Here is a 126,006-nt window from a genome sequence, read left to right as displayed (position 1 = left end):
GCCTGCGTGGGACTGGTCCAGAGCGTGGCTTCAGCCCACTTCAGCAACCCGATGGCTGGGCCGTTGGTCACCATGTCCCCCCATGGTTTTTCATGGGACGGTTCCAGACAGTTGGAAGTTGTTTCTATCCTCAGTGCCAATCCAAAGAGAGACTGCCTCTCTAGATGCCCCACTGTGCTGTTTTCCTGAGTCAGGACGGTCTCCGGACAGTATGCCTGTGGCGTCTCATCTGCTGTCTCGTCCCCAGTGTTGGCATGAGAGGTGTGCCCCGGAGGTAATAACTGGTGTGTGTCCCAGAGGAGCGAGCAGCCTGTGTGCGGCGTCACTGTGTTGACAGAAACCTGGTGTTGGTCGCTGGGTCACTGGACAGCCCTTCATCGTCCCTTTGCTTCCTCTGTGTGTGGTTGGTGCTTGTCTTTGGACTCTGGCCATTTTTCTGGACGATTTACTGGGATTTGCCTTTCTTCTGTCAGATGCTAGGTTCCCAAAAGGGATACTTGCCTAGAGTATGATGTGAGCCCGGCAGGGTCACAGTGCTGGGCTCCCCCGGTGCTCTTGCCATCCTCTAGTCCTCTCTGTCGTCCTGTGACGGAGGTACCGTCAGTGCCGTGTTTGGCACGTGAGGAGCTGAGGCTCGGGCGAGCTGAGAGTGCGGCTGTTGTGGGCGGCATAGGGCCCGACGCCCCTTGTCTCGCCAGACACTGGCTGCCGGACCCCCTTCCCCTGGGCCTTGGCAGCTGGTCACTGAGTTCCTGGTTGCCGCTTCTCTAGAGACTCTGTCAGTCAGAGTCTGGCCACTGGGCACCTGGTGTTGATTGGCAGGGGTGACCCACTTCTCACCACAGACCCTCCCCAGTCCTGGGGCTGCCTCCTCCCTCTGCTCTGGGGCCTGGGACAGTCACTGAGGCCCATTTGTTCTCCCTCCACTGAGCTGCTCCAGCCCTCCCTGGCTCCCTCCTGGCCGCGACCAGCAGAGCAGAGCCCAGACAGCTCCCAGGGTCAGCTGCTGATCCGGGCAGCAAACCCCGAGTTTCCAGAGAATTTTCGCGAAGGCCTCAGAGTGCCACATATACACCTGTCCGTGGGGGGCTGGATTCCTAGTGCCCCATTGGCCAGGGTGTTCACCTGCTGCCTGTGTGGCGCAAAGATCGGCCTCCCCCAATCTGACCAGGAGGCAGGCGGGGAGATGCAGACTTCTGTGCCTGCTTCAGATGAAGCTCCTTAGGCTGGTTGGCTGTTGAGGAGGCATGGCCCTGCCCAAGTTGTCCTAGAGTAGGCAGTTATAGCGTCTGAAGCTTGAGCAGTCTCCATAAGCTCGGGTGGGCAGAGAACAGGGGCCTCAGTGGCTGGCACAGGGCCACGCCAAGTAGCCTCTCTGCCACGGCTTTGCTGTGTCACGGTCCCATTCACAAGAGTGTGGCTCGCTGGATGAAGTAAACAGAAGTGTGTTTCAGGAAGGAGACCCCAACAAGGACCCAAGGAAGTAGGTGGGCAGGGTGCGTCAGGTACTTCACCTCCTGCTGTATCTGACCTATCCTTGGTCTGGGGCCCATGGCCAGTGAGGAGGAGGAGGAGAAGGCAGAGGATGGAGTTGGAGCCAGGCCTAGGCAGTGGGCGGCACCTGGTGTGGGTGTCGTGGGGTCTGAGGCCACATGGCTCAGGGTATTGCCATCTCCCCTTTGGAGAAAGTCGGGTAAGGTGTCTGTGTCCAGCACCCAGGCTTGGAGCAAGGTGGCCCACGGGGCTGGGTTTGGTGCCCTGCGCACATAGGGGAAGGAGACTGGGAGTGGGAGACTGGGAAGACTGGGTGTATGGGGTCACCTTTGGATGCGGGGACATGGGCCTCTTAAGTCCTTTGGGAATGAGAGTAAATACAAGCGAGCATGAGGTATAACGAGGTTTGCTTCTCATGGTTGTGCTCCTGTAGGCCCAGTAATGACCGGCTGTCTCATATCATGCCAAGACTGCAGTGTCGAGTGCCTTGTTGACTCCGGGCATGCGTCCTCTGGAGGGTGGGGGAGGGACGGGGGCAGAGGTGGCCAGGTAAACCTGGCAGCAGCGGGTGTGGCAGGGACCCAAGGACACCAGATGAGCTTTGGCCCTTCAAGGTGCTGGGTGTTTGTGGAGCAGAGGGGTCTGGCCCTTTGGCTAGAATTTATAGGGCACTGGGATCTGTGCGGGTTGGGTGGGCACTGCTCAGACAGGCAGGGCTGCAGGATGGCGAAGAGGGAGGGAAGGTCGAGAGGGGTCTCACTAAGAAGGGGTGCGGAGGGTGTCGGAGGCTGGCATCTCGGAGCGAGAACAGAGAGCCCTGGGAGCAGGTAGGGACTGGACGGATTTTGAGAAGTGTCACAGTGCAGACATCCAGCTGCCAGATTTCTGGACAGGTGAGTCCACATGGACCCTGGAAGAGATCCCGGCTGGTGGTATACACGTCTGTGAGCCCAGGACGCCGTGTGGGTGGGGCCGAACAGAGTGCTGTGGTTCCCGGATGGGCAACGGTGCTGTGATCAAGACGGGCCTGCACTCCATCTAGTAGTTTTTGGGGTTGCGACCTGGGTCTTTGCCTGTCTGCCCCTTCCCGGGCAGCTGAGGTCAGGTGAGTGCCTAGTAAGCAGGTCTGTGAGGATGGCTAGTGGGCTAAGTGACGTTGTTCAGACTTGAAACACTGTGCACGGCCTTGAGTGGCTGCAGGGACATGGGGACCTCTCATGGGGTGGTCTGGTCATTTCTGGGTCTGATGTTGGCAGGAAGATGTCAGGAGCTGGGTCTGGTTTTCTTATGGATACGGCTTGGACAGGGAGGAGTATGTCTCTGAGCACAGGTGCCAGGTCCCGGGTCAGCTGCAGAAGCTGCGTGGTCTGAGCTGGGTATCCCGTGGGAGCCAGAGGTCCTGGGGACCGTCAGACTCGCAGCTGTCTTGGTCAGTGGGGCTGGCCATGATTTGATTTAGGTCCAGCAGTGACCAGATTCCTGGGTAAGTGAGGACACCTTGGTGGTTGTAGCCTTTTTAGGAGGATTTTCCTCATTTGAAGACAGTTGAGCACACAGAGTCCTCCAAGAGGGGGTTCTCATGAAAAGCAGACGGAAAGATGTTGAACTTGGGGTGCGTGACAGAGTAAATCTGGTGGCGCACGGCACGGAGAGTGTGCCCGGAGTGGGCAGTGCTGCAGCAGGTTTGCCGGCTGTGCTCTCCTGAGCCTTCGAGAGTCGGTAGTTGTCTTTCCTGCAGAAGGACAGGGGACACCGCTAAAAACAAGCAAGGTGCTTTTTCTTTTTTTTCCTTTTCTTTTCTTTTATAAGGATAGAAATGAAAAGTCTGAAACCCTCAAGGGTCCAGAGGAAATATGGTATATTCATATATAGAGCCTTTAAAGGTGGTGGTTTGGGAATAGTGAGTATCCAAGGGCATGAGGAGAGCTCTGATGCCTTGTTAAGCCACCAGAGTCTAACGACATCATGTATGGGTGTGTGTAAAATGAAAGAACTGGGAGCCACACGAAAACAGTAATGGTGACTATCTCTGACTTTCGGGGTTATGGGTAACTTTTGAGTGTTTGTTTTTTAATGTTAAGTGTTCTGAATTTTGCCAAGTTTTGTTCACAGAGCATGCTTGCTCTTCATGAAGGCTTCTGCCCTGCCCTGGTCTGGTCTGGTTTATTAGGAAACCCGTCCACAAACTGTCCTAGAGCTTCTCCTGAAACCCAGCGTGGAGTGTATGTAGAAAGGCATTTTGAAATTCATTAGGTAACTTCTGCTTCCTTTTCCGTCCTTCATCAGGCAGTCCCCCCTCCTCATTTCCCCAGCGACAGACGTATGTGGGCCGTGGGGGCAGCCCCAGGCCTGGAGGAAGACGGGAGCTCGTGGCGTGTCCCAGTTCCCACCATGTCTGTGTTCTCAGCGTGCTAGGGGACAGGTGTTTGCGAACACCTCCCGTCTGTGCAGAATCCCGTGGTCAGAAGACCTATTAACCTAAACTCTGCGCAGGTCGATGTCCTGCGGGCTTCCTTTTTAAAAATAAGTTTTATTGAGATATAATTTACATGCAGTGAAGTGGCCCCATCTTGAGTACAGAGTTCAGGGAGCTCTAACAGGCACGTACCTGTATGTCCATTGCCTTAATCAGGGTACGGACTGTTTCCAGTTCCCCCTGAAAGTTCTCTCGTGGCTCCTGGAAGTCCAGCCCCCAGCCCCAGCCCCCGGCCTGCTTCGGGTCCCTGTAAGGTTGCTTTTGCCTCTCCAGAACCTCCTGTAAATTGAGTCTTGAGTGCTGTTGGTTTGTGTCACTCTAGGATGGTGTGAGACTCACTCACGTGGGGCACACGCATAGCCGTCTGTCCTGTTCCTGAGAAGCATTCCCTTGCACTCCTGTACCCCTGTCAGCATGGTTCTGGTCACTTGTCATTCCCTGATTTGGGCTACTGTGAAGAATGCTGGTATGAACGTTCTTGTAGAAATCTGTACAGTTTGTTTTGTTTTGTTTTTGCTTTTACGATTTTATTTATTTGACAGAGAGAGACACAGCGAGCAAGGGAACACACGCAGGGGGAGTGGGAGAGGGAGAAGCAGGCTTCCCGCCGAGCAGGGAGCCTGATGCGGGGCTTGATCCCAGGACCCCAGGATCATGACCTGAGCCGAAGGCAGATGCTTAATGACTGAGCCACCCAGGCACCTGAAATCTGTACAGTTTTTTAAAATTTTTATTTTTGTGGAGGCCCCTGGCCGGGTCATTCTGAGGTATGTGTGACTCTTGATCTCTGGATCATGAGTTTGTGCCCCAAACTCATTGGGTGCGGACATGACTTCAATAAATAAAACTTTAAAAAGTTTAATTTGGTGGTAAATATGTTTACTGTGCTGACCGTTGATAAGCGTGTGATTTAGTGGCATGAAACCCATTGCTAATTCACAAGTGTGTGCGCACGGAGTTCGCGGGAAATTGGCCAGCTGTGCCCTGCAGTCCTCTGTCATTCTGGACGCCCACCAGCAACATATGTGCGGTCCACTTGCTTTAGGTCTCTGCCAGAGTGTGATGTTGTCAGCCTTTTTTGTTTTTTAAAAAAGATTCATTATTTGAAAGAGAGAAGGCACTAGCAGGGGGAGGGGCAGAGGGAAAGGGAGAAGCAGGCTTCCTGCTCAGTGCAGAGACTGACGTGGGGCTCTATCCCAGGACCCTGAGATCATGACCTCAGCTGAAGGCAGGTGCTTCATGGCCGACCCCTGCAGGCGCCCCTGCCTTGGGTTATTTTTAGTCAGCCCTCGCGGTGTAATTTGTGTCCAGAGCCCTGGTCCAGTTCACACTTGCAGTTCTGAGAGTTTGGACGGGCATGCACACCTGAGAAAGCATCACCACCCTCTGACCCCGTGCTCCCTGCAGACCAGCCTGTGTGCTCCCAGACCGGCAGCTGCCCATGATTCTGTTCCAGACTAGTTGGTGTTTCTCCAGTGTTCCTGGAAGTGGAGTCACACAGGCTCCGTTTTCCGTGAGACACAGTGGTGTGGTTGCGAGCTTGTCACTGCATCCTTGGTGCTGTGCGCCTTCCGTCTGTGCGGACTGCAGTGTCCTTATCTGTTCTTCTGCACAGAGACTTTTGGGATGTTTTCATGTTTGGGTTTTTTCTGAATAACGTTCCTATGAAAATTCACATACTTGTTTCTGTTGCCTGTATGTGTGCGTTTCTCAGGGACACCCTGAGGAGTGGGGCTGCCGAGTTGTAGGGTCTGTCCAGCCTTAGTAGTCACCACCGGATGGTTTATGGACTGTCCCAAGGCCAGGGCGGGAGAGTTTTGTTCCCTTTGCTCTTATGCTGTTTCTTTAGGACAGCGTTCGGTCCCAGGGCTCACTGCCTGTTGCTCTGCCACCCCCAGTGAGCGGGCTTTACTTTGTCCCCCGTCTGCTAACAGCAGATGCCCTCCCACGGCTCTCCTGCAGCCGCTCCGTGCCTGTTTCTGCTGTAAGACATCACCGTACAGCCCACGCTCTGGCGGTGGGCGCTCCTTTCTGCAGGCTCTCAGGGAGGTCTGTTTCCTTGCTCGTGGCTTTGGCGGTCCATCCCCATGCCTGTGTCTCTGCTGGCTGTGAACTAGGGCTGCCCCACATGCCCACCCACATGGTGGGTGAAGGTGGGTGAGTGAAGCCTCACTTCACCCTCCCTTTTCTCTGTCTTCAAAGCCAGGTCAGGGCCTTCTGGGCTTTGAGTCTCTCCTCTTCCGCCTCCTCTCTGACTCAGCTAGCAAAGAGTCCCCATCTTTAAGGACTGCTGATGACCTCGGGCCCGCCTGGATAACCCAGGACCCTTTCCATCTCAAGGCACATCCCCCAATCACACCTGCAAGGTCCCTTCCCCTTGCAGGATACGTTGCCACAGGTTCCAGGGATTAGAGGGAGGACATCTGCAGGGGCGGCTTGGGGCCTTATTCTGCCCAGCACACTGTCCTGGGAAGTTGTCTGTGTTGTTCTGGTTTGGGTAGATTTGGGGTGGCTGGTCAGAGGAGTGCGTGTTTGCGCTTCTGGTAGACCCCGCCGGTCTTTGTTCTTGCTTTGAATGGAGTGTTGCTGTCTGCCAGTGTTCCGGTCTTCTTACCTAACTTCCCCAGGTGATGGTCAGGGGTGGGCCTTTGGGAAGGGACCAAGTCACGAGGGTGGGGCCTCCGGAATGGGATCAGTGCCCTCGTCAGAGAGACCCAGAGAGCTCTGGCCCTTCCTGCTGTTGGTGACCCAGGACGGGGGCCTTCCCTGGACGCAGGCTCTCCTGGCGCCTTGTCTCCAGCTTCCAGGCCCTGGACCATGAGAAGTCCGTCTCTATTTTGTGTTAACCGCCCAGATGATGGCACTCTGGCACAGTGGCCCCAAGCGGACTAAGAAATTACTGCAAGATGATGGGCCTAAAGCAGCACCGCTTCCCAGCAGTTTCTGTGCGTCAGAAGCCCATCACAGCTCAGCCGGGCCCTCAGGGGTCTCGCTTGGGATGCGGTCAGGGATCAGCTAGAACAGAAAGAATCTTTTTTTTTTTTAGATTTTATTATTTATTTATATTATTTATTATTATTTATATTTATTATCTATATTATTTATTTATATTATTTATTTGAGGGATGCCTGGGTGACTCAGTCATTGGGCATCTGCCTTTGGCTCAGGTCATGGTCCCAGCATCCTGGGATCGAGCCCCGTGTCTGGCTTCCTGCTTGGCAGGGAGCCTGCTACTTCCTCTCCTGCTCCCCCGCTTCTGTTCCCTCTCTTGCTGTCTCTCTCTGTCATAAATAAATGAGATCTTTAAGGAAAGAAACCCAAAAGATTTTATTTATTTGAAAAAGAGGGAGAGTGTGCATGTGCACAGGGGTAAGGGGAGGGGCAGAGGGAGAAGCAGACTCACTGCTCAGGAAGGACCTGAGCCACAGGCAGACACTTAACCCACTGAGCTACCAGGTGACCCAACCTTTTTTTTTTGGGAAGATTTCTGTATTTGAGAGAGAGTGTGAGTGCCCATATTTTGGGGGGCAGGGGGGCAGAGTCAGAGGGAGAGAGTATCTCAGGCCAACTCCCCCTGAGCGTGGAGCTCGATCCCACGGCCCTGAGATCATGGCATGAGCCGTAATCGAGAATCTGACACTTGACCAGTTGATCCCGCAGGTGCCCCCAAGAATCCTTTTCAGGGGGCGCCTGGGTGGCTCCGTGGTTTAAGCCTCTGCCTTCAGCTCAGGTCATGGTCTCAAGGTCCTGGGATTGAGCCCCGCATCGGGAGCCTGCTTCCCCGCCCCCCTCTCCCTGGCTCTCTGCCTGCCTGTGATTTTTCTCTCTCTGTGTCAAATAAATAAAATCTTAAAAAAAAAAAAAAAAAAAAAAGAATCCTTTTCAGGCTTGTGGGGTTGTTGGCAGTACTACCGGCTCACTTCCCGGCACACAGACTCTGCGTGGGGCAGCTTGCCTCGGAGAGCCAGCAAGGGAGAGAATCTGCCTGGGGGACAGTCCAACATGACGGACCCCAGAGGGACATCTGTCCAAGGGAGCAGGTCTTCGTTCCCACCGACCTCCAGGGGAGGGCTGTACGGTGAACCCAGGGACACAAGCGCTGGGACGTGGGACCTCATGCCTACCTCGTCGCCCACGGCTGCCTCCGTCAGCGGGGACATGCGGAGTTCCCTTTCATGTCCCCAAGTATGCTGTGTGGCGTGAGGTGCGTTTCCGGGGCATAGGTGTGTGCTGCAGCCTCCCCCTTGGAGGAGGAAGCCTGAAGGCCGCATGTGTGTGTGCAGGAGGGCTGTCGGGTTGTGGGCTCATTGGGACAACTGCTGTGTCTGTCCCCCATGTTACGGGGGGCTTTTTCTGCTTCCTGGAAGACCCTGGCATTCCTCCCAGACTTGTCTATCTTTGGGACTAGTGAGAGCTTGTTCTCCCCCCCCCCCCCCCGCCCCGGTCCCCCAGGGAGGAACATTTGAGAAGCAGTGGCTGCCTCCCCTGGGCTTGGACGTCCTGTTGGATGCACACAGCAGCCTGGCTCAGACAGCCGGCTCCCACTGTCCTTCCTGGGAGGCCGATCTGGGGGTCGCCCACCCATGTGTTGCTGTTGGAGCCTGCTGTGAGCTCAGTGGGTGACCTGCCTCATGGGAGGTGTGGGAGCTGGGGTTCTGCGCTCCCTGGGGCACTCTCAGCCCCACTGGGGATCTACTCCCCTGTTGGGAGCCTCTGTGGAGGGAAGAGCCTGTGGGGAAATGGCTTTCTCTCCCTCAAACACCAGCCGGCATTCCAGTTCCAGAGGAGGACACCAGGTAGCACTTGCCGTTTCTCTCTTTCTTTTTATTTTCTCACCTCTTTCTTTCTTTTTAGAAGATTTTATTTATTTGACAGAGCATGAGGCAGGGGAGAGGGAGAGGGAGGCTCCATTCCTGAACCCCAAGATCGTGACTGGAGCAGGGCTGCGGGCCCTGCTGGCTCCGTGGGTGGAGGTGCAGCTCTCCTCCTTGTGAACTCAAGCCCCATGCTGGGTGTAAAACTTACTTTAGGAAAAAAAAAAGGCACCTGGGTGGCTCAGTGGGTCCTGGGATCGAGCCCTGAGTCTGGCTCTCAGCTCAGCGGGGAGCCTTCTTCCCCCTCTCACTCTGCCTGCTTCTCTGCCTATTTGTGATCTCTATCACGTAAATAAAATCTTAAAAAAAAAAATGAAAAGAAAAAAAAATAGAAATAGAAAAAAACCAGTCCTGCTGTGGCCTTTAATCGTGCTGTGAAGTAGCTACGTAATTACACTGCGAGTGTCTGTTTTTTCCGTAAGACGAGCCTGGCACAGAAAGGGGGTGGTGGCGGATGTCCTGTGTGGGCAGGTGACGTCCTTCCTTGCTCTCTCCCTTCAGGCAGGTCTGACAGGCGTGTGGAAAGTGCCCGCACCCAGAGGCCAGCCAGGTTGTGGTAGTGGTCTGCACTCTGAGCAGTGGAACCTTGAGCTCACAGCCTTGATTTACACACCCGGTGAGGCCGATGGGCAGACAGCTGGAGCTGCCACACTCCTCTTTGTGCGTCCTCCCTGCGAGCAGCATGTCCTTCCAGTAACTGTGGGCTTTCTTGGAGGCCGGTGGTCCTGAGTCCATGCTGACAGGGGGGTGAGCCCTGGTGAAGCCGTGAAGGAGGGAGTGGTGTGGGGAGTGTGACTCGTAGCCTGTCCATCTGCGGACTCCCGACGGGACAGCACGGCTCAGCTCCGGGTCGTCCTTGACCGGCCGGCTATGTGGCCGTGGATGCCTCCCTTCCACAGAGGGGCCGGGGGAGACGGAGGGGAGTGCCCACCCTTCCTCCTGCATGTGCCCACAGCTCTGCTCACGGGTCCTGAGGAGGTGGGTCTCTGCGAGCAGGAGGGGCATCTTGTTGGACTCCCCAAACCACCGGGAACAGGGTGACTGTCAAAAACAGGCATTTCGACAAGTTGAAACTTAAGTGACCTTTTCTGGACCAGTCCTACATCCTCCGCCTCCCGTCTGGCCCGTCTCTTCGGAGAGCATCAGTCAGCAGCTGTGACCACAGCGCCTGTTCCTGCGGCCTCCGTGGTGCCCCTGGGGCGCTGCTGGGTGTGGGGACGTGGCGTCAGGGCGCCGGCGGCGGGTGCTGTCCTCAGCCGCGTCAGGCCCTCTGGGGCCAGTGCTTTCCTGAGAGGCCGTGAGATGGAGGGCACGCTGTCCCTCCCCTCTGCACGCAGAGCTGACACGCATGTGTGCGTATGTCTGTGATGTGACACATTACATGCGTACATTACAGGGCACAGTACGTGTGTGACGTGTGTCCTGAGTCCTCTGTGCTTGGAGCCAGGGATGCTGATGAGGCGACAGACGTGTACCGAGTGCAGGTGTTCCTTGGGGAAGATTTTTTTTTCCCCCAAAATGAAGAACTCGTGGTAAAATTCGGAAGCAGCGAGACACCCGTGACGCTCAAGGTGGTGGCGCCCGCACCGTGTGTGGTGGCAGGTGGGTGACAGGCTCTCACCTGGCACAGGTAGGGTCCGGGCGCAGTGAGGGCCGCCCGTGCCTCGCGTGTACCCATACCCACCGGGTGCCGGAGCTGCCTGTGGGGCTCCAGACTGTTCCATCGGGCACAGCGGCCATGTGCACGGCCGTTCAGCTGCGGTCCCAGGCCTGTGCCTCCCTGGGCACAGGGATCCCTGGTCCGGGTGTTGCCGCAGGCCTGCCCAAAACAGCGCCTGGTGTCTGGGAGGGAGGGAGGCAGGGGTTCCTGTCCAGGGAATTGCCACTTCCCTGGGAAACCCGGTCACACCATGGAAAAGACCTTCTTAGGAACTCGTGACTCCCCCCGGAGAGAGAATATGGCTGTGCGGGATGCGGCGCTGCTGCCAAGCCGAGGCGGAGGCCTGAAGCCTGGCTGGGAGGCGCCGGCAGGAACCCTGTGCCTCCGGCCCTGCTGGGACCGCAGCCACCCAAGCGGGGACGCCGGAGGTCTGCTCCCTGGGAGGAGCGGGTGTGGTGGAGGCCCCCGCCGGCCCTGCCGCAGGTGCTCAGGTCGTGTCCGGAGCTGCCCAGAGGCAGCAGCTGGTTCTTGCAGGGACAGCCCCCAGTCCAAGGCGACGAGCCTCCGCAGACCCTGAGGTGCCCAGCCGCTCTGTCGTGAGCCCCTCTTGAGCAGAGTCACCAGAACCGCGGCCGCTCCTGGGGGCCTCTGAGGGGTGGTGGGCATCCTAGCGCCACCACGGTCTGAGAACCTTAACGGTGGGTCATTAGTGTTGCCCGGGAGGCAGAGGCACACATGGTCCAAGAACTAGGGACGGGGCATCGTTGGGAAGAAGCGTTCAAAGGGCCGAAGAGCCTCTGGGAGCCAGCTTGGAAGGAGCCCTGGAGGGGAGCCGGGCAGGCGAGGCTGGCTCCCGGGGCCCGGAGGGAGGCGCCGAGCAGGAAGAACCAGCTGCCGGCTAGGTGTGTGCCGCATCAGCTGAGCTGGTGGAGGGGAGAGCTGGAGTCGCTGAAAGCGACGGGGAGAAGACCCCCAGACCCTGGGCCCGTGCCGGGCTCCAGTAGGTGTCGGAGAAATAGCGGGCGCGGAGGAAGACTCAGGAATCAGCAGAGCCACTGCTGGCCCGGGGCTGGGGTCGGCTGCCGCGGCGGCCCACCGGCCTCCAGGTGCCCTGTTCCTGTCCAGAGAGTGTGGGGACCTGAGACTGGGTCACCTGGGTGGCCCGCACCCTGCGTGTCCGCTGCTGCCATCAGCTTGGGCATCGGGTCCGCGGGAGGCCTGGTCAGCCCCATGAGCCTACCCCCCCCCCCCCCGGGTGATCCGTGTTCCGCACAGGTTTTCAGAGAGGCGCTCAGTGCTACGGACGGGTGGGGTGATGCGGGGGGATGTGACAGCAGTTCTGCAGCAGCAGACTCGAGACTGGGACTCGTTGGCACCGGTGAAGCAGGGACGTTGGGTCGGCCCCCGTCCTTCCTGAGGGCATGGCCTCTCTTTGGACCTGTTGGTCTGTGTGTTCAAAGACTTTATAAAGTGCCCTGTACCTTTTCGTGCGGACCTGGGGAGGGGCAGGGTGGGCATGAAGGTATCTGACATTTTGGTGCCCTCGTGAACCTGTCCGCCTGGGGCTCTCCGCCCTGTCAGGGCTCTCGGCCTGTGGCTGGGCCCTGTTGTCCGCTCTCCTCAGTCCCCTCGCACGGGCTGCTCAGCCTTCTGTGGGGGCCGCTCCTGGCAGGGCTGGGGGGCACGGCGCCCTGCCACCTCCGAGGGTAGGGGGGTCCAATCTGCAGACACCGAGGCGAGCTCCTCGCCATCTGAAATTAGGGAAAATGTGAGGTGGAAGCTCAGGGTTTTGCCTCTGGTTTTTGTGTCTAGGATGGCCACAGAATGTAGGGGAGGCCTTGTGGGGCCATGGAAGATTTTCCCTCTTTGGGGGTTTTGCACAGCTCCAAATAGTGCTCAGTGAGTTCCTGCTGCTGTGGGACCACGACCACTGACCATCCACAGGGCTTTTCCATCTTCCCAAACCGAAGCTCGTGCCTAGGATTCGCTGACGTCCCACCCACTCCCGCCCCGGGGACCTCCGCTGACCATGGCAGAGGGGATCTGACTGTGGGAGGGGCCTGGAGAAGGGGAAGCCCAGCGAGTTTGTCTCCCTGCGACAGGCTTGTCTGACCACTGTCCTTGAGGGTGCCCCCACCCCCTGTGGAGCCTGCGCTGGCGGGTCCGCCCGTTCAGGCTGATAGTCCAGTGCACGGACAGACCCCACTGACCCTTGGTCTGCTGATGCACACGCAAGCTGTTCCCACCTTTCAGTGGTTGTGAGCAGTGCCGCGGGCAGTGCGGGTGTGGAACTGCAGCTCTGTGCCCGAGCAACCTGGGGCCACCAGGCCATTTTCCATTTGGCCGCCCCCTTCCCCACCCCCTTGCCAGCACCTGTGATTTTCTGTTTGTTTTTCTTACAATAACTAAACGGTGCTCGGTGGCATCTCACTGTGGCAGTCCCAGTAGGAGTGGGGTTGAGCACCTTTCCATGTGCGAATTGGCCGCGTGTGTATCCTCTTTGGAGAAATATCTGTTCAGGTCTTTTACCCATTTTTTAATTGGGTGGTTTTTGTTGTTGAGTTGTGGCATTTCTTTCTGGGTTACGGATAGCAGTCCTTTATCGGATACGTTTTCTCCCGCTCTGTTGGTTCCGTTCTCACGCCATCCGTGTCCTCTCGTGCATGGGAGTCTGGTTTTCACGCGCAGCTGGCTGTTGGCAGAAGGACAGCGAGGGGGTGCTGGGGGCACACGGTGCGTGTGTGAACGACACCTGCATGAAAATGCCCATTTCGGGGGCGCCTGGCTGGTTCGGTCAGGGGAGTGCATGACTGTGGATCTCAGGGCTGACTGTGGGACGGAGCCCTGCAGCAGGCTCTTTGCTCGGCAGGCGTCTGCGTCTCCCTTTCCCTGCGCTGCTGCCCCTGAGTGTGCTCCGGCTCTCAAATACATGCAGACATACGTAACAGTTTTTAAGAAACACACAAAAAACCATGGGTACCTGGATGGCCCCATCAGGTGAGTGTCTGACTCTTGGTTCCTGCTCAGGTTCTGATCTCAGGGTCATGAGATAGAGCCCCGCGTTGGGCTCCGTGTCAAGGCAGAGCCTGCTGGGGATTCTGTCTCCCTCTGCCTGTTCCGCCCTCTGCTGACACTCTCACTCTCTCAAATACATAAAATCTTAAAATAAAAAAGAAACCTAAAACAAAAGCCCATTCTCAAGCCCTCCTGGGCAAGTGTTACAAAAAGCCGGAAAGCTGATAATCTTCTCCAAGGCTTAGCAGTAGGGGAGGGAAGACACAGCTTGTGGGAAGTCTCTGGGTGGCCCACAGACCGCTTGAAGATGTTGCATGTCAGCAAAGCGTCCCTACTCCTACCATCTTGTGGACTGACTTCGTCCCACAAAGGAGTAAAAAAATAAAACCTGGAGCTAGGGCAGGAGTGGCTTCTGCAGAGAGCGCTCCTGAGATGGCATTTAGAGATTACTTGGCCCTTCCTCGTGCTCCCGGCATGCTCCAGTCGTCTGGGCCCAGGGGCTGTGGTGAACCCAAGAACCCAAACACGCTGAACCTCTGGGAGGTTGGTGTCAGGACCTGCACGAAGTAGGTCAGTACGGAGATGAGCCTCCCTCCCTCTGCACCACGTCTGTCAGCACCCAGCATAGGCTCTTGGGGCCACACCGGGGTGGCCCGCTTGGGTTGCTGGGCTGAAGCCACAGGAAGGGTCGGGGTGGAAGGTGGACATGGCCCTCAGCCCTCGGCCCTGGACAGGCTCATGAGCCTGTCCCCACGCATTGCCTGCAGCTGCCTTCTGCTTCCTTCCAGGAATAGACTATAAGACGACCACCATCCTGCTGGACGGACGGCGGGTGAAGCTGGAGCTCTGGTGAGTCAGGCCCTGTGGGGTGAGGTGTCAGGGCAGGGACCACAGTGTCCCAGGGTCCCTGCATGATGCCCAGGGCGAGTCAGGAGTCCTGTTGACGGGAGCAGCCGTTTGCACAGACCCTGGTTCCCCGTGGAACGGACTCTGAAGAAAACCAGGAGAAACCAGGAGTCTGGGCTGCATGGTCTGACTCTGGCCCATAAACGTCATCTCCTCCATGACCACGGCCCTCGACCCTTGCCCTTCACTGGGCTCCAGAGCAAGCGCTTTCCGGAACCTCAGCGGAAGGTGGGAATTCTCACAGGGTAGGGTTGCCCAGCCCCACAGGGCAAGGTTCCAAGGCCCACAGACCCATGGAGGTCCACCAGGGTGCGCTGTGGACAGGCTGGGGGGGGCGGGTGTCTCGCAGGGGGGACACCAGGCATGCTGGGGTCCCACGGGCCGCATCCCCCAACCCCTCTGTGTTTCAGGGACACTTCTGGCCAAGGCAGGTTCTGTACCATCTTCAGGTCCTACTCGAGGGGCGCACAGGTAAGCCTAGTGATTGTGTGGTGCCATGACCTGGGGTGACCCCTGCAGCTGTGCTGTCAGACCCCACTGGAAGTCTAAGCTTGGGTACCCTGTGTGGCCATCAGCTCCTGTGGCTCCTGCTGCAGGAGGCACCAGAGAATGGGTGCCAAGACTCTCGGACATACCGGACATTCCTGGTTCCCTGGGAAGAAGAGGTGACTTCTCTGCGTCCCGGGACTGGGATATGCCGATGGAGGGGCTGCCAGGTGGCTCCAGGGCAGGCCGGCCTGGATGGCGGACGAGGATGGCAGGGCTTGAGTCTTGGAGCTGCCATGGAAGGGGCTGCCGCAGGTCCTCAGCGGGGCAGGGCTGGGCAGTGTGCACAGGCATGGACACCCCCCTTTCTGTGTCCTCTGGGCTCCCCACAACATGCTCGCATGCCGGCTGGATGTGTGTGGTTCGAGGCTGGGAGGAGAAAGGAAGGTGGCGCTCACTGCCGCGTCCTTTTTGAGTGGTGTGGACGCAGGAGCAGTCTAGTTTGTGCCGCAGGGCAGGCTGTGACCCACCCCCGCCCAGAGTTTGGAATTGCCAAGGAGACCCCTGACGTCAGACCTGCTGTTCACAGCAGACTGGGGCCCCTGGCTGTGTGGGGTGTGGGCTGCAGGGGGCTGCCTGGTACCCCGCACACACTCTAGCTGGGGCTGGAGGGGAGCCCCATGGGGATCTGTTTTGCTTTGTGAGCAGTGATTAATGTCCAGCACGCCCCCCTCCCCCCCGCCCATGCCACTCTTTCTGCTCTGTGGGACCTGGGAAGCCAGAGGGACACTTGGTCCGTGATAGAGTCAGCCTGAGACTGAGTAGGTGTTGACAGGAGCAGACGACCCATCCCTTTCTCCTGGGGGAGTCTCTCCAGCATGCAGAGCAGGTGGAAGAGCCCCAGGCTGGGCTTGCGGGCTCCTGTCCTGGGAGCTGGCACAGAAGTGTGAGCCGTACCGCTGGCTTGGTGATGTCCAAAGTCTCCTCCGCCAGTGTCGGGGGCGCCCTGCAGGGCAGGTGTGTCACTGGCGGTTCCTCTGGGGGCAGCCGCTTCTCTGTGACGGAACACAGTAGGACCTCGGGGTGAGGGGTGCAGCTTGGGGCGCCTGTCAGTGCCCAGTGGCACTGGGGCTAAGGTAAAGTAGCAGGCACAGCCCTTCAGGCGAGTGTGGGGAGAGCTGAGGCACACAGAAGCACAGTGCCTGGGCCCCTCTTCCTTAAGGAGGGGACAGCACTTGTGATTTTATACATGTGAGACAAGACGTGAACGGTGGCGGTCCTTGTCATGCACCTGCCGCTTCTGGGAGCTCAGCTGTGTGCTCCTCTCGCTTTTGAATATTTGTTGGTTTTACTGCAATAAACACATTACTTTTGTCATCGGAAGGAAAGTGAAGAGCTGGGGCTGGCCCCTCAGGTGTGGTACTGCGCCCCTGGCCTCAGCCGAGGGTCAGCCTGGGGCTGACCACAGACACGCACTTCTGAGTGCTGCGGGAGGAAGCAGGAGCCAGCCGGCACGGTTGCCAGATCATGCGTTACCACATCTGTTCTCTCTAGAGCGTCAGCCTGAGTCCTGCTTTGGCTCTGCTGGTTCTAGGGGTTCTCATGGTTCTGGGGCCGGTTCTCATGGCAGATCTCTGGCCCCGGGGTGGGTGGTGGCCGTGAGCACCTGTTGTACTCCCGTCCCACCAAGTTCTGGCAGTGAACAGGTGCAGGGGCCTGCAGGGGGCCCCTACCTGGGTGTGCAATGGACGGTACCAAGAGAGCTGGGGCCTCTCCTTTGCTTCCTGCCACTCTCCTACCCTCACTGAAGACCAGAGAGAGGCCTTGCAGGTCCCCGAGGGCCCTGGTCCCAGAAGCCCCTGGCCAGCTCCTGGCTGCTGTCACCTGCCCTGCAACAGGGCTATCTTGGGGCCCTTGCCATGGGTGCTTTCTTCCGTGGCCCATGTTTGCTGTTGCTGGGGTCTGAGGTGGCCACTCACGGCCCTGGGAGGCTGGCACTGCCCACTGGGGTCCCCTGGGCTCAGTGCTAGGAGGGAGCTGGGGCTGGGGGAGGTTCTGTTTCAGGGAAGCTTTGGGCTGAGCACGGCTAGGCACTGGTCTGGTTGGAGAAGGTTTAGTTCATTTCCATGAAAAGGGCTTTTCTGTGGAAAATGGTCCAGGGCTCACAGGTACTGTGAACGGAGTGCTGCTGGGGGCACAGGCTTGCCACCTGTCCCTGCCCAGGTAGGTTGGCACGTGCTGTTTGATAGCTGCTCCCATGGTCAGTGCTTCTTGTGGGGTGTAGGTAGAGGCTGTCCCTCACGGCCGCTCCCTGGGAGCTGGACCAGACAAAGTGTTACACGTGCATGCAGTTACATTCCCGGAGATGCCTTCTGCACCTGGGCTGGGGTGCCACTGGCACAGGCATGTTCATTTGTCCAGACTCACCAGACTGTTCATACTCAAATCCATTCCTCCTCTGAGGGACGGCTGTGGCTCAGAAGGAATGACCTGGGGGTGCCTGGAGGGCTCAGTCAGTTTTGTGTCGGACTCTTGGTTTCAGCTCAGGTCAAGAGCTCAGGGTCATGAGATCAAGCCCCACATTGGGCTCCACACTCAGTGGGGAGTCTGCTGGAGGTTCTCTCCCTCTGCCCCCTGACACACACGCGTGTGCTCTCCTAAGTCAGTAGAAATAACCTGCATAGAATAAGGACACCAACCCTTGGGCCCACAGTCCCACTTGTAGGGATTTTACCGACCAGGGCCTGGGGGCTCTTTTCATGGGAGAAATGACCTGAGCACCAGCAGTGGTCCTGCTGCATGAGCCTGGCATGGGGTGCTGGCTGCTGCGGGGCAGGGGCACCGGGTGGGGGTGGGGCAGGGTGCACTGGGACCCTGTCTGTGTCAGGAATGAGACGGGAACTGGTCATTCCTGGACAGGTGGGGAGGAATTCTGTTGATGTCCTGGGGTACCCGCTCACTTAGAAAGTCTGGGCACGTGTGAGTTTCACTGATGACAAGGACAGAACCTAGTGGCAGTTTACTTTCCCCTCCTCCCTCCGGCCACATGGCCAGCACTGGAACCCCGCGGGGTATCCTGGTCACCGGGAACCTTGCCTGTGCCTGGCCCCATCTGTCCTTCCCTGCCGCATCCATGATCCTTTTTGGTCCCTGCTGCCTACAGTGTGACCCGCTGTGTGTCCTTCCTCCCAGTGACGGGTGTGCATGGGTATCTCTTCTGTCAGACCCCAAGCTGTCAGACTCGGGCCGCCCCAGAAGAGGGTGGTTGTTGAAGGTTGGTGCCAGCTGGGAGGGGCAGCCAGGGGTTCTCCCGCGGCCGAGGGGTATGGCAGACGCCTGGGCCCGAGGGAGGAGCTTCTGTCCGCTTGTGGGAACCTTTCAGCCTCACACAGGGGAGCAGGAGCCAGAAGAGACACTGCCCGGCCTTCCAGCGTGTGGTTGTGCACAGAAGCTTTCCTCCGTGCGTCGTCGTGTGTTGGTGTCTCTTGGTCTGCGGGGGGTCATCGCTGTGCCGTGTCCGTAGCTTGACTTCCTTTGCAGTCCTGGACGTGGAGGCACAGTCCTTTTTTTTTTTTTTTTTTAATTTAAATATTTATTTATTTGACAGATGGCAAGAGAGGGAACACAAGCAGGGGGAGTGGAAGAGGGAGAGACAGGCTCCTGTTGACCAGGGAGCCCGACTCGGGCTCGATCCCGGGATTCTGGGATCATGACCCGAGCCAAAGGCAGAGGCTTTAACCCACTGAGTCACCCAGGTGGCCCAGGGAGGCACAGTTCTGATGGGAACCTCCTTGGTTATTTCTAGAAGGGCTGTTCCAGATTGGAGGGCCAGTGGCGTGCCCTCACTGCACTCAAGCTGGAGACTTTGTTCCCTGCGCCCCAGACGGCAGGGTTCACACCCAGCTGCTCTCGGGACCTGTCCAGTCTGACTCCAGTGCCCCCCAAATTTGTGTCTTAGCCCTTGACTTCATGTGGGTTGTGGCCGTCTGCCCTGAAGGCTCTCCCTCCCCAGCGAATGTCCCTCCCCATTCGTCCCTCCCTGGTGGGCAGGTGGCTGTGTGCTGCCCTGCTTGAGGCTTTCCAGCCGGAGAGTGGGATTTTGACCTCTGTGCTTACAAGACCTCAGAGCTATACTTGTCTTCCAGAACTGGGAGGACAGATTTGAGAGGAAAGGCTCATTTGAGGTGGAGGGTGCTCTGTTTCTTTGATCTCAGCGGCACTGTCGTGTGTGTGATGGGGGCCCAGGCTGAACAGAGCCTTGCTGGGGCGTGACGGGGTGGGTCCGGGGCCTGCTTGGTCATGGCGCCCCAGGGGCAGAGATAGGCAGGGGCCCGCAGCTGCCCTCGCTCAGTGCTGTTGCCGTTCCAAGGCTTGTGATAGGTCTCTGAGACATCTAGGGCAGGGATGCCGGGCGAGCCGTGCAGGTGCACATAGCCCAGACCTGAGCTCCAGCTGATGGGCCTCTGAGGGATGTGATAGGACAACCCCCGTAGCAGATCACCAGCTCAGCGCCCAGGTCCCCAGCCAGAGCCGGCACACAGTGGGAAGGCGTGTTGGGGACCCAGCTGCCGTCTGTCTGCTGCACCTGTAGACCTGCGTGGACTGCCTGTCCCACTCAAGGTTGATGATAATCACAGGTTGATGCTTACAGTGTGTTTGGAACAGAAAAGTTGAAAAAAATGCATTTTGTCCTAGCCAAGTGCCCAAGATGGCGGGGGGGGGGCAGCACTGAGCCCCAGGGCTCTGCTTTGCCATGGCCCTACATGCAGGCTGTCTGTGCCCACAGCCTGGCCTCAGTGAGGAGAAGGGTGCAGAGCTGGTACCAGCTGTGCCTCGGAAATGTCGGGGGATCTCATGGCAAGATTTACCACAAGTGACCCACATGGTCGGCTTGAAAGCTGGTGGCTGGAACCAAGTATCTCCTGTGCTGGGAGGGAGCAGCGCTTGGCTGCACCGGACCACGCTGTGCCCGGAGCAGGACCTCTTCCATCCAGGCACCGCCTGGCCTCTTGACGCCTGCATCTCCCTTGCAGGGTATCCTCCTGGTGTATGACATCACCAACCGCTGGTCCTTTGATGGCATAGACCGGTGGATCAAGGAGATCGATGAGGTAGGTGTGAGCCCGCACAGAGCCCTTCAGGGTCGCCCTTCCCAGGTATACACGCTACCCTCCCCAGCAGGAAGCCTGGAGGGCCCAGCTTTGGCACTGGATGGCCAAAGAACGGACAGTGAGGGTCCTGCCCACTTTGGGGCCTGGGAGACAGTGCCAAGAGGGGGTGTCCTGTGTCGTGCCTCTGCTGAGTCTCGTGTCCCCCCCAAGCATGCACCTGGGGTTCCCCGGATCCTGGTTGGGAACCGGCTGCACCTGGCCTTCAAGCGGCAAGTCCCAACAGAGCAGGCACGTGCCTACGCAGAGAAGAATGGCATGACTTTCTTTGAGGTCAGCCCACTGTGCAATTTCAATGTCATCGAATCCTTCACCGAGCTGTCCCGCATCGTGCTGATGAGGCACGGCATGGAGAAGATCTGGAGGCCCAACCGAGGTAAGGGGCTGTCCGGGCTGTGGGCCAGAACGTGGAAACAGACGGGACCTCCAGCTGCCCGCTCAGGGTCCCGCCTCCTGGGTCGCAGGGGAGGCCGGGTCTCCTCCGCGGCTCTCCCAGTGCCTGGGCGGCTGAGCCAGCTCTGTGTGGGGTCCTGGTGTTCCAGGAGGGGACCGTGCAGGATGCCCTGTCTGCACCTGGGGCTTGGGAGGCCGGGCCGTGGGCCTTGTCCCAGAGTGAAAGAGTGTCTCTGGAGCCTGCCCCCTAGAGCCGACCCCAAAATTCGTGGCGGTGTGCTTCCCTGTCCCTCAGCCTGAGCCCCGTCCCACCTGAGCTGCCGGAAGGGCCAGGGTGGTCAGCAGCCTCCGTCTCCTGCCAGGGCACTGGTGACTGGGGTGGCGTGCTGGGCGTCCAGGGTGCAGGGCAAGGGAACCCCGAGGGCTTGGCATACCTCCGCGGTCCCTGCCATCTGACCTCCCTTCTCCCCACTGCGGTCTGACCCCCGCGTGCAGTGTTCAGCCTGCAGGACCTCTGCTGTCGGGCCATTGTGTCCTGCACCCCCGTGCACCTCATCGACAAGCTCCCGCTGCCGGTCACCATCAAGAGCCACCTCAAGTCCTTCTCCATGGCCAATGGCATGAATGCCGTCATGATGCACGGCCGCTCCTACTCGCTGGCCAGCGGGGCGGGGGGCAGCAGCAAGGGCAACAGCCTCAAGAGGTCCAAGTCCATCCGCCCCCCCCAGAGCCCGCCCCAGAACTGCTCCAGGAGCAACTGCAAGATCTCGTAGCGGGCAGGCTGGGCGCCCGCCGTCCGGTGCGCTCTGCGAGGGCTTGCGCTTGGGGAATGCGTCTGGCCGGGCGCCAGGCCGGGCGCCATGTCAGGGAGGGCTGTGGCCACGCCGCCTCCCAGGGAGCGTGGGGGTGCACAGCGCAGCCGGTGGTGACAGCCAGACAGGTTCCATGGGGCCCCATGGTGCGGTATGGCTGGGAGGCATCCCGGGGGCGGCCCGGCCCGGCCCCAGCCTCCAGGGGGCTGCCTGAGGACCCGGGAGCCCGGCGCCCTTCCTTATTTATACGGAAGATGTTCGCCTTTTGTACATTTGTAACGCGCAGGCAGGGCGGCCCCCATGCGACTGCATGGGGAGCCCTCTTGGCGGCGGGGTCGGGGCAGGCTTCGGGACATGGAGAGGGAGGGGGTTTGAGGCAGAGGTCAAGAGGAGGCCTGGTCAGGGCTCCAACCTTGGAATTAACAGACACTTCACGCGGGGGGTGTGTGGGGTGGGGGCACGGAGGGGGGGCACGTGGAAGCCTCCGCCAGCCTTTGAGAGCATGGGGGCCGGGGCGCGGCCCGGCATGGCTGGTGGCGGCTCAGGCCTCAGCGGTTGGCTGGGTGTGGCAGCAGCTTCCTGGGCTCCCACCGGCCCCCCCTAGACACCGTCCTGTGCGTTGTGGATGGACTCAGGGCGGGGTGAGGGCTTGGTTTCTCAGTGGGACTGTTGGTATTTCTCAGAGGAGGTGGGTGGGGCTCTGCACCCCCCCTTCCTGTGACACTCCTGTCCCTTGGAGGAGAAGACGCAGAAGACAGTGGGGCTTCAGGGTGCTGTGCTCGTGTTTGCCAGCCCTCCTGCTCGTCCCCCGGGCACCCGGACTCTGCTCCCGCCAGCTGCCCTCGGCCAGCCTTGGGTGTGAGCCCACAACTGCTTCTCGTCTGGTGTCGCCCATCACTAAAACCTGTCTGACACATCTCTTCGTGACGCTGCCGGGACTGATCCTGCAGTGGACCCCGAGCTGCTCCTGGAGTCCCCACCAGCCAGCCCTGAGCAGGAGGCCTGGCTCCCTCCTGCTGCCCCCTTGGTGACATAGCCCCCGGTCACACTGGTGCTCAGCTCTACCTCGTCCTCACGGCCCAGCCCTGGGCTCTGGGTCTCTTCTGTGCTGCGTGTCCAGGAGGCAGGATGCAGGCCGCAGCCTGTGCGCTGGGGGTCCCCAATGAGGCCTGGCTTTAGCAGGGTCAGGCAGGGGAGGCCACACCTATTCTGTCTCACCTGTGTGGGGGGCACCCCTTTCTTTGGACTTTGAACCCAGTCACACAGACTTTGTTTTGAGGACGTGGACAGTCCTTTGTTCACTTTATCAACACTACCCTTCGCTGCTGTCTGACACACCATTCTTGGGCTCGTTTTGGACGGTTTTCCTTTCTTTGTACAGTAAACGTAATTCAGCTCGGCCTGCAGGTTGCGTTTCCTGTCCGTGAGAGCCCCTGGATTTAACTGGCCAAGTGGCAGGTGGAGGTGACGTGGGGACCCCTGCCTCCAGGGCCCGGCCTCACTGGCTGCTCCCGGTCTGGGCTGTGTGGGCGAGCCCGGGCGGCATAGTTCTTGGGGAGCCAGACAGGCAGCCCTCTGCGCACTGGAGAGGGCACCTGGGACGCCCCGAGCCCCCCAACCCCAGATTGTGGAGGCAGGGCCTGACTGCCAAGTTGGCTCTGCTGCCAGAGGGTGGTGGGCACCGAGGACTTGGGGGGTTGCCGCCTGCCGAGACTCAGCACAGCCTCCTGGACCCAGACCCGGGCCTGAGGTGGGAAAGCCGCCCGCTGACAGGGTGTGTGAGGCTCAGTCCTTGGGGTGTGGTGGGTGCTGAAGACTGGGGAACCCTTCTGAATGAGCCTCTCCACCCCCATTCCCCGCCCACACTCCGGGGCCCAGGCCTCTGGACAGCTCCGAGGGACTGTCCTGGATCTGGAACCCACCGCGCCCACAGCCCCTTGGTATGCGTCCTCTGTATCCGGGACATCTCTTGGTCCCACTCTGACCACACTCAGCTTTTACTACCTGCTTCCCAGGTCAGAAGGTCAGATGCTGGACCCTGGGATGGGCTGGTCTCAGAGCAGATGCTCCTCCGGCCCCAGGCCCCTGGGAAGTGTGTGGAAGGGCAGATCCTGGGGCTCTGTCCTGCCGCTGCCTTAGATCTCCTGCCTGCCCTGCCAAGGGGGGCTTCCATTCCCAACCCCGGTCAAGGAGGGCTCCTCCCAGGGCTTGCCCAGGGTACTGTTTAGATGACCTTGGCCTCTCAACGCTGTGTGTGGGGCTTCAGCTACGGAAATTCAGTCGGGCCGAGTAAACACACAGGTCCTTGGTCCCACCAGCCCCATCTCCGGTGTTTGGGGCCTGTGTGACGGGTGGCTGTCCGGGCCAGTGCGGTTTCCTCCCTGCGGAGCACCCTGGGACTTCACATCTTTGGGACATGCCTGGACCAGGAGCCATGCTGGGTGCTGCTCTGGAAATGCAGTCCTGCCTTGTGTCGGCCTACCCTAACCCTCAGTTCACCCATCAGCTGCAGGTCACTGGAGGCCTTCCCACTAGCAGAAAGGGTTTCATTGTGACCCCAAGACCTGTTGGTAGGTCGTAACCCTGAGAAGGATCCCAGAGAAGGTTGAGAGATTTTTTTCTCGAGGGGAACAATGCCTGCTCCTTGCAGGGCCGACACAGACCCCCTGGGCCTCTGTCTTGCTGGACATAATGAATCTCCGGCTGGTCTGGACCTGCTTTGGGGGAGATCCAGGCCCTGGGACAGCTGGTGCAGATTGGGGAGCCAGCAGGGGTTAGCCGGCCCCAGCCCCCTCCTCTGATCTGGACTGGGAAGGTCTGAAAGGAGCTTTGATCCCCCTGCCCTTCCATCCCCAGCCCAGGGCCTAGAGGGAGGAGGGGCTCCAATTACAGAGTCCTCTCCCCTCCCTTCCCCTCCCCTCCCCCGCTGAGCCGGCCCTTCTCTGGCCCATCTCCGCCCCTCCGTGACCCTCATGGCCAGTGTCTTCCGTGCTCCCGGGCCTCGGCTCCTCCCCAGCCCTCCTCCCCTCCCCACACCCTGCCCTGTGCTGACCACAGAGGGGCCAGGCAGGGGAGGGGCCGACGCCACACACACAGACTCTGAGCTGGGAGAGGCCCTGAACCTACCCAGCCCCTACCCAGCCCCTCACACTGGGAGAGGAAGCCTCTGCTGTGGGCTTGGACCCTGGAGGCCAAGGGGGGAACCCTGGGGACCAGGCGGGGGCCCCAGGGCAGGGCAGTGACCACAGGCCCAGAGAGGTAGATGCCTTCATCAGGGAGGCTAGGCAGCAACTGAGGAGGGACTGGTGGTCACATCCCCCACCCCCTGGCCCGCGGTCCCCATGCTGGCGCCGAGGCCACTCCTACTGCTGCTCCTCGTGGTCGGGCTGACCCTGGGGGCCAGCCTGCCGCCGGCACCCCGAAGCCATCCAGGCGTGTGCCCCAACCAGCTCAACCCCAGCCTGTGGGTGGACGCCCAGAGCACCTGCGAGCGTGAGTGCGTCGGGGACCAGGTAAGCACCAGCACCGTGTTCAACAGCCCTGCCGGCGCGTCGGACACCATGGGGGACTCGGGGTGCCTCGGAGGCTTCGTGAGTCTAGGGGAACCCCAGACCTTGCCTGCAGGGGGACCCCAGCAGCTGCCCTGTGCCCCCATTCCTGGGAGTCGACTGCCTCCTCAGGCCCCCCATAGTCCCGCAGCTGGGGTTTTAGGCTGTTCCACATATGCGGGTCCCAGGGAACACCCCCAGTCTTTGCCTTCATGTGTCGCTCCCCAAACCTGCCTACCCCCACCCTGGGACCAGCTGTTCTCAGGGCCAGCAAGGTTGAAAGGCGGGAACCCCATGTGGACATCTGCCCTGCAGCGCCCCCTTGCAGCACGTGCAGTGGCCTTGAACACATTGTCCATGTGCCCCAGCCCCCCACCCACACCCGGGGCCTTGGTCTCCTTGGGTGCCATGACACCCACTCCGGAGGTTGAGGACCCTAGGATCCGGTGGGCTTCGGTGACGCGACACAGCAGACAGTCTGAGGGTGCAAAACACGGGAAGGACGCGTCGGCCGCAGGCCGAGCTTTCCGCGGGGTGGGCGGCTGGCAGGGGAGTGGCCGTGGCAGCTCAGCTCCCTTGCACGGCGGACGGGCGGAACGGGGGCGCCTGCTGAGCTGCTCCCCACCCCCCAGGACTGTGCGGCCCACGAGAAGTGCTGCGCCAATGTGTGCGGGCTGCAGAGCTGCGTGGCTGCGCGCTTCCCCGCCGCCAGCCAGGCTGCACCCCCGCCACCCGCCTCGTGCGAGGGCTTCCCCTGCCCTCAGCAGGGCTCCGCCTGCCACCTATGGGATGGGCAGCCGGCATGCCGCTGCCGCGACCGCTGCGAGAGGGAGCCCAGCTTCACCTGCGCCTCGGACGGCCTCACCTACTACAACCGCTGCTACATGGACGCTGAGGCCTGCCGGCGCGGGCTGCAGCTGCATGTGGTGCCCTGCAAGCGCATACGCGGCTGGCCACCCGCCAGCCCAGGGCCGCCGGACCCCACGGCCCGCCCCACGCCGGGCCACGTGCCCATGCCGCCTGTGCTCTACAGCAGCCCTCTGCCGCAGGCCGTGTTCGTGGGCGGCACCGCCAGCCTGCACTGCGAAGTCAGCGGCCGCCCGACGCCCGCTGTGACCTGGGAGAAGCAGAGCGACCAGCAGGAGACCCTGATCATGCGGCCGGACCAGATGTACGGCAACGTGGTGGTCACCAGCATCGGGCAGCTGGTGCTTTACAACGCGCGGCCGGAGGACGCGGGCCTCTACACGTGCACCGCCCGCAACGCCGCTGGCCTGCTGCGCGCCGACTTCCCGCTGTCCGTGCTCCAGCGGGGCTCAGTTGGGGATGGGGACGGGGCGCGTGCCCCCGCCGGCCCCGCCAAGTGCCTGCCTGACCTGCAGGCCTGCGGCAGCGCGCCCTCTGGCCTCGTGTTCTGGCACTTCGACCCCCAGCGTGGGGGCTGCATGACCTTCCCCGCCTGCAGCTGCGAGGGCAGCAGCCGGGGCTTCGAGAGCTATGAGGCGTGCCAGCGGGCCTGCGCCAAGGGCCCTGGCGATGCGTGCATGCTGCCAGCCGTGCAGGGGCGCTGCCAGGGCTGGGAGCCGCGCTGGGCCTACAGCCCGCTGCTGCAGCAGTGCCAACCCTTCCTGTACGGTGGCTGTGAGGGCAACGGCAACAACTTCGAGAGCCGCGCCAGCTGCGAGGACGCCTGCCCCATGCCACGAACGCCGCCCTGCCGGGCCTGCCGCCTGCGGAGCAAGCTGGCGCTGAGCCTATGCCGCAGCGACTTTGCCATCGTGGGGCGGCTCACCGAGCTGCTGCAGGAACCCGAGGCGGGGGGCGGCAGCATCGCCCGCGTCGCCCTGGACGAGGTACTCAAGGATGACAAGATGGGCCTCCGGTTCCTGGGCACCAGGTACCTGGAGGTGACGCTGAGCGGCATGGACTGGGCCTGCCCCTGCCCCAACGTGACGGCTGGCGACGGCCCACTGGTCATCATGGGGGAGGTGCGAGACGGTGTGGCCGTGCTGGACGCCGGCAGCTATGTCCGGGCCGCAAGTGAGAAGCGCGTCAAGAAGATCTTGGAGCTGCTGGAGAAGAATGCCTGCGAGCTGCTGAACCGCTTCCAGGACTGACCCCACCCACGCTGCCCCCCCCCCAAGTCTGCCCACCCTGCCTTCCTGCCCCATGGAATAAAAGCCAGTGTTTCCCCAGAGCTTGTGGACTACACGGGCTGGACCTCCTCAGGGGACCCTTAGCTGGTATCCCTCCTTGCAGCCTCCCATTTCCCTGCAGGAGCACGAGCCATGACCAGCCTGAGACGGGCACCCTCTCCTGTTGTGGGGAAACTCAGCAGCCAGCTCAACCCACGGGGCCCGAGTTCTCCCTCCCTTCCCTGTGCCCTCAGCAGAGCAGCACAGTCCAGGAGGCCCCCAAGCCTTGACTCCACAGGCCAGACCCTTCTGTCACTAGTGCAGACCCCTTGAAGACACCGCCCGCCCACTGAGCACCACCAGGAGTGGTCCCAGGAGGCATGGGTGAGACCAGCAGTGAGCAGCAGAAAACACTTTATTCCCAGGTTCTAAGCAGCCCTGTGGCCATCAGCCAAGAGCTCCCAAAGTGGGCAAGGCCACTCCTCATGGCCCAGCCCTGGGAGGCAGGGGCTGGCATCTGGGTTTGGTCTAGAAGGGGTCTTGGTGGAGACACAAACATGCGAGAGCAGGAGAGAGTTACTCTTTCCGGAATATCAGGCACTTGTTGTTGGCCGGCATGTCCACCTAGGGGAGAGGGGTTGGCTGGAGCGCTGACCTGGTCCCCAGGGAAGTCCCCTGTGTCCTTAGCCCTTCCCACGTACCATCCTCTCTAGCAGCAGGCCACTGGCTTGGCCCAGGTCCTCCAAGAGGGCTGTGTCCCGCAGCCCCCACTCAGGGTTCCTGCAGTGAGGAGGAAGTGGACAAGAAGGTAGATTCGTGGCTGGGGTGGTCGCCCAGCCCCTCTGTCCCCCCAGCCAGCCACCCTCCCCCAATCCAGCTCTGACCTGCATCTAAGAGTTAGATCAAAATCCACGTTACTCTGCGGAGTGATCTTCCCATTGATGGCATAAGGCTGCAGAGAGGGGGACACGGCTCTGCCCGCCACCCACAGACGGGGTCAGCCATGCCTCCAACGACGCACAGGCAGTCTTGCATGCTGGCACCCAGAGAATGAAAAGGACGCACCCCTCCCTGCCCCCAAGATGGGGGACAGCTGAGGACCAGCTGGTGAGCTGGGCGGTGGGGGGGGGGGGTGTTGCAGGGAAACTGGCAGGTGACTGGGAGCGTGTTCAAGAAAGAAGACTCTGGGTGCTGTTTAATGATGGTGGGTAGTCAGGGGACAAGGCAACTAAAAATACTGACACCAAGAGAACGGAGTGCGGAAAGTAGGACACAGCCGGCGCTGGTTGGGAACAGGGCCTCCCTGCCAGGGGAGGCCCGTGGCCCCCGACAGAAGCACTCACCCCATAGGTGATGAGCAGCGCCTTGGGTTTGAGCAGGTGTCCGGCTGCTCTGAAGAGCCCCTGGGGAGTGAGGATGCAGGGATCAGTGAGGGGCTTTCCCAGCCGGGGCCCGCAGGAGCCCGCGGCTAGAGGCCCCAGTGCCTTCGCTGGGCTGTGGGGCAGACCTGCCGCCCCGCGCCGCCCCGCACCGAGAGGGGGGCCCCGCGGCGCGGGTGGACGGCTCGCCGCGCACCCACAGACCTCGGTGCAGCTCAAGGGGCTGATGTGGATCATGTTGATGCACAGCAGCAGGTCCAGCGACTGCGGCAGGATCCCGCCCCAATGCTCCCAGTCCCAGGTGACGTCCAGGTACAGCGGGGCCTTCACGTTCGACAGCCCCTGCGCCTGCGTGGTGGCTGAGATGCTGTAGGAGGGCAGCGCACCGTCGCGGGGAGCCGGGCAGCGGGACGGGCCCCGCTCCGCCGGGCCCCGCTCCGCCCCCTCAGCGGCCGGGGTCCCACCTTCCCCGCGCCCCGCCGCACCTGTCCAGGCAGCGCTGGTCCACGTCGGACGGCTGCCACTCGGCGTGGGGGAAGGCCCGCGCGAAGTGAGCCGTGTGCTGGCCCGAGCCCGAGGCCACCTCGAGCACGCGGACGCCGCGCTGTGCCGGGTCCATGTACTGCCGCAGCACGCGCAGGATGGGCTCCTTGTTCCGCTCGGCCGCCGCCGCCACCAGCATCGCAGCAGCTCAGCTGGCCCGCGGATAGCTGCAGTCCGCAGCCGCCAGACCCACCGGGAGCCGTAGCCCGACGCCGCGCGGCCCGCCGGGAGTTGTAGTCCGGCGCCGCGCTGCCCGCCGGGAGTGGTAGTCCGGCTTCGCGAAACCGGCTGGGAGTTTAAAGGGCCCGCAGCTGCAGGAGGCGCACCGGGAGCGGCAAACGGGGCGGGGGCACCGGTCGCTTGAGTTGGGATCGCCGGCTTACAGGTGACCGGCAGCTCAGTAGCCAGGGGCCCGCGGCCGCTCCGGCATTTTCCTAGCGCTTGTCAGTCTCGCGTTCCCTGAAATTGCCTTGTCCGGGTTGCTCGCGAGCGGGTGTTCCCTGGTTTCCGGTTTTCTTTCCTGTCGGAAGCACCGTCGTTAGCGAGTGGGGGAAGGAATATGAAAAAATACAGCTGCGCCGCCCGGGAATCGAACCCGGGTCGCAAGAATGGGAATCTTGCATGATACCACTACACCAGCGGCGCTGTTGGCACAAGGGCAGTCCACGAGCCCTAAGAGATTGTGACGCAGCGTTTGCGCGTAGAACAAAACGGTCTACGCGCTGGGGAGCGACCGGCCCCAGCGCCTCCCAGACGGCAAGCGCTCTGAGGCGCTAACAACCCGACCGCCGGGTCCGCGTTAAGCGGGGCGCGGGAGGCTCCGGTGTCGCTTCGTTCTCCCCCTAGCGCGAGAGCGAACGGAGCGGGACTAAGGGACGCGGGCGGGGGCCGCGATTGACGCTGGCGCCGCTCAGGGCTTTCCCGTGTCGCGGACGCCGTGAGGGGGTGGGTGACCCCCGAATCCAGCCGGATCCTCCCCTGTGCGGTCCCGGCGCGCTTCTCCGGCCGCTTCCCCGGGCCGCGTCCGCAGTGGGCTCGCTTCTCTCTGTGGCCACGCGGGTTTGCACGAGAGCGACCCCCACCCCGACGTCCCGCCAGGGCTCGTCTTGGAGGGGCCGGGCTGTGGGTCGATCCGGCGTGAAGCGCGGGTTCGCCGCCCAGGGTGTCGCGCCGTCTGGGCTGGACAGGCCCCCGGGGCGAGGGGGTCACTCGGAACGGCAGCCCGAGGGCATCCTGCTCGCGACCACCCGTCCTTCCCTGGGCAATCCAGCTCCCAGCCTGGGGCCTCCGCCGCCCGGTTTGTCGGCTGCGCCAGGCGTTCTGTCCCCTTCCATGGCGGGGCCGAAAGGAGCAGCTGCGGGGGCCCCTGACCAGCCCTGGTGCGCCTCACCCGGCTTCACATCACCCAGGGGATTCGAGCAGCTTGGGGGCTGGTGGCCGAGGGCCCCGACGTGGGATTAGAAGGCTGGAGACCAAGCCCATCAGCCCCGAGCCCCCCAAGAACCCGAAATGAAGGGGTGCGGGAGCCTCCGGGCACATGGGGGTGCCGGCAGGGGGCGGGTGGCCCCGGGGCAGGGGGCAGGGCCTGGAAGCTCCGAGCGCCTTCCATATCCTCCCGCCTTCTGGCTGTCTTCCTTCAGCTGTTCCCGGGTCCTGTCCTTGACGATGAACCGGTAACCGGAGTAAGGTTACCCTGAGTTCTGTGAGCCGTTCTAGCAAACTGTGGCTGGACAAGGGGGTCTGGAACCCTGACTTACAGCTGGTGACAGCCTGGACGTGGGGCGGTCTCCTGGGATCCAGCGGCAGCCTGGGGAGGGGGTCTGCACTCATACCCAGCTGCTAGGTCAGAATTGAGTTAAACTGTAGGACACGGGCATTTTCCTTTACACCAGGTGTTCTGTAAGAGGCAAGAAACCAGACTGACCAGTCTCCCTCCTTCTTCCTGATCCTATGGCCCAGCTTCAGAAGCAGCCTGAATGCCCAGCCGTGTCTTCCATTTAACAGCACTTGACCTTAGGTTGCTATCTGACGTAGGAAACAGGTTAGGGTTCGAAGCCAACAGCCAAGAAAGAATCCTGAGACATCTCTGGTGCAAAAATGTTTTATTAAAGCACAGGAACAGGGAACCCGTGGGCAGAAAGATCCACACTGGGGTCATGATGAGTGGCCCATTGTATACTTTTTTTTTTTTAAAGCTTTATTTGGTAGACAGGGGAGGGGGGAGCACAAGTGGGGGAATAGCAGGCAGAAGGAGGGAGAAGCAGACTCCCGGCCAGGCAGGCCTGATGCAGGGCTCAATCCCAGGACCCCAGGGTCATGACCTGAGCTGAAGGCAAAGGCTTAACCCACTGAGCCCCCTATTGCATACTTTCATGTTGGAAGGGGGTTATGGAGAGCATATAGAAGCAAGCTTTCCAGAACCTTGAGGGGGCTAGCTCTTGTCAGGAAAGGGTCATTTATTACTGTCTAATAAAACCTGAGTCATGAGACTCTTCAGGTGTGTGTCTCAGTGGGCCGGATGCTTGGGGGATGATTGCCAACATGTATCTCAGGGGTAGAGATAAAGGGAGTTTCTATCCAAGCACTAACCAGGCCTGACCCTGCTTAGCTTCGGAGATGAGACAAGAAGAGGGGGTTTCAAGGTGGTATGGCTACAGACTAAAGGGAGTTTCCATAGGAATTTTTATATGTTAAAGTAGACTTAAGGAATCCTGGCGGTGGAGAGGGCGGTTCAGCTAGGAGTGCCTTTTGTCCTTAGCAAAGTGTCAACATCGAGGGCCGTTGAGGCCCTAGAGGAAGGTCACTGCCTGCTTCAAGGACTTGTCAATGGGCTGCAGATAGTTAAGGAAATGTAATCATTTCTATGCTGCCTTTGCACCTCCCACATTTGTCCCCCTGGGATGGACACTGTGCGAGACACCCCCTTGTACTCCGTGGCCTATGCTGCAGGGTGTGTGTGTGAGAGTATGTGCACACACGTGTGAATGCCTGTGTATACAGGTTTGAACACACATTTTCTGGAAAGTCGTGGTTGTGTGTCAGACTCCGGGAGAGTCCCGGACCCGCAGTGAATGCTGAACAGCGGACCCCTGGACATGTCTGTCCCCGTCCGTGGCCTATGCCTGGTGGGGCCTCCTAAGATTTTGTCTCCTGAGGCAGAGTCCAGCTCCTGGGCAGCCCTCTTGAGCTTGCCACCCACCAGCATGGGCCACCTTTCGCGGTGAGCGCTTACGTGCACGATGCAATCTCTATTGCGTAGGAAGCCACAAGCAGACAGGAGGCCCTGATAGGGGTGCAGGCTTCCTCCCCAGCCCTTCGCCAGGCCCCAGGCACATCCCTTCCTATCCCCTCAGACACCCCCACTTGCCCTGATACATGGGCTTCCTAGAGCGGCTGTAACAAATGACCCACAACTCCGAGGCTTCAAACAACAGATGTTTATCCTCCCATCCTTCTGGAGGCCAGAAGTCTGAGATAAAGACGGTCTGCCCCCCCAGAGGCCCTCCGGGAAGATGGTTTCTCACCGTTTCCAGCTGCCTAGGGGCTGTGGCCACTCTCCCTCCACCTTCACCTAATCTCTCCCTGGTGCCCACATGCTCTTCTCCTTCCTCCCACAGAGACACGTGACTGGATTTAGGGACCACCCCAATCCAGGATGGCCTTATCTCGAAACCTTGCCAAACTTCTATCTGCAAAGACCTTTATTCCAAATAAGGTCACATTCTGAGGTTCCCAGGAGACGCAGCTTTTGGAGGACACCACTCAACCCCCTGCACTTAGGTCTGGGAATGGCCAAGCAATACCCGACACTGGGCAGTGCACACAGGAGCACCCACAGTGCCTTTCCGGGGGGGGGGGGGCTGCTGGTCTACCTTGCAGAAGCCCATCGTCCACTCTGCATTGGAGAGGGCAGAGGTTTCCGATGGAGAAAGTTTCTGAGAATGACTGAAAACTTTTTTCTCTTTCAGATAAAGTTTTAGTATTGTATTTAGAATCTTTGAAAGAAACTACTATTTGCTTTTCTTACCACGAGTGGGGTCTGTGGGGTGAAGACCTTATCTTACCCTGATAGCCACTTTTATCTGCGAGGGGATGAGGCTCCTTCGTTCCGCACCACTGGCTTGGGGACAGTTTCCCAACCTCCCCAACCACAGGGAAGGTGACCGCCCCTCCCTGCAGAGGCCTCCCAGCCGACCTACCTTCCAAGCAAGGTCAGTGAGGCTGGGGCCAGAACTCTGAGCTCCCCAGGTCCCCAGGTCCCATCCCCAACCCCTCCTGAGTGCCCTGGAGCAGTGAGGCTGGCAAGGCCCCTCTGGGGGAGACCAGCCCCCCAACAAGTGCAGAGAATTTCACTGCCTGCCCCCCACCACCTGGCCTTCCTCCATCATCTACCCGGGAGGAACACTGGGCTCTCCATCCCACCCCACCCCCCGCCCCTCCCTGCTGCCCCTGCACCTTCTTCCCTCTCACCTGTCAGGATCATTTCTGCTCAGCCCTTCTCCCCAGAGCTTTGAGGCTTCTGGACCCAACCTTTGACCTCAAACAAGGCCTGTGGGCAGGGCTTGACGGTCAGGGCCTCCAAGCCTTGGTTTTCAGATGGCTTAAGCAAATGCTAGGCCTGTCCGCCCATCAGGAGGAGGGGGCCTTGTCAGTGCAGGGCTGAGGAGTGTGCCCGAGGGAGGGACTTTCAGGGTCTGGGTCCACTTGGGGGCCCATGCTCCCCACACCAGGGCCTCGCTTCCTGTGTCAGGAACACAGCCCCCTCTCCCCAATGCGCTGTCTCCCCAGCATATGAGTAAGCAGTGTGCTCAAGGCAGGGCAAGCCAGCACTGATGGTGTGTGGGACCATGCTGGCCTTGTCTCTGCTGTGGGGAGGGGGGACAAGGGACAGAGACTGCAAGGGAGGCTGGGCAGGGGCCCACTTGCCTTGGAAGGGAGGGGCATGCTCCTGCCTGCAGGGACCCTGCCTCCCCTCTGAGGATCAAAGGCCTGACCCAGGCCGGCTTGATTGCCTTCGGAGGAGAAAGCTGGGGAGGGGGGCCCCAGGGACCTAAGCTTCCCTAGGAGCACCTGAGCAGGCCTGGCTCCCTCCAGCAGTCACAACAGCATGGAGGCGGGCACAGCTGGGAAGGGACACCACAGAGCAGGTGGGGAGGGAGTTCCTCCTGCTGTCACTCCCCCACACACCCCAACAGATGCTGCCCCCCACCCCTCTCAACGTTGTGCCCTCTGCCTGGGTGGAGAGGCTTCCTTCAGGTCTGCTCCCAAAGTGAGGTGTGGGGGACGCTTGAGGAAACCTCGTGGCGCTGCTAAGTCCTATTGCCTCTTGGAGTGGCAGCTCCCCGACAAGGCCCCGGTGCCTGCTGGATCCTGACATCCTCAAATATTTGTGGAGCACCGTGTGAGCCCTGCCATGTCCATACACGCCTCGGGGCAGATTCCAAGACAACTCTGCAGAGTCTTTTCTCTGGTGGGGGGATGCTAAGGGTTGAGCTCAGCCACAGGGAGGACAGGGGAGCCTTATGTGGAGCCCTCCAGGTGGGGAGGCCCACAGAACCCAGAGCGGGCAGCTTCCTCTCCCCTAGCCCTGAGCAGCCCAGCAGCTGGGAGAAAGGAGCACTTCTGTGGAATTCTCAGGAAGGACCCTGGGGGTCGTTCCAGGCAGGCCGCCTGGGTCATGCGGGTCAGGGAGGTAACTGCTCCCCTCCAATGAGGATGAAACAGGCAAACCGGGCATCCTCACACGCCCACCTTCTCTCTCCGCAAGATCCCACCCCCACGCTGCTCCTCGACTGAATGGGGTCTCTGGTTCCTGGAGCTGGGGGTGCACCTTGGCAAGGGAGGATCATCAGGGACCAGAGTGCACCCACTATTCCTGTCCCGTGGGGTGGAAAGGAGATTCCCCGGGAGCCAAGTTTCTGCCCAAACCCATTTCTGGTCTCTGGTCCTCAGTCCCAACACCCAGGCCAAGAATGACCCTCACGCTGGCCCGGGACCACCCAGGCACCTTGGCTGGAGCTCTCCACCGAGTGGGCACAGCTTTCCTTCCAGGGTCCACACAGAGCGCCCCCAGCGCCTGTCCACAGCCCCCGGCCCGCACCCCCGCCCCCGCGGCTCACCTCGCCGTCCGGCGGTGGAAGGTCGTCCTAGGCCCCAGGACGCTTCCTCTGCCTTGGCCTCGGGCCGTGTGGGGTGGGGCGCCCGTGGCCGCGCGCCGCGGATAGCCTCCTCACCCGCCCGGAGCGCCGCCTCCACCGCGTGCCCCGAGGCCGGCCGGGACGCGCGGGCCCTTTAAGGGCCGGGGGCGTGTAGCGGCCCGCCCCCTCCCCGCCGCGCCCGGCTGCCCGTTAAAGGGGCCGCGCCCTGGGCCCCCGCCGAGTGCGAGCCCGGGCGGAGGGCAGGGTAGGGCGTGCGTCCCGGGGAGCGCGCGGGCGGCCGGGCCCTCCGCACCATGTACACCATCACCAAGGGGCCCAGCAAGCTGGTCGCGCAGCGCCGCACAGGTGCGCGGGGCGCGGGATGCGGGGCTCGGGGCGGGCAGGGCCGGGGGGAGGGTCCGCGCAGTGACGGCCCGGGCGCGGCGGCGGCTGACGCGCCCCGTACCCGCAGGTCCCTCTCAGCAGCAGGTGGAGAGCCGGCTTGGCGAGCTCCTGAAATGCCGGCAGCCCGCGCCGCCGACCCCAGCGCCCCCGCGGGCGCAGCCGCCGGGACCCTGGCCCCTGTCGAGGTGAGACGCGCGGGCCGGGCGGCGGCCGCTGGACGGCGAGGTTGACCTTGGGGAAGGTTCACGGAGACCCGGCCGCGTGCTCGGGGCGGGGGCGGGGCGGGGCGTGTGACCCCGCCCGCGTGGGCGGCTCCGGCCTTCGCGCCTCCGCCCTCGGCGCCTGGGCCTCTTCGCCTCACCTGGCACCTGGCGGGGTCGAAGGGGGCCGGGCCGGATGCACACGAACCCCTCGCCCTCTCTGGCCCCGTGGGACCGTGGCGGAGCCCGAGTGGGGAGGAAGCAGACCAGCTCCGGGATCGCAGGAGCTCCACGCGGCTGACTCAGATGCCCCGGGCGACCTTGGGCGGCGAGGCCAAGGTTTGAGGCGAGCTGCCCAGGAAGGCGGGAGCAAAATATCCTAGGGTGCGGGCCCTCGAGGCCTCCTGGCTCCGGCCCGGCCCGGCGGGAGACTGCCAGCCCCGTCCCTGCAGAGCGGGCTGGGGGAGAAAGTACACGTGGTTCCCTCTGGCCCTACCAGGCCCCTGCTCTCTGTTGCCCTTCACCCCAGACACCCTGGCTGGGGACTGGAGGCCTCCCACAGATGCTCAGGCCTTGCCCGAACCTGCAGTTCCTGCCTTTCCTGACCAGCTCTTCCGCCAGTGCCCACCGCCTGCCCCACAGGAATTTGTGTCCTGGCCCATTTGGCCTCCACATGACCTTGACCAGGAGGTCGGATTCCCCCCATGCCCCAGAGCCCTTTCACTTTTTTGTGTCAGCTCTGGACCTTGGGTTTCGTTTATTCTGTGCGTTTTCTGGATCCAGGGCTTTCTTCCAAGCCCACAAAGGCCTGAAGCTTTCTGGGCTAGGCTGTGGGTAGGCACCGCAGAGAAACAGGGTGGCTGGCTCAGAGCCCCCCCCCCACCCGAGGCAGCTCTGAGGGTGCAGGTGATGGGGGCCTGGCAGGAGGGGGCAACCTGTGGGGGTGGTTCTGGGCTGAGGCCCTTCCCTGCGGGGGGAAGGGGGCTTCTGCTGGGGGCACGTTGACATTTTGAGGCTGCTTCCTAGTGATGGAAACATTCTGGGCTAACCACCGATGTGTCCTGGGGAGGCCGGTAAGCAGGCAGGGCCTTGGGGGCCAGTTCCCGGACCCAGGCTGTGTTAAAATATTGCCCTGTGACCTCAGCTTTGGTCCTCACAGCCGCCTTACTGCCCTGAGGAGTAAACAAGGTGTACGTGTGTAGCTGCGACTGGTCACCCAGGCAGAGGACCTGGGGGCCGAGTGGTGCCGGGCACCCAGACCCTCTCACCTGGAGAAGCGTGTCACAGTCCCATTGCAGATGAAATCAGGGTACACCCATGGCAAGGTCGGGGAGTGGTGTGGAGGGAGTTGGGAAAGACGGCAGAGAGTCCTTACCATACCCCCAGGCCTCACCTTCGCACTTAGCTGGCCCTCAGCCAGTTGGGCACATCCCAGCCTGCCGGGTCAGGAGGGTGCGGACCAGCCTGGCCAGAGGGAGTGCAACACTCGGCCTGCCTCAGAGCTGCACGGCACAGGGTTGGGGGGTTCTGCTGCATGCCCTGGGGTGGCAGGCTGGCCCCCCTACCCCCTGAGGTCACTCCCTCTGTCAAAGCTGCCCCTTCCTAGTCCCCGTGGCCTTGAAATGACCCTGCTGGGAGGCCAGTGCTGCCCATGAGCCATCCCTGAACCTTCTGAGGGGGCCGCCTCTGAAAGAGCTCCACTTGCTTTTCTGTCCGTCCTTCCCTGTTTTTTTCTCTGTAGTGCCTTTTTATTATCCGGCATCCCTCACCCTGCCTTGCCTATGAAACGGGGGGGATGTCTGGGCCACGGCCACATCCTCCACGCCTGGGGTGCCTTGCATGCGGCCAGTGCTCCGAACGGCTGACCTGCTGATTCTCCAGGCTGGGGTCCCGGCCCTCCATGGGGCAGTGCCTCTGAGCAGCTCTCACTCCCATTGTGAGACAGACAGCAGAGGACAGGGATGGTGACATCCGTGGGTGGGAAGAAGATAACGGGGCACCCGGTGATACCCCAGAAGGTCACGCGAGGAGGTCAGGGAGGTGGCCTGGGTTACTGAATCGTGGGCTTTGAGGTCAGGCAGCTGTGCAGTTATGTTCTGGAACTAGCAAGTGCCCATTTGCAGGGTATGAGTTTGGGTGGATCACTTCCCTCTGGAGCCCAGTGCCCAGGGCTGGAAGTAGGGTTGGCGAGGACTGTGAGGACGCCTATGTGGGTTGAGCGGGGACACCAGGGCCGACCTGTGGGGCGGTGTCCTCAGGAGCAGGCACAACGCGTGCACAGCAAGTGCACCCGCGCCAGCGCCCTTTTCCCCAGAGGGCCTTTGCAGCACCTTATGTAACAAACTCTAGCAGGGTTGGGGGGGGTCAGGTGGGTGCCTGCCTCCTAGCACTGTGCTCAGCCTTGGGCAGGCCACCACTTTGGTCCCCGGGGGCCACAGCCCATGGCTGCAATTCCCTTTCCGGTTTTCCTACTTCGCTGACCAGCCTCCACTTTCCTGGAGTCTGCAGGCTGGTGGGGGCGGGGGTGGCAGGCGAGGGGCTGTCCAGGTTGAGGGAAAACCTTCATAGGTTCTGGTTGGTGCAGCTGAGGCCTGGGAGGAGCCCTGCCCCCGCTACAGTTTCTTCGCTGGCCTGGAGCTGGCGGGACCGGTGCCCCTCAAGACACTCCTCTTTATTTTAGTGCCCCTCTCAGCCAAGGAGGACCCCCGAGCGGCGGTGGGGCACCTGAGCCCAGGAAGGCGAGCAGGCCGGCGGGACCGCGAGTGCCTGGCGGAGTGGCACGTGCAGCCCAGGACTCCCGGCTCCCACCTCCTGCTGTAGGTGCGGGCCCCGCTCCCTCCACAGCCCCATTCAGGGCTTTGTGTGTGCAGGGCTAGGCCAGCTGCCGCCAGCAAGGGCAGCCCATCCGTGCCCTGGGCCCCGCTGATCACTGAGCGGGACAGGCCCAGTGGCTCCCTGGATATCCCATGCCCATCAGGCTGAGCTCCAGCGCCTGGGGGCCATCTCCTCCCCCAGCATCCCCACCCCCATGGGCAAGAGTGTTGCCTGTCTGGGACCTGCACAGCTGGGCTGGAGTTGAAGTCACAACTTGTTCACTCAGTGCTCTTTGGCCAGAACATCACTTAGGGCTCATCCCCATGGAGCCTGGGACAGCCAGGAAGAGGGAAGGGCCAAGATGGGCTGTTTCTTGTTTGGGTCCTTTCTCCCACACGGGACAGTGGTGAGATGGAGAAGCTTCTGTGGGGGGAGAAGACGGCCGAGAATTACGCCTGGCCAGTTGTGGCTGGGTCGGAGTGATGTGGTGGTAGCTTAGGTCCGAACATGGGTTGCTGGAGACCCGACTGGTCCTGGGGAGGTGGGATGCAGGTGGCAGTAGGGGTGCCCCGAGAGACCCCTGGAGGAGTTCCTGTCTGCCTTGAGCACGGAGCCCTATTGGGGGTCTGGGACACAGGACTGGGGACTGCAGGTGTGACTTGAGCTGCTGGGAGCTTGGGCCTGCAGGAGAGAGGCCTACTCTGCCCCCACTGCAGCACAGAGCTATCCTGAAGGTCAAGGAAGTGCCCAGGCTGAGCCTGGCCTGGGGGTGGTGGGTGTGGCCTGCTGCTGCTCCTGGAGCTTTGCCGGGTGTCACCTTAGGGCTTGGGACAGTTGCTGACCGGCTCCTCCCCCCTCTACAGTCCGGGGCCAAGGCTTGTGTTCAATCGGGTGAATGGCCGGCGGCCCCCTGCCACATCTCCATCCCTTGAGGGAACCCAAGAGACCTATACGCTGGCCCATGAGGAAAACGTCCGGTTTGTTTCTGAAGGTAGTGTCAAGGCTGGAGGGTGAGGCCTGGGCCCATGTTCCTCCTGCCCACTGTGACCTGATTTAAAGTACCTAGAGGGCTGGGCTCTTCCTAGACTGTCTCTCTGTTCGTCCTGTGACTGTGTGGTGGGCTCCCCATTCCCATTCTTGGCTGGGGTCCAGGGTGGCCACCAAGCCCTGGGTGGGAGACAGGATGCCAGGGGCCTGGTTCAGCCTGACTGCCCTCTCCCCACAGCTTGGCAGCAAGTGGAGCAGCAGCTGGGCAGTGGCCCAGCTGGCGCTAGTGGGCCTAGGCCTGTGCAGTACATGGAGAAGAACCCCAACCCCCGGCTGCAGAGTGAGCCCTCCCCTGCTCTCAGGGAGTCCCCTCCACTCCCTCCAACCCTGACCTGGGCCCTGCTGGGTTCTAGCCCTAGGGGATTGGGGAGGGCACTTGAATTTGACCTGCTTTCTTCCTAGTGCTTGCTGCATTTGGGTGTGGGGGAGGGGCTTGTGGTCAGTTCTGAGGGAGAGACACTGACTGATCTGGGAGGCAGCTTCACTGCTCAGTCTTCTTTTCTGCCCACAGACTTCGTGCCCATTGACCTGGACGAGTGGTGGGCGCAGCAGTTCCTGGCCAGAATCACAAACTGTTCCTAGCTGCCTTGGAAGGAGTGTCCGGCCCTGCCCCATGGTGGACCTCGTGCCCCCCCGCCAGGAGAGGACGTCGGAGCCCTGTTTAGCCACTGCGGCAGGCCGTCCCTCACCCTGAGTCTGGCCAGGAGCCGTCCACACCTGAAGTGCCAGCATTTGGACTTTTTCACCTGGTGACCCCTTGGACCAGCTGTCCTGTGCTGCCAAGGGCCAGGAGCTGAATCTGTCTGACCTCAGTCCTGCTCACTGTGCCCAGGGTCCAGCCCCTGGGGCTGGCAGGGAGGAGCTCCAGGCTAATAAATTTGAGAAATTGCCCTTTTTGAGTGGTCTTTATTTGGTGTGGGGATGGGGTCAGGGTCCTCACATACTAAGTCCAGCCTAACCTTTCCTTGGCCCCACAGCTATAGCTCTACCCAATTCTGGCCCTCCTTGTGTCCTGACAGGTGCTGGGGCCCTGGGCCAGCACATCTTTCTTGGGTGCCGCTGGACCTTACCCAGCACCACCCAGCTTTCTCCCTCTTAGCGGGGCCTTGAGCCCCATCTCACGATCCACAGTCGTTAGCCCTTGGCCAGGAGATAGCGTCCCAGAGGCCCAGGAGTAGGGCCGAATTTCCCAATGCTTAGTCTTGCCTTTTTTTTTTTTTTTTTTTTTTAAGATTTTATTTATTTGACAGACAGGGGTCACAAGTAGGAAGAGAGGCAGGCCCCCCGCCAAGCAGAGAGCCCGATGTGGGGCTCGATCCCAGGACTCTGGGATCATGACCTGAGCTGAAGGCAGAGGATTTAATCCACTGAGCCACGCAGGTGTCCCTTAGTCCTGTGTCTTAACCGCCCGGGGCCGAGTGGCTCTGGGGGACACCGCTTTGCCTCTCGGGAGGGTGGCAGTGCCTGCCGACCAGAATGGAGCACGCCAGGTGTGGGCGCTAGAGGGCTGCAGGCCGTAGGGTGGAGCCCAGCGGGCGGTCGGGGGTGTGGGCAGCCGCTGTCAAACGCACTCCCATAAACACGGGTGCGTGTCCTTCCCCATACAGACGGGGCCCCAGAGCGCCGCGCACGTGCCTAGTCCCCACCGCGGCCGTGCTAGGGCATCGCCACAGGGTGCTAGGGTACGAGCGGCCGCAGAGGCCCCGGGCCGCGACACCGCCCACCCCGAGACGGTCCAGCGTCCTCCCAGGCCGCGGTCACGCGACCCGGCTCTGCGCGAACCGCGGTCACGTGGCCAACGCCGCGCCGTCGCGCTTCCGGCCCCGTCGCGGTCACGTGGCGTCGCGCGCAGGACGGCGGGCGTGGCGCCGTTGCCAGGCGGCCGTTGCTAAGCGCGCGCTGCGTGCCCAGCGTGGAGCGCGCGGTGGCCGAGGCGGCAAGTGCGAGCGGCTACGCCATGGCGAAAGGTACCCGCGCGCTGTGGGCCGGAGCCGGGGGGCCGGGGATAGGGTGTCGGTGCGGAAGGGGGCGGGAAAGGGGCCCCGGGGGGCGAGGGCCGGGGTCGGGGGCGGGGCGGCGGCGCGGCGGAGGCCGGGGGTCCGCGTCGGGGGGACGGGGCTCGGGGCGGGAGGTAGTCCGCGCTGCGGAGGCCGTGGTCGGTGGGAGGACGCGGGATGGCGCGCAGTATCGCTGTAGCCGCGCGGAGAGGGGGCGGGTGGAGCCCAGGCCCAGGCTTTGGCCCCTCCCTAGAAGATGTGGAGGCTGGCCACGCGACGCCCCTTCTCGCCGGCGGGGGCCTGGCATCTGGGGACGCGCCTTCCCGCTCGCCGGGGTCCTCACACCTTCCTGGCTCCCTAGTGTGGCAGCACCCGTTCCTCAACGTCTTCAGACACTTCCAGGTGGGCGAGTGGAAGCGCTCCACTAAGGAAGGCGATGTGGCTCCAGTGACCGTAAGTGGGCGGGGGGGGGGGGGGGGGACCCGGCAGCCGCCCTCGGGACCCCGTCTAAGCCCTACCGAGAAACCTGTTAGAACCACCCAAGGGTCCCGCCGGTGGTGCCCTTCCTGGCGTCCCTGGGTGGACCGAGCTGCCTCCCCTTTCTCTGTTTTCAGGATAAGACTCTGAAGTGCACCGTATACCGCATCCGGGGTCCTGTCTCTGCGGGCAGTTACATCCAGCTGCCCAGAACCAGCACCCAGTCTCTGGGGCTGACAGGCCGGTTCCTGTACGTGCTCTTCAAGCCCCTGCCAGCCAAGCACTTCATCATCCACCTGGATGTGGCCACGGAGGTGCCGAGCTTGGGGAAGTGGGGTTGGCGGGGGTGGGGGTGCAGGCTTGCAGCACCTCTCGCAGCCCCTCTCGTCTCCTCACGGTCGTGCTGTGCCCTGCAGGACAGCCAGGTCATCCGTGTGTCCTTCTCCAACCTCTTCAAGGAGTTCAAGTCTACGGCCACGTGGCTGCAGTTTCCCTTCATCTGTGAGGCTGGGTTTTCTTTAAAAGGTGATGCCGAAATGGGGCGTGAGTGGAAGCGGTAGCCCTGGAGCGGTGGCCTGAGAGCAGAGAGGGAGGCGGGGGGCATGCCATGGTTGGGGCTGGCCAAGTACAGAGTGCCGTGGGCTGGCTGGTGAGACTGTGGGCGCTGATCTCGGCTCACGCTCTTCAGAGCCAGGCGGTGTCGCTCCCTCTGGTCCCCGGTGGACATGCCTACAGCTGGACTTGCGGGACGTCCTGCTCCTGTACCTGAACCGACGCTACAGCCACCTCAAGAGTGTCAGGCTGTGTGCTAGTCTGCTGGTGAAGAGCCTCTACACCAGTGACTTGTGCTTTGAGCCTGGTGAGTGCCGCGCTGATGCCCCCGCCCGTCCCACTCTTGTTCTCAGCAGGAGGGGCTGACAGCCGGGCTCACAACAGAAACACATATGCTGTGTCATCTTGGAGCACCTCCAGCAACCGAGGCACCTGTTGGGGGCAGGGGGTGGTTGTGGCTGGGCTGGTGGCATCTGGTGTCGAGACTCGCCTGGGCTGGAAGAGGGAGCGGGGTGGGCCTCCTTCCATGGACCGGCTCTGTCCTCTGTAGCTGTCAGTATTGCTGAGGCGCGGCGGGCGAAGCTGTCTGTCGTACCTGTACCGCGAGAAATGGCATTCCCAGTGCCAAAGGGGGAGAGCTGGTATGACCACTATGTCCACATCCGGTGAGCGGCTCTGCCCATCCTGCGGGAGGCTGGCAAAGGGACGGCGGGCTGATCGCTGGACGCTGACTTTCCTTCTACCCTGTCGAGGTTTCCCAGAGACAGCTTCAGTGCGTCCTCCAAGCTGGTTCAGGAGAGCTCTTCGCCTCCTGTGGCAGGTGGGCCTGTGAGATCAGCAGGGACTGGGCTCCGGCCTGCAGGCGCGTGGAGTTTCACGGAAGGGGGTGTTGATACTGGGGGTGGGGAACCTGGCAGGGGGGTACCCACAGGGCCCAGGGCTCGCCTCGAGGTTGTCCTGAGATGCCGGCTCCGTGTGGGAGGTGTAGGTGCTTGGTGTTCTCAGCCTTTCCAGGTAGGAGGGTGTTGGGGGGCCCGGGGTAGAAAAGTGGCCTGCGGCTGTGGCTTGGCAGGAGTGGGTGAAGCCCTGGGACCATGCTGTCCCCAGGCCTTTGTGCCCTCTGCTGAGCGGCTCCTGTGGCCTCTGGCTGTATTCCAGACTTCCTGGGGCGCGCGCCGAAGGTTCTCTCTCACCCAGTGGCTTTCAGCAATCCCCTCCAGGACCGCGTGCTCTCTGTGGTGCAGGTGTTTGGCCCCGTAGCCGTGAGTGCTCCTGTGTTCTTGGGGGCGGGGCTGGAGGGTGGCAGCCTCGGGGTGCTGACAGGCCCTTGTGTCCCTGCTGTCTTGTCAGGCTCCCTCAGAGCCCAGGCCCCTTCCAGAGGTCAGCGTGTTCTGTGAGCGCTCAGAGCTCCCCAGTGTGAATGGCCCCAGTGACCGTATCCAAGAGCCCTCAGCCGGGCCGGAGGTCACTGGCAAGCATGCAGCTGGCAGGGGTGTTCACGTGCCCACTCCTGAGCGAACTGTGGTGCCCGTGGCCCCGGAGGGTGTGGCCGTGCACGAGGTCAGTGCCTACTCTGGGGAAGGTGAGGGGTAAGCTGTATCGCCATCGTGGGTGAGGCCTAGATGAGGTATGGGGAAGGTCTGCTGGGTCTCTGAAACCTGTCGTTATCCAGCCTTTCCACGGAAAGCAGCATAGGCAGGAGGTGGCTTTAGACGAGAGTCTCTTCCCACAAAGGGTCCGGAGGCACTAGGTGATCCGTGGATGCCTTGGGCTGCAGGCAGGGGCTGGAGCTGGGCTCCCCAAAGGGTCTGGCACTGAGGCCAGGTCCTGTCTTCCTGCCCCGGTGCAGCTGGCAGAAGCCCCTGGGACTACGTTGCTTCTCGGGAGGGAGGAGCCAGCATGGGCTGGTGCGGCCCCAGTGGGCAGGAGCCTCACCTCCTGGGGTCTCAGTGTGAGTTTGCCTGTTTCAGAGCCTTCTCCCGGATCCCGTCCTGCGGCTCAAGGGAGTCATCGGCTTTGGGGGCCACACCACCAAATGGGTGAGGGGTCCCGTGCTCTTGCTGGGTTGCATGAGTATCAGTCACACAGAGGGGGCAGTGGGAAAAGCCTGTGTCTCATCAGCGTGGTTACATGGACGTCTAAGCGTCCTCAGGGTAGTCTCTCCCCCCACTCCGCGGATTCCTGGCCTTGCCAGTGTCTGTGCACGGCACTGCGTTCCCTTGGCGGAAGCATGGGCACCCCATCCCGGTGTCCGTTCCTTCTGTCCGGAGCGCAGGCCGCGTGACCACGGGCCTAGGTGCAAGAGCGTCCCTAGCCCTGAGAGTTCGCACGTGTCCTGTGAGGCTCTGATGCTTGTCTGGTGTGCAGGGCTGGTGTGGACACCGGTTTTGGGTCTGTGGCCCTGTGCTTGCCAGGTCCTTTTAGACGCAGTCTGAGTGTCTGTGGGTCCTGGTGTTTCTCTACCTCGACTCGAGTTTCTAATACTGGAGATAGGGTTTGGGGACATCCTGCTTGAGTGTATGCTCCTGACACGTGGGGGTTGTGCTGGGATTGGGGTGGGCGGAGGCTGAGCAGCCTCGGACGTTCGGGTCTGGCCCTTGTGCACAGGCTCTGTGGACCAAGGACGGCGCTGCTGTGGTGTATCCCTGCCACGCGGCCATCGTCGTCCTGCACCTTGACACCCGGAAGCAGCGCTGCTTCCTTGGCCACACGGACAAGGTGGGCGCCCCCCGCCTAACCCAGGGGAGGTTCATGCCTGCGGGCCCAGTGCCGTCCCCTCAACGTGCTGCCTCCTCCAGGTTTCTGCCCTGGCTCTGGATGGGAGCGGCTTGTTGCTGGCCTCGGCCCAGGCCCGGCCCCCCAGCATGCTGCGCCTCTGGGACTTCCAGACCGGGGAGTGCCTGTCTCTGTTCCAGAGCCCAGCCCATGCCCTCTGTTCCCTCAGGTGGGCGTGGGGCCTTGGTGAGGGGTGGGGGGCCAGCCCCAGCCACGCTCACTGCTTCCTTTCCATCCGCAGCTTCTCTGACGGTGGGGCGCTGCTCTGCGGCGTTGGCAGGGACCGCCACGGGAGGACGGTAACAGGCCCGGGTTGGGGGCTGGGGTGGCCGTGTCAGGCTGCAGGCAGAGTCCAGGCACTTAGGAAGCAGAGCTCCCCTGCCAAGCCCCTGCCCCTTGTGCCCCATGTGCTGTCCTGTGCTCTCAGGCCCACGCTCAGAGTCAGTGCTGTGCCCGCTCTCTCCACGGGCCGCATTTGGCATGTCCGCCTTCCTGAGGTCAGGTGTGTCGGAGTGTCCCGTGTTTCAGCACAGGTCTGTCTCTGCTTGGAGCTCAGGATTTTCTCTGTTCCCATAGATGTGCCCAGCCCGAGTGGAGAAGTCCAGGGGGACACTTACGATTCTGGCCACCGAGCACTCTTGTGTGGGAAAGGAGAGCTGAGGCTTGGGGGAGGCCGAGCAGGGTGGGGGTGGGCTGCAGGCGCTCAGTCTGGGCCTCTTGCAGGTGGTGCTGGCCTGGGGCACAGCCCAGGTGGGACGAGGCGGTGAGGCAGTCCTTCTGGCAAAGGCGTACACCGGGGTTGACATCCAGGCATTTGAGGTGGCCTCTTTTGACGAAAGCAGGTGATGGTGCTGTCCCTGTGCTGCAGGAAGGAGACCTTGGTGGCCCGTGGGCCCAGATGGGGGCGGAGCCTGCTGCTCCCTGGGTTGGGGACCCCTTGTAGCATCACGTCTGTGCCTCATAGGATGGCATCGTGCGGGCAGGGCAGCGTGCGGCTGTGGCGGCTGCGAGGTGGGGAGCTACGTTCCTGCCCTGTGGACTTGGGGGAGCACCGCGTGCTGGAGTTGACTGGTCTGGCCTTTGGACAGGCCCAGGATGGTCATATGCTGTGAGTCCTGCCCTCACTCCCGTGGCTGGCTGGGTTCCCTTCGCACTTGTCTGTTCAGCCCTTACCTGTCACCTCCCGGAGCAGCTATGTGTGCAGTCGTAGCGGCCACATCTTGGAGATCGATCCCCGGCGCATGGCTGTGCGGCACGCACGCCGGCTCCTGCCCGCACGGCCCCCTGATGGCCCCGCCTCACAGAAGCAGGCGTTCAGCTCGGGTAGGTGGATTTTCTGCAACATGGGCGGGGGGAACTGCGCTGATGCTGTGGTCTGACCCTGCCCATTCCCTAGGCCCTGGCATTTCCATCAGCAGCCTCAGCGTTTCCCAGGCCAGATGCGCCGTGGGCTCTGAGGACGGTTACCTGCGCCTCTGGCCGCTGGACTTCTCCTCTGTGCTTCTGGAGGCAGGTGGGATCGTGAAGCCGTCTCGGCGTCAGAGCTACCGTGGGAGGGCCGTGTCCCTGGGTCATCCCCTGGCTAGACTTCAGCCCAGGGTTCCAGGGGGTCAAGTCTTGAGGCCAGGAGTGGTGGTCATCGGGGAGCCTGCCTGTTCCTGGCCCACAGACAGGTGGGTTTGCCTCTGTGGTAGCAGGGGCCCGGGAGCTCACTGAGCCACACTGTGTGCAGAGCACGAGGGCCCAGTCACTTCAGTGTGCATCAGCCCCGATGGTCAGCGTGTGCTGTCCGCCACGTCCTCCGGCCTCCTGGGCTTCCTGGATGTCCCATCCCAGGAGTACAGCGTGCTGGTTCGCTCCCACACCGCTCCGGTGCTGGCCCTGGCCACCGAGGGCAGCCGCGGCCAGCTGGCCACAGTGTCCCAGGACCACACTGTCCGCGTCTGGGACCTGGTGACCTTGCAGCAGGTGGGGTGCGGTCAGAAGGGTGCCATCACAGAGGGAGGGCCCGAGGGCCAGTGGGCGGGGTGAGGCAGGCGTGGGGCCTTGGGGGCCTGTGGGGCCACCTGGAGAGATGGGCTCTCAGGCTCTTGAAGCCCATGTAGCCCCGTCCCTACCCGGCCTCATGGACCCCGCCCTTCAGCTTTATGACTTGCGGTCCCCTGAGGAGGCCCCGTGTACCGTCACCTTTCACCCCACGCGGCCAGCCTTGTTCTGCGGCTTCAGCAGTGGGGCCGTCCGCTCCTTCAGCCTGGAGGCTGCTGAGGTGCTGGTGGAGCACAGGTGGGTGCCCGTTGGCTCCGGCCCCACAGATCCCCGAGGTGGAAGCTGAGGTGGCACGTGGGCAGCGGGGCCGGGCAAGGAAGGGCCATGCACAGAAGCTCCAGCCCTCTGCCGCCCCTGGGGCGCCGAGTCAGGAGCAGCTGGGAGAGGTGTGGGTGGTGCGGCTCAGGGCCAGGGCAGCGGCTGTCCCTGTGTGGCGTAGGTGTCACCGAGGACCCGTCACTGGCCTGGCCACCAGCCCCGACGGCAGCCTCCTGTTCAGCTCTTGCTCCTCGGGCACCTTGGCCCAGTACCAGTGCGTCAGCGCCCCATGCCGTGTCTTGCGTGTGGCAGGTGAGGCCCCCACGCTGCCCCTTCCAGCCTCCTGACCATGTCCTTGTCCTGTCCGCGTGGGGCGGGGCTGGCCCACTGCCCGCAGCTCCCAGGTTAACGTGGTTTTAGAACTTAGTGCTCCCCAGCATGAAAGGTCATTGAGGGTCTGTGCCAACCCTGCCGCGGGAGGAGGCGAATGGCCTGACTACTGGGTGGAGGTCGGGTCAGCCGAGCATGTGTGTTCCCTTTTGTGGCCACTTGGTAGTGGCTACTTGGGCCAGTGGTGGTCCCTTTGGCAGGTGGCCGTGGTCCAGGAGGAACCCCAGCTGGTCCAGTGGTAGCTTGTGCCCACTGGTGTCCATTCCACAGTTGGGAGTAGGTCTGGGTTCCCCCCAGTTGACTCTGTGCCCCCACACTGCTGGCAGCTAACGTGGTGTGCCGGGATGCCCACCCGACCCCCAATGCCCTGGCGGTTAGTGGGGATGGCCGCCTGCTGGCCTTCGTGGGCCCTTCCAAGTACGTGGTGACCGTCATGAACGCAGCCTGCCTAGAGGAGGTGAGCAAGCTGGAGTCTTCTGTGTGTCCATGCTGGCCTGGCCAGCACACTCTGCATGTGTCCCCAGTCGGGGACACGTGGCTCTTCTGGTTCCTTCAGGCTGGAGGGTGGTAGGGAGGGACAGGGCTTCTCCTTGGGCCTGGGTAGAGTGTGAGGGAGTCGAGGGGGCAGGTGGGAGGTCACGCTGACCCCGAGAGGGTCTGATCCTTGCTGCCTGGACTCAGAATGTGTAAGCCGCAGGTGGGCAGGAGTGCTGAGCAGGTGCCTGAGGCAACTCCTTTTCTGTGCTTGGGCTCTGGGGGTGCGTGCTCCACCTGGAGGCTGGGCCAGCGGCAACTAGCTGCCCTCCCCCAGCTGCTGCGAATCGATGTCAGCGCCCTGGACCCGGCCAGCAGCTGCCTAGACTCAGCTGTGGCCATCTGCTTTGACCCTGGACCTCTTGGCCACCTGCTGCTGTCCACATCCTCTCACACAGTCACGGTGCTGGATACTGCGTCAGGCCGTGTGGTCCGGGAGGTGAGCCCGGGGCTGTGGTCAGTGTGTAATCTCTTCTCTCCACCCCCCAGCTCTAGTGCCTGCAAGGGCTATAAGGAGGGTGGCCCTGGGCCACCTGCTGTTCCTTGGAAGTGGCAGTTCTCGCGGAGGGAGACTTCCTTTTGGGGGGTCTGTGATTTCTGGTCTCTCCTCACCGACCAGAGTGCTTCTTGCAGCTGCCAGGCGTCCACGCTGTGGCCTGCCCCTCCCTGGCGCTCAGCAGGGATGCCCGCTTCTTGCTGATGGCTGCCGACCGGGCCATCAAGGTGTGGGACTACGTGACGAAGTCCTGCCCCAGCTGCCAGGTGGGGTCCACAGGCAGGTGCCCGGTAGGTGGGTAGGAGGGAGGGCAGACAAGACACCCCCTGCTCCCCAGTGCCTGCTGGGGCCTGCAGCCCCCGAGAGTTGCCTCCTCCTGTCCCTATCTGGTGGCTCAGGACTGCAGCCGGGCCTGCAGGATACATCGCCTTCCTGCAGTGGGACGCGGTACTTCCACCCGGTGCCAGGGGACCGTGGCGCCGTAGCTGTGCCTCCAGGTCTCTTTGTGTGACTACCATTGCCCCCAGGTATATATTGGCCACTCAGAGCCCGTACATGCCGTGGGCTTCAGCCCTGACCAGCAGCAGCTTCTCAGCGTGGGGGATGCCATCTTCCTCTGGGACATTCTGGGTCCCCCAGAGAGGTCACCCCCAGGAAGGCAAGTGTCTGCCCTCGAGCTGCGTGTGCTGGCCTTCTGCTACCCTCTTCCTACCCGGTCTCTCGTTGCCTCTGCAGTGCTGGAGACTCGCCTGCGGCCGCCCCGACCTACAAAACTAGTGAGTGGCCCCACCACAGGGGCAGGCTTTGTGGTCATCTCTGGGGCCAGCTCTGCCATCTCTGTGGGTGGCGTAGGGCCCCTTCCTTTCCTGGGGTTCCTAGTGCAGAACTGGGGGTGTGTGGCCCAGGCTGGCTTCTTTTGTGTCCAGGCCTGGATGCAAGGCAGCTGGAGGACACGGTGTGTGGGGCCAACGGGCTCCCCCGGCAGCAGGTGCCTGAGCCATCCCCAGCATCCCCGCTCCAGCCAGGCGTCTGTGTGGGGTCCCTCAAGGGTGACAACGGTAGGGCAGAGAGCCCCGGAGAGAGTGTCGAGCGCATCTCTGCTCCAGGTCGGGGAGGGGTGGGGCGACAGCAGAGTCCTGCCCCTTCCTCTCACGGCTCCCTTCCGCCTTCTCCCCAGGCGCCTTCTCCTTGTCGGATGAAGAAGGAGTCTCTGAAGAGAGCCACAGCCCCGCGCGACTCTGTCAGGCCTCATGCCTGCCCATGCTGGTGAAAGAAGCCAGCAGGGCTGGAGATGGGGTCTGGGGGTCTCCAGGGGGCCCCTGGGGCCTCAGCATGGGTCCCCACCCCCATAGCTGGTCCAGTAAGCAGAAGAGGGGCGGCAGGACGGGGTGGGGATACTCGTGATGGACCGCGGTCTTGCGTGGGCTCCCGGTGGCCTGAGGGAGGCCCAGCTGCCGGACGGGCCGAGGTTTACTCTGTGAGACAAGCTGTGTTCCCTGCAGGGCAAGTAGGCTCGTCTGAGGCCCCAGCTGGGCCGGGCTAGCAGTGGGGTGTGGCCTGCCTGACCCCCCACGTCTGCTGTGGGTTAGACATGTGTCCTGCCCAGCGGTGCCTGGTGACTGTGTGCAGGGAGGGGGTCTCTGAGGGGTTGTGGGTGCTTTGATGTTTCGAGGCCTCTTCCTTCCCCGGTCAGGTGCTCACAGTGTCAGCAAAGCTCAGGTCCACCCCTCTGCTCGCCCAGACTGCTACAGGCACTTCCTGGCACGCTATAAGACCCCCCTGCTGGCCAAGGTCAGTTCGGGTGGGGGGTGTCATTGCAGGCCCTTTCACAAGCAGACGCCTTACGGGCCCAGAGGTGGGGGTGGCATGGCCTGGTAGTTTCCTGGAGTGTCCTTTTTCCCCGGGAAACTCGGTTTCTTCGGGTCTCCCTGGGGTGGCCTCCAAAGCTCATAGCTTTGGTGACAGAGCTTTGATGTAGATCTTAGTGACAGGTTCCCTGCAGGTGACTTCTCTACCCTGTGCCCGCACTCTGGCTTGGCTGGCCAGGGCTCTGGCTGTCCTGAAGACGCCCATAGTGGCCCCGGGTGGTGTCCTGATGAGCCCTCCCTTTCGGCCCTGGCTCCTTCCCATTTCCTCATCCTGTGCCTGTGCCCTCCCCAAGGTCTGCCTTGGGCCTTGCTGCCCTGCCCAGCCTCCCTAGATGCCAGGTGCCTCCCACTTGCGCTCTGCCGGCTTCTCGTGTGGGTTCTGGGACCTGTGTTCCTGCCATTTGTCTCCATCTTGGAGCCTGCACCTCCCAAGGCTCCATCCCAAGCTCCAGCTTGATCGGGGAGAGGTCAAACTGGGGATGGGGGGGCGGGTAGCTGGGCACCGTGCTGGCACCCTAGCGTCCTGTCCGTGTCTTTGCAGAGTGCCTCTGTGTCCAACACTGGCGTGGAGCGTCTGCTGCTGAAGGTCGTCGTGGGCTACAACGGGAACGGCCGCGCCAACGTGGTCTGGAAGCCAGATACAGGTGGGGCCGCTGCACACCCTGGCTCCCAGCCCAGCCGCGGCAGGGAGGGCCCAGCTCTGTCGGCCCTGGGACGGGCCCCGGGACAGGCCCCGGGGAGAGCCCGTGAGCACTTGCTATAACAGGCTGTTCGGGTGCCCGAGCTGGAATGCCTTTTCCTGGTAGCCTCTTGTGTTCCGGCCCCTGAGTGGCTTTCCTGGCGTGAGCCCCCGTGGCTGTGGAAGCAAGCAGGGATGGTGCAGCCCGGGCCCCAGCGGACTGGCTCAGGGGTGCCCTCCCTGCCCACAGGCTTCTTTGCCTATACATGCGGCTGCCTGGTGGTGGTGGAGGACCTGCATTCTGGCGCCCAGCGACACTGGCTCGGCCACCCCGAGGAGATCTCCACCCTGGCCCTCAGCCACGGTGCTCAGGTACCAGCCCTGTATCCTGTCTTCTCCACCCAGGGCTGGGCCTTGAGAACCACAGCCGGCTCTCTCCTCCAGAGCGGGACGAGGGATGCTGTTCCAGCCTTCCCTCCAGCCAGAACCGCAGTGGGACTGTGGGCCACTCCGTTCTAGTTGACTGCCTGCTCTCCTGCCCGCCAGGTCCTGGCCTCAGCCTCGGGCAGCTGCGGCACTGCCTCCCGCTGCCACATCTGCATCTGGGACGTGCCTGGGGGCTCCTGCCGGCACTTCCTCTCTTACCACAGGACCGCTGTGCAGGCTCTGGCGTTTTCGCCAGACGATGAGCTCCTTGTCACACTGGGTCAGTTGGGGTATTGGGAGGACAGTGGCCTCTGGACTTTGCTGCCTGTCCTGGGACTCCTGGGCAGCTGATGCCGCTACCATGTGTCTTCCCCAGGGGACTATGGCGACCGCACTCTGGCCCTGTGGAGCACGGCCACTTATGAGCTCCTGTCTTCCACCCGCCTCCTGGAGCCAGTGCACGGTGTGGCCTTTAATCCCTGGGATGCCAGTGAGCTGGTCTGTGTGGGCCAAGGTGCCGTTAGTCTGTGGCTCCTACAGCGGCGTGGGACTGATGTCAGCCTCCAGGTGCCAGGGTTCAGAGGCTGTTCCAGACGATGGGGTCGGGCTGGGTCCCAGGACACTACTGACCCCTGCTGCTCTCATGTCCCTTCAGGGACACCGAGTGCCCATCCCCAAGGAGGTGAGGGCGGGTGAGCTGACTTCGCTCTGCTATGGGCCCGTACCTCTGCTGTACTGCGGCTCCAACGCTGGCCAGGTCTGTGTCTGGGACACAAGTGCCGGCCGCTGCTTCCTGGCCTGGGAAGCCGACGACGGTGAGATCGGTGGGTGCCCAACAGCGTCCCCACGGCCCCTCCCTAGGAGACATCAACTGGAGCTCTGGGCGCCTGGGGCAGGGCTCATGCCGCCTCCTGCCTCCCAGGAGTGCTGCTGTGTTCGGGTGCACGGCTGGTCAGTGGCAGCAACACCAGGCGGCTGCGCCTCTGGGCGGTGGGGGCCGTGGCGGAGCTGCAGTGCGAGGGCTCGCGAGCCAGGTGAGCTGCCGGCAGGCTGCGGGGCTGGGGAGGGGGAGGCCAGTGTCTTGCAGCCCGAAGATCAGGGCACATCCCCAGAGCCCCAGGTACCTGGGCTATGGCTCCCGCCGCCCCTTCAACCCCCTGCCCCCACCCTCCACCCCAGGTCTAGCTCTGTGTTCATGGAGCGTGAGCTGACCTTGGACGGGGCTGTCGTGAGTGCGGTCTTCCACGACAGCATGGACATGGGCGTGGTGGGCACCACGGCAGGCACGCTCTGGTACGTTAGCTGGGCCGAGGGCACCAGCACCCGCCTCATCAGCGGCCACAGGAGCAAGGTGAGGGCATTTCCACCCTGGACAGAGGCAAGGCAGTAAGCCACACGGGCTCTGCTCTGCTCCTCCCTTCCCTGGTTTGCTCCAAGGCCAAGACCAGCAGTCCGGTGGGTTTGTGTAAGTGGCCCAGGCAGTCTCCAGGTGAGGAGAGCCTGGAACTTTGTGCTAACCCTGTCCGCACGGGCCTTGCATGCGTCCCCACCCGGGCCTTTTGGCCTTCTCTGTCCTTCTTAGTTTGTCCTTTTTTCCTCATAATCTATTTGTTGAAAAAATGAGCTGCTTTGTCCTGGAACCTCCCACCAGTTCAGCTGGACCTGCCTTATGTTCCTGGGGTCCGAGAGCGCTGGAGGCCAGGCCAGGGTCTTGTCCAGGGCTGCTTGCTGTTGGCACTGTGCTCGTAAAATGGCCCCTGCTCAGCAGGGCCTGCTGGGTGACCAGGAGAGACGGCCTCGCAAGCTTGGTTTTTTCCAGGTGGCACCGAGGCGGGAGTGCAGGGTGGGTGAGTTTCTCCCTCCTGGGCCGGGTCTCCTGAGTGCAGGCTTGGTTCCTCGGCCGCCGGTGGGGGTCTGCGAGTTCGTGAGGCTCTGTGCACACTGCTAGGTGGGAATGTGGGTCCAGCTTCCTCGCGGTCACTGCTTCTCGTGATGCCCTTCAAGCCCCGTCTTTGGTCAGGGGCAGGTTCTTCGAGTTGGTTCCCAAATCCTTTTCCTTTTTCTAAATCTCGTTTTAATCTTCGTTTGTTCTGACATAATGGTTGTCATCAGAGGAACTTGGATGGGGGAGTGTTGTGTGCTGCTTGTGGATTTTTGGTGGCAGCTCTGTGTTCGGGTACGAAGTACACACCGTAGCCCTTATCCACTGGGGATCTGTGGTTTTGTTATCTTCAGAGAATTGCACGACCCTCACCACAATCCCATTTTGGGGCATTTCCCCTCCCTAAAAGGAAGCCCCTTACCCTTTAAACCACCCGCCCGCCCCAATTCCCCTGCCCAGCCCTTGGTACTCCCTGGCCGACTCTGTTGCTGTGGATTTAGCTGTTTTAGGCGTTCCTGTCCGTCTGCCCTCTCTCAGCGAGCACGGGGCCCTCCAGGTTGTCTGTAGCACAGCTTGTGTCAGTGCCAGACATGGCTCCGTATCTGTTCACCTGCTGGCACACGGGCCCTTGGGTCCTACAGCCTTGACCGGAGCTGGTGGTCACTGGTGACGTCCCTCTCGTGTGGAAGGACAAGGTGTCCCAGGGTCCCCTCTGCGGCTCCTTGCAGAACCGGACTCGGCTGTTCCTTCTCAGAGTCTGGGGGCCCCTCCTGAGGGAAATGGACGTAGGGGTCGTGGTCCAAGTGCCAGAGGGGCCTGCCGCTGCTCAGCTGGACAGCTTGGTTCCTTTTTTTTTTTTCTTTTTTTTTAAGATTTTATTTATTTGACAGACAGAGATCACAAGTAGGCAGAAAGGCGGGGTGGGGGGGTGGAAGCAGGCTCCCTGCTGAGCAGAGAGCCCAATGTGGGGCTCGATCCCAGGACCCTGGGATAATGATCTGAGCTGAAGACAGAGGTTTTAACCCACTGAGCCATCCAGGCACCCCCAATTACTTTTTTCCACATGACGTATTAGGAGCTCGCATTTATCCTTGAAATTCACGTCCGAGTCTAGAGCATGCTCTTGTCCTTTGTGGGCACGTGGCTTTTGTGTCTACTGTTTCCTGTGCTCCTGCCTGGGCTGTCTTCCTCCACCTTCTGTGTGCAGCTCCCGGGGACATGTCCTCACCCATCGTCATATCACCACTTTTTAGGGCCAACCAGAACGGTTCCTTCTGTGCTGTCTTAGCAAGTGAGCCATCAGGTTCCGTCCCACCCAGGTCTCATGTGGGGATACTTGGGACAGAGGCCAGGACGGGTTCTTGATGCCACGTGGAGGTGGTTGGGGCCAGGCAGGCTTGTGCGGGAGATGGTGCTCTCTTCAGAAAGACCACCTGGGGCATCCGGCAGGCTGGGTCCGATGAGTGTGCGAGTCTTGATCTTGTGGCTATGAGTTTGAGCCCCATGTCGGGAATAGAGTTAGGTTAAAAAATAGAATCTTTTAAAAAACCAAAAACACCTGGGGCTGCCGTGTCTCTCTTGTGCCTGAGGGCCCCGCAGCCTCAGTGCGGCCGGCTGGCTGGCTCCTTGCAGGTGAATGAGGTGGTCTTCAGTCCCAGCGCGTCCCACTGGGCCACGTGCAGTGATGACGGGAGTGTGAGGGTGTGGTCCCTGGCCAGCATGGAGCTCCTGATCCAGTTCCAGGTGCTGAACCAGGTACCGGGGGCCCTGAGGGCCGAACCAGACCCCCCTCCTAGCCCTGCCTGGTCTCTATATCCTCCCTCGGTGTCTATCCCAGCCTTGGGGCTGGGCCCGTGTTCCCCACGCCCAAGGGAGTGCCCGTGTCTTCCTCCTGTGGGCCCCCAGAGTTGCCTCTGTCTGGCTTGGAGCCCCCCCTCCTGCAGACGCCCAGAGCAGCAGCAGGTGGCGGCTGGCTACAGTGACGGCACCCTGCGTGTCTTCAGCGTCACCCGCATTGCCATGGAGCTCAAGATGCACCCCCACCGGGCTGCGCTGACGGCCCTGGCCTACTCCGCCGATGGTGAGCAGTGGGGCCCATGGGGCTTCCGTGTGCTCACCCATCTGGGCCGGGGGCCAGGGGCTTGCAGAGTAACGTTGTGGCCCTGTCTGGCCCAGGTCAGACCATCCTCTCTGGAGACAAGGATGGGCTTGTGGCTGTGAGCCGCCCCTGCACAGGGATGACGTTCCACGTCCTGAGTGACCACCAGGGCGCTCTCATCTCCACCATCCAGAGCACGAGCAAAGAGGTGAAGTAGCCTCATGAGCGGGCAGGGCCTGGCCTGGGGGATGTTGGCAGGGGAGGGAGATTGGGTAGGGCAGGGTGGGAGGCACCCACCAGCCCTTCCCCAACCCCAGTATGGAGACTTCGGGTCAGAGGGGGCCGACCTGTGGCTGGCTGCCAGCTCAGACCAGCGCATCAGCATCTGGGCCGCCGACTGGCCGCGGGGCTGCTGCGAGCTCGTGGACTGGCTCAGCTCCCCATCGCCCACGCTCACAGAGGTAAGGGTCCTGGGGGCACAGGGGTGGGGGGTGGTGCCCGCCCATCTGACCAGTGTGTGTGCTCCTCCCCAGGCTCCCAGCCATCCCCCGCCCTGTCTCGTGGCCTTCTGCCCCTGGGACAGGGCGCTGCTGGTGTGCGCGGGCCTCAGCATGCATCCAGAGCTAGTCTTCTACAACCTTCACCAGAAGCAGGCACGTGTACCCCCCACCCCTGTGTGGTGCTGGGAGCCCGAGGGCCCCAGGGCTGGGGAGGGGAGAATCACATTCACTGTCCACAGGTGGTAGAGAGGATCCCGCTGCCATTCTTTGCCGTGTCCCTGAGCCTGTCCCCCGGGGCCCATCTCGTGGCAGTTGGCTTTGCCGGTGAGTCCTGGTGCAGTGGGACTGAGGGGAGCCGAGAGGCTTGCCCGTGCCCCACCTGAGACTGTTCTCACCTCAGTGCCCCAAGTTCCTCATCCCTGCAGTGGGGCGAGGACACACGCCCAGGTGCACTGTAGGGTCAGGAGATAAGGGGTGTGAGGTGCTGACTGTGGGACCCAGACCCAGGGCCTCAGCAGAGGGACTCACTGGCCTAGCTTGGGGCTTTGGAAGCCGATGGGCTCTTCATTAGGTTTGGTGTCCCTGGTCCCAGCTTCAGCAGTCCCTGGGGTGTGGAGGACACAGGGCTTTGAGCACATTTTCTTCCAGAGGCCCCGGCACTGGGACAGGGCGGGGACCCTGGGCCCCAGGAACTACACAGTCACGGGGTGTGGTGGGTGCAGCCCTCTGCCTGCCCAGCCCCAGCCCCATGCCGTTTGCCCCCAGAGCGAGTGCTGAGGCTGGTGGACTGTCAGTCGGGGGCCGCACGGGACTTGGCCGGCCATGACGACGTGGTGCAGCTGTGCAGGTTTGCCCCGTCCGCCCAGCTGCTCTTCTCAGTGGCCCACGGTGACATCTTGGTGTGGGAAGTCATGGGCCACCGGGCCTCCGAGCGGGTCTTGAGCTCAGGGCCTCCACCTGACTGAGAAGCAGGGATGTCTGAGGGCCTCCTGCTGAGCCAAGAAGGCCTGGGTCTGTCCACGCCAGAGGGCCTGGGATTGTCGGTCATCGAGACCTTGAACTTATGGAAGGTGCTTGCTGGGCTCTTCACCTGCGGGCTCTCTTAGGTCTCTACCTTGTAAACTTTAAATAAACGTGGGTGTTGCATTCTGGCGTATGGTCAGCTGGTCACTCCAGGCTTGAACGTGGCCTCCACCAAAGGCTCCAACCTCCTGCTCCCAGTGCAGGAGGGGGCGGGGCGGACCTGCAATACCCAGTGTGTCCGCGCGGTGGCGCTGTCGCACGACTGGGACGCTCTGGCCCGCTCTGTTCGTTCGTGCGGTTCGGCGGGCGGGGGGCCGGAAGTGCGGGCGGGGGCCGGAAGTGCGGGCGGGCGGGGGATCGCTGGTTGGGGTCGGGACTGGGGTCGGGACTGGGGCTGGGGTCGGGGCCGGGGCCGGGCTCGTGCAGCCGCCATGAAGCGGGACGTGCGCATCTTGCTTCTGGGCGAGGGTAGGCGCCGGGCTGGGGAGCCGGGCGGGGGTCTCGGGGCCGGGGCGGGGGCGCGGCGACCGTGGCCGGTGCGCTGACCGCGCCGCCCCGCGCAGCCCAGGTGGGAAAGACGTCGCTGATCCTGTCGCTCGTGGGCGAGGAGTTCCCCGCGGAGGTGAGAGGCACGCGCGGCCGCAGCCCCCGGTGCGGGTCCCGGGCCTCGGGCCGCCCTCACGCCGCATCCCCTGCAGGTCCCTCCCCGCGCCGAGGAGATCACCATCCCCGCAGACGTCACCCCGGAGAGGGTGCCCACGCACATCGTGGACTACTCAGGTGGAGCCGGACGGCCGCGCTGTGCCCTGGGGGCGGGTGGGGGCGGTCTTCCGGCCGGCTCCCGGCGGGCTCTGCAGCCCCGGTGTCTCCTTCCCTCCCCGCAGAAGCCGAGCAGACGCCGGAGGAGCTCCGGGACGAGATTCACAAGGTGCGCTGTGTCCCTGAGGGCTGCGCCCCCGCTGCTGCCTGCGGGGATTAGGCGGAGGAGCTCAGGGGCCCGAGGCCTCGCTAATCCTACCACTTGTCGGGTTCCCTGGGCTCTCCCTGCTGGTCGCTGGAGAGGAGAGGGACCGTGCTACTACTGCATGGCTGGCCAGCCCGCTGGCTCTGGGGAGAGGTGACCCCTTACCCAGGCCTGTGCACTGACTGCCTGTGCCACCATCCTGTAGCCCAGGGCACTGCTCTGAGCTGCTGAACTACAGTGGGTGCCCTGAGCCAGGCTCCAGGTCACCCCTACCCACCTGTTACCAGGAGCACCTGCGTCCCGGGGCATCACTGGGCTAGGGTGAAGGCCTCGGCTACCCAGGAGCAGCCGCCTTGTTAGTCCTCCCTTGAGTCTTTGTCACTTTGTGCCTGCAATGACCCAGGAATGCAGGGCTGCTGCCCGGTGCCCAGTTTCAAGGCTGGAGGCCTGAGCCTTGCGAAAGACCCGGCAGATCTGGCGGCTCCCGAGGAGGGGGCGGGAGGACTTGTCAGGAGGAGCAGCTGACAGTGTCTGGGGGTCCCTGGCTATGGCCGGGTGCTGAGGGGGGTGGTTCCAAGGCCTCTGGCCCCAGCAGGCGGCGTGGAGCCGGAAGTCTGTGCTCACGCCGTGCATCACCCCTTTCCCACAGGCAGATGTGGTGTGTATGGTGTACGACGTGTCTGAGGAGGCCACCATTGAGAAGGTGAGGGTGGGAGCTCCTGCGCGGCATGTCCTTGCCGCTGGCACCCAGCCCCGTGTTCTCTGAATAAACTACAGATGGACACAGCTGACCCAGGCCTTGGGCTCTGGGAGCATGTGGGCGGGAGCTCCTGCGGCCCTGCCTTTTCACAGAGCATGTGGGTGGTTAGCAGGACTGTGGCGGGGGCTGCCTCGGGCTGCTGATTCCAGGTTCCTTGGGGGTGTTTGGGGACTGTTAGGATCAAGTGAGGTCCACCTGCCGACTGTTCTCTCCAAGTGGTCACGTTCCCGGTGTCCAGAACTTTGTTCCTCAGCGGGTCTTGATCTCCCCCAGTCCAGGCAGGAGTTCCAGACCAGGGCCTGCCTGTGCTCACGGCTAGGTCTTTCTTCTCAGATACGAACCAAGTGGATCCCACTGGTGAATGGGGAGACCAATAAAGGTTCCAGGTAACGGGCAGGGCCCAGGTGGGTGCGAGCCACTGGTTCCCCCATCCGCGGTGACCGCTGGCCTCTCCCTGCAGAGTCCCCATCATCCTGGCAGGCAACAAGTCAGACCTGCGGCCGGGGGGCTCGATGGGGGCTGTGCTGCCCGTCATGAACCAGTTCCCTGAGATTGAGACATGTGTGCAGGTGAGCGGGCGGCTAGGGCGCGTGCCCGGGTGCTGCCGGCCTCTGGACACCCCAGGCCTCCTGGGAGACAGCCTGTGCCTGCCTCTTGTCGGGGGGCCCTTCGCGTTTGGTGGTATTGGTCACGTCTCTGCATCTGTCCCCGTGGCCCCCAGTGCTCTGCCAAGAACCTGAGGAACGTCTCGGAGCTGTTCTACTACGCGCAGAAAGCCGTGCTGCACCCCACAGCCCCGCTCTACGACCCGGAGGCCAAGCAGGTGGGCAGCAGGCTCTGGGGAGGTGGCCAGGCCGGCAGGAACGGTGGTGCAGGACACGTGCTGAGCCAGCTGTCTCTGCAGCTGAGGCCCGCATGTGTCCGAGCCCTCACGCGTATCTTCAGACTCTCGGACCAGGATTTGGACCAGGCGCTCAGTGATGAGGAGCTCAACGCCTTCCAGGTGCGACCCCCCTCTCTGCTGGTGCTGCCCATCCCTGGAGGGCACAGGCAAGCACTCACTGGGAAAACTGGCTAGCTGATGGCGACTTCCCTCGGGGGCAGAAATCCTGCTTTGGGCACCCGCTGGCCCCTCAGGCCTTGGAGGATGTGAAGACAGTGGTGTGCAAGAACGTGGCCGGAGGCGTGCGGGATGACCGGCTGACCCTGGACGGTGAGTCTGGACGCCCTGCCATGCCCTGGGAGCAGCAGGGGCCTGCCGGTGCTCAGCGCTACCTGCCGTCTGTCTCTTTCGGAACAGGCTTTCTGTTCTTGAACACGCTCTTCATCCAGCGGGGCCGTCACGAGACCACGTGGACCATCCTACGGCGCTTTGGCTATGGGGACACGCTGGTGCTGACCCCGGACTACCTTGTCCCGCCGTGAGTGGGGGCGGGGCTCCCTGACTGTGGGGAGTTAGGATGGGACAAAGCGGAGGGCCCCTGCCCCGACAGCATCCGGCTGCCTTCCTGCTGCGGTGTTTGGCTGAAGGCTGGTGCGTGGGGAGCATGGTGGGCAAGGGGCTCCCCCGGGACCCGGGTACCGGACTGCCCCGCCTCCCCGCAGGCTCCACGTGCCTCCCGGCTGCAGCACCGAGCTCAACCACTTTGGGTACCAGTTCGTGCAGAGGGTGTTTGAGAAGCATGATCGGGTAAGGGTGTCGTGAGTTCTGCCCTGCACCGCCGTGATCCCGCCCGCCTTCTGGCCCGTGTCACCGCAGCCCCTTTGCCTGCAGGACCGCGATGGCTGCCTCTCGCCTGCAGAGCTGGACAGCTTCTTTAGCGTGTTCCCCGCTACCCCGTGGGGCCCCCAGCTGCCTCTCGAGGTCTGCACCGAGGCTGGCCGGCTGTCTTTGCATGGGTACCTCTGCCAGTGGACGTGAGTTCAGCCCTCGCCCATGGGAACACTGCCCATGCTGGCTGCTCGGCTTTGACCCTGCGCTGCCCGCCCCTCCTGCCCTCAGCCTGGTGACCTATGTGGACGTCCGGCGTTGCCTCGAGCACCTTGGCTACTTGGGCTACCCCACGCTCTGCGAGCAGGACTCACAGGCCCACGCCATCTCAGGTGGGTGCCCGCCCTCCCCCCCACCCCCCGAGCCCAGCGCCCCCTCCTGGCACCCCCCCTCTGTCACACTGCCCCTGATTGTCCATCCGCAGTCACTCGTGAGAAGAGGCTGGACCAGGAGAAGGGGCAGACGCAAAGGAACGTTCTCTTGTGCAAGGTGGTGGGGGCCCGCGGAGTGGGCAAGTCCGCATTCCTGCAGGCCTTTCTCGGCCGCAGCCTGGGGGTGAGCATCTGCAGGTGGCAGGCGGGGGCTCTGGGCAGCGTCTGGGCCAGCGAGCTTCAGTCGTCTCCCTTCTTCACGGCAGGACACCAGGGAGCCCGTGGAGGGACGAGCTGTCTATGCCATCAACACGGTGCAGGTCAACGGGCAGGAGAAGTACCTGATAGTGAGTACTGGAGTCCCTGGGACAGACCCTGGGTCCACGCTGGGCTGTGCTGTGTCACCATGGCCCACGGGGCTGGCCCTGCACCCCTCCCTGAACCCAGGCTCTGTCTAGCTGTGTGAGGTGAGTGCGGACAGCCTGCTGGCCACTGCGCCCGATGCCACCTGTGACGTGGCCTGCTTAGTGTTCGACGGCAGCGACCCTGGGTCCTTTGCACCATGCGCCAGTGTCTACAAGGCAAGTTCCCCCTGGCAGGTCCCTCTGGGGCAGTCCCCATGCCTCGGCCGCCCGGGGACGGTCCCCTCACGCAGCCTCTCTTTCTGCAGCGCCACTACATGGACGGGCAGACCCCTTGCCTCTTTGTCTCCTCTAAGGCCGACCTGCCCGAAGGCATCTCTCCGCCCGGCCTGTCACCCACAGAGTTCTGCCGCAGACACCGGCTGCCCACCCCGGCCCCGTTCTCGTGTGTGGGTCCAGCTAAGCCCAGCACTGCTGTGTTCACCCGGCTCGCCGCCATGGCCGCTTTCCCGTGTGTACCTGCACGCGGCCCCGGGGTGGGAGGCTGGGCGCCGTCCCGGGGAACCAGTGGTCCCTGTGGCCCGGAAGGCAGGGCCGCTATAGCGTCGAGGCCAGAGTCACTTGGGTGCAGGGTGGGCCCTGTGCCCACGCGGACAGAGAGCAGCCCCAGGAGGCGGGGCGGGGGCTCTGACAGCGGGCATCTGGGCAGCACCCCTGGGGCGCCGCCAGCCAGCCTCTTTCTTACAGACACCTGGTCCACGGGGAGCTGCACACCACCTCCTTCTGGCTGCGGGTGACACTGGGGGCCATTGGGGCTGCTGTCACTGCTGTCCTCAGCTTCTCACTCTACAGGGCCCTGGTGAAGAGCCGGTGAGGCCACCAGGATACTGGTGTGGGGGCCACCTGCTCGCGGGGTCTTCCTTCTGTGTCAGCTGGGCTTCTGGGACACTGTCCACTGGCCTTCCTGAACCCCAAGGACAGGGCCTCCCAAGTCCTGGCAGCCTGTGTTCCTACCCAGCTGCAGATACCAGGCACCACCCGGTTGGGGTATCACATGTTGGAGGGACTGGGCATCCTGGGTGAGGAAGCAGGAACCCCAGACCCACGTGTTCTCCGGGTGGCGTGAAGGGGGTCAGAACACTCAACTCTGGGCCAAAGGTAGGGGCGGGGGAACCACGTGGTTGAGCATCTCAGGGCCTCCCTCACTCCTCCCGGAAGACATGAAGCGGGGTCTCCTGATTAAACTTCACTTATATCTTTTGCACCTGGGATCCTGATTTCTGAAGGCGACTTTTCTTGAATCTACAACACGTCATTTGTCTCAGCGTGAGCTGAAAACCTCACTCCTGAGCCACACACCCTTCTCCAGGCCTGGGTCTCCATTCTGAGGTCTCCCTCAGGGCCCAGCTGTGGTCTGGGAGCCTCTGCATCCATCCAGGCCTGAGCTGGCCTCGGGGTTCTGAGAAGTGAGACCTTCCTGATGGCTGCTCCCACCCCCCGCGAGCTCAGCAGTCTGGCTGGGGTGTGCCCATATACCCTGCTTCTGGTGTGCAGGGTTGGACTGGCCTGGGAAATTACCATTTTTCTTCACACCCTGGCCAGATGCCTTAGCCCCCCTCCTTGGGTGGGGGACAGCCAGAGAGCCCCACCCTGCAGGGCGGGTAAGTGAGAACCTTTGTTGGGCTGAGGAGAGGGCCCAGTGTGGGGCTGGGTCATCTACTTGGTTTGTGGAGCAGAGAGCCTGTGGTGTGGCTGGTCAAGCCCTCCTTCCTGGCATAGGGCCCTCTGCAAGGGAGCCTCCCCCAGGCCCCAAGGTGCTGCTGTGGGAGGTGATGCTCCCCAGAGATGCTGCAGCCTAACACAGGTCTGGCTTGACCCTAAAGTCGTTCTTCCACTGGACTCCCAGCCCTGCTGGCTTTCGTCCCATGGGCGTGGTTCTCACCTGCCTTTGGGTGGGGCTGGCTGCCAGGAGTGTAGACTGTGGCATCAGGATTGTGAGTGGCCCGTGAGGGGTAGCTCTGACGGCACGTCCCTGTGGTCTTTGTTGCTTCCTTCTATGGAGAACTCTCCTTGCCCTCCCCAGGAAGTAGGGACACTTTCCTAGCCCAGCTGCAGCCCCGCACTGACGTCGGTGGGTCTGCCTGGGCTACCTGTGAATTTGTGGAGCCAGAGGTCCCCCTGTCCACCACTGAGCCACAGGAGTGGTCAGGGGTCTCTGGTCCCAGGTGGGTGCGGTGGGTTGGTGTCCGTGGACCAAGTGGAGACAGCTGCGCCAAGCCTCCCCCACCTGCCCCCACTAGTCGCCCTTTTGCAGGCGGTGGGGCTCGCGGTGGGGCTGCAGTGCGTGCCTGGCAGGGTTCCCTGGCCTGAGAAAGGCGTCCCGGGCAGCCAGGAAGGGGCTTCAGCGCTGAAGTCCCTAGCAGAGGGGCGCGCGAGGGAGGCATCTGGGTGCTGTCCCGTGACTCAGTTTCCCGGCCGCTCTGCCCGTTTCGTGAGCAGCCCCGGCACGGAACGGGAAGGCAGTGAGCGGGGGGGCAAGACCCGAGCTCTGCTCGGGGCCACTCCTTCTCGAGGCGCGTCCGCAAGCGGGGCGCGCGCGTGTCCTGGCCGCGCGTGGCGGGGCGGGCGACGGCAGCGCGCGCGCGGGGGCGGGCGGCTCTGGCTCCGTGACGCGGTGCGGGGCGGAGCGGGCGGGCCGGGGCGGAGCGGAGTCGTCCGCAGAGCAGCCCCTTCCGGCCGCGGCCGCCGACCCCGGCCCCCGGCCCCGCCTGGCTCTATGGACAGGAGCTCGCTGCTGCAGCTTATCCAGGAGCAGGTGCGTGGGGTGGGTGGGGGGCGCCGGCACCGCCCCCGCCGCAGCCCTCCCGCCGCTGGGCTGGGCCGAGGCGACAGAGCTCCCAAAGAGCCGCGGTCCACTCCCCGCTCCGCGCCTACTCTCTGGCCCCCTCTCCTGCGACCTTGGCCCCCTGCCTGACACCCCAGAAGAGGGTGAGCCAGATCAGGGGTTCTGGGGAGGTATAGGAGGGAGGGAGATCGTTCTCAGACCTTGGCCCTACCTTTCTAGGAGGATGGGCAGGGCAGAAATGAGGTGGGGAGGTCCCTGATTGCTGGAGGAGCTGGAGGCCTGGGACCCAGGCACTGGTCCCTTGGTGGCTCTTGGGACTGTGGCGGTGCAGAGGTCTGGCCCGGGGGTGCTTGGAGCCTGCCTCTCACAGCTGGCCTGGCCCAGCCCTGTAGCCTGGGAGGCCTGACCTACCCTCAAGCCTTGGCCAATGGCCCCCCCACCCCAGCAGCTGGACCCTGAGCACACAGGTTTCATCGGTGCGGACACCTTCACCGGCCTGGTGCACAGCCATGAGCTGCCCCTGGACCCGGCCAAGCTGGACATGCTGGTGGCCTTGGCCCAGAGCAACGAACGGGGCCAAGTCTGCTACCAGGAGCTGGTGGACCTGGTCAGTGCCATAACGGGTGGATAGCAGGGGCACGGGCCTAGGCCTTGGCAGGCACGGTGCCTGGTCCAAGTGGGGTGGGCAGGCAGCCCCCACTCCCTGTCCTTCCCACCAGGGAGGGGTGTGGACTTGGGGCAGGGACTCCGACTGGACCAGGAGCTGGGCTGGCCAAGGGGCAGGGTGGCTCTGGGGTGGCAGGGAGTATGGTGGCCCACGCTTAGGGCCACCCCCCTCCAGATTAGCAGTAAGCGCTCAAGCAGCTTTAAGCGGGCGATCGCCAACGGACAGAGGGCACTGCCGCGGGACGGGCTGCTGGAGGAGCCAGGCCTGGGTGTCTACAAGCGGTTTGTGCGCTACGTGGCCTACGAGATCCTGCCCCGAGAGGTGGACCGCCACTGGTACTTCTATCGGCACCGCAGCTGCCCACCCCCTGTGTTCATGGCCTCAGTCACCCTTGCCCAGGTGTGCCCACCTGCCTGCCGCCCAGCGGCCGCCCACAGGCCTGGCCCCGCCTGGCCCTAACCCTCCCTCCCCAGATCATCGTGTTCCTGTGCTATGGGGCCCGCCTCAACAAGTGGGTGCTGCAGACCTACCACCCCGAGTACATGAAGAGCCCCCTCGTGTACCACCCTGGCCACCGCGCTCGAGCCTGGCGCTTCCTCACCTACATGTTCATGCACGTCGGGTGAGTGGGGGCCCACCTCTGGCATCCGTCCCATCAGGCTGGCAGCCTGACCGCTGACCTCCCGTCTGTTTGCACCCACATGGCCAGCCTGGAGCAACTAGGGTTCAACGCGCTCCTGCAGCTCATGATCGGGGTGCCCCTGGAGATGGTGCACGGTTTGCTCCGCATCAGCCTGCTCTATCTGGCCGGCGTGCTGGCAGGTGAGGCAGGCACGGGCCCCCCCGCCGTCTTCCTGGTGAGCCTCACCCTCATGGCTCTCCCTTTGCTCACACAGGCTCCCTGACTGTCTCCATTACGGACATGCGGGCCCCTGTGGTGGGGGGCTCTGGTGGGGTCTACGCCCTGTGCTCGGCACACCTGGCCAACGTCGTCATGGTAACGGGGCAGACTGCGGGGCGGGTGTGGGGAGGGGCCCGCAAGGCCTGCCTCACAGCCTCTGTCTCACGCCCCATCAGAACTGGGCTGGGATGAGGTGTCCCTACAAGCTGCTGAGGATGGTGCTGGCCTTGGTGTGCAGTAAGTAGGGGTCAGGGGGCTGGGGGGCCTCAGCCTACGGCCAGGGCACCCCCCACCTGCCGCCTTTCTCTGCAGTGAGTTCCGAGGTGGGCCGGGCCGTGTGGCTCCGCTTTTCCCCACCACTGCCTGCCTCAGGCCCCCAGCCCAGCTTCATGGCACACCTGGCAGGTGCGGTGGTAGGGGTCAGCATGGGTCTGACCATCCTGCGCAGCTATGAGGAACGCCTGCGGGACCAGTGCGGCTGGTGGGTGGTACTGCTGGCCTATGGCACGTTCCTGCTCTTTGCCATCTTCTGGAACGTCTTCGCCTATGACCTGCTGGGCGCCCACATCCCTCCACCACCCTGATGGGCTCCCCAGGGCTGCACAGGCCAGGGCACAGGCGTATGTGGGCTGGCCATCAGGCGAGCCTGCATGTCTCCCTCTGTGAATGTACATCTTGAGACTGCTTCTCCTCTGTGGGGGCAGGTGTCCCCAGTAGCCCACTAAGTTCAGGCCAAGCCTTACACCAGCCCTGGCCACCCCCTCCCAGGCCTGGGGAGGTAGGACTGCCTGGCCAGGCAGTGGAGGTCCCCAGGTGTGGCCCCAATGGAGACCCTGCCCCAGCCTCTCCCCCACGATTTGCGGTCTGAGCCTTTTTGGAGAATGAATAAATATTTTACACAGCAGCAGGCGGCTGTACCAGGGCTCTGGGGGCTGGCCTGGCCTCCCTCCCACTCACTGAGCAGTGTAAGGGCCCTTCCCTCCATGTGGACAACCCGATCTTTCCCCTTGCTTGTGTGCACTGGTGTGAGGGAAGGGTGTGTGTGTGTGAGAGAGAGACAGATGGGTGTGGGAAGGAGCTGTGGTCCTCATGGTCAGGTGTGAGCTCTAGCATTTGTTAAGGTCCTGCAGCAGCTAGCCTCCTGCTTGGACAGCCTGCCCTCCAGGAAAACCTGTGGCCTGAGGTTGCGGGCAGGTCAGCAGACCCTGGGTCACAGCCATGTTCAGGCAGCCTGCGCTCTGCACATCTCGGCTGGCGTGGTGTCCTCAGGCATGGCTAGCCTGGGGCTCAGGTCCAGCAGCAGGTTGGGGCACAGCTTCTCCCCCACAGTCCATGTCAGTACTGCTGCCTTGACATGGTGAGGGAGTCCACGGCCCTGAGGGACTGACTGCCTAGGGAGGGCCTAGAGGCCCAGAGACACTGTCCACTCGATCCTCCCGTACAGCTCTGCACACTGCACCCCTGCCTGCCCATGGCCCCTCACCTCTGCTGAGGGCTGCAGCGGGGAGCACTGGAGGGTGAATTGGGCCACTGTGCGGCGGGACACGAAGGCGCCGCTTCCACAGCCCCTGCAGCCGGACTCATGCCCCACCAGGGCTGGACCAGCTTGACGCAGGGCAGCCCTTCCCAGGGACCCGCAGTGTCATGGACATGGCCATGGGCCCATTTTTCAGGCAAGGACAAGAACCGGCCGGCTGGGCCGCGACCCTGCGGGACACCCTGCTCTCCCGGCCGATCCGGGCCCCGGGTGGGTTGGGGGGGTCACGGGCGGTGGACTTCGCCAAGCGTTCTCGCCCCACCAGGAAGCTCCGCCCGCGCCGCCAGGCCCCGCCCGCTCGTGGGAAGCCCTCACCGCCGGTTTCCACGCCCGCGGCCGCTCCGGCTCGTTTCGTGTCACGTGCTTCCCCGCTCGGCCCTCGGTGGCCAGGGGTACTCCTCTCGGTGCCTGGGGAAGGGCGATGACGGCGACTCGGGCAACGGGGCTCGTCCGCCCTACCGACCGCCCCTCCCTCCTTCGCCCTACCATCGGTAGGGGATTTCCAGCCGCCCCTGGCGGTCCGCGCGCGCCCACGGCACCTCCCCGTAAGGCGCCAGGACCGCGTCCTTCCGGCTCGAGGCCGGACAGCCGCCATGTTCGCGGGCGGGCGGGGCCTGTGCGGGGCGGGGCCTGTGCGGGGCGGGGCCGAGAGTCACTGGCCACCTTCTTAGCGCTGCTCCGGACTTGGACGCCGCGGGTCGCTTTGCTTCGAGCGCATGCTCCCAGCCGGCTCCACCCGCTTTCCCCTCTGCCCGTGGAACGCACGCGCGTCCCCGCCCGCCGCGCTGGCCCCGCCCCACGCAGCCGGAACTTCCGGTGGCGGATCGCTGGACCGGGCCCGAGCGGATCGGGGGCTCGGGCTGCGGGCTCGGGCTGCGGGCGCAGGGCGGGCCAGACGCGGAGCCTGGGAGCGAAGCCCAGGCTGTGCCGCGCGGCGCCATGAAGGGCAAGGAGGAGAAGGAGGGTGGCGCGCGGTTGGGCGCCGGCGGCGGAAGCCCCGAAAAGAGCCCGAGCGCGCAGGAGCTCAAGGAGCAGGGCAACCGGCTCTTCGTGGGTCGCAAGTACCCGGAGGCGGCGGCCTGCTACGGCCGCGCCATCGTGAGTGCGCCCGCACCGGGGGAGGGAACCGGCGTCCGGGCCAGGGGAGGGGGCGGGGCCCGGGGTTCGGCCCCGCGTCCTCCCCGGAGCCCCTGCCCGGCCATTCCCGCCGGACCTTCGGAGGCTCTTGGTTCGTACGCGGGGGCGTTGGGGCCCCGAGAGCTCAGTGATGGTCTTGTTTCCGTCGGGTCAGGGCCGCGGCTCTCGAGCCACTGCTGGTTGCCGAAGAAGTACGGTGGGTGGGAGCTTCAGGGTGCTTGAGGCCCCCAGACCGAGGACCAGGGATCCTTGTCCCTTGAGAACCCCAGGCCCAAAGCTGGGGCTCTCCCCAGGTCTGGGAAACAGGCTTCCAAGATCTACTGGGAGTCAAGAGGGTGGGCTCATGCGGGCCTCAGGACCGGGAGTTCTCCTTCCAGCAGCCCGCAGTACACAGGGGCTTCGAAGCTGAGAAGTTTCTGGTGTTGCAGTTCTAGCCGCGGGCTCTAAACTGGGCCTGGGACAGGGCCTAGGACGGAGAAGGGGCACAGAGCTCACTCCCTCATGCTGGCTGGCCTGGCCTTGGTCCCCAGACCCGGAATCCTCTGGTGGCAGTGTACTACACCAACCGGGCCTTGTGCTACCTGAAGATGCAGCAGCACGAGCAGGCCCTGGCTGACTGCCGGCGGGCCTTGGAACTGGACGGGCAGTCTGTGAAGGCACACTTCTTCCTGGGACAATGCCAGCTAGAGATGGAGAGCTATGATGAGGCCATCGCCAATCTGCAGCGAGGTGGGCCTACAGCTTTCAGGGTTAAGGGGCGCCTGGCACCAGGCGGATGGACTGGCCAGGTGACTTGGAGCCCCTGTTCTTCTAGCCTACAACCTGGCCAAGGAGCAGCGGCTCAACTTCGGCGATGACATCCCTAGTGCTCTGCGCATCGCCAAGAAGAAGCGCTGGAACAGCATCGAGGAGCGGCGCATCCACCAGGAGAACGAGCTGCACTCCTACCTCACCCGGCTCATTGTGGCCGAGCGGGAGAGGTGGGCGGCGCTAGTGGCAGGCTCCAGGGCCCCACCCACCCCCAAGTCAGCACTCCAGGGTTAACGCTGAGTCAAGAACACAGGTGTTTATTGAAGGCCAACACTGGCAAGCAGGAGATGGAGGGAAGTGAGACCTGAATGAGCCCGAGGTTGGGGTGGAGTGAGAGCTCTTCTGGGCAGACCCATTTCTGACTAGCCCCTGGTTGACCCCCAGGGAGCTAGAAGAATGCCAGCGGAACCATGAGGGTGATGAGGATGATGGCCACATCCGGGCCCAGCAGGCCTGCATCGAGGCCAAGCACGTGAGGGTGCCCCAGCCCACGTGTGGATGTGTGCGTGTTTGCGTGCCTGTGACGGGAGGGTGCCCGTGCCTGTGCCCGGGGAAGGGGAATGGGGCATGTGGCCCACGCGTAGCTGCTTGTTTTTTCGCAGGACAAGTACTTAGCAGACATGGATGAGCTTTTCTCCCAGGTGGATGAGAAGAGAAAGGTAAGCTGTCTGTCCTCTGGGTAGCAGGAATTGGAGCACTGTTCTCATTCCGGTGCCTAATGTCACCCCACGTGTTGCAGAAGCGAGATATCCCGGACTACCTGTGTGGCAAGATCAGCTTTGAGCTCATGCGCGAGCCGTGCATCACACCCAGCGGCATCACCTACGACCGCAAGGACATTGAGGAGCACCTGCAGGTGAGGGCCCGTGAGTGCTGGGAGCAGGACCCATAACCACTGAGCACTTTCTGACCCTGTTGTCACTGCACACTGCAGCGCGTGGGCCACTTTGACCCTGTCACCCGGAGCCCCCTGACCCAGGAACAGCTCATCCCCAACCTGGCCATGAAAGAGGTCATTGATGCGTTCATCTCCGAGAACGGCTGGGTGGAGGACTACTGAGGCCAGGCAAGGGCCAGGGCTGCCCACCTTGCCTAGTACCCTGGCTCAGGAGGGCCTTGGGGCAGTAGCTCCCAGTCCTTGTACATAGTTTGTGTCCCTAGATCTCTGCCCTGGTGTCCCCAACCCCATCCTCATCAGTTCTGCTGCTGGACCACGAGCCCCACTTCCACCCACATCTGGGCCAGAAACAGCAGGCGAGGGTGGGCTACTGCCACCGCTGTCCTGTAATAAAATCTGTGAGCACTATAGGGGTGTGTGCTGGTGTGTGCTGGGCTCACCAGCCGCCCAAGCTGGCTAGTTGAGGAAGGTAGAGATGAACACACTGGTGTCCAAGTTGAGTGTAGCATGCCACCATCGGTCAGGGAAATACAGCACCTGGTGGAGGGTAGGGAGGGGTACAGGGATTAGTTGGTGTGGTGCCAGGTCCAGCCTGGCCCCTTTGTGCCGCCTACTGACCTCACCAGCCTGGACGGTGCACTCCAGGGGCTTTGCAGATGGTACCAGAGTTGGGTATATATCCTGAAGCCAGGCCAGCGTGGTTTTGTTGGGATGGAACTCTGGTGTCTTCTCCGGGGGGTATAGGAACCAGCGCTGAGAGCGGGAGCAGCAAGGTCACTCTGTTGCAGTCAGTAAGCTCCAAAACCCAGCCCCCACCCCCATCGTGTGCTAACCTTGCGACCATAGATGACCTCTGAGAACCCTGGCCCGTGCCAGTGGAAGGGCACCCCAGAACCAGCTCCTGTGGGGTCATATGTGAGCAACTGCTGACGCCACCCAATTTAGAGTTTCCTCTTCCCTCCCAAATCCCCTTTGTAGGGTACCCACCTGCGATTCCAAAGCTGTAAGCGGTAGTGGTACCCAACAGACTAAATGGTGGTGGGGAGTAGTGCTGAAAGAGCGATGCCCATTCACTAAAATTGTTATCCCCAAAGAAATACAGGGTGTCTGCCAACAAAGAAGAGAGAAGGTACAGGGATCTTGGCAGCTGGGCACTCCCAGATGCCCCTGTCCCACCCCAGGGCCAACCAGATCAGACTCACCGTTGCCCAGGGTGGTAGGATCCTGGGGATGCAGCAGGTGCTCCACGTACTCCTGGAAGGGCAGGTCCACTGCGGGAAAGGGGTTGATGAGGACTGGCCAAGGCCGCGTGCAAGATGCTGGCATGCGGGCTGGGCCGGAGGGTGGGGCAGCTCACCTTTCCGGTAGGAGTAGGTATTGGCAGTGCTCAGGCGAACCCTGCTGTCCCCAAACGAGGCCAGGAGCCTTTCTCGGGAGCACAGAGCCCGGAACCTCTGGGGGGTGGGGAAAAGACTCAAGGGCCAGGCCCAGCACGGGTGCCAAGTGGCCAGGAGGGGCGCCCGCACTCACCGAGTTGTCTGTGAGGCCCTGCAGGATGACGGGTCTGGAGAAGGCGTAGCTGTAAGGGCAGAGGCACGGCCAGGTCTCACTCTCGCCCACCCGCCCCAACCCCACCCGCGTTAGCCCAAAAGGGGGCTGCTCTCGGGAGCCGGGGTGGGGGGTCCGCAAGCAGCCGGAGGGCGCGCGCATTGCGGTCTAGGAGGAGTGACCAGTGCGAGGGGGCGCACGTACTGCTGCACGAACTCGGAGTAGCTGAGGTCGGCCCGACGTTCCACCGCGCAGCGCTGCTCCTCCGTCAGGGCCGCCGGCGCTCCGGGCCCGCGCAGCTGCCTGCGGACACAGCGGGTCAGCGGTCCGCCCCACCGCGCGCCGCGCCCCCCCCCCCCGCCCCGCCCGCCGGCGCTGCTCACCACCCTCCGTCGCCCGCTTCCGCGAGGCCGCGCCGGGCCAGAGCCGCCAGCGTCCAGACAAGCAGCAGCAAGAGCGGCCGCGCCCCCGGCGCCATGAGCCCGCCGCCGCGAGGCATGTCGGGAGCTCCGTCGTCGTGGCAACGGGGACCACCCCGGAAGTAGTTCCTCGGGCCCTGCCCCGGAAGGGAGGGCACTTTCGGAAGGATGCGCGAAGGCCGCGGGAGAGGGGACGGCGGCTATGGCCGGCACCCATGGCGACGTGCCCCCCACCCCCAGAGTCGCCCGGCGTGGGGCCTGGGCGCGGCGGCGCGACGGCGGCGCACAGGCAGCCTCAGACTGCGGCTGCTGCCTCCTTTATTTGCGGCTCCCGCCCCGGCCCGCCCCGGCCGAGCCCGCGCAAGCAGGTCAGGAGTACTCGCACAGGTGGCCGCAGCCCGCGGGGCAGTGCGAGCTGCCCTCCAGCCACTTCATGATGTGCTGCAGGTGGCCACCGTGGCTGCAGCCCTGGCACCACACGAACAGCCCCTTGACCACGTGGTGGCAGACGGCGCACATGCTGGCGCAGCGGTGGCAGCGGTCACACACCCAGCCGCGGCTGCTCATGGGCCGCTTGCAGTGGCTGCAGTTGACGTGCAGCGTGGTGGACGCCTGGTTGAGGCAGCTGATGGCGCGGCTGGTGCTCAGCTTGACCACCTGGTTGGACACGTTCCAGAGGCAGAAGCGCTGCAGCAGGTCGATGTAGGACGTGTACCAGTGCTCCTGGGGGGGCGGGTGGGAGGCCAAGGCCTGGAGGCGGGCACACTGGGGGCTCCCCCGAACCGGGGCGGGGGGTGGGGAAGGCAGGCCTGCGAGGGCAGTCCTTGGGGTGGTGGGGAACCCCCGCCCGCCCAGTCACCCACCTGCGTCTGCTCATCAATGTCCTTGCGCACACGCTCGCCCAGCACGATGAGCACGGACACAGCCATCTGCACGTCCCCCTGCTCTGCGTAGAAGCGCAGCATGTCACACACCAGGGCACTGAAGAAGTCAGGGGGCAGGCGGGTGTCGTAGAGAGCATGTGACACGGAGATGAGTGAGAAGGAGGAGTCCACGGGCGCCAGGGAAGCTGCATCCGCCTCACTGCCGCTCACGTGGGGGGAGTCCGCCTTGTCCTGTAGGTGCTCCGGGCCCGGGGGCGTGTCTACAATCTCGTGGCGCAGGGGGAAGGCTTCCTGAGGCAGCACATATTCTGGTTCCTCCGCTGTGAGGCAGGGACGGGGAAGGCAAGGTCTGAGCCTCTGGCCCCACCAGCCAGTGCCACTCCCTGAGCCCCGACTCACTGTGTGCATGTTCCGGGTCCAGCAGGTACAGCTCGTCCTCCTCGCCCTCCACGTCACCCAGCAGGTAGTCTGCAGGCACATCGCTGCCCTCTGTCTCTTCGTTATCTGCCCACGATGGAGGCGGGATGCGTTGCACGAGAGCGGATTCTGGGACGCCCTAGCTCCACTCCCCTCAGTGCCCTGTCCGCCCCCCCTGCCTACCCTCATTGGTGATGAGTGTGGTTGAGGAGTCAAGCAGCACTGTGTCGCTCCGTGTGTCTCCCTTGCTACGGTCCAGCCTGGTCTCACTGCCCAACCCTGGGGCCATATCCTTCAGGTTGAAACTGGGGGCAGGGAAGGCCAGTGGGTCGACGGGCTCCAACAGTCCCCACCCCGAGGAGAGCCACCCCCAAACATGTACCTGTTCATAAGTGGCAAGCCGCAAGAGCTGCCCTTGCCCACACTGTGGTTGAGGCTGGCGGCAGACGCCAGGCCAGGGCTAGAGTAGATGATCCGCAGCATGGTCCAGGTCTGCGCTACCTAGGGGCAGGCGCCGGGCACTCACAAAGGGTCTCGGTTCCCGGCACCCCATGCAGACTGCCCCCCTGACTCCTGGACAGAGCCAGACTCAGACTCAGTGTTCAGCTGCCCCAGGCACCCAATGTCCTGGTCCACCCCAGCTGCAGAAATGGACACCTATGCCAATGATGTAAATCTGGTCTCTGTCCTACGAGGGCACAGGAAGGATCAGAAATTGGAGGCAGCGAACAAGGAGTGAGCCCGTGGGCTCAGGAAGACAGTGAGAAGCAATGTGGTCCCCTGTGGAGTCAGACACTTTGGGAAATCCAAAAGCAAAGTGAGCCATGAGAGGGGGCTGGGACACCACAACACACCAGGCCTGCACCCCAGCGGTGGCACTGGCATCTGGCCCACTTCAGGGCACAGGGTACCCTCAGTTACTAAGGGTGGTGGCTGGTGGTGGCCACCACCAGAGCTGAGCGCTGAAACCAGAGTAGGGTCCGAGTATACCAGTTGGGGGCACCCCCAAGGCCATGGTCCCTGGACTGCCCCACCTACCTGGTTTCGGCCAAGCTCCCGAGCCACTTTGGCATTGTGGTCACAGAGCTCGGCAAGAGGCCGACCGGCCAGGGCATAACGCTCAGCGGTATCCACGAACCAGCTCATGCTGCTGCTGCCGGGCTCCATCTCAAAGACACTGAGGGCACTAGACGCAAGGCCCACAAAAGGCTCGGCAGGGTCCAGCTTGCGCTTGAAGAAGATGGGGTGGCGCCGATCACCGGCACAGGGCTTGCGCCCAGACTCGGCAGACACCAGGCTCTCCTTAGCAGCAAAGGCCAGGTCTCCAAAGAGGCCATAGCAGAGGCCCTCAGGGTTGGCACGCTCAACAGGCTGGCTGGCATCGCGGAACAGGTGCTGGCACAGTGTGCTGTCCTTAGAACCGGAGAGCAGGAAGGAGGGATCGTGTGGGTGGCGCCAGGCAATGCCTGTTGTGACGTCGCGGTGCTCCTCAAACATGGCAGCCGGGACAAAAGGCCGGCGCACATCCCACACGTAGATGTTATGGTCCACCATCATGGAGCAGGTAGCCAGGTGGTGACGGCACTCAGGCCGCCACTTGACTCGGGCCACCGAGGCGATGGTTTGCACGCAGTGCACCTCCTTGGCGCGGTGTGTTGTCATGTCCCAGACCTTCACCATCTTGTCACGCCCACCCGTGGCCAGCCAGCCCCTATAACAGATCCACGAAGCCCTCAGTGTCCTCGCCAGGGCTGGAAGGGCTCCCCACTCTGTCTCGCAGGTCTGGAGGCAGCCCTCCATAAGCCCACTGGTCCCACCCTGCTGCCTGTGCCCGCACACCACCCCGCCCCACACCTGTCCTCAGGGTGCCAGTCGCAGCAGAAGACAGGACCGTTGTGGGCGGTGAACATCCTCTCGCAGCGGTCGGGCCGCCGGATGTCCCAGAGCTGCACGTTGCCATTCTCGAAGGTGGAGGCGAAGGTGAAATAGTCCCGGATGCTGAACTGGACGTCCCGCACGCTCTCTGACTGGCCTGTGGGCAGGACATCATTAGAGAAGGTGAGGCTCCAGGACAGAGAGCAGCCAACGCTGGAGCCCTCAGAGAGGCCGTGGACTGCGGCCACGTGCCTGTCTGCAGCCAAAGTGGGGAGGCCTAGAAGAAGGAGTCAACAGCCCTAAGCCTGCCTGGGGCGGACGGTGGCAAGAGAGGCTTCCCACAGAAGAAACGGTAGAGCAAGCCAGGGAGTGGGATGCCAGGCGCCATGTAGTTTTTGAACCAAACCGGCGCACCCCGATTCTCCCCTGGATTGTGCTGACGCCGTCCCTGCACAGAGCTGCGGCGCAGCTCCAGGACTGGCTGTCAGAGCACTGAGCTAATGGGAGCCTTGCCCTGCTGTCGGTATGCGCTCCCCCGAGAGAGGTCCAAGGCGGCCTGCATGAGGGTCCCCCAGTGTCTGCTGCATCCCTTCACCTTGAGCTGGAGCTGCTGGGTCCACCCTAGGGGACTGGGACCTTAAAGGTCTGTGTCCACCCCCACGGACCACCACCCCAAGAGCCTTCAAGGATGCTCCCGTTTCCACACTGCAGGTAGGTCAGGGTCTTAGGAGGCCCCCAATACTCTGAGGTGACTGAGGATTCTGCCCCATGCTTCGTGTGGTTTCTTCAGGATGGACATGACCTCGATGGCACAAGGCCAGCTGTCAAGAAGCTGGGCCTGCTGGGAAAAGAACTGGATGGGAGGACGGGCAGCATACCCCACCCTCTCTCTGTCCTGGAGGGGAGGCCCCAGTGGGCTTCCTGCCCTGAAGTGGCCTGGAGCTCGGAAGCAGCAAGACAGACCCTCAGCTCGGCGGCCCAGCTTGGCTGCAGTCCACTCAGGCTGGCCCTCTCCCTGGTCCCATACCCAGCCCCTCCCGGGCTGACCCACACCCACTCTTCTAGTGCTCTCTGGGAGCAGGTGTGAAGACCTCTGATGCCCACCATGCACTTCTCCACCTGCCCTACCCGCCTCCGGGGCCTCACCCGAGAAGGTGCTGACGGAGTCCTTCCTGCGGAGGTCGAAGCACTTCATGAAGCCGTCCTGGGAGCCACTGAGCAGCACGTGGGCCTCGGTGGGGTGGAAGCAGACTTTGTTCACCGTGCGTTTGTGCTCTGTGAACAGCTGGTCCTGCTTGTTGCGGGATGGCCGTCCCAGGTTCCAGGTGACCACCACGCCATTGGTGGCCGCCGTGGCCAGCAGGTTCTCATCCATCTGGTGCCAGACCACATCCGCGCAGCTCAGGTTGAGGGAGGGCTTGCGACCCACACGGAGGTTCAGCTTCTCCACAAACTGTTCGTCCTCAATGGCGTAGATCTTGAAGATGCTGCGGCCGGCCACGACCACCTGGGCTGCGTCCCGGCACACGCTGATGGCATTGGCCGGCGCGTCCAGGTGGCAGTGCATGGTACGGCCAGTCAGCGCGCTGCCACCCAGGGCCGTGGTCACTCGGGACATCTTCTCCATGTCTGTGCCGGTTGGGGGGACAGGAGGTTGGTGACGAGAGCTGGGCTTATCAGCCCGGTGGGGCCTGTCAGTTCCGACCCTTCACCCTGGTTGGGTCCCCCCAGATGGCTTTGTCCTGGACGGGTCAGTTTTGGCGAGCCCGTCCAGAACAGCGGGCTGCCCCTCAATGAGGAGACATCGCTGTCCCGCAGCTCCGCCGTCCGGTCTGCCTTCCGGGGAGCCCCTACCTGGTCCGTCCCAGCCCGGGCCAGCGCTCCATGCCCCCAGCAGTCGGATGGGGACGATCCCTAGTCTTTCGGTCCGTCAGTCCCCGCAAGGAAGCGAGGGAGTTCCCGTGGTTCACACGGTGCGTCCGGGAGCCTCCGGGGAGGGACAGAGGAGCGCGGGGGACGCACACGGACGCCAAGGACTGAGCCGTTCAGGGAGCCTGAGGGCACTGGCCGGAGGCCGGCGGCGCGCGCGGGGGAGCGGAGGCAGCGGGACGGCGGCCAGGGGGCTTGGAGAAGCCTCTCCCTCCGCGACCACCACGACCCTCTCCTAAACTTGCCGGGCTGGGCCTGGCCGGAACCACCGTGCCGGAAGCAGCCCTTCGCTTTTCTGTCCCCCAGCGCCCGGCTCGCCGGAAGGGGCCCCGTCTTGCCCGCCTCTCACCGGAAGCGGGCCCCCGCGCTGCAAACGTTCCGGGTCAGGGAGCCGAGCTAGTGGAGGCGGAGGCATCGACCTGAACGGAGGTAGAGGCGCTGCCCTGGGCTCCCCCGGTCCCGCCTCAGCGGCCGGTCTCTTTGCCACAGAGTTTGCATGCTAGTGCCCGACTGCGCCCACAAGCCCAGCCCCCCTAACGAGCCTCGCATCCCTCCAGCCGTCTACCCGGGACGCCCGCCTCAGCTGCCGCTCCGGGGCCCGCCCCGCCCCGGGCGAGCTCTGAGGCGCGGCCGCCGCTGCGCGCTGTGCGCTCAGCGCTGCAGGCCTTGGCCTCTCTGGGCCCTCGCATCCAGCAGGGGGTCTCCGCGGCGCTCGGCCGCTGGGTCCTGCTCGTCCGTCCCACGCACGCGGCTGGCCCCTTGCTCAGGCGGAGCTCGCGGCTGCCCGGGTCTCCGCAGACTCCAGGGCCCGGTAGGACCCGCTGCTCCGCGCAGCCGGCGCCACCCCGAGAGCATTTCGGGGCCTCCCTGCCTGGCCTGGAGTCTGTCTGCCCTGCTGCGCTGCGGGCTCCGCGGCGTCCCCGCCCTCTCTGGAGTGAGCTCAGGTCCCCGACGCACGAAGCAGGGCGCATTTTTGTCCTTCTGGCGGCCTGGGCTAGGTTTATGGACGTGTTTGAGCGAGAGCGCGCGGGCGTGAGTGGGGCGAGGGGCGTCCATCTCGGGACCCAGAGGCCACGACCCGAGCCAAAGTCAGAAGCTTCACCGACTGAGCCAGCCGGGCCTTTGGAGGTTAATATTATGTGCGATGACTGCAGCATCATTCACTTCCCCCAGAAGCCCTGAAAGGTTAGGGACCTTCTCTTCTGGCCACTGCTGTGTTTCCTGTCTGTGGCCCCGGGCCTGTGCGTGTTGAAAGACCCATTAAGTCTGACGAGCAGAGAGGTGCACAAGAGTCCCGAGCCTTGGGGCGCCCCGCGCAGACACACCCTCCCTCGCTGTGGTCTGATGACCTCCAAACTCAAGACACGTGTTTTTACAACTTTTTTAATATATATTTTTATAAACAGGTCACGTGATAAAATAGCACAAGAAACACTTACCAAATATAAGGTTATATCTTCCGCATATACAGGAGAATGAGGTCGTTATGTACAATAAGAAAATGATTTTCGGGGTTGGTTGGTTTTGTTTGTTTTCCTCTCTCCCCTTAATTTTTCCTCCTACAGTCGTTGCAGTTGCAATAATACTTTGGACAAACGGACAGCTGCCTCCTCCCCACTAGGGAGCTGTGCGGAGGAGGGGCTGAAGAAACTGGCTCCTGACCACCTCGGCCCGGAGCCTCCCGAGGGCACTCCAGGACTGGGAAATCTTTGGGCTGTTGAACTCTTCCTCTGCTTCAACAGCATCTCTCGCTCGCACGCTCTCGCTCTCTCTCGCTCTCTCTCTCTCACTCTCTGGCTCTCTGGAAACTGGTTACTTTCTTCCAACCAGATGGGGGGGGGGTGTGTCCCAAGATTGGGTGTGGGCACCGTACTTCCTGGGGCTCAATGTTGGGATGGGAAGGGGTCCCAGCCCCCTCCTCAGCAATTGCCAAGATGTGCCAGCGTCTCCCCAGGGCTTGCATATGTCTTGGGACTGGACAGAACATGGCCAGAGCCCACCCAGGCAGGCAGAGGTTTGGGAAGCTGGGGAGGGGAGGCAGGCAGCTAGAAAGGAGCCCTCCCTCCGCTGGGTGCTGGGGGTGTGTTGGCCACTTGTAAGACTGGACCTGCTGGCTGGGCCTTGGCTGGGGCCCATTTGTCTAGCCTCCACTTGACAGAGACCCACGCAGGATACAGTGTGGCACTGAGGAGGCTGGGCTTGGCTGGCTACAGGGGCTGTGGTTGGGGTCCATCAGGACTGCGTGCAAGGCCTGCCGGGCCTGAGGGTCGCTCAAGGTGGTTGTATCCCCCCACGCCCCCCACCCCTCCGGTTGAGGTAAGCTACAGCCAGCTTGGTTAACGTTGATTATAGCAAGATCAGCTAGTCTGTCCCTCCCTCAAACACAGTTCTTCCCTAGCCTGGCCCAAGGACCTGTAGGCCTGCAGGTGGGGGGTGGGGCAAGCAGGGGGCTGCCTCCTACAGCAGCAAGGAAAAGGGGAGGTCTCTTGGGTCAGGCTGGCATGTAGTGGGGCAAGGGCAGGGGGGACTTGGGCTCCTTGGCGGGCCATGGCTTTGGCGGTGGCCTGTTCCCTCTCGCACCCCTCCGAGGGCTCCAGGCGCGGTGCAGTGGAAGATGTGGGAAGCCCTTGGGGCTCTTCTGGCCCCTGTGTCCTGGGGGACCCAGCTCCCCTCAATCCCTCTGGGCCCTGCCCAAGATGGGGGGGACAGCGGGGGAGACAGAGCAGGGTGTGGTGGGGAAGGCAGTAAGGGGGGCCGTCAGGAGAGCTAAAAGCGCCCCCCAGGACGGAGCCGGCCCCTGCCTACCCCCCAGAGGGTCGACGAAAGATGGAGGCGGCTGTGGTGCGGTGGAGGGCGGGCGTGCAGTGCGGGCACGAGGGGCATGCACAGAGTCCCCGAGTGTGCGTGCGTGCGTGGGACTGGGCCCACCCGCCGCCCCCCCCCTTGCCCGGGCGGGGCCAGGAGGGGCGCGGGCGGGGGGCGCTTTCACTGGGTTCGCCCTGCCTCCCGCGCCGGGCCGGGGACGCGAGGGCCGGGAAAAGGCGTCCCCGCCCGGAGCGTGGCGGCTTCCTGCTCCGGGGGTGGGGAGGCCCGCGCTACTCGATGACGAGACAGCGGGGCAGGTGCTGCGAGAAGTACTTGAAGAGCTCGGGGGTGGCCCCGGGGCAGTTGGTCAGCTCCAGCTCCTCCAGCTCCTGCAGCTGCACCAGACCCGACAGGCCCGTGGTGGTCAGCAGCGGGCAGCCTGCAGCGGGCGGGAGGCGGGGCGGCGTCTGAGCGCGCGGGGCCCCCGAGCGCACCGCGGGGGGCGGGGTTCGCCAGGCGTCTCCGTCCGGACCTGGCCATGGGACCCTGGGACAGAGCTCCAGGTGGGATTCACCGCGAGGGGCCCGGCAGGGCTGGCGGAGTCGAGTAAGTTGGGGACGGGGTAGTGGGCTGGTGGGGGTCTCACCTGCCAGAGACAAGAGACGCAAACTCCTCATGGCCAGGAGGTGCTTCAGCCCGAAGTCCTGTACCTGGGCGGGAGGGCGGGGCGCGTTAAGGAGCTCCGCTCGCGCCTGCGGGGGAGCCCACTGCTGGGGACAGGCCTTGGGCCTTGAGGCCGGGAGCTGCTGGAGGGGCAGGTGGCGGGGCTCAAAACGGGGGTTTCTCGGCTTCCGGAGGAGCCAGGAGGCTGCTGGGGAGTGGCGGTGAGGTCTGCGGGGAGTCCGTAAGCCCCGCCTACGTCGCCCGCTGGGTGGGGAGGGATCCCACACTTCCTCGCAGGATCCGAGGGGGCCGGGAGTAGGTCGGTGGGTTGCCTGGGCGGAGGCTTTGCCCGGGTCTCCCACCTCCCCTTGCCTACTCCCCAGTCTTCGGAGGCGGGGAAGGCCGGTACCTGGCAGCACCATCGCAGGTAGAGGCTGCGGAGGGACGACATGGTGGACAAGTAGCTGAGGCCAGTGTCCGTGATGCGCACACACCTGTGGGGGCGACAGAGGGGCGCTGCCCGCTTTCAGATCACCTTGCGCCGCCCGTCATTTCCGAGCCCTTCCTCCTTTCCCGGGCGTCCCCCCCCCCCCGGCAGGGCTTATGATAGCCCCTCCCTTGCCACGGCCTTGCCCCCGCCAGGCCCCGGCCCCTACCCTGGCGCCTGGTAGTTACAGGCACTCTGGGCCCCGGGCTTGGGAGGGCCTGCCCCTCAACCCACGCCTCATGGCTCTGCAGCGCTGCTCCCGCTACAGCTCTGCCCATTAATCTAGGCTCCCTGCTTAGACGCTCTCGCCCGCCTTGCCCCGCCCCGCCCCGGTCGTGCCCTCCACCTGTCCCGTGGGTGGGGCACGCGCGCACCTGTCCAGCACCAGCTCCTCCAGGCGGTGCAGGTCGCAGGCCACGTACTCCAGCGCCATGTCGGTGATGCGCGGGCACCACGAAAGGTCAAGGCTGCGCAGCTTGCGCAGGTTTTCGGCCACGAGCTCCACGCCGTCGTCGGTGACCTTGGAGCAGCCAGAGAGGCTGAGCGCAGTGAGATTGGGCAGGCTGTGCACCACGTTGACCACGCCGTGGTTGGTGATCTCCCAGCAGGAGAGCAGGCGCAGCGTGTGCGTGCTGTGGCCCTGGCGTGCTGTGAAGTAGGCCAGCGCCGTGTCCGTCACGTGGTAGGCCTGCAAGCTCAGCTCGGCCAGGTTGGGCAGCAGCTGTGAGATGGCCGCAATGGCGTCGTCGGCCACGTTGATGCAGTCGCTGACGCTCAGTGAGGTGATGCGCGCGCTCAGGCTGGACCACAGCCCCGCCTCAGTGAAGTCGTTGCAGCCTGACAGCTCGAGACGCACGACGCCCTGCATCTGCTCCAGCATCACCTGCAGGCAGGCAGGCGGCAGGGTGTGGTGAGGGGGCGGGGTCGCTGGGGGCGGGAAGCAGGGCTCCCGGATGTAGACGTGTGGAACACATCCATCAAGCTGATGTGTGACAGGTGCCCCTTACGGTGGGTTTGTCCCACCACAGCCCCGTTCTAAGAGGCAGAGCACAGGGGACCTGGGAGCTCAGGGCCGCACCAGAGCAGGTGCTGGGGAGCAGCTGGTGTTACTGATTTGAAGCTTAGAATCCTGGCCCTGGGGCAGGGGCTGCCTATGCAGCTGGTGCTCTGACCTGTGCACCTGCTCCCCTGCAGCATCCCCCTAACCCAAGGGTTTCACAGGCACATAGGCCCTGAGCTTAGAAGAGCCTCCCACTGGATCGATTGATTGCTTTGGTGTGGCTGTCTTGAAATTCTTAATCATCTTTGAACAAGGGACTTGAAATTTTCATTTTGGACTAGGTCCCCCAAATCACATAACTAGTCTTGCTTCCCCTCCCCCCAGAGCCACAATCTTCAGAGCACCGGTGCTTCCCTCAGCCACTTTGCTCCTCATATGCCCAAGTTCCCTCTGCCCCCCCCCCCCATGCACACACATGCCAGCTCAGTGGCAGCCGCTGGGCCCTGCCCACACCATCCCTGTCCCTTCCAGGCCAACAGTGGGGCGCACCTCCAGGCCGGCATCTGTGATGGTGGAGCGCTTGAGGCTCATGGCCTTGACACCCTTCTTAGAGAGGGCATAGTTGTCGATGAACTCACAGATGTCCAGGTCGGAGACGCCAACCAGGCAGAAACCCTCAAAGCCACGCGCAGCGAAGCCCTGCAGGTTCACAAACTCCTTCTCGCCACTAGGAAGCACGTTGTAGAGCTCCTTGGCATGCAGCACAGGTGTGAGGCCTGCCCAGAATTTGGGCTGGTAGAGCACACGCCGCCAGGCCTTGCACACTTGGGCCAGCACACACTTCTCACAGGCTGAGAAGTACCAGAAGAGGCCATTGAGGATCTTTTCATCTGTGGCCAGTGGTGGCCGCTCCACTGGGGGCCTGGGAACAGGGGCTGAGGCTGGTCCACCAAGGGGGAGCCCCGGTGGGGGGCACAGGCCCCCAGCCAGGGCAGCCCGTGGCAGTGGGGAAGCCAGGCTGGGTGGTGGGAGGGTAGGTGGGGGAGGGGGCTGGCAGGGGCGGTTCTTGGCAGCTGGTGTGCCCTTGGTGATACTGGCTGCACCCAGGCCGTTGGGCTGGCCTGGCAGCTTCACCAGGCCATTGCGAGGCAAGCATGGAGGCTTGGGGTCGCCGTCCACACCTGGGCTCGACATCTTCCTCGCTCAATCTGTGGACAAAGACCGGGAGGCGGTAATGAGTCGCTGTGGGAAGAGAGCTGGGCTCCCCATCCCCGGGCATGTCCTCCCATGGCACTCCAAGAACCACCCAACAGGAAGGATCTGAATCCAAGTCACTCTTTCCCTGACCGTGAGCAGCGACAGGAAGTCAGAGCTGTTCATGACCATGACATTCCCTGAGCACCTACTGTGTGCGCTGAGCTCCACCTGTACTCATAGACTTTTTTGACCACATAGGCCCTACAGTTCCAATTTTAGAGATGAGAAAAGAGAGGCAGGCAGAGACAGATGTAGAAAGACACTTGCTCATGACTGCCCCCTTCACCTTTACTACTCCGGTGCCCACTCTCAGTGCCTGCCATGCCGACCTCTACTGGGCAGGGACTGCAAAACTGAAGGAGATGGTTTGGGGTGGTCTCGGGGTCCTCCACTATGGGGTGCCATCATGGCTGTCTGGAGTGGTTCTGGTACTTGTCGAAGACTCAGATACCAGCCCCTGAGAATCTCGATGGCTATTGGATCTACCCAATAATCTGCCCAAAGAAAGGGCAGACTTTACCATGACACTAGCACAGTGAGCCTTGGACACGTACTGTCTCTTTAATCCTCCATCCAACCCATTGATGGTGATGCTATGATGACTGTGCCCATTGTACAGATGAAGAAAACAAAGCAGCATGAACTATTTGCCCAAGGTCACCATAAGTGGCGGAGCCAAGGCTTGAACCAGAGCTGGCTGTGGAAGCCCATTTGTAGAGAGCTCCTCACAAGGTGGGACTGGACACCCCCCACCACTCTCCTCTCAGGCCTCTGAGAGGGTGGCAGACGGCTTGGAGCACAGACAGCCCTGGAGAGGGGGACAGCCAGACCCTCACAGTGCCACCATCTGTTCCACATTCCAGATCATCTCCTGCCCACCCCCACTCCAGACATTCAGCAAAAAGGCACTGCACCCAGGGGCTCAGGGGCAGTCTCCGGGGTCACACAGCCAGGTTCTGTGGCCTCAGTGAGCTACTTACTTGCTCCAAGCCTCGTTTTTCCTTACTTTGCAGCCTGAGAAGGGATGATCCACCCCCCACAGCACAACATGTGAAAAGAGCTAGGCATAGTGCATGGCTCACAGTGAGTGTTTGGAAAGTGGCACAGAGGCTGCTTCTGAGCCCCATGGCCCACCTTAGGGGAAGGGGTCAGGAGCCACTGGGAGGGAGGAAAACAGGCTGCCCTGCCCTGCTCTGCCCAGCACCATGTCCCCCACTGGCTTCAAGCCCTGGACTCAACCCTTGCTGGCATCCGACATCTGGGGAGGGGTGCAGATCTAGGCTGAGACCAGGAATCTACTGGAACAAGGGGCCCTCATGGCTGCCAACCCAGCTTTGGGTCCAAAGGCCTTCCTGCCCTGGCAATCATGAGCCCCCAAGCTGGCAATCCACATCAGGCCAGCCCTCCTTAGGGGAGGCGCCCCCCACTCTGACTGTCCCTTTACTGCAGGAGAGTAGCAGCCTCACGCTGGCTGAAACATGACATTCGTAACAACGTTTGCTGAATACCCATTGGGATAATCATGTGTTCCAGCCTCATGGCAGGGGTGCGCGTGTGTGTGTGTATGTTGGGGGCACCACTGTTAACCTCACTTTCAGATTGGGAGCCTGAGGCTCCAAGGAGTTACAGGTGACCCACAGTGACAGATGGGGTGCAGCTTGACATGAGGGGTGCCCCAGATCTCTTAAAACTAGTACGTGAGGAGGAGACCATGGTGGAATAGCAGTGCCTCCTGGAGGGACGGGAGGAAGCCCACGACAGGTCCCCACTCCAGGGAGCAGGGGAGAGGCTGTCCTGTGGACTCCTTCCTGTGGGCTGAGCTGGGCTCAGGGAGGCAGCCCCAGTGTGAATACCTTCTGCTTCTCGGGATCGGGGTGCCACGATTTCAGGGCTCGGGGCGCGCCGCCCACCTAGCCTCTGCCGCTTCCTGCTAGCTCGGCCGCGGAGCGCAGCACCATGGACAGCGCCCCTCCAGCCGCCGTGCGCGGGCCCGGAGGCCAGGCCCAGGCGCGCTCCACCGCGGACAACGGCTGGTGGGGGCGGGTGGGGGCCGGGCTCGGCAAACCCAGCTCAGCAGGGAGAGGCCCTGCGGGCGACGGGGCGGGGCGAGAAGCCGCCCGCTCCGCCAGGATCCGGAGGAGGCGGCGGAGGTGGCACCAGGGGAGAAATAACTCCGGAGCAGTGCCGATTTAGGTTAAAGATGCTCCCAGCCACGGGTGTGCACGTGGAGTGCCCGCGTCGGTGGGGGGGGGGGGGAGCGGGATGCACGTGGATGCCCCGGGCGTCTGCGGGGCTTTTTACCCGCACCCCACCGGAGCTCACATTTGCACACGCCCACAGTCCCATCCCCACTCTTCAGGCCTCAGGGTGGAGCTGGTGAAAACAAGCCAGCCCGCAGAGAGAGCCCGCGGGAGGGAGGGGCCAGGCGGGGGACGGCCTCAGCCCGGGGAAGGGAGGGAGGTGTCCGAGGCCTGGCTGCCCTTTATCCCACACCCACATCCTGGCCGCCAGGCCCTGCCCTGCCAGCCCATCAGCCCTTCTGCTGTGCCCCGGATTGGAACTGCCTCTTCCTGGAGGCAGCCCTGCTTCTCCCTGACCTTGTCCATGGTGCTGCCGGGCTCCCGCGGCACAACCCAGCCTCACTGACCCAGCCTGAGAATCCCTTGCTCCGTGGTTCAAAACTGGCAACAGCCACATCTTGGTCCAGGGGTCAGAGCTTTAGGAGAGAACTGAGCTTGTGGTCAGCGATGGGTCCTCCTGTCAGACAAGAGGTCTCTTGGCGGGGGGTGGGGGGGTGCTGGGACATGTGCTCCTCTGTCTAGCCCCACCCACCCAGGCAGATGGGCTGTGAGACCCCAACCCTTTTGGTACCTGCTACTGCACGCAGTGAGGCTCAGAAGACCTGCCTGGAGTTTCTCGTTAGGATGGGGTAGGGTCAGCTGCCAATCTGATGTGGACTGCCTCCTCCTTTAGAAATAAGCACCAGGAGCTAACGCTAGGGAAAGAGGCGTTTTAAAAAGATGGCCAAACTTGCACTATTCTCAGCCTCAGCCCCGGGTGTTGTGCCTCCGTGTGGAGCGGAATTCTGGAGGAGGTCCTCCTGGGATAGGCTGCGGGGGCTCAAGTCTCCTGGGAGGACTCCAGAACTTGGTGGCTTCCAAGCTGACAGTCTGCAGATGTCCATGCTGAGGCTCTGAAAGGAGCTGCCTCTTTTGCCATCGAGTCACAGGGCCCCGAGCCCTAGCATGTCGACGTTACAGCTTCCTTCACCTCTGGCTCCTCCCCAGCCTTGAACCTACAGCCCAGCCAGACCCCCTGTTCTGTATTCCTGCTCCCCTCTCCCTCTTTGCCTGGGCACATGCTGGTCCCCCTGTTTGCTCAGGAGGCCTCCCTGCTTCTTCACCCTACCAGCTCCTTATCCTCCACCTCAGTGTGATTGCCACCCCTGTCTCCCACTGAGGGACTCCCCAGCACTGAAAAAGCATCTCCAGGGTCTCAGTCATTACTGTCAACCCATCTGTCTCTTCCCTTGGCTGGGGACTTCTTGAAGACAGGCAGCACCACGGCTGAATGGCTTCTTAATGCTTGCCGAATGAATGAATGAATGAATGAATGAGGAATGGCAGTCGCCAGGATCATGCAGAAAGGGGTGTGGCAGCCAGGTGCCCAGGAGGCTTGGTGGAGGACAGGCCAGATTCAGAAGAGGGCAGGTGGATGGTGGTGGTAGTGGGGGGTGTAGCTCAGTTTGTTAATCCTGGTTGTGACAGAGGCCAGTGTCCACAGTGAGGGTGGTCGCTGGGATCTGTGGTAGGCCTTGCAAGTAGTCAGACTCTTGGGAAGAGGATGGCTTACACCTCCTTTCCGGCTGAGTCCCCACTTTGGGAGTTGCACGGTAGGGAGGCTGGCTGCCCATCCACCACAATCTGGCCATATCCAAAGAGGGCACAGGAGCCACCAGAGGAGAGGGAGGAGCTGCCCTGCTTTTTCCAATGCCACTCTGCTATTGCTGGTCCCCTCACACACGTCCTGATCACAAGTGGGGAAAGGGAGAGTTGGGGACAATTCCAGAGGTCGCATAGAGTTGGAATTTGATCCTAGGACCCCCAGTCAGTCTGACTCCCAAAGATCAGACTAGGCACTGAGGTGCAGAGGGCAACGCTGGGCCCTTCCCTCCTTTCTGTGCCCTGTTCTACTTGTTTGGTCCCCTGGGTCCTCCCAGCCTGGGACCTTGGGCTGCTGGTCTCTCCCAGCACTGTCTCTGCTGTGCCCCTGCTCTCACTCCAGAGGCTGCAAGCTGCATGCCCACCCCCAGAACACCCTCTTTTTGGACTCCTCATGCCTTGGAAACCCCCAAGTCCTCATGGCTTCCAACTCAGAGATCTCTGCCTTCATCTCTGATGCTCTGTCTGACACAGGCTTCCTGGAGTGCTGGAGGGGTTTGGCCCCCGCAGGACCTGCCCTGACCATTTCTCCCTGCCCACTGAGGGCCGTGCGGCTGGGCAGAGCATGGGCAGCCTGAGACATTCACATCAGGTTGATGTGTGGTGACAGCTCCAGGGATGGGGGTGACAACCAAGGTAGCTTGGGACTAGGGACACAGTGCGGGCTGACGAACTCCATGACAAGCCCCGTGACTCAGGCACACTCACATCCCTGCCACTTTGCACATGAGCCAGCAAAATGCTCCCTTCCCGCCCCCAGCACAGAGATGTTTCTGGGGTGCAGGCTGCCCCACCCGTGCACCAGGGGCTCCAGGAAGTGAGCACATGGCCTCCAAAGAGACCAGGATTGGCGCTTCATCAGACAGAGTCCTGTGGTCATGCTCAGGACAGCTCAGCCACGTGGAACTGGGCATTTTGGGGAATGGGCTTGGGCTCTAAGCCTCATCTTGGCTCTTCTCCTCTGAAGGATCTGAGCCCCCCCCCCAGTGCCTAGGCTAGGGGCATCTAGTGCCTGCTTCTTTGGGTCGCTGCCTTGAACCCTCCCCCTCTTCCCAGCCAAGTGTGGCTGTGTGGCCCAAGCCCACCCTCTGGCTGGTCTGGCCAGGGCTCCTCCTTGTCAGTGGTGGGGAAGGGGCTGCACCACCCACTTAGCCCACGGAGCCTTCCTTCACTGTCACCTCCACTCTTCCCCCTGAGACAAAGCAATGAGAACCCACATGTGACAAGATGGGGCTGCAGGCCACCGAGCAGTGCCCCACCTTGAGGTGAAAGTCTCCCTGGGTGTCAGCGGCACAGGCTTCCCAGGCCCAGGCTGGTAGCCTTGAGGGCCCCAGGTCCCCCGCCCTCAGGGCTGCTTGTTTTCTCAGTGCACTGGGAGAGAGGACTCACTGCAGTGCTCCAGAAGTGGACAGGAGCTGGAGGGGAGCGCCCATCCAGTGGGCCTGCCCAGCACGACAGGTGCTGAGAGGCCTGCCTGGCCCAAGGAAGAGTGGCAGAGGATGAGTGGAGATGGTGGGCAGCTGAGTCCCGGGGTCCCCTGGGATCCGAACAGGCCACCTGCACTGTCCAGGTTTATGACAGGGATTTGGATCTCCCTCCTCCCCACAGCTCCTGGTCCAGCCCTAGGGCCACCTCCTACCAGGTCAGCAAGTCTCCATCAGGCCTTGGCCCTCCCAGGGTCCCACCCAGGCCTCTGCTCAAAGGGGTTGGCTGAAAGAAGGGGCCTGGGAGGTGGCGGGTAGCGGTAGGGGACTGACCAAGTGGGCAGGTGAAGCGGCATCCACCATCTGCTCTCTCTTTGGAGGGAAGGGTTCCTGTGCAGAGGCCGGGAGGGGCTAGAGGATTGGCCACTGGGCCCTGGGCTCCCTGAGGCTCCAACAGCTAGGCCTTCTTCCCTCTTGGGGCGATGGGTGGGGGCTCTCTTCCCCCCAAATCCCAGGAGGCCAGACCCCTCCCCAGCAAGCCTCAGGGTGCCCAGTTCCCCTCTAACCTTGGCCAAGGCCCGACCCCTCCAGAACCAGGCACATGGCCAGCTCCCACCGGCCCAGGTGTCCAGGGCAGAGAGCCCCCAGCCACGCATCCACATGGCTTGTCCTGGAGTATAACTGTATCTAACACCTGTCTCACAGGTCCAGGGGCTCATGGTGCTGGGGAGAGGAGCTCAGAAAACGAAGGAAGTCCAGGACCTCAGCCAGCCTGGTGGGCTGGGGGCCTGCAATGCTGCTGCACCAGGGCTGTGGTCAGGGGGCGCCGGCCCATAGTCCTGGTCCAGTTACTGGGGGCACCATGCTTCGACCAGGCGGCGCTGTGATCGGGTTCTGTGGGAGGGCCTGTTAGGGCCAGAGGCCCAGTGGCCTCGGCCTGGGAAGGGGCTGCGCCGATGTGAGGCCCCCGGGGGTGGTGGCAGCCCTCTCCGAAGCCCCCGCCCCAATCCTCATTGTGGCCGCCGCGATGGCGTGGCCTGGCCCCTTCCCCGCCCCGCCGCCTGGCCCGGTGCACACACCTTACCTCGGCCCGGGTACCTGGCTCATGCCACGCCGTCCGCCGGGCGTCTTCTCGTCATGGGGAGCCCGGCATGGGCGCTGGCGAAGCGGGGAGGCGGCCGAGGTGCTGGCCTGGCCGGCAGGGCCCAGCCGCGCCCCGCGCCCCGGCCTGGCCGGCCCCCTCGGCCGCGCCCGGAGAGGAGCTCCCCGGTGGGAGAGGATCGGCTGCCCCGAGCCTCCCACCGGGGAGGCTGAGGCAGTGCCCAGATAAATAAGGCCGCTTTGCAGGGAGCCGGGGCGGGCGCCTCCTCCCTCCCCTCGCCCTCCTCCCTGCGCTCCTCCGCGGCCGCCGGCGGCGCCGCGCGCGCCCCCCGCCCGGCTCTACGCGCCGCGCCCTCGCGCGCTCCCGACGCCGGGAGCCAATCCGGTTGGCGAGCCCGGGCCGGGGGAGCCGAGGATGCCGAGCCCCGCCCCGCCCGCCGCGCCCTGCCGCGCGCACCGCGCGCTCCCGCCGCGGCGCCCACGGGCACGCTCCGGCCGGGCAGCACCCCCACCCCTTCGCCGCGGGCGCTCGCACAACAACAAACCCGCGCGCACGGCGGGGCGGGGCGGGGCGGGCAGGGCGCGCGGCCGGCCGGAGGGCTGGCCGGCGGAGAGCCCTGCCTGTGCGGAGAAGTGGGGTCCCGGAATCCTGCCGGGGGAGAGGACTCGAGCTCTTTGGCGCCGGCGATTGGCCCGGAGGGTGCGCGGTCTTGTGGGGCCGGCGCCGCGCGTCCCGACCCTTGGATGCCACCTGCGGGGGCGAGGGTGGTCCAACCTTCACCCTCCCAGCCCTCCTGCTTAGCGGAGGGGAGCAGCGCCGGCGGCCTTCAGGGCCCTCAAATCTCGGCGCACCTGCTGGCTGCCGGGCCCAGAAACCCCTCAGTGCCCAGGCCCCCGCCAACCCCCAAAACAAGCCAACACCAGACCATCTCAGAGAGTGACAAGTGCTATGAAAGTTCAAGAGGGCCACGTGATGGTGACCTCGGGAGGGTGGTGGTGGTGTGGCTGGACCGGGGAGACTCCTCCGTGTCCAGGCACCAGGCCAAGGAATGCTCCCGGGGAGGGGTGCTTCTGGGGAGGCTATGCCTGTCCTGAGGACAGGACCCTTGACAGGAGACCCCAAGGATGAGAGGATGGGTGAGGTTATCCAGGAAGGAGTGTGCACAGGTCTTTAGTTTTGGAGGTCTTGAGCTGGCGAGTTCCTTCTGGAACCCCTTAGAGGCGGTGGTGGCGGCCACTTTGGAGGGACCAGGCTGGGGGAGAGGTGCTGGGGTTGGGTGTGGAGGAAGGGTGTGCAGGGCTTCCTCCTGGCCCCTGGAGATGCCAGGCTTCCCACAGGCTCAGAGTGGAGAATGGAAGCTAATGGTACCCATCACAGGGTCTCCTGGGAGCAGAGACCGTGGCGGGATCAGGTGTGGGAGAGCAGAGAGGGGTCCTTGCACTAGGGAAAGAGCCTTAAGGAAGGCCCTTGAGAGTGTCTGAGAGAAATGAAAACAGCTGGTGTTGGCAGCATTCTGGTGGGAAACAGGACCCAGTGGGGCTGGCACAAGGCGGGGGCAGCTGCAGGGTGGAGCCTGTTTGGGAGCTGGGGGGCCGGCCTGGCTGCGTGCCGGGCGCTGGATCCAGCTCGTCAAGGCTGGGGTGAAGCTGGCTCTCCGGTGTGGCTAGGGCTGATTCACAGTCTGGCCCTCGTGCGGACTCCGGTCAAAGCAGGGGTCGGGGCAGTCAGCATGGGAGGCATGAAGACCTTTGGGGTGCCTGGGACAGTGTTGTCCGACCCATACAGTTCCTTCTGGTGTGTGGGTCTAGCAGGCCGGCCTCCGCTTCAGCCTCCACACCTGTGGACCAGGGCATGGACGGTGCGTGACCCGCAGGGCGAGGTTTCACCTCCTGCTTCCGGGGGCTTCCTCCTCTGAACAGGGGCCCGGGCCTCACGTGCTGCCCTCGGTGAGGCTGGAGGAGACCCCACGCCTTGGAAGAATCCAAACAGAGGAAAGCCTTGTTTCAGAGGCGCATGTGGAGCCCTGCCTCCCACGTACCTGGGGCTCTGCTCCCTTCCCCACCTCCTTCACCTGGCCCTGAACCCACGGGCTTCTTTCTCTGCCATGCTGAAGGGCAGCTCACCTCCTCCCCACGGTGCACGGTGTCCGTGCTCCCGGGCTCAGTCCGCTATCAAAGCCTGAGTCTCCTGCACGGCTGGCTGCAGCTTTGCTGATGCCGGGTCCCTTGCTGGAACTTTAGCAACACTGGCTTTCCTCCAGGGCCACGTTCCTCCCTGGAGCACCCCTCCCCGGAAGCACTCCTCATCCTGGTGCCTGGACACAGAGGAGTCTCCCCGGTCCAGACTGCTGGAGGTTTCCAGCTCTTTAGTTACAGGAGGGTGAGAGAGGGAGCTGCTGACACCTCAGGGGCTGCACTGCCCATGATGGGGTCAGGCCTCCTGGCACCTCAGGACCAGGGCAGCGGCTCTGGACTTCCTGAGCCTCTTTGCAGGAGGGTCCTGAAGCCGCTGCCCAGGGGGCTCTGGGTACAGGGGGCTGGAGCCACCTGCTTGGCTCAAATCCTCCTTTCTGTGGGGGCCAGGGGTGGGGCTCAGGCAAGTACTTCCCCTCCTGGCAAATAGGTTTGGGGTCCAAGGTGGGGGCCCTGAAGGTCAGCGTGACACTGAGGACAGCACAGGTGCTGAGAGCCTCATGCCTGATTGTAAGCGGCCCACCATGCCCCATCCTGCTAAGGAGGCGCAGGGCCAGAAGAACACTGCAACTCTCCCTGGTGGGGGTTCAGGGAGGACCGGGGTGGGGGACAGTCAGCTGTCCTCACCGCTCAGCTGCCAGAACGAACAGGCGCCCACAGGATTGAGAACAGGGAAGCCCGGGCGGCCATGGGGACCACCAGGGGGTGAACCCCTTTGCTGCCTGCCTGCTGCTGGCTCCTGCTCCTAGCCTTTCCTCCTCCCCGACCCAGGCCCGACCTGCCAGGGGCAGAAGGGCAGAATGGCCAGGATTGAGCAGGACTTGGGCCCAGCTGTCACCACGGCAACCCGGTCGCCTAGCAATGGCGGTCTCCCAGGAGCGGCGGTCTCCTAGCAATGAGATGTTTTCCTGGGCCCTGGCTGGAGCCCACAGTTATTTTTAGCTCAGCTGCAAGTCAGTGTGCAGCTGCGTTTCTGGCTCCTCCAGAAGATGCCAGGTGTGTTGGGGGCGGATCTCTTGTCAAAGGGAAAAACACATCCCCACGACAGGAACCTGGCTGCCACGTGTCTCCAGATACAGCCTCCATAGGTGGGCAAGGCCGGGTTCCATGGAGGGTGAAGGTCAGGGGAATGGGGCACAGCTGAAGGGGAGCCAGAGGGTTCGGCAGACGCAGCTGTGGCCCTAATGGGGTCTCTGGGCAGGCTGGTCACTCTGGCCCCTGGGACTCCATGGGTCAAGCTGCGTAGGGGCACCCCAGGCCAGTGTTTATGGCCCATCACTGGGCTCCCCTGGGGCTGGCAGGCTCTTGGCACCTCCTGGCATTCAGCTGGGGAGCTATCGCTGCTGTCTGCAGCCCGCAGCCCTGCCCTGGGGGTGCGGCACTCTGGTCTGGGCCAGCTGGAGCGGCACATTCAGGTGGTCCTGGCTGCAAGGGTCTGGGTGGCCACAGGCTCAGCTGGGACCTTGGGCAGGGCTAGCCTCTGTCCAGGCCACACCTTTCCTTCTCCCCTGCTGTTGCTGAAATGAGAGCCCAGGTAGGTCCCGTGCAAGTCAAGAAAAACCGTGACTTCTCTCCCTAGGCTTTCTCACCCTTTCGGCCTTGTTCACTGTCCCTTCCAGGGCAAGTCCAAGCTCTCCCATGGCTGATGGGCCTGGGGCTGGCCCTGCACTCCTCCCACAGGCCATCTCCTGGTTCCTGGTCTGTCCTGGGCTCCATACTGTCCTTGGGACTCTTACTCTGTTTCTTGGACCTGGAACGTCTTCCTGCCCTCCTCACCCATCAGATCTGCCCTGCTTCCCTGTTGCTCCCCCAGGTCCTTGACCAGCCTGGCACCTGCCTTGGTCATGAGTGCTCCTTCCTTGCGCCCCCAGTACTGCGGGCTTCCTGTCAGGTGCCCTTTGCTGTGTGGGGTCACATCCTGCTGGAGGATGGGGCCAGCTGAGATGATGCTTTCTGTCCCAGCAGCAGCGGTGGCCCCTGCCAAGAACTGGGTTTTGGGTGAGAATGGAGAGATTCCCCTTTGGAGGGTCAGGACCCTGAAGGGTCTGGAGCTGGGGGCCTGTGAAGGAGCCCCGTAATGAGCATAGACACTGGGGGAGCTGCCGAGATTTGGGATGTCATCCATGCCCCCCTTCACTCACGGGTGCACACACTCCTTGCCCGTGTGTTTGCTGAGCACCTGTAGTGCATCTGGTCACTGCCGACCCAGGGCAGGCGTGGCCTTCTTGGCTCCCTTTCCCATGGCTTTGCTGGTGGGGGGGCAGCACCTGTGAAGACAGGGGACCCCGTCCAGGTTTTCTGCAGCTGACAGTTGGGCCCCGGGCAGTAGGCCTGGGCAGGGGAAGCCTAGTGTTGAGGAGATGGGTTGGGGCAGTGTGTGTGCTCCTTCCGGACCACGCTACTGGCCAGGAAACCTTCCCTTGCACGTCAGGCACCGACGCATTCTCGGGGTGGGGGGTTGCTGGAGCTGGCAGGTGGGGAGCCAGGGGCCCCAGGCCCGCCTGCTGGGTCGGCAGCTGAGTCCTCGCACTGCCACCAGAGGGCGCCTGGAACCCACCATCTGCCTCAGAGACCGGGGCAAGGCCTGGGGCCCCAGAGCCTGCACAGAGGTGGGAAAGGGACAGTGTGCGTCTCAGCCCAGGCAGCTGTGGTGCCCACCTAGTGCCCTCTTTCCTCCTCCTGCCACCTCTTTGACCTTGTGCGCCGCACAGGCCCTGTCTACCTCTTGCATTTTTACTTGAGTAAAATGGGTATCCTCACCATTTTAAAATATATATATATTTCTTTTTTTTTTTTTTAAGATTTTACTTATTTGACAGAGAGAGATCACAAGTGGGCAGAGAGGCAGGCAGAGAAAGGGGAAGGGAAGCAGGCTCCCCGCTGAGCAGAGAGCCCGATGCGGGGCTCGATCCCAGGACCCTGAGATCATGACCTGAGCCAAAGGCAGAGGCTTTAACCCACTGAACCACCCAGGCGCCCCCCATTTTTTTAAAAGATGTTATTTATTTGACAGACAGAGATCACAAGTAGGCAAAAAGGCAGGCTGAGAGAGAGAGGAGGAAGCAGGCTCCCCGTTGAGCAGAGAGCCGGATGCGGGGCTCGATCCCAGGACCCTGAGATCATGACTTGAGCCAAAGGGGAGGCTTCAACCCACGGAGCCACCCAGGCACCCCCTCATCATTTTTAATTAAGGTCACAGTTGAGTAGTGTTTGGCACAATCCCATTGCTGTGCAGACGGCCCCTCCTTCCACCTTTCCACCTGAAGCTCTGTCTCCATCACACACCCTCTCCCCACCCCCCTGCCCCAGCCCCTTGGCACCCACCACCTACCTTCTGTCTCTGTGAACTTGACGACTCCAGGAGCCTTGCGGAAGTGGAATCATATGGTGTTTGTCCTTTTGTGTCTGGCTGATGGTACTCAGCATAACGCCCTCAAAGTTCATCTGGGTTGTACCAGGAGTCTGAATCTTTTTTTAATAGTTTTTTTTTTCTTTTTTAGATTTTATTTACACACAAGGGAAAGCACGAGTTAGGGAGAGACACAGAAGGAGAGGGAGAAGCAGACTCCCCACTGAGTGGGGAGCCTGGGATGTGGGGCTTGATCCCAGGACCCTGAGATCACAACCTGAGCTAAAGGAAGACCCTTAACCAACTGAGCCACCCAGGTGACCCCAGATTTTTTATTTTTATTTCTTTAAAATATTTTATTTATTGGGGTGCCTGGGTGGCTCAGCAGGTTAAGCCTCTGCCTTCGGCTCAGGTCATGATCTCAGGATCCTGGGATCAAGCCCCGCATTGGGCTCTCTGCTCAGCGGGGAGCCTGCTTCCTCCCTCTCTCTCTGCCTGCCTCTCTGCCTACTTGTGATCTCTCTCTATATATATCAAATAAATAAATAAATAAATAAAATCTTTAAAAAATATGCATTGATTTGCCAGAGAGAGAGAGAAAAAGAGGGGACAAGTGGGGGAGTAGCAGGAAGAGGGAGAAGCAGGCTCCCTGCTGAGCCAGGAACACAACATGGGGCTAGACCAGCACCCCGGGCAGATGCTTAATGGACTGAGCCAGCCAGATGTCCCCAGAGCTCCTCCCTCTTTAAGGCAGACTCATAGTCCTCTGTTGGACAGACCACATTTTGTTTCTCCATCTGTTGACAGACACCGAGGCTGCACTTGGCGTTTTGGCTGCTTCTCATTCTCCTTGCCCATAACAAGGGGTCTCTTGTAGCCTGCGGGTGTCTCCCGCTTCCCTCTGGGGCTACCTCCCGCATCTGTCAGCCATGCCCTCAGGCTCAGGAGTAGCTGGAGGGCTGGGGTAGGACGATGGTGGCACCCATAGGAGGGTTCGCACAAGTCTGTGCTGTTTCCTGCAGACCTTGGTTAAAGCTCTCAGTGACCCCAAGGGTTCCAGTATGTGCTTGGACTCTGGGCTTTGTGCCTAGGGCCTCCGTGATCTGGCCCAGGGCTTTCGCCCTGTTCCTGGCCTTTGCCAAGGCAGTCTGCTCCTCTCCCCTGCCTGGATTCTCCCCAGTCCCTACCTGGCTATCTGTTCCCCACACCCTCCCCCCAGGGAAGTCCTTGCTACCGGGAGATCTTGGGGCTGCCAGCCCACTCAGCTTGTCTGGACCTGCTGGGCGCCTCCTTCTGGGGCTTGGGGAGGTCCTCTGGCTCCCGCCTTTCCATGCTGCCCACGGGGGCCCAGTCTCTGCACACACACACACACACACACACACACACACACACACACACCGTCCCTAGGGTATTGTGCCATCTCTTGGGAGGAGCCGGCAGAGCCCGACCGGGGCAGGCTGGGGGCTGGAAGCCCGGGGCCCACTCTTGAAAAGGGCCACCCAAGAGGAGCCTCTCTTCCTCCTACCCTGCAGCGAGGTCCCAGTGGGCGTTACTCCCGCCCCAGCCGATGGAGGACTGAAGGACGAGGGCGCTTACCGCCGCAGGAGGGGGCTGACAGGGCGACGCCGCGCCCGCAGCTCTGACCTCCGCGCCCCGCGGGCCGAGGCTCGGCCGCGCGCCCCCACGAGCGCCTCTGCGATTGGCGGGAAGTTCCTGCACCGCGCCGCCATTGGCCGCCTCGGCCGCTGCCCCGCCCCCAGGGCCGACGTGGGCCGCGGGCCGACGTGGGCCGCGGGCCGACGTGGGCCGCGGGCCGACGTGGGCCGCGGGCCGACGTGGGCCGCGGGCCGACGTGGGCCCCGAGCTCCCGGGCACCGGTGCCCGCTCCTGGGAGGACCGCTGCAGCTGGGACAGCAGGTACGAAGCCCCGCGAGGCTGCCTCTGCCCCTCCGGCGCCCCGGAGTCTGAGAACCAGGTGGACGCAGCCGCCGCTGGCTTTGGGGGAGGGTGGGGGCGAGGGGGCCGCGCCGGGGGAGGATGCGAGCCGCCGCCTCAGCGCCTCCTGCCCTGCCCTGGGCCCAGCGGCCTGACCCAGGCGCCGGGCAGCGTGCGGCCGCCGTCCGTGGCCCGTTCAGAGGTCGTGACTCAGGGGCTGTACCCGGCCGGGGCGCTGCGCCCGACCCTGGCCAGCCCTCTTCCTCCAGGCCACCCCGCACCCAGACGGCAGCCGCGCGGCCTCCTCCCGCTCTCTAAGTGCGCGAGAGCGGATGTCCAGGACCGCCTCCGCATGCCCTCGGGCTTGGTGCTGATAGTGAGGGATGGTGGGGGTGGGGACGCGCCGTCTTCCGCACTGGACAGAGGGAGAAACTGAGGCACGAGAGTGAAGCGGGCTGCTAGAGGTGACACAGGCAGTGAGGACAGGTTGGACAGACAGAGAGAGGTGGGCAGTCCCTCAGGACTCCGCTTAGGAAAGGGCTGGCCAGACTCTCGGTCTTCGAGGACTGGGAAGAGGGAATGAGGGGACAGAATCAAAGCGTCCAGCTGGAGCTGTGCGGGCTCCTCGGTCCAGCCAGTCCACACAACAGAAGTCCAGCGGGTCGCTGCCTGGCCTCCCTGTAGGGCACCAGGCCCAGCTCTTTACTTTCCTGTAGAACGTGGAGCCTGACCCCACAGGGGATGGGGGTCTTTCTGTTCTGCCTTAGGCCCCAGACCAGAGACCCCAAGGTTCACGATAGCATCCTGCCACCCACCCAGGTTGGGCTGGTGTCTTTGGGCCCAAGGAGGCAGCTCTGGGAAGCCACAGGGGTTTCCGCACGCTGGTGCACACGTGTTAAGGTGGGTGTGTCAGAGCGTGCCTCTGGACACCCTCGGCCTGTGCGTAAGTCGTGCCCGCATGTGGGGCACGGCCCCTAGACCCATGTTTATGGATGCGTGAACGTGCACGTGTCGGGTGCCCACATGCTCTCTTGGGTCCCCAGGTGCCATCGGGCACCGAGGGGAGGGTCTGGTGGCCTGTCTTGTCCTTCCTGCCTCCAGTGGGGGGAGGCCTAGGGTGGTCCAGGAGAGGACAGGACCTGCCCTCACCATGTCCCCTTCATGCCAGGTGCCTACATGCCCTGCAGTGACCTTGAGCTCCTGCTCCCTGGCCGCCTGCCCCAGCGAATCTTAGCTGTGGGGGCAGTCTGGGGCCCACCCTCCCCTGCATGCCGCTGGCCAGCGTGTCTCCCCACAGTGATCAGTGGAACCACCCGCGGGGTTGCCCACAACACAGAGCTGCGGGAGTCTGTTACGAAGGACAGACCCTACCACTGTTCCCAGTGGGGGAGTCCAGGGGCCGGGTGCAAGCCTCCATTCACACCCTGCTGCACAACAGGGTCTGGGCCCCTTCCTCTCCATGGGCTGGAGCCACCTCGGTAAGGCCTGGCTGGGCTGTGCGCCTCATTTCCAATTCAGCTGTGCCTATGGGGCCGCCCACACCAGCCATCTCCACCCAGGAGGTGGCCCTGGATGGAGGGGCCTGGAAGCAGGGCACTGAGGGGGGGGGGCTGTTGAAGGAGGGCTGGGGGGCTGCCTCCCGGTGGCACCAGCTGCTTGGGAGGCGAGAGTGATGAGAGTAAGATCACAGATTTCCTTAGCCAGTGTGGATGGTGTCCCGTGCCTGAGCTGGCCCTCGGCAGAGTCCCCACCGCACTGTGGGCTGCTCCGATTCCGGCTTCAGAGTAGGACACTGAGGCTCAGGGAAGGGTGCCTTGTCTAAGGCTAACCAGCTAGTGAGTGGGAGAGTGGCCCAGGCCTGTGCCTTGGGGAGGAGCTGCTGCTGCTTGGCTTTGGGGGGAAGCAGGGACCCTCCTCTCCACGTGAGCCTCCGCTCTGCCGCTCCTACCTTCATCACCAGGTGCTGCTGTTGTGCAGAGTAGGAGTGGGAAAAGTAACCACCAAGGTCTAAGGCGACGGGGTCCCTTGGTGGGGCAGGTGGGCAGACACCACTCCTGGCCTGTGAGGGAAGGGGGTGCAGCCTGGCCGCGGGCTGGACTTCTCGTTGCAGTCCGCTGTTCCTGGCCCTGGCCCGTTCCACTCTCAGGGAAAGATGGGCCCCTCCAGTCGTCCATGCAGAGCATCTCTGTAGAGTTAGGCTTGTCGCTCTTTGCTGGAGCGCAGGGGCATACAGTGGGGTCTCTAAGGACCGTTTTGCCACTGGTCCTATTGTTGCTGGCTCCACCTTCTTCCTCAGCCTCAGACACACAAAAGGCCAGTGCAGTTTGAGACAAAGCCCAGGGCCCTGAGGCTGAGTGCCCCTTGGGTTGGGGTGTGTGCAGGAGCTCCTGGACTGGAGACAAGTGGACTCTGTTCACCCCAACCCCACAGTTCCCAAGAGAGCCAAAGCTCAGGTTGTGGATGTGTGTTTGTGTAGGCTGATGGGCTGAGCCCAGGAAGCCAGTCTACACTGAGGAAGGGTCTGACGGTGAAGGTGGAGGCCAGAGGCTGTGTCATCTTTTGGGCAGAAACTGAGGCAGGGCCCCTTCCTCCAGATTCGGCTGACGATTATGGGTGGGGGAGGTAGGCTCCTGTGGGTTTCTGCCCATCTGCCCCTCCTGAGGTTCTCTGCTGCTCCCTTCTTCCCAAACCCCCAACCAGGGGTGCTCCATGCTCTGTGCTCAGGCACTGGACCTCTCCTCCTGGTACTATTCCTGCACTGGAGAGCTGGACCTGACTTGTGCCTTTAAAAACTGACAGGATGCTGATGATCCCACATGTTAATCTCCAGCCTGGACCTCCTTCCTGGACTGCAGATGGTTACCTCCCTGTCTGCCCCCTTCCCCTCACCAAAGACTGACTTAGCAAAGATCAGAGGAGGAGGAGAGGAGGGTATGCTCCTGGTCCTCCTCCTCCTGTTGGGAGGTTTTTGCACTGTCCAGATGGGCGCCAAGGATGGCTTCCTCTCTACGGCTAAGCAGCCCCTCACCGTTGGCCTCTGTCCTTTCTGGTCAGCTCTGCACAACCTTTCACTGGAAGGAGGCTCCTGGCCACACCAGGGGCCACTGTGGACCGCCCTTTGGACCACGTGTCTAAGAAATCGAGGGGCAGCTGCTATGGGGTAAGTTCTTGGTTGGACCGCGGTCTCTATGCACCTGCCCTAGGAAGTGCCTGAGCCTCGCATGCAGTCAGCCTCCTCGAAAGTGCGGAAATGCAGCAAGGGCAGTTGAGGGTGTGGCTAACAGAGCCAGAGGAGCACCAAATCCTGGGTAAGGGGCTTTGTTCCTGCCTGAGGGAAGAGGCCAGAGGGAAACGGTGTGGGTGAGCATGTGTGTGGGGGCCATGGGCTATGGGACCTGGCCTGTGGGGAACCCCCGGGCACGTGCACTCACATGGATACATAACCAGCTGCCCAGTTCCCCTAAGGCAGAGGAGCAGAGTGCGGGACGGGAACACTGGTGTTGTGGGGTGTGTACGGAGGAGTCGGGTTAGGTGTGTTCGTTTGGCCAACAAGCTTTTATTTGGTGCTGGCTCTAGGCACCGGCAATAATGCAAGGAATGAAAGACCCAAAGGAGACAGGATGCTGTGAGCCAGGTGCCTCCCCCCCACAGTGCCCAGGTCTTGGGAGCAGGGCACTGGGGTTCCCTGCCACCCAGGGACACTTGTCTTTTGGGACTGGTGGTAGCTGGGGCCAAGTACAGGCAGGCCTGTGGGGCCGTGTGTAGTTGGGGGTGGGGGCTGACAGTCAGGCCCCTGACCAGGACCCTGGATGGGTACAAGCCCCTCACAGTCCTGAGACGCCCAGCCTCGGGTGGGATGAGGGAGTCCAGCCCTACCACCCCACCCAGGCTCTGTCCCCTGCACCTCCCTCTCCCACCGCAGGTTCTGCCAGGTCACCTCTTGAATCTCAGATTTTGGGTCACTGTTTGGAGAAGGAAGGTGGATTCCCCCTCTTGGGGCCCTTTCTGGCACCCCTGTGTGTGGGCCAGCTCCCCTGCCACCACACACACAGAGAGCCGGCCTCGGTCACCGCGCTCCGGCCCGTTGGCCCCGCGTCTCGGCAGAGCGCCCCCTCCACGCCCCGCGCGCGGACCCAGTCTTCGGCTGCGGGGAGGGGGAGCCGGGGGACTGGCCTTTGGGCTGTCCCAGTGGGCAGACACGCGCCACCCCGAGCTCCACGGCCGCCGGCGCGGGGCCCGCGGGAACCCTTCAGCTGCAGCCATCCCGTTTCCCTGGCGCGTGTAGCTCTGAGTTCGGCGGCCGTGTCGCATCTCCCTGCGCGGGGACGCGTGGTCCACGGGGTCGCCCCGGGCGTCGGTGGGCTGGCGGCCGCAGGCTTCGAGCGGGACCAGGGCTGGGAAAGGGTGGGGGTAGCAGGCTCCGCGGCCCGGAACGCGCGGGAATGGCCCCGGGCCCCGGCCGGAGCGCCCGTGCACGGCCGCTTCCGGCTCCAGCCGAAGCCTCCGCCCGGCCACTTCCGGCGTGGCCTCCTGGGGCCGAGTGGGCGCGGCTGGGCGTGCTGTGAGCTCCGGACCGGCGCGGTGGGACGCCCTGGAGACGCGCGCCGGCGGCCATGGAGCAGGATGACCCGGGCGAGGCGCTGGCGGAGCTGCGCGGGCGGCGGCTGGGCGCGCGGGAGCTGCTGCAGGCGGCGGCGGGCTCGGGCCTGGCCGCCTACGCCGTGTGGGCGCTGCTGCTACAGCCCGGCTTCCGGCGCGTGCCGCTGCGGCTGCAGGTGCGGCGCGGGCGGGGGCGGGGCCGGCGGCGCGGGGGGGCGGGTTTCGCGCTAGGCGACCAGCCCCTGCCTACCTGCGCAGGTGCCGTATGTGGGCGCGAGCGCGCGGCAGATGGAGCACGTGCTGTCACTGCTGCGAGGCCGCCCCGGGAAGACGGTCGACTTGGGCTCCGGGGACGGCAGGATTGTAAGCACTGCATGCGGGGTGGGGGGCCCCTCGCCGGCGCCTGGCCTGCCTTCGCGTCCCCACAGCCTCCTGTGCCCACAGGTGCTGGCCGCCCACAGGTGCGGCCTCCGCCCGGCCGTGGGCTACGAGCTGAACCCCTGGCTGGTGGGGCTGGCCCGGCTGCACGCGTGGAGAGCGGGCTGTGCCGGCAGCGTCTGCTACCGCCGTGAGGACCTCTGGAAGGTAATGCAGGGAGTCCGGAGCCCAAGACCCCACACCCGGCCTCCACACTCTGGTGCTGGGTTGGCTGGGGATCTGGCAACCCAACCGCAGGTTCTCTGGCCACCTGCGTGGGCTGGGGCCAGGACTTGGAAGCCGCAGTGGCCCCACGCCCACCAGACCTCCTCCTGGCTGGGGCCCTACTCCCTGCTGGGGAGACTTCTTCTTGCAGGTGGACCTGAGGGACTGCCGCAATGTGTCCGTGTTCCTGGCGCCTAGTGTGGTAGGTCTGGGGCTGCCAGTGGCAGGGGAGGCACAGGACGTCCTCCTGGAACGTGTCAGGCCTGGAGGAGCTGGGCAGGGCGGCCGTATTCCATCCTGCACCCCAACCCTCCTGCTCTCTCCCACAGCTTGCACAGCTGGAAGACAAGCTGCAGGCAGAGCTGCCCGAAGGGGCCCGAGTGGTGTCGGGGCGCTTCCCCCTCCCCACATGGCAGCCTGTGGCTGTGATGGGTGAGGGTGTGGACCGTGTTTGGGCGTATGATTTCCGGAGGGGCGGGTTGGCTGGTCAGGCATCCCCAGGACCCAGTTGTGCCTCAGCCCCTGGGCCCTCCAGTTCTCAGGCTGGCTGACCATTTGCACACAATAAAGACTCGTGGACTCATTCGGACTCTTGTTGGGTGGAGGCTGGGTGGAGTGACACTCCCCAACCCCGCTCCCACCCGAGGGGGTGCTGTGAGGAGGGCTCCATGCTGGCTGTGAAAAAGAGTTCTGCCCTGAGTTTGACAGCTGGCTAGCGGCTTCGGGTCCTTGGGTGCCGCTGCTTGATAGGCGGTGTGGTCCCCACTCCCCCAGCGTCCTGTGTACCCATGAGCTTCCTCAGCCTCAGGATCTCCTGTTTGTACCTGCTAGGAGGAGTCTGGGTCAGGCACCGGCCTGGTGGTGCTGTTACCTGGGACTGAGGCCTGCAGGTCACACCCAGCCCACCTGCCGAGGTGCTGGTCCACGTACTCCTGTAGCTCAGAAAGTTGCTCCTCAGCCATTGTGGCCCGGACTAGCAACTGTGCCCGCTCACGCTCCAGCTCCACCTGGCATGGGGAGGGCGTAAGCCACAGGGCCAGACACAGTGTGAGAAGGGCCCCAGCCAACCTTGCCTCTTACCTGGGTGCCACAGGAGAAGTCCTGGAGCTTCTGGTGGACCTGGGCCCAGGAGGCAGCTTCCTGGCCCCTGTGAGGAGAGAGAGGCACAGGCAGGAGGGCCAGTGTCCTCTCAGGTGTTGACCGATGACCTTGCTCAAGTTGGGACCCTTAGATCCCTGACTTGCTTGCTGGGAGCAAGGTCAGGATAGCATGCGCCCGCCTGTCCACTCAGCCCTGGGCCTTTGAGCCATCCATCGGTACATGGGGGCAGGGCAACCCGGGCCCAGAGGGCCCACCGGCTGCTCACAGAGGGCTAAGCCACATTCTAGGGGTTTATTTCTCAAAATTCTGGGAGATAGGCTGATACAAGTGCTTGCGCATTGCACAGGAACATGGAGGCCCAGAGGCAAGGGCTGTGAAAGTCACCAGGCAACCTGCTTCTGTCCTGTCCCCCCATCCCAGGCCAGAGCCTCTACTGGCCATCCCCCACACCTCTTCATCCTTAGGTCACCTGGGTCTCACTGAAAGGTCCCTTTCTCCGGGGAGCTCCCTGGCCCTCCGTTCAAGGTTAACCCTTTTCCTGTTGGGGCCCCCCTTCACCCAGGTATTTGGCTGTCTCCCATACAGACCAAAACCCAAGGGCACAGGTGGGCCACCTGTTCACCACTGCCACCAAAACCCCACCCAGGGCTTAGAGTTGGGGAATAAATGAATGATCCCCTGCAGGTCCCCCCACTACCCACCCCAGGGTACTCACTGCGGGTCTCTGACCCCCAGGGAGGCTTCACTGGGCCCCTTCTGTAGGAACAAGGGTGGCAGCATGAGCCTGGTAAGCTGTGCTAGGCACTCCCAGTCGGCTGAACGAGGCAGGCTCCTCAGGAATTGGGGTCTTTGCTGAGCTTTTGATGGGCCTGGGGTGTGCTCTGGGGTGCTTGCTCCAAGGCCAGTATAGGGCAGCAGGGAACACTCACCTGGGCCTCGAGCTTCCGGAGCTTTGTCTCCTGCCTGGCCTGGTCTTCTGGGTGGCTGAGTTCAGTGACCAGGTGCAGAGACTGGGGCTCCAGGTGTAAGGTGGCTGCATCAAAAGTAGCTTTGGGGGTCCCAGATGCCTCACTGGAGTCTGCCAGCACCTGCTGCACACTAAGCCACATGCCAAGTCACATAGGGCCACCCCACCCCGGTGCCCGGCTCAGGGAGAGGCCCACCTGCGGGTCGCCAGCAGCTCCTCGTGTCTACGGCTCAGATCTGACAGGCGCTTGCGGTAGGCACGAGCAGCCCGGGCCAGCTGCTGCTCACGGCTGCGGTGCGCTGCCCGGATATGCTCCAGCGTGGTCTCCAGGAACGTGTGGAGGGCTGCGGCTGCCGGCTCTTGGCTGGTGCGGTTCGTGTACTCCTGGAGGGGAGGCAGCAGCGCTGGGGTGGGGCCAGGCCTGGGGAGGGCGGGGCTTGCTGGGCACACCCCGCTTCCCATAGCCCCCTCTCGGGAGCTGCCGAGGTAGTGCAGCAGGCAGGGACACCGGGGTGTCCCGGAAGCAGTCTGGCACGCCCAGGCTAGGCTTGGTCTCCCCAGGACGCGAGGCCTCCCTCACCACAGGGCCACCCCACCCGGTGCTCACAGCCACGGCCCGGGCACATCGCTGCAAGTGGAGGGCATACTCTTCGTTCAGCTTCTTGAGCTGCAGCTGCAGCTGGGCGTTCTCTGCCTCCGCCTGGCGCAGCTGGCCTTGGCAGGCAGACAACACCTGGGGGTGGAGGCGGCCTTGAACCCACACTGCAGGAGGTAGGCCTTTGCTGACTGTAGGATGCCACCTGCTAGACATCAACGTGCGGAGGGCCGGGCCTCACCATGGCTTGTACCGCTAGTTGCTGCCCCGCCGTCCGGGCCTCATCTCGGGCTTCCTGCAGCCGCCGGCCCAGGTCTGCCCTGCGGACATGTGTGTGAAGCTTAGCGGGACCCAGGTGCGGGAGCCTGGTGCGGTACTGCGTCCTCCCTGTCTCTCGTGAGGCAGCCACTCACACACGGGTCTCCAGTGCCTGCCTCTGGGCCTTCTGCTCCTCCAGCGTGCGCGTCCATTCTCCCTGCAGGTGCACAAGCTCTGGGTTCCGGCAAGGCCCAACACCACCCTGGGCTAGGACAGATCCGGACAGGTCCCCAGGCTAGGGGGCTGCGCACTCACGCTGTTTCCCAGCTTCTGCTCTTCATCCTTAGGGCTCAGGAAGTCCTCAGGCTGTGCCTGTAGGAGAGAGCTGGTCCCAACCTCACTGTCTCTGCTGCACCTCTGCTTGGCTCCCACCCAGCCAGGCACTCACGGCGACCTGGGGTCTGTGGTGGATGGAGTGTCCCTGCTCCCAGGCCTTGTGTTGGAGCCCCCGTGCCAGCTCGTGGCGGTGCCCCAAGGCAGCCTCTCGGGGGGCTATGCGATCTCCATGCAGCTCCAGCTCCAGCACCCGGCTCTCCAGCCGTAGGACCTGTAGGGTGACCAGGGTGAGCAGGTGCACTTTCCTGTCAGGCCACCCAGGGTAAGTCAACATCACCAGGGAACATACAGGCACACACAGCACACACGGGAGATGTGGGTATCACAGACACTGCATGAGCGTGTACGATCCCATGAGCATACCTGGACCCCTCACAGCACGGGTCCCAGGTATGCACCCTCCCACCGTGTTCCCCAGGCCGGCCCCTGCCGGCACCCACCTCACTCTTCAGCTCAAAGAGTTCAGCCTCATGCTGCTCCTGCACGTGGTGAGCTGAGATCTGCAGGTCGACCAACTCCTTGGAGATCTGTGGGTGGTCAGGGTAAGAGGCGGTGCCCGGGGGACCTCCCTCCTGCTAGCTGGCCCCCTGGAGCCTCACGCGCACCTGCAGGCGCCGCTGCTCGCTCAGCTCCGGATCCGAGGGAAGCTCTGTCTTGAGGCAGGCTGCCCAGTCCTCTGCTTGGGGCAAAACCTGGGGAGGCATCACCCCCCCATCGTCCACTTGTGTCTTAAGCTTGAGCAGTGGCCTCCGCTCCCAAGGAGAGCTCCAGCCATGCATTGCCCTCTCCCCAGTACCCGCTCCACACACAGACTGAGGGCAGTTTCTCCTGGCCTCTGAGCGGTTAGGGAGGAACCCCGGCGCATGGCAGAAACAGAAGTGTCCTGGAGAGACTCACATTCTCAGTGGTCCCAGGTAGGGGTCTCGGCCTGGGGGCTGTGGCTGCTGTGTGCTCCATAGGCAGAAAGGACTCTGGCCTCCCCAAGGGCGGTGCCGCCTTGCCAACCCGCCTGTTGCAGCAACACAGTGGCTTGTGTTGCCAAGGCCTTTGCTGGCCCCCTGCTGGTCCCGGGGGTGTCTGGGGCCCCACCCACCAGGGGAGCCAGGGAGGGGCACTCTCGGCTCCTTCCGTATATGGCTACCCATCCTTCACCTGGGAAAGGCAGACCTGCGCCGCAGCGTTGACCCTGGGTCCTGACGGAAGCCCTGGGTCCTGAGAAGGCCCAGCACAGAATGGAACGACCACCGCCGTCACTGCTGTCCTCGCGCCCACTGCTGCTGGCTGGGCGCTCGGATGGGCAGGTGAACAAATGACAGATTCCCCGGCCCCCAGCCTGAGGAAGGGGCCGCGGACGTTTCAGTCGAGGGACTGGGGGACTCAGGAGAACGGGCTCAGCCCCGGCGCCCGAGCGCCGGGCGCTGCGGCCTCTGACGTGCGTGCGGCCCCCATCGGGCACGCGCGCGCACGCGCACGCGCTCTCCCTACGCCGGGGCACGGGCCATGGCGGTGACCGGGCCGAGCGCCGCGCTCCGTTAAGGCGCCACGGTCAAAGCCCGAGGCCCGTCTCTGACCAGAAGTCTTTGAGGCGGTCCGCGCAGTCAGCCCGTGCAGCGTCGCTGCGGGACGGGGGCGGGGCGGGGCGGGCCCGGGGGCGGGGCTTAGGCGCTACGCGCGGCGCGGCGGAGGGGGCGTGGTTGGAGGGGGCGCGCCGGGCGGTTGCGCCGTCGCGAGGGGCGGGGCCTTCGCGGCTGCGGGCGGCAGTGGCGGCAGTGGTGGCTTCGGTGGCGGCGCCGTCGTTGTGGTCGCTGCCGCTGGCGGGCTGGCGTGCGTACTGGTCGGCCCGGCCTGAGCCTGGGGCGTGGGCTTCCGCACCGGAGTTCCGGGAAGTCCCCGGAGCAGTGAGTAGGCTCCCTCTCCGGCCGCCGATGTGTGTGAGGAGCTGACACCTCCCTCGCGCAGCCTTGCCTTGGTCTGGAGAGGGGAACCCCCGCCCTGAGGAAGGGGTTCGGAAGCCTGGGGGCCCCTCGACGAGAAGACGCGGGGTGCCAGAGCTCTGCGACCATGAAGGTCAAGGTCATCCCGGTGCTCGAGGATAACTACATGTACCTGGTCATCGAGGAGCACACGCGGGAAGCTGTGGCCGTGGACGTGGCCGTGCCCAAGAGGGTGAGGGCAGCTTGTGGGCGGCGGGGAGCGCCGCTGGGGTCCCCCGACCACCGTGGCTGGAGCAGGCCCTTCCCCTGCTCTCTGATCTCTGGGCACAGGGCGATTACGGTTCCGGATTATCTCGGGGCTGCCCTGAAGTTAGGACCGTCTCCGACCCCCGTTTTTCCCCTCCCTGGTGCCTCACCGTAGTCCTAAACCCTGGACGTTCAGTCATTCATTGTCTGCTGGGTCTCCTGTACCTCCACGCCCCCCGGTCCCCCGGGGCTCTTGTGTACATCACACTTGGCGCCCTAATTGGGGGACAGAGGGGTGGGGCGGCCACCGGGCTCTTCCAAGCCTCCCTAACTCCCGTCCCTTTCAGCTGCTGGAGATCGTGGGCCGGGAGGGGGTATCACTGACCACCGTGCTGACCACCCACTACCACTGGTGAGCGCGGTCGGGGCGGGCCGAGGCGCGAGGGCCCCTGCCCCACCCCGACCCAGGCGTGATCCTGCTCTCACCCGTCCGCAGGGACCACGCGCGGGGCAACGCGGAGCTGGCGCGGCTGCGGCCGGGACTGGCCGTGCTGGGTGCGGATGAGCGCATTTGCGCGCTGACCCGCAAGCTGGTGCACGGCGAGGAGCTGCGGGTGAGCGCGCGCCCGGGAGGGCGGGGAATCGCCTTGGGCCCTCCCGCCTCACCAGCAGCCCGCCCCTCTGCTGCAGTTTGGGGCCATCCACGTGCGCTGTCTCCTGACGCCAGGCCACACCTCCGGCCACATGAGCTACTTTCTGTGGGAAGAAGAGTGTCCGGACCCACCCGCGGTGTTCTCGGGTACTGGCTGCCCCGCCCCACCACCCCCGCCTGCCCGTGACCCTCCCCCACCTTCTCTGACCTGCTGTCCTCCCCAGGGGATGCCCTGTCGGTGGCGGGTTGCGGCTTGCGCCTGGAGAGCACAGCTCAGCAGATGTATGAGAGCCTGACGGTGACCTTGGGCAGCCTGCCCCCCGAGACGGTTAGTGGCCATCCCTTCCCCTCCTGCAGGGTCCTGCCATCCTGCACAACCTGCACACTCTGACCCTGCCGCGGGGGTGCAGAACGAGCACTCCAGCCAAGGAGAGACCACGCCTGAGCAGACCAGGTGTGGGGTGAGAGAGTGCGGGGAGGGGCCAGGCAAGCCCAGGTGAGCACCTCCCCCCATCTCTGCCTGTGGCAGCGCTGTGCACCCCCTGAGTGCCTCCTTTCTTCAGAAGGTGTTCTGTGGCCATGAACACACACTTGGCAACCTTGAGTTTGCACAGAAAGTGGAGCCTGGCAATGACCACGTGAGAGCAAAGCTGTCATGGGCCAAGGTGCGGCCACCCCAGCCTCTCTCCTCCTAGAGGTTTGGAGGGTGGACGGAGGTTGGGGCAGAGGAGGGGGTCTACAGAAGAGTCAGACATGACCAGACCTGGCTTAGCCCGGGATCCACCATTGACTGAGGCTCCTACTGGGTAGGGGAGGAGTGGATGGCTTTGGAAGGGGACCTGTGCAGGTTGTGGGGTGGCTGTCCTCGAGGACCAGATGAGGCGAGGAAGCCCTTCTTCTGCTCCCGCCCCCAGAGAGGGGCAGGGCTGAGTGAAGCCAAGTTGTTTGGGGCTCTCAAGATAGGGCTGTGACAGGGGCCCATGGTCATTCCAGAAGAGGGACGAGGACGACCTTCCCACAGTGCCGTCCACCCTGAGTGAGGAGCTCCTCTACAACCCCTTCCTAAGAGTGGCGTGAGTACTGGTTGGCGTCCCCAGCCTTCTTGTGGTGCCCTGTGCCCACCCCAGGGGCTGTACCCCAGAGCAGAGTATCCCATGGCTAGCCTGCTGTCCTCTGGTCCCCCTTAGCTTCATCTGGGTACTGCAGGAGGTGCCAGGGGAATGGTTATTGGGCTGACTGGCACCAGGGAGCAGCTGTTCTTTAAGTGTTTCCTGCCAACACCCCCTGGCAGTTACCCAATAGTCTCTCCATGGCGTCCCCTCTCCCTACAGAGAGGAGCCTGTGCGCAAGTTCACGGGGAAGGTGGCCCCAGCCGAGGTCCTGGAGGCACTCTGCAAGGAGCGGGCAAGCTTCCAGCAGGCAGCTGAGCCACTGCAGCCACAGGCCCGGGCTCTCCTGGCCCTGCAGTGGGGGCTCTTGGGCACACCTCGACAGAAGTGAGCCCCAGGAGGACCGGCTGTGGGGCCAGGCAGCACATCTCTCCTCCTCCACCCCTTGGCCAACTGAGCCCATGGGAGGATTGCCTCTGGCACCTTCCATGGCCCTGCCCAGCTGGCTGTCCAGACTTGGAGAGTGGGCACCCTGGCACTGGACATGTGAGGCTCCTCTCTGGGGTGCATGTGAACCCTGAGGCCTGGGTGTTTGGGATGCGTGCTGGGGTGCACAGGGCTTCTGAACTTTGAATAAAGCTGTGGAAGGGTTCATTTTTGATGCTGGTGGATGCTCTTGGACTTGGAAGCGTTTTCAGAGAGATCCCTTTATTAGATGGGGAGCTCTGTGACAACACGCTGGGCGGTCTCACCCCATTCTACCCTCTCCCCCACCCCTGTAAGTGGAGACCCAGCTGTGCAGATGGGACTCAGCGCCTGATCTCACGGGGTCTCTCTAACAGAGCCTGCTTCCTGCCCGGAACTGCGCAGAAATGCAAGCTGTCAGGTCCCAGAGACCACGGCGTCTTCAACGCCCAGTTCCAGGTGGGGCAGGTACACCACCCCCAGCGTGGGGTGCTGTGGGCTGCGCACTCCTCTCTGGCCAGCGTTCCCTGCCGTCCAGGGCCAGAGGGCTCTCTGCCAGTCTGGCATGGATGACTCCAGGAATGGGGAGGAGGAATCCCACTTTCGCTCTGCCTTAAGCTGCCCACAGGCCTGGGCCTTACCTGGGTTTCCAGGCAGCAGAGAGAACACTGATCGCAGACCTGGGCCCATGGGGAGGTTCTGGGACCTCGTGGAACCTCTGGCCTCCTACGATGGGGAGTGTGGGTGAGGGCGGGCTGGAGGTCCCCTTGACTGGCTCTGGGTCCGAAGTCCCATTTTTGTGTGGGTTCCAGCCCATCCCTGCAGCTCAGACAGGGTTTTAGGCTGGGGTGTCAGGACACGAGCTTCGTGGGAGTCCCAGTACTGGCTGGGCGGGACCGGCAACCCCGTGACGAGGCAGCCTACCATCTGATGCTGAGGCCAGAGCTGGCCATCTCCACCGCACGGTAGCTGGTGTGCAGCAGGCGGCCAGCCCGCTCTGAGCCTTCGCCCTGCAGCCAGTGCTCATACAGTTCCTGGACACCAGGCGCATCCTCTGGCACCTGCACTGTCACCGTGTCGTACAGCATCTGCACGTGCTGGAGCAGCTCCTTGCTAGTTGTGCTGGGAGCCTTGAGCTGGCCTCCGCCGTTCAAGCAGCCTGTTGCAGAGCCAGGCAGGCGAGAACACGGTCACGGGAGGATGCCTGCACACAGGGTGTACAGCCTAGCCCCTTCCCACACTGGCTCTCCTGAGCCTCTGGGCCGCCCAGGCCGGGGAAGAGACAGAGCTCCTCTGCCACCCCTCCAGCTACCTGCGGGGCAGGCCATGACCTCCACGTAATGGTATGGGCAGCGCCCTCGCTTCAGCTTCTGCACCAGGTTCTGGATGTTGCGGAAGCCGTAGGCGGCAGCAAAGTGCAGCAGGACGCGGCCCTCTTTCTCCAGGGTAACCTCCTGGAAGTCCTTGTTCCTGAGGGGAGCACAGGCTGGGCTCCCTCCTGCCTCCCACCCCTGCGGGCACATGGGCCACCCCGAACGGCTCCTCCGTGAAGGAAGGTGACGGAAGGAAAAGGTGGGAAGCTCACTTCGCTTGGAGTCCCAAACCTCAGGATGGGAACCCCCTCCCTCCTGATGATGGCCACCAACCTGGCAAGGTCAGACAGCCCTGAGCCCCCGGCTATGAAAGAGGGCATTATGTCGGGACAGACCCTGCCAACCATGGTCTCTGGGAGTTCTCGACCGCTGTGACAGGGAGGTAGAGCCCTGGAGAGCACTGGCTGGAGAGGAGGTCTCCCCTCCTGCCTGGTGCCCTGGGTCTTTGCCAAACCCACCCTGCTGTCCTCCAAGCCCACCTCAGCCAGGAGACCCAGACTGATGCCCCAACTGGGCTAACCCGTTCCCAAGCTCCAGCTCTCCTCACTGACCTCAGGGGTCTGTAGGTGACCTCATCCACATGGATCCCAAAGAGCTCCCGGGCTGCATGCCGGAACACATGCTCCAGGTAGCCCCCGGAGCCCCCGCCTCGATGGCTGGTGGGCTCTTGGGCAGATGCACCGTTGCACCTAGGGAGCAGAGCATGGCCTCAGGGGGCAGCAGCAGCTGTTGCCCACAGGGCTTTTGATAGCTTCTGTCTCTTGAGTTTGGAGGAGTTGCTCTCTAAACGGGAAAGGAGTCCGAAACCTGGGGGCTCTGTGTGTCAGGTGGTAGCTCAGGTGGGAGAAAGATTATCTGTCTGTGAGTAAACTGTTTCAGGAGCTCCAGGCCTGGGTCAGGTTGGGGTCGGCTGTCCATTGGCTGTCTCGTGAACCTGACCACCTCTGTGCACCCCAAGACAGACCACAGGGCAGACATGGGGCCGACCAGAAGGAAGCCGCGTGGGGAGGAGCAAGGGAGGGGACGCAAACCACCTCCACGCGCTCACTCCTGCTTGTCAAGACATCGGCAGCCCCCAGACCCACAGCATGGCACCGTGACCCCTCTCCACACTAGGAGGCAACTTACAGACTGTCCAAGGGGGCTGGCTCCAGCTCCGAGAGGGAGACCCCTTCTTCCTCTAGCAACTTGAAGACTTCTCCTACAAAAAGACGCCAGCACAGATGCTCTTCAGCTGAGATCGCAGTAAAAACGGTGAGGAAGCCCATGGCACCCGTGCCCCTGGCGAATGGACACCCCGACGCCCACCTCCTGGCTTGTGGGTGGACGAGAACCCAGCCACAGGGCAGAAGGAGAACCCACTTCTGAAGCCCTTCAGAAGAGCCAGCCCGCGCCCCAGACCTGCAGCCTGCCCTTGCGCCGACAGAGCTGGGGGGGGGGCCACACCCATTCCTGGGGCACGCCTGCCGCGGTGTGCTCCCAACTCCCCACCAGGTGGACCAAGGCGTGTGTTCGTGTAGGGGGACCTTCCCCGCACTGGCTGGGCTCCCAAGCATTCACCCTTCTGTATTTGAAGCCCTTGGGAGACTCTGAGAGGCTGTTCAACTCAGAAATGGGGTGAGCCACGAAGAGTCAGAGCAGCTGACGGGAATTTCCGCCCACCTCCCCACACAGACAGCCCAGTAGGACAGGGTGGCCCGTTGGCCACAGTTCTCCAGGACAGCGGAAAAGGGTGAAGTATGGCCTGGCTCCCGGGGAGGACTGGGGCTGCCTCGTCCACAGGGGACGGCGGCTCCAGCCATAGCCGACGGGCGGGACTCAGGCAATGCCATCCATGCCCTGCGGTCAGGGCAGCGGGAACCGACCTGTGGTGACCACGCAATCCACATCACGAGTCTGGTGCTCCTGGCTGAAGAAGTCTGGTCTGGAAGCTTCCAACTTTTTGTCATAGCAAGGCATCACCGTCACATGGTAGATCCTGTCAGGGGTCAAATGCTGCCGAGAAATGTGGAAATGTGGAGTTGTGGCCTGACCCAACAGGAAAGGGGCCCATCAGGTAAGGTGGGGGTGACACCAGCCAGCAGCCAGGATGTGACCGTGGTTCTTTGTGTGGGTCTTGGCTTATCTTTCAGGATGATGGCAGTGACTGGTTCATAGCTGGAACGTTCCTGTTACCTGCTGCTGGGCAAAGAAGTCCTTGACCAGGGAGCCCATGACCTGCTGCGGGGACCGCGCTGTGCTAAGGTGAGGGACAAGGAAGCTCCCGTGCGTCTTCTCCGCATAGCAGATCCAGCCTAAGGCCGACACCAGGAAGAAAAGGAGCATCTCACCGGCTGGGCAGCAAGTGACAGGACATTCTGCAGGGGACCGACTCGTGCAAGGAGTTACAGTCCCATTATGGAACATCCCTCGCTCTGCTGTCACTGTCGAGTGCTGCTAGCATCAGTGAGGTCACAGTCACGGTCTCGGGGAACTGAGTGACTCTCATGGTGCCTTCTTCCACCAAGGAGGCCATCCTGCCAGAAGCCTGCGCTGCTCCCCCCACCCCAGCGTTCCTGTTCCCCGCATCCAGCAGTGTGGACACACCTGGACAGGCGGACGTGAGCACAGGCAAGGTCTGTGTGGAGCTGGCCTGTCCTCGGAACCGCTGCACAAATTCTCGCTGGCTCTCAAGGAGACTGAAGTTCCTCGAGAAGGCGGTGTCAAACACGTAGTGCACCCCTGAAAAGCAAGCACCCATCTCACTGCCACAAAGGGCGGCTGAATCACGAGGCCCTGCTGGCTACGCCCCAGGAAGCTGTTGCCACCTGGCTTGTCCGGGATCGGCCACGTCCTGGTGGCACCCAGCCCACAGCCTCCCAGCCCAGCTCCTGGCTCACAGAGGCTGACCAAAGTTGATCTGAGCCAGAACCTGGGAAATGGGCCTTGATGACGCTCACTTAAACACAACACGAGAAGCAGGTAAGCTCCAGGCCGGGAGAGCACGGAGACGATTCAGAAGGTCTCTCTTAAAGGGCACAGCTCTTGTGTGTCAAACCAAAACTCTGGCCTGAAGTCAACTTGGAAGGTTCTGGTGTGTTTTGAGTTCAGTGACTCAGAAGCCCGAGGCGCCCTGTCGTGGGATCCCTCCCCCATGCTGAGCTGGAGCGCTCCCACGATGTTTGGTGCCTACCGATTTTCTTGAAGAATGCAGTCAGCTTCTTGGCAGTGTCTGTAGGAGTCAGCTGAAATCTTGCGGCCAGTGACGCTCTGGATTGGGGCGACACAGAAACCACAACCAGCCTCTGCTGACGGGGGGCCGCCGTCTGCAAAGCAAGGGACACGTGCTCACTCGGCATGTTTCCATACTCATCCCCAGGGGTCCGGTGCTGGTGAGAGCACGCCCTGTCTCCAACACTTCAGTGTTGGAGTAGGACAGGTCACTGACATCCCACTGACGCCACTTTGAAAATGAGGGAGTCACCTGGAGATCGGCCCTTGACAGCAAGAGCAAAGGATGCTGCAGTCGATGTCAGGCTAAAAAAATCTCCAAGACCGCCCACCACTTACCTTATTGGCATCTAGAATTTTCCGCAGTTCCTCATGGCTTTGCTGCGTGATGAGGACGGTCTCCGCGGAGGTGACACAGCCACTGCACGCCAGGCAGTCACCTAGCGAGATCTTGGCCTTCTCTAGCTTCTGAGTCCCTCCGTCCTGGAAGCACAGCACACGGTGTTCAACAGGGCCCCCTGCACAAGGACAGGAGCCCTTGGGATAACGGGACCCATGAAACCTTGATTCTCTGGCGACACTGACTACCAGCGTGGTAGCTGGCTGGCTCTGAATGCCACTAAACGTCTAAAAATTAAATATTTGCTGGAGAAGTACATACATTCTATATATAGTCTAGCTTCACCGAATTCTAATCTGGGCACCAGCTCAGCTGGCGCATCACAGGCGCATTAACGAGGCCTGCAGCCTATCATGGGTGGAGCGTGGATGTGCGGTCTGCAGAGCTGCAGGTGACTTGTCAGAGGCTCCTAGTCTACACTCGTGGGGCTGTGCAGAGGGGAAAATGTCAATGGCCAGGCTCCAACGGGAGGATGAGAAAGGCAAGGCTGAGACGAAGAGGGAGAGGGCAGAGTGAGGCGGTGGTCTGCTGAGCGAGCTCGACACACGGGCAGCAACAGCTGGACCGCCAAATGGGTGCAGAGCTTGGTGTGGGACATGGGCCTCCAGGCTGACGTTCTGCAACTTTCCCAAAATGGAAGAGACTCCAGCTGAGCACCTTTACTCCCTCTGTAAACTAAGGAAGGGTCGGGGCCTGTGACCAGCGGGTTGAGGAGACGGGGACCCCCTTCCAGCCCAGCTCATCAGGACAGCGCTTCACAGCAAAGCTGCGATTTGAGCTTAGTGTGTTTTTTTAGAGTTGGATGGGCCTAAAGGCCCAGGCTTTGATTTTGTGCCACGAGACCTATTCCCAACCTCCCTCCACATCAGTCACTGTTGCTTGGTAAGGTAGGGCCCACTGATGCCCCCACCTCTCCTGGATCTCTTCACTTGTGGGATCACCCCCCGCCCCCAACCCTGAGGTGGTGTTTCCTTGTGCTTGGCTAGGCTTGGGCAGGAGCTGTGGTGTGCTGCCGGGTCACACTCCTGGCCTGAGCAAACGTCCAGTTCTCTCCCTGTGAGCGCTTGATCCCCAGTCCAGCCCTGCCCTGTGCCCTCTGAGGCTCCTCCCCTGCCCGGGAGAAGTTCCTGGGCCAGGTACACCCATGCCTGTGGCCCATGGGACGGCACAGACACTCTTGAGGGTCCAAACGGCAGATGGTCCTTAAACCACCATCTCGTTATTACGCGATTATACAGGAAGCAGGGGTTCGCTGACAACAAGCTGTCTGAACTGGAAAATCCCACACAGTGAGAACCCACGGAGAGAGGGAAAGGGAAGACAGAGACCACCAGCTCCGCAAGAGGAGCCCCTCTGCAGACCAAGTGAAGCTCCAGGCTCAGCCTCTGTGCCCCAGCCCCCGCCCTATCCCTGCTCTCGTGGCCTTGACAGTGAATCTGACCACAGTGAGAGGTCTCCTGGTCACCGTATTTGTGACTGGGAAGAGCGGCATGCATCTGGTCATCTGGTCTGGAACTCACCTGCCTGACCTGGAAGTAACTCCCATCTTCTTCAATGTGGATCTTGGCCATGCCACTTCCTGTGCTCTTATCCACTTTCATGGGCTTGACACAGTCCTATACAAGGAAGAGACCCCAAATGGGGGCCTGAGTGCACGCAGGTTCCCCAAGAGGAGGAGCGACCTGGTGGTCACGCCATCACACCTGACTTTCGTCCAGCCACGGAAGCAGTCTTAGCAGAAAGGCGGCTTGCACACGGGGTACATGTTCGAACAGCCCGCCAGCACCAGCGGTCACCCTGCGGCTCACAGCCAGATGAAGGCCCGCCAGCCGCACACTCACGCCCTGCAAGCCTGCTTGCTCTGAACTTGACTCTTGTTCTCAGTACCTGAACTGGCCACTGAGACGACACCCAGGAGCCACCATTTCTGCACCTCGGCAGGAATGCTTTGCTCGGAGGTCGACGCCCTGCCCAGGCCCCAATGAAAGGAGTTTCTTCTTCTCCCCAACTCCCCAAGTTCCTGGGAGTTTCCTTGTCAAAAGAACCTCTCTGGCGGTTGCTTTCCCAGGGATGGTGTGCCCCAGAAAGCCCTGCCCAAGGTGCTATGGCCAGCCCCGCGCCCAACCCCCCCACCCCCCAGGGGCCTGTCCCGCACAGCCGGTGCGCTTGATAGGGAGGGACACCTGATGAGGACGACACTCCCTTGCCAGCGTAGCTGTCCTGCCTCCCTTAGGGGCAAGCTCCGCCAGCGACGACCACACACCCCGACGGACACCGGGTAGTCACAGCAGGTGACGCCATGGGACCAGCTCCTCGGACCTCGGGGACAGTCCCGCCTCTACCAGGGGGAGTGGATAGGGTCGCCCTGGCCCCAAGCCCAACATTGCCCGGGGGGTGACGCCGGCGGCCCTGCCCGGCTTCCCCCCGGCTTCCGGGTGCGCACGGTGACGGGCCACTCGGCACGCCCCCCACCCGCGGCCTTGGCCAAGCTGCGCTCCTCGAAGCCTCGCGGTGCCGTAGCCCTGCTCAGGCCACTGGCATCCCCGGCCGCGGCTTCCCATCCAGAGGAAGCTGGCCAGGGCGCCAGAGGCCCGGCGGGCGCGGGCGGATCCCGTTTCTCAGGGGAAGAAACTGAGCAAGTAGCGGGGCCCCACCCCACACACGGCCGCCGCCCCCGCGGGCCGGCCCACCTGAGAGGGCCCAATGAAGTCATCCAGGTCCGTCAGCTGCAGCGCCCCGCTGAAGGGCGACGCCATGGCTGCCGTACTGTCACGGGGCTCCCGGCGCAGAAGTCGCCAAAAGGCGCGAAACGGCAAGCGCTTTCCGCCACGCTGCCGGAAAGCGCCCCGCGCGGCGCATGCGCATCTGTCCCCCCCCCGCCGGGCGCCTGGAAGGCGCACGCCCCCTGCTGGCTGGCCCAATTCCGCCGAGGAACCTGTCGCCTTCCCTGCCTCTTGGGCCTCGACGGAGGGAGCCGAGAGCACCAGAATGACGTCTCCCTCCCCCAGGGCTCCCCTGCCGACCAGTGTGCGGCCCCACAGTCCTTGACCTGGGAATTTGCAGCGGCAGCGGCTTCGCTGTACTGGGTCCCACAGACGCTCGAGACCCCAGAGGGGCGCCCGGCCCTCGTGGGCCCCCAGTCTGGGCGGCGGGGTGAGGATCGTGCGGGTGACAGGGACATGGGCGGCTGCTGACCAGGCCGCGAGGGGGCGCGGAGCCGCGGGGCTCCGGAGGGCGCTCGCGCGCTGCTGGCCCGGCCTCCGACGCCGCCCTCTGTTACTTGGGGGACCCCATGGAGAAGACTCCGCTCCCCGATGAGATTTCGCAGCGTGTAGCAGGGCTGCTGCCGGCCAGATGCCGGTCTCCAGCCGCCGTGAATCGCGTCGAGTCCAGCTCCACGTCAGTGACCCCCTTTTATTAGAGCTCTCCGGAGGACTCCCGGACCTGGGTCTGGCGGGCGGCGCGAGCAGGGCTGGGCTCAGCCCAGGATATCCGGGGGAACCTCAGGCTTCAGGGCCCAGCCTGGCCTGGGCTCCCGCTCTTGGGAGTTCCTAGCCCAGTGTGGGCTTGTCCTGGAGATTCCCACACCAGCCTGTGGAGTTTCTTGGAGCCCCCCCCACCCCGCCCGGGGGGCAGCCTTCCCGTGGCGGCAGGGTGTAGCGGCTCCTCTTGACTGCGAGGACAGGAATTTCCGATCCAGCGGCTGGGCCTGGGGCTGGGGGGAGATGGGGAGATGTTCCCCAGCAGCTAACCCAGGTGGACTTCCAGGCCCCACCCATCCCTGTCCGGACAACACCTGACCAGGTCTGCCATAGGATGCCTGAAACTCCACAGTCCCAAGTGGTTCTTAGGAGTAGGGAGCCCCAAACAACCTTGGCTTCCCTGAAATCCCCCAGAGGAGGTTCACAGAAAATACGGGAGCGTAACAGGCGGCGGTGGGCTGGGGCAGGATTAGGATCAGTCAGAAGGAGAGGGCTTCCATGGGAGGGGCTCTGACTGAGGCTGGGGTGCAGGGAGGGTTCTCCCAGCGCAGGAGTGGGGAGCGCACCACGGGGATGCCAGAACCCACGTGGGTGCAGGGCCGGCCTCCACCTCCCTGCCCCCCTGGAACCCAGGTCTGCAGTCTCAAACCAAGTGGAGCAAAGGGTGGGGGGATAAAAGGCGGGAACAGCCCAACTGCCCTTCAGCAGAAGAGTGGTGAAAGAAACTGTGGTCCCTCTCTGCCACGGAGGAGTACTCAGCTATAAGGCAGGGCAAGCCAGGGACGCCCACTGCCATGTGATTGACCCCCCGAGGACACGAGGCTCGGGGAGAGGAGCCCCACAGAACGCCCCGCATCGCTGGACTCCATTTCCAGGACACGCCATGGAGACAGCAAGTAGCTTGGGCCTGGGGCCCTGGGGCCTGGGGAGGAGGTTTCCTGTGCGGTGATGAGAAGCGTTGGAGGAGGAGGTGTGGTTACACCTCCCTGTGAACACAGCTGAGGCCTGGACTGCGGCGCGTGCACGGGGTCCCTGGGGCAAATTCTGTCGCGTACCTGTTGCTACAACTTAAAAATAATGTCACATATCAGAAACCCCGTTGAATTGCACAGTTTAAGTGGGCAGGTTGTATGATATGTGAGTCTGTATCTCGTTGAAAGCAGGGCATCAAGGTGCCTCCAAGAGCGGGACAGGGAGTGAACCTGAGTCCTCCTGGCTTCCAGCTCCCAGCCCCGAACCAGAAGCTGGCCAAAACAGCTTCTGGTTCGGAAACTCCACCTGGGGGTCTCTGATACCACATGCGCATGCACACGCAGGCACACGTGATGAGGGCCCCTGGAGACTCTGAGGCCCCTGAGCCAACACCATGCCTGCCTCTTCTGTGCACCTGCTCTCATACCTGCAGATTGTTTCATCATCATTACTGAGTACTGGCCGCACGCTACCCATGTGCAATGCCAGGGTTTACACACGTGGGGGAAACGGAGGGCCCTGCAGCCAGCCCGGGCCACGGGGTGTGGGCACCCCATTCCCTGAGCTGGGACAGATGCAGAGCTTGGCTTCTGCTCCAGGTGTGCCTGCAGGACCCCCTTTGCCCAAAGCCAGCCAGCAGATCTTTGGGTGGGAGCAGGCACGGTTTTCACCAAGATGCATGGAGCTGCCGACCCCTCCTGCAGTCTGGGGGACTGGTCTCAGGTCCAGTGCTCCTGCAACAGGGGTCACACGATGGGGGGTTTATAATAACAAAAGTTTTTTTCTTGGTTCTTGAGGCCACAAGTCTAAGGCCAAGGTGTTGGCAGGACCTTCCAAAGGTTCCCTCCTGCCTGACACCGCTCCTGGTGGGCCTGGGCAGCCCTGAGCACATGGCTGTGTTCCTCCAGCCCCCACGGCTCCGTCGCAGAGCTCCTGTGTGTCTCCCCTGCTGTTCTAAGGACACCCGTCATTGGACTCAGGGCCCAGCCCACTACCCAGCATGATCTCTTCTCAAAACCCTCAACTTACTTACATCTGCGACGACCCTATTTCCAAGTGAGGTCCCATTGCGACGACCCTATTTCCAAGTGAGGTCCCATTCACAGGTTTGGGGGACATGTTATTTGAGGGGCACCGTTCAACCCACCATAGCCCTCATGTCGAAGTTCTTGTGGGACTCTCAGGGGTCAGACGACAATTGCATAATGGGATGTGTCTCCCCAGATCAGAGCCCCCCTCCCAAACGGACTTCCCTGAGGGGTGGACTGGGACGGACCACCTGTGCTTGGCTGTCCCCACAGCCAGGCTTGAGCCACAGGTGTGTCTGGGCGGGCAGAGAGCCCGTGTGCAGTAGGAATACTACAGTCCAGGGTCAGGAAAAGTAAAAGGTGTTTTGTCTTTTCCAAGAAATGTTTAGGGGCTCCTGCCTGGATTAGTCAGAAGGAAGAGCATGCAGCAACTCTTGATCTTGGGGCACTGAATTCTAGTCCCATGCTGGGCGTGGAAATTGTTAAGTAAAACACTTTAAAAATGTTTTTAAGTTTTTCTTACACGTGTGGTTTCAAAACATTTGTTACATTTTCCCATGTTACTGTATCATGAGATGCTAGAAAAGTAGAAATGGGCTTTGCTCCCCACCCCCCCTTCCGCATTGGTGTAGGGGGAAGGACAAGTGCTCGGGTGTGGCCCATGTGCTTGTGGTGTCCATCTGCCCTGTGGACCTGCCCAGACACTTGGAGCCCGTGTGGAGGCCCTGGCCCCCACGTTGGACACGGGGTCGGGGTCGGGGGGACAACCAGGATCCACAAGTGGGGGCTTCCTGCTGCATCACAAGCCCCTGTTGGTAGGTCAGTCCGGGTCAGTCACTTAGAACAAGGCTGGCCTCACACCCAAACAAGGACTTGTGGCCGTATGAATGTGTCCCCATGCTTTCTGTAGACCGGGGACTGTCCTGTTCATGAGGGTGACCAGTTAGGGATCTCCTCACCATGTGAGGGTCTTCAGGCTCAGGGGTTTCTGGGCAATCAGCCCAGATCCCCGTGGGTGCTGGGTGTCCTTCCCTTTCTACATGGGTGTGGGGCCACAGCCTTCTAGGCTACTCTCTGCAGACTCTTCCACGTCCTTGCAGGCCCTGGGCTGGGGGTGGGGGGTGGAGGGTGACACAGGGTGGGTCTATGTCAGGGCTCTCCTGGCATGCCCATTCTCAGAGCCAAGAGAGAAAGCAGCCACTCTTAGGAGGACACACAGGCGCGGATAGCTGCTGGTCGTGGCCAGAGGTGTCCCCATCTGAGCCCCCCGGGCCTCCCAAACCCCAGGTGCACCCTGGGCCCCTCGTGAAGCCAGACTCGTCCCTGGGCTCAACAGACACAGCGTTTGATTAGTTGCAGGAAGTCACTGCGGGCAATGAGCACATCATTAGCAGTCTAATCAGCACGGGGTGCCTTCCCGCGGGGTGCCGCCACAGCTTGTCAACAGGTGTAATCTGGCCACAGCTCTGGGAGGCCTGGCGCAGGCAGCAATTAGCCGCTAATGAGGAGGCCTGCGGTGACCTGCCCCGCCCAGGGAGAGAGCAGCGTGGGCCCCGACTGAGGGAGGTCGGTGGGGTCAGAGCCAGGGCCAGGGCACGGGGGCTTCTGGGGGCTTCTTCCGCCCCCAGCAGTGCAAGAAGCGGCAGAAGGAGCCGGTGGCCAGGAGGCCCTCACCGTGCTGCACACACGTTCGCAGGCACGGAAGCCGAGCAGGGCCCGGGGCTGCGTCTGCGGGGGCACGCCAGCAGGTAGGCCAGGAGGAAGGGAGGCAGCCCCCGACTCGTTTACCTGACTCAGTGCTGAAGGAGAGAGCCGGGAGGGCCCGGGTGCCTGGCAGCACTGGTCTGTTGCGGGGTCTGCAGGCCGTGGCCTGGGGAGCATCGGGAGCACACGGAGCGCTCACACGAAGGGCACCCCACAAGGCTGGTCAGCCCCCCACTCCACAGCACAGGGCAGGGGGCTCTTTAGGCCTGCGTGAGCCCCGTGGTCCTGCCGTGAGGCATGCTAAGGCTAGGCCGGCAGCCCCGTGGTGCCCACACTTTGGATTCAGCCCCTGGGTCATTCAGGGGGACCCTCTGGGGCATCTGGGAAGGCAAGTGTGGGTGGTGGGACCCTGGGGCTGCTGGCTGGGGCGGGGACCTGTTGGGAGATCCCAGGCTGGACGCCTACTGTTTGCATGCACTGGTGCAGGGCGCTCACCCAGCGTGGCGGGGGCTCGGCTTCCGGAGGAACAGTCCCCCTCTGCCATCCTTGCCCCCCACTCCGGGTTCAGGGCCAGCTGGGGCTGGGAATCCCTGGTGGGAGCATGGGGGGGCCCCAGTGCGGCTCCCCTGGCAGATGACAGGCTCAGAGACTGGAAGGGCCGCCCATGCAGACCTCCGTGGGGCTGAGGGAGGGTCACACACATGTCCACGTTCACGTCTGGCCCCTTGGCAGCCAGCAGCACCAGGTGGGCCTCTGGAGCACCTGCTTTTTGGGGACATGGGCATTACCCTTGCTCTGCTGCCACGTCTGAGCCGCCTCCTGACTCCCCATCCCTGTGGTTACCCACCTCTGTGGACCCCCCGCTGGCCCTGGGCAGCCCCTCCAATGTGGTCCTGCCTGCCACCTGCCACCTCACCCCCAAGCCCCATGCCTCTGCTCCATGGAGCTTGGGTGGGGCTGGGTCAGCACCCCCGGGAGAGCTCGGGGGGCCTGACTAGCACAGTGACTGGACGGCCATTGGGGCCCACTTGGGGTTCTCTGCATGGTGCTTTCATTGGTTGACGAAGGTCAAGGCTGGCCTGTTCCCTGCCGGGGGGAGGGTCACCCTATGCACTGGGCCCCAGAGCCGAGCCTGGAAAGATCCCCGCTCAGGAGGTCATGGGTCCTCCTCAGAAGACCCCCACCCAGGCTCCCTTCCCTCCTGCCCTGAACGTCTCCTTGGAGGACACTCTCCAGCTCACCTACTTGGGCTGTGGCCCTTGGGAGTAGGCAGGCCCGGGGGGGTTTCCCACACTCTATAGATGAGGTCTCTCTTACGCTGGGGTACTGGGAGGAGGGAGCCAGCTGCCTGGGTGCAGACAGGGCTAGGAGCCGCTCAGCAGACTGAAAACCCCATGGCCAGGTTCATGCCATCAGGCCCGAGGAGCAGGTTCAGCTGGGCAAAGGGCCGTTCCATGTCCCCTCAGGACAGCTCCTCATAGACGCCAGTGCACCGGGTCTGGCCCGCCCTCATCTCGGCCAGTGCAGCCAGCTGCGGCAGGGTCAGCAGGGCCCAAGTAGAAACCTGGGGTCTGCTCCGGGATTGCCTCTTCTCCCTGCTATCACTGTGCACAGCTGGGTGTGCTGCTCCCTCCCCCCGTCTAGCTGAGTGTGAGCCTGCTCTGCTGCTCTGAGAGGGTGTGAAGGCTGCATCTGGGATAGTCACGCTGGGGGAGGAATGATGGCCACGGGGAGGGCCTGAGAACCCAGCAGGCTGCCCAGCACCAGGGGGCCAGAGGGGACACACGTAGGCTCCGAGACATAGCCCAGGACTTGAAAGGCAGCGGCAGCAGGCTGAAGGGCGCCCAGGTCAACCCTGATCCTGGCCCAAGCCCCACCCAACCCTAGAACCTGGCCCACATGCACCTCCTACCCTGGGTCCTGGCCCACACTCCTCCCCCCAACCCTGGGCCCTGGCCCACACCCCCCACACCGCTGGGCTCTGGCATGGGTTCCTCACCCCAGAAGAAACCATCCTGTCCCTGTTGAGGGTGTGGGTTGGGGATGCACAGAGGCCTCTAGCTGGGTGCAGGGAGTGAGCGGGGACAGGAGTCCCTGAGGCCAGGAGGAGAGTCAGTGGCCCTCAGAAGCAGCCCTTGAGGTCAGTGATGGCCATGGTGAGAGCTCTGGCCCCAGTGGAATGTAGCCTCCAAGATGATGGCATAGACCCCTGGGAGGTAGTGGTAGAAAGGCTGGGCAGGGCCCAACCGCGACAGACCCTCTGGTGAGGTCACTCCAGCCCCTGCAGCCCTGGGGGTCCACGGCGTACAAGAAGCCCACAGGGCTGGCAGCCTTAGCCATGGCCTCTGCAGACATTCTCAGAATGTCCAAGAAGGCCAGCATGTCTGTCACTGTGGGCAGAAGTCAGGCTCAGCAGGGCATGGGATGTGTCCTGCACCTGGTGATTAGCTGCAGCCACACCAGCCCTCGGATGGGCTCTGCCCGCAGGTCAGCCTCTGGCCAGCCTATTTCACTGATGGCTGCAGTCCTGCAGCCTGGGAACAGAGCAGCAAGGAAAGCTGTCCTGCCCACCAACCGCACCTAGCCACTTCTGGGGGCCAGGAGGGGGCCCATCTGACACCCTTGAAGCTGGGGTTTGGTTGCAGGCATTTGCTGAAGTCGGCAAAGCTCTGAAGAAGCGAAGCTGTCCAGCATCCAAAGCCCACTGACAACAGACACCCCACCCTGCATGCTGGTGCCCATTTTGCAGAGCTGGAAACCCAAGCTCTAGAACCTGCTCGCAGGGCAGCAGCTGAGCAAGAACATGGCCCCAGGGGCACCTGACACCAGAGCTGTCCCCATGCTCCTCCACCAAAACCAGGGGCCCAGATTCTTGGGTGGGCTCTGGTCAATCACTGGATCTCTCTGGGCCTCCTTTTTCTTCTCTGTAAAATGGGGATAAAAAGCCATCCCTAGTGGTTCTTCATTTGCAGAATGAATGTCGTGCTCTGGTCTGGCATCATGGAGGAAACCATGGCTCGCAGGAGAGGAGCTGACCTCCCAGAGTCAGGAAGGCCGGGCCAGCCAAGGAAGGCTTCCAGGAAGAGGAAAGACCTGTGGGTGGCAAAGGGTGCAAAGACCCATGACAGG

The 126,006-nt window shown here is 62.9% G+C and overlaps 15 protein-coding genes across 48 annotated transcripts in view; 9 read left to right on the top strand and 6 right to left on the bottom strand.

Annotated features, from left to right (window-relative positions):
- The window catches only part of RAB40C (RAB40C, member RAS oncogene family), a 26,721-nt gene extending 4,036 nt beyond the window's left edge, over positions 1-22,685 (top strand). For all 3 annotated transcript variants that reach the window (XM_082713724.1, XM_082713723.1, XM_082713722.1), the window contains exons 3-7: positions 14,309-14,369; positions 14,837-14,897; positions 19,946-20,023; positions 20,234-20,456; positions 20,969-22,685. In XM_082713724.1, coding sequence (XP_082569850.1) covers positions 14,309-14,369; positions 14,837-14,897; positions 19,946-20,023; positions 20,234-20,456; positions 20,969-21,246 — 701 coding nt within the window. In that variant the 3' untranslated portion in view covers positions 21,247-22,685. The remainder of the gene's footprint in view (positions 1-14,308; positions 14,370-14,836; positions 14,898-19,945; positions 20,024-20,233; positions 20,457-20,968) is intronic.
- A 150-nt stretch (positions 22,686-22,835) lies between these two features.
- On the top strand, positions 22,836-27,030 carry WFIKKN1 (WAP, follistatin/kazal, immunoglobulin, kunitz and netrin domain containing 1). Its single transcript, XM_082713697.1, has 2 exons — positions 22,836-24,797; positions 25,466-27,030. The coding sequence occupies exons 1-2, from the start codon at positions 24,627-24,629 to the stop codon at positions 26,948-26,950; spliced, it is 1,656 nt and encodes a 551-aa protein (XP_082569823.1). The 5' UTR covers positions 22,836-24,626; the 3' UTR covers positions 26,951-27,030.
- Positions 27,031-27,365: 335 nt separating this feature from the next.
- METTL26 (methyltransferase like 26) lies at positions 27,366-29,125 on the bottom strand. Its single transcript, XM_082713753.1, has 6 exons — positions 28,833-29,125; positions 28,552-28,714; positions 28,312-28,371; positions 27,853-27,920; positions 27,670-27,748; positions 27,366-27,592 (listed from the first exon to the last, which is right to left on the bottom strand). The coding sequence occupies exons 1-6, from the start codon at positions 29,027-29,029 to the stop codon at positions 27,545-27,547; spliced, it is 615 nt and encodes a 204-aa protein (XP_082569879.1). The 5' UTR covers positions 29,030-29,125; the 3' UTR covers positions 27,366-27,544.
- Positions 29,126-35,239: 6,114 nt separating this feature from the next.
- MCRIP2 (MAPK regulated corepressor interacting protein 2) lies at positions 35,240-40,151 on the top strand. 9 transcript variants are annotated; one of them, XM_082713746.1, is made up of 6 exons: positions 35,241-35,393; positions 35,500-35,617; positions 38,313-38,448; positions 39,269-39,437; positions 39,672-39,738; positions 40,005-40,151. In XM_082713746.1, the coding sequence occupies exons 1-6, from the start codon at positions 35,342-35,344 to the stop codon at positions 40,018-40,020; spliced, it is 558 nt and encodes a 185-aa protein (XP_082569872.1). In that variant the 5' UTR covers positions 35,241-35,341; the 3' UTR covers positions 40,021-40,151. The 9 variants fall into 9 exon arrangements, 6 of the variants coding, with proteins under 6 accessions (XP_082569873.1, XP_082569872.1, XP_082569871.1 ...); XR_014306250.1 differs by having other exon boundaries at positions 35,242-35,393; positions 38,313-38,452; XR_014306251.1 differs by having other exon boundaries at positions 35,243-35,393; positions 38,313-38,452; positions 39,672-39,773.
- Positions 40,152-41,345: 1,194 nt separating this feature from the next.
- WDR90 (WD repeat domain 90) lies at positions 41,346-57,436 on the top strand (the record flags this gene model as incomplete). The annotated part of the gene is made up of 41 exons (XM_082713985.1): positions 41,346-41,460; positions 41,852-41,943; positions 42,105-42,281; positions 42,384-42,492; positions 42,656-42,826; positions 43,070-43,184; positions 43,272-43,339; positions 43,678-43,763; positions 43,870-44,079; positions 44,490-44,558; positions 45,127-45,237; positions 45,318-45,463; positions 45,536-45,593; positions 46,018-46,136; positions 46,259-46,402; positions 46,487-46,617; positions 46,691-46,807; positions 47,027-47,262; positions 47,438-47,577; positions 47,780-47,910; positions 48,315-48,445; positions 48,800-48,961; positions 49,156-49,284; positions 49,546-49,676; positions 49,754-49,794; positions 49,945-50,076; positions 50,196-50,378; positions 50,712-50,809; positions 51,428-51,530; positions 51,816-51,937; positions 52,112-52,271; positions 52,368-52,558; positions 52,647-52,815; positions 52,914-53,025; positions 53,171-53,342; positions 55,506-55,953; positions 56,049-56,179; positions 56,289-56,432; positions 56,505-56,624; positions 56,711-56,795; positions 57,237-57,436. Exons 1-41 carry the CDS (start codon positions 41,451-41,453, stop codon positions 57,434-57,436), a joined length of 5,604 nt encoding a protein of 1,867 aa, XP_082570111.1. The 5' UTR covers positions 41,346-41,450.
- On the top strand, positions 57,437-62,986 carry RHOT2 (ras homolog family member T2). Of its 3 annotated transcripts, none has more exons than XM_082713677.1 (19): positions 57,437-57,541; positions 58,058-58,116; positions 58,193-58,274; positions 58,379-58,422; positions 59,108-59,161; positions 59,552-59,604; positions 59,679-59,787; positions 59,940-60,041; positions 60,123-60,221; positions 60,323-60,431; positions 60,519-60,639; positions 60,824-60,908; positions 60,993-61,135; positions 61,221-61,321; positions 61,414-61,544; positions 61,627-61,707; positions 61,819-61,941; positions 62,031-62,233; positions 62,470-62,986. In XM_082713677.1, the coding sequence occupies exons 1-19, from the start codon at positions 57,535-57,537 to the stop codon at positions 62,594-62,596; spliced, it is 1,833 nt and encodes a 610-aa protein (XP_082569803.1). In that variant the 5' UTR covers positions 57,437-57,534; the 3' UTR covers positions 62,597-62,986. The 3 variants fall into 3 exon arrangements, with proteins under 3 accessions (XP_082569803.1, XP_082569802.1, XP_082569804.1); XM_082713676.1 differs by lacking the exon at positions 57,437-57,541 and adding an exon at positions 57,750-57,962; XM_082713678.1 differs by lacking the exon at positions 57,437-57,541 and adding an exon at positions 57,756-57,962 and having other exon boundaries at positions 58,063-58,116.
- A 1,414-nt stretch (positions 62,987-64,400) lies between these two features.
- Positions 64,401-67,039, top strand: RHBDL1 (rhomboid like 1). Of its 4 annotated transcripts, none has more exons than XM_082713720.1 (8): positions 64,401-64,537; positions 65,013-65,174; positions 65,409-65,633; positions 65,708-65,856; positions 65,944-66,056; positions 66,131-66,231; positions 66,312-66,372; positions 66,541-67,039. In XM_082713720.1, exons 1-8 carry the CDS (start codon positions 64,499-64,501, stop codon positions 66,717-66,719), a joined length of 1,029 nt encoding a protein of 342 aa, XP_082569846.1. In that variant the 5' UTR covers positions 64,401-64,498; the 3' UTR covers positions 66,720-67,039. The 4 variants fall into 4 exon arrangements, with proteins under 4 accessions (XP_082569846.1, XP_082569844.1, XP_082569847.1 ...); XM_082713718.1 differs by having other exon boundaries at positions 66,448-67,039; XM_082713721.1 differs by having other exon boundaries at positions 64,405-64,537; positions 65,016-65,174.
- Positions 67,040-68,319: 1,280 nt separating this feature from the next.
- STUB1 (STIP1 homology and U-box containing protein 1) lies at positions 68,320-70,925 on the top strand. 2 transcript variants are annotated; one of them, XM_082713733.1, is made up of 7 exons: positions 68,320-68,770; positions 69,340-69,538; positions 69,624-69,789; positions 70,004-70,121; positions 70,222-70,278; positions 70,359-70,475; positions 70,554-70,925. In XM_082713733.1, exons 1-7 carry the CDS (start codon positions 68,612-68,614, stop codon positions 70,677-70,679), a joined length of 942 nt encoding a protein of 313 aa, XP_082569859.1. In that variant the 5' UTR covers positions 68,320-68,611; the 3' UTR covers positions 70,680-70,925. The 2 variants fall into 2 exon arrangements, with proteins under 2 accessions (XP_082569859.1, XP_082569860.1); XM_082713734.1 differs by having other exon boundaries at positions 68,327-68,770; positions 70,004-70,091.
- On the bottom strand, positions 69,861-73,141 carry JMJD8 (jumonji domain containing 8). The gene is made up of 10 exons (XM_082713739.1): positions 72,449-73,141; positions 72,270-72,368; positions 72,048-72,096; positions 71,875-71,971; positions 71,720-71,788; positions 71,505-71,624; positions 71,351-71,418; positions 71,136-71,270; positions 70,958-71,054; positions 69,861-70,379 (listed from the first exon to the last, which is right to left on the bottom strand). The coding sequence occupies exons 1-9, from the start codon at positions 72,562-72,564 to the stop codon at positions 70,974-70,976; spliced, it is 834 nt and encodes a 277-aa protein (XP_082569865.1). The 5' UTR covers positions 72,565-73,141; the 3' UTR covers positions 69,861-70,379; positions 70,958-70,973.
- WDR24 (WD repeat domain 24) lies at positions 72,786-78,207 on the bottom strand. Its single transcript, XM_082713617.1, has 9 exons — positions 77,515-78,207; positions 76,807-77,289; positions 75,640-75,817; positions 74,824-75,496; positions 74,168-74,286; positions 73,969-74,090; positions 73,768-73,872; positions 73,348-73,688; positions 72,786-73,207 (listed from the first exon to the last, which is right to left on the bottom strand). The coding sequence occupies exons 2-9, from the start codon at positions 77,285-77,287 to the stop codon at positions 72,854-72,856; spliced, it is 2,373 nt and encodes a 790-aa protein (XP_082569743.1). The 5' UTR covers positions 77,288-77,289; positions 77,515-78,207; the 3' UTR covers positions 72,786-72,853.
- Positions 78,208-78,956: 749 nt separating this feature from the next.
- FBXL16 (F-box and leucine rich repeat protein 16) lies at positions 78,957-90,595 on the bottom strand. 3 transcript variants are annotated; one of them, XM_082713703.1, is made up of 6 exons: positions 90,246-90,595; positions 83,094-83,752; positions 81,919-82,427; positions 81,467-81,551; positions 81,041-81,104; positions 78,957-80,833 (listed from the first exon to the last, which is right to left on the bottom strand). In XM_082713703.1, the coding sequence occupies exons 2-6, from the start codon at positions 83,736-83,738 to the stop codon at positions 80,685-80,687; spliced, it is 1,452 nt and encodes a 483-aa protein (XP_082569829.1). In that variant the 5' UTR covers positions 83,739-83,752; positions 90,246-90,595; the 3' UTR covers positions 78,957-80,684. The 3 variants fall into 3 exon arrangements, with proteins under 3 accessions (XP_082569829.1, XP_082569828.1, XP_082569830.1); XM_082713702.1 differs by having other exon boundaries at positions 90,251-90,594; XM_082713704.1 differs by lacking the exon at positions 90,246-90,595 and adding an exon at positions 86,673-86,752.
- An 11,652-nt stretch (positions 90,596-102,247) lies between these two features.
- On the top strand, positions 102,248-103,568 carry ANTKMT (adenine nucleotide translocase lysine methyltransferase). Of its 3 annotated transcripts, XM_082713918.1 has the most exons (5): positions 102,251-102,519; positions 102,602-102,706; positions 102,788-102,928; positions 103,137-103,187; positions 103,315-103,568. In XM_082713918.1, the coding sequence occupies exons 1-5, from the start codon at positions 102,358-102,360 to the stop codon at positions 103,534-103,536; spliced, it is 681 nt and encodes a 226-aa protein (XP_082570044.1). In that variant the 5' UTR covers positions 102,251-102,357; the 3' UTR covers positions 103,537-103,568. The 3 variants fall into 3 exon arrangements, with proteins under 3 accessions (XP_082570043.1, XP_082570045.1, XP_082570044.1); XM_082713917.1 differs by having other exon boundaries at positions 102,248-102,519; positions 102,602-102,928; XM_082713919.1 differs by lacking the exon at positions 102,602-102,706 and having other exon boundaries at positions 102,249-102,519.
- CCDC78 (coiled-coil domain containing 78) lies at positions 103,566-107,926 on the bottom strand. 12 transcript variants are annotated; one of them, XM_082713908.1, is made up of 15 exons: positions 107,470-107,926; positions 107,200-107,311; positions 106,908-106,994; positions 106,743-106,829; positions 106,355-106,513; positions 106,222-106,278; positions 106,062-106,123; positions 105,890-105,968; positions 105,661-105,786; positions 105,250-105,437; positions 105,016-105,184; positions 104,802-104,842; positions 104,066-104,132; positions 103,892-103,992; positions 103,566-103,809 (listed from the first exon to the last, which is right to left on the bottom strand). In XM_082713908.1, the coding sequence occupies exons 2-15, from the start codon at positions 107,257-107,259 to the stop codon at positions 103,698-103,700; spliced, it is 1,395 nt and encodes a 464-aa protein (XP_082570034.1). In that variant the 5' UTR covers positions 107,260-107,311; positions 107,470-107,926; the 3' UTR covers positions 103,566-103,697. The 12 variants fall into 12 exon arrangements, 9 of the variants coding, with proteins under 9 accessions (XP_082570034.1, XP_082570036.1, XP_082570035.1 ...); XM_082713910.1 differs by having other exon boundaries at positions 106,361-106,513; positions 107,470-107,919; XM_082713909.1 differs by having other exon boundaries at positions 106,361-106,513; positions 107,455-107,724.
- A 68-nt stretch (positions 107,927-107,994) lies between these two features.
- HAGHL (hydroxyacylglutathione hydrolase like) lies at positions 107,995-110,895 on the top strand. 3 transcript variants are annotated; one of them, XM_082713915.1, is made up of 8 exons: positions 107,995-108,468; positions 108,830-108,894; positions 108,979-109,096; positions 109,173-109,281; positions 109,359-109,462; positions 109,701-109,799; positions 110,128-110,207; positions 110,466-110,895. In XM_082713915.1, the coding sequence occupies exons 1-8, from the start codon at positions 108,364-108,366 to the stop codon at positions 110,632-110,634; spliced, it is 849 nt and encodes a 282-aa protein (XP_082570041.1). In that variant the 5' UTR covers positions 107,995-108,363; the 3' UTR covers positions 110,635-110,895. The 3 variants fall into 3 exon arrangements, with proteins under 3 accessions (XP_082570041.1, XP_082570040.1, XP_082570042.1); XM_082713914.1 differs by having other exon boundaries at positions 108,033-108,468; positions 109,698-109,799; XM_082713916.1 differs by lacking the exon at positions 109,701-109,799 and having other exon boundaries at positions 108,033-108,468.
- A 38-nt stretch (positions 110,896-110,933) lies between these two features.
- Positions 110,934-118,549, bottom strand: CIAO3 (cytosolic iron-sulfur assembly component 3). The gene is made up of 11 exons (XM_082713904.1): positions 118,382-118,549; positions 117,212-117,307; positions 115,631-115,774; positions 115,254-115,386; positions 114,668-114,802; positions 114,257-114,375; positions 113,947-114,076; positions 113,210-113,282; positions 112,633-112,770; positions 112,021-112,178; positions 110,934-111,867 (listed from the first exon to the last, which is right to left on the bottom strand). The coding sequence occupies exons 1-11, from the start codon at positions 118,445-118,447 to the stop codon at positions 111,629-111,631; spliced, it is 1,431 nt and encodes a 476-aa protein (XP_082570030.1). The 5' UTR covers positions 118,448-118,549; the 3' UTR covers positions 110,934-111,628.
- Between the last annotated feature and the right edge of the window lie 7,457 nt (positions 118,550-126,006).

This window comes from Mustela nivalis (assembly GCF_964662115.1).
Source record: "Mustela nivalis genome assembly, chromosome: 19".
In the NCBI taxonomy this organism is placed as follows: domain Eukaryota; kingdom Metazoa; phylum Chordata; class Mammalia; order Carnivora; family Mustelidae; genus Mustela; species Mustela nivalis.
This window is presented reverse-complemented; position numbering and strand designations above follow the sequence as displayed.

Coding starts and splice junctions, on each gene's coding strand:
- WFIKKN1 (XM_082713697.1), top strand. CDS start 24,627: ATGCTGGCGCCGAGGCCACTCCTACTGCTGCTCCTCGTGGTCGGGCTG. Junction 24,798..25,465: donor GTGAGTGCGTCGGGGACCAG/GTAAGCACCAGC, acceptor CCCACCCCCCAG/GACTGTGCGGCCCACGAGAA.
- METTL26 (XM_082713753.1), bottom strand. CDS start 29,029: ATGCTGGTGGCGGCGGCGGCCGAGCGGAACAAGGAGCCCATCCTGCGC. Junction 28,715..28,832: donor GACCAGCGCTGCCTGGACAG/GTGCGGCGGGGC, acceptor GCCCTCCTACAG/CATCTCAGCCACCACGCAGG. Junction 27,749..27,852: donor GATCTAACTCTTAGATGCAG/GTCAGAGCTGGA, acceptor TCCTCACTGCAG/GAACCCTGAGTGGGGGCTGC.
- MCRIP2 (XM_082713745.1), top strand. CDS start 35,342: ATGTACACCATCACCAAGGGGCCCAGCAAGCTGGTCGCGCAGCGCCGC. Junction 35,394..35,499: donor GGTCGCGCAGCGCCGCACAG/GTGCGCGGGGCG, acceptor CCGTACCCGCAG/GTCCCTCTCAGCAGCAGGTG. Junction 39,438..39,671: donor CGTCCGGTTTGTTTCTGAAG/GTAGTGTCAAGG, acceptor CTCTCCCCACAG/CTTGGCAGCAAGTGGAGCAG.
- RHOT2 (XM_082713676.1), top strand. CDS start 57,926: ATGAAGCGGGACGTGCGCATCTTGCTTCTGGGCGAGG. Junction 57,963..58,057: donor CATCTTGCTTCTGGGCGAGG/GTAGGCGCCGGG, acceptor CGCCCCGCGCAG/CCCAGGTGGGAAAGACGTCG. Junction 60,640..60,823: donor CCGGACTACCTTGTCCCGCC/GTGAGTGGGGGC, acceptor GCCTCCCCGCAG/GCTCCACGTGCCTCCCGGCT.
- RHBDL1 (XM_082713718.1), top strand. CDS start 64,499: ATGGACAGGAGCTCGCTGCTGCAGCTTATCCAGGAGCAG. Junction 64,538..65,012: donor TGCAGCTTATCCAGGAGCAG/GTGCGTGGGGTG, acceptor CCCCCACCCCAG/CAGCTGGACCCTGAGCACAC. Junction 66,373..66,447: donor GGTGCTGGCCTTGGTGTGCA/GTAAGTAGGGGT, acceptor CTTTCTCTGCAG/TGAGTTCCGAGGTGGGCCGG.
- STUB1 (XM_082713733.1), top strand. CDS start 68,612: ATGAAGGGCAAGGAGGAGAAGGAGGGTGGCGCGCGGTTGGGCGCCGGC. Junction 70,279..70,358: donor AGGTGGATGAGAAGAGAAAG/GTAAGCTGTCTG, acceptor CACGTGTTGCAG/AAGCGAGATATCCCGGACTA. Junction 70,476..70,553: donor ACATTGAGGAGCACCTGCAG/GTGAGGGCCCGT, acceptor TGCACACTGCAG/CGCGTGGGCCACTTTGACCC.
- JMJD8 (XM_082713739.1), bottom strand. CDS start 72,564: ATGCCTCGCGGCGGCGGGCTCATGGCGCCGGGGGCGCGGCCGCTCTTG. Junction 71,625..71,719: donor TCCTACCACCCTGGGCAACG/GTGAGTCTGATC, acceptor CTTTGTTGGCAG/ACACCCTGTATTTCTTTGGG. Junction 71,055..71,135: donor GCACCGTCCAGGCTGGTGAG/GTCAGTAGGCGG, acceptor ACCCTCCACCAG/GTGCTGTATTTCCCTGACCG.
- WDR24 (XM_082713617.1), bottom strand. CDS start 77,287: ATGGAGAAGATGTCCCGAGTGACCACGGCCCTGGGTGGCAGCGCGCTG. Junction 74,091..74,167: donor GGCTTGCCACTTATGAACAG/GTACATGTTTGG, acceptor CCCTGCCCCCAG/TTTCAACCTGAAGGATATGG. Junction 73,689..73,767: donor GGACCCGGAACATGCACACA/GTGAGTCGGGGC, acceptor CCTGCCTCACAG/CGGAGGAACCAGAATATGTG.
- FBXL16 (XM_082713703.1), bottom strand. CDS start 83,738: ATGTCGAGCCCAGGTGTGGACGGCGACCCCAAGCCTCCATGCTTGCCT. Junction 82,428..83,093: donor TCACAGATGCCGGCCTGGAG/GTGCGCCCCACT, acceptor GCCTGCCTGCAG/GTGATGCTGGAGCAGATGCA. Junction 81,552..81,918: donor GAGGAGCTGGTGCTGGACAG/GTGCGCGCGTGC, acceptor TCGCCCCCACAG/GTGTGTGCGCATCACGGACA.
- ANTKMT (XM_082713917.1), top strand. CDS start 102,358: ATGGAGCAGGATGACCCGGGCGAGGCGCTGGCGGAGCTGCGCGGGCGG. Junction 102,520..102,601: donor GCGTGCCGCTGCGGCTGCAG/GTGCGGCGCGGG, acceptor CTACCTGCGCAG/GTGCCGTATGTGGGCGCGAG. Junction 103,188..103,314: donor TGTTCCTGGCGCCTAGTGTG/GTAGGTCTGGGG, acceptor TCTCTCCCACAG/CTTGCACAGCTGGAAGACAA.
- CCDC78 (XM_082713905.1), bottom strand. CDS start 107,081: ATGCATGGCTGGAGCTCTCCTTGGGAGCGGAGGCCACTGCTCAAGCTT. Junction 105,185..105,249: donor GAGCTGCTGGCGACCCGCAG/GTGGGCCTCTCC, acceptor CATGTGGCTTAG/TGTGCAGCAGGTGCTGGCAG. Junction 103,810..103,891: donor GTGGACCAGCACCTCGGCAG/GTGGGCTGGGTG, acceptor TCCTCCTAGCAG/GTACAAACAGGAGATCCTGA.
- HAGHL (XM_082713914.1), top strand. CDS start 108,364: ATGAAGGTCAAGGTCATCCCGGTGCTCGAGGATAACTACATGTACCTG. Junction 108,469..108,829: donor ACGTGGCCGTGCCCAAGAGG/GTGAGGGCAGCT, acceptor CGTCCCTTTCAG/CTGCTGGAGATCGTGGGCCG. Junction 108,895..108,978: donor CTGACCACCCACTACCACTG/GTGAGCGCGGTC, acceptor ACCCGTCCGCAG/GGACCACGCGCGGGGCAACG.
- CIAO3 (XM_082713904.1), bottom strand. CDS start 118,447: ATGGCGTCGCCCTTCAGCGGGGCGCTGCAGCTGACGGACCTGGATGAC. Junction 115,387..115,630: donor AAATTCTAGATGCCAATAAG/GTAAGTGGTGGG, acceptor CTTGCTTTGCAG/ACGGCGGCCCCCCGTCAGCA. Junction 114,077..114,256: donor ACTTCTTTGCCCAGCAGCAG/GTAACAGGAACG, acceptor ATTTCTCGGCAG/CATTTGACCCCTGACAGGAT.